This window comes from Leucopleurus acutus (genome assembly GCF_964270905.1).
Source record: "Leucopleurus acutus genome assembly, chromosome: 14".
Lineage (NCBI taxonomy): Eukaryota > Metazoa > Chordata > Mammalia > Artiodactyla > Delphinidae > Leucopleurus > Leucopleurus acutus.
In genome coordinates, this window is record NC_139156.1 from 28,744,222 (window position 1) to 28,888,400 (window position 144,179).

At 41.3% G+C, this 144,179-nt stretch overlaps 2 protein-coding genes across 6 annotated transcripts in view; one reads left to right on the forward strand and one right to left on the reverse strand.

Annotated features, from left to right (window-relative positions):
* Window positions 1–11,254: 11,254 nt before the first annotated feature.
* CNNM1 (cyclin and CBS domain divalent metal cation transport mediator 1) lies at window positions 11,255–57,403 on the reverse strand (the record flags this gene model as incomplete). Of its 2 annotated transcripts, XM_082854930.1 has the most annotated exons (12): window positions 11,255–11,669; window positions 12,708–12,809; window positions 13,487–13,636; window positions 13,790–13,973; window positions 20,252–20,415; window positions 27,930–27,992; window positions 31,418–31,465; window positions 31,817–31,916; window positions 33,552–33,721; window positions 36,559–36,699; window positions 39,548–39,691; window positions 55,840–57,403. In XM_082854930.1, 12 exons carry the CDS (start codon window positions 57,401–57,403, stop codon window positions 11,590–11,592), a joined length of 2,910 nt encoding a protein of 969 aa, XP_082711056.1. In that variant the 3' UTR covers window positions 11,255–11,589. The 2 variants fall into 2 exon arrangements, with proteins under 2 accessions (XP_082711056.1, XP_082711057.1); XM_082854931.1 differs by lacking the exon at window positions 27,930–27,992.
* Window positions 57,404–126,957: 69,554 nt separating this feature from the next.
* The window catches only part of HPSE2 (heparanase 2 (inactive)), a gene marked incomplete at its 3' end in the record, with an annotated part of 568,642 nt that continues 551,420 nt past the window's right edge, over window positions 126,958–144,179 (forward strand). For all 4 annotated transcript variants that reach the window (XM_082854941.1, XM_082854943.1, XM_082854944.1 and 1 more), the window contains exons 1-2: window positions 126,958–127,553; window positions 130,447–130,604. In XM_082854941.1, the coding sequence (XP_082711067.1) occupies window positions 127,264–127,553; window positions 130,447–130,604 (448 nt within the window). In that variant the 5' untranslated portion in view covers window positions 126,958–127,263. The remainder of the gene's footprint in view (window positions 127,554–130,446; window positions 130,605–144,179) is intronic.

The following is a 144,179-nucleotide window of genomic DNA, read 5'->3' on the forward strand; positions in this document are numbered from 1 at the left end:
TTATAAACAATGAAAATGTTCTGAACATCGCTAGAAAAAATGGAAATGTAATGAAAGTAACAGGATACTATTTTACACTTAGATTGGGGAAATGGGAAATATGGTACAAATATGTTGGAGAGCAATTTGGCAACATTTTGAAAAGCTGAGGATGTGTGTACTTTACAATCAAGGAATCATATGCACTTTATGTATGCACGTTAGAGAAACTCACTTGTGCACCTGGAGAGAGCCATGGGAGTGACCAGGGCACAGTGTAACAGTGAAGAGATGAAAACACAAGTGTGCATCAGTAGGGGGTACATCAGCACCCCACATCCAGTACAGTCACAGGACTGGACATGGCACCAGAGCTGTGTGTGTCAATGAGGGTAAAGCTCACACATGATTTTGAGTGGATGAAAGGTGAGATGAGATGCCATTTGTGATACCATTTCTCAAAATGTGCTGCATATTGTAGTTGCTTATGAATACATACATATGTACTAAAAATTTTAAATATAGGTAGGAAAGTTACACATCAATCTCAGGACAGTGGTTACCAGTGAGGAGAAACGGAGTGAGACGGTGAGGTGCTTAACCTGTAACTGTGATATTTTCTTTAAAAATTATGTATCTAAAAGAAATATGAGGAGAGGCTTTATTAATAAAATTAACATTTACTGAATACAATTTGCCATTGTCAGGCACTATTGTAAGCCCTTGTATGTATCGGTTCACTTAATCCTCAACAATAAATCAGTGTGGTAGGTACTAATGTTATCATCACCCTTAGCAGAGGAGAAAAGAATGATAGTAAATCAAGTAACTTGCCTAATATTAATATTAGTCACATGACTAGTAGGTGCTAGGATTTGAACCTAAGAAGTCTGGGTCCAGAGTCCATAAGTTTAAGCTATTACTCTACCCTGTTGCTGTGCCTTATTCTCTCTGAATCTCCTAAAGCAGGAAGGGCGAGTACGGAGCAGTTCTCAGGGGCTCAGAGCGTAGCCTGTGATTCGCTCAGCGTCAAGGGCAGAGTAGCCTACATGGCCTTCTCTGTCAGAATTCAGTCTTTCTGAAGCCTAATCTGGAACTCTGTGATTCCAAAAGGTACAGGGTGGCCACGTTCATCCGAAGCCGCCTCCTACACCTGCCTCTCCCTCAAAATACCTGTCTGTTCAGTCTTCCACTCTTCCCTGTCAGGAAGAGGGAAGACACTCCTCACCAATTCCTTCTTCAGGATCTGCCAGGAATGGGACACCATATATCTCCTCATGGCTCCTGAGTTGGCAAATGGCACAACAGCCCCTTTGCCTTTCAAGGGTAGAACCACAAATCTTTCCCCAAGAATCCAGTTATACTAGAAATAAAGTTTCCTTAGTGGCAAGGTAAGAGCTCCTCTCCATTCCTCATATCCGACCAACAGTGGCTGGAAGCCTTGTTTGGACAGATCTCATGTCACAATGGAGGATTCTGGAAGGAACAGGGGGCAGTGGGAAATAATTGGAATCTGGGAATCTAATGTTTACTGAGAACTCATAGGCATTATCTTAGTTAATCCTCACAACTACTACAAATAACCCAGAGGGACTTCACACCCAGTCCTTACATGAGGCTGAGGCTCAAAGTAGCTAAATGACTATGAGTCATGGGGCCATCTTAAAGTGGGAGGCTTCTGGGCTGGAGGTGGGGGCACCCAACACCTCAGCCTGGGGACCACTCTGAGGCTTAGAAACGAACCCCTGGAGTGTAGGTACAAGGCACTATCCTGTAAATCTTGTTAAGTCAGCAAATCAGGAACACTCCGTGTTGGGCTGCACACCACAGGCCTGCAAGCCCTGTACTTACCCAGCCTCAAGACCGAAGAAATAAAATCCTACAGTCTTGAAGGACGATCAGGGTCTCAGAAATCATTAACTCCAGCCTCTCTCCCAGTGCAAGAGTCTCTTCTATGTTGTCCCTGACTCATCACTTTTAACTGGGGTGGGTTGGGTTCTTTCTTTTTTTTCTTTTCTCACAGCACGTTTTACATGCTTACATTAAATTATATGTTCATTTATTTATTTTTAATTTTATTTATTTTTTATACAGCAGGTTCTTATTAGTTACCTATTTTATACATATTAGTGTATATATGTCAATCCCAATCTCCCAATTCATCCCACCACCATCCCCACCCCCCCACCACTTTCCCCCTTGGTGTCCTTATGTTTGTTCTCTACATCTGTGTCTCTATTTCTGCCCTGCAAACCAGTTCATCTGTACCATTTTTCTAGGTTCCACATATATGCATTAATATACGATATTTGTTTTTCTCTTTCTGACTTACTTCACTCTGTATGACAGTCTCTAGATCCATCCATGTTTCTACAAATGACCCAATTGCATTCCTTTTTATGGCTGAGTAATATTCCATTGTATATATGTACCACATCTTCTTTATCCATTCGTCTGTTGATGGGCATTTAGCTTACTTCCATGACCTGGCTATTGTAAATAGTGCTGCAGTGAACATTGGGGTGCATGTATCTTTTTGAATTATGGTTTTCTCTGGGTATATGCCAGGTAGTGGGATTGCTGGATCATATGGTAATTCTATTTTTAGTTTTTTGAGGAACCTCCATACTGTTCTCTATAGTGGCCATATCAATTTACATTCCCACCAACAGTGCAAGAGGGTTCCTTTCCCTTTTCTCCACACCCTCTCCAGCATTTGTTGTTTGTAGATTTTCTGATGATGCCCATTCTAACTGGTGTGAGGTGATACCTCATTGTAGTTTTGATTTGCATTTCTCTAATAATTAGTGATGTTGAGCAGCTTTTCATGCTTTTTGGCCATCTGTATATCTTCTTTGGAGAAATGTCTATTTAGGCCTTCTTCCCAGTTTTGGATTGGGTTGTTTGTTTTTTTACTATTGAGCTGCATGAGCTGTTTATATATTTTGGAGATTAATCCTCTGTCCGATGATTCATTTGCAAATATATTCTGAGGGTTGTCTTTTCGTCTTGTTGTAGTTTCCTTTGCTTTGCAAAAGCTTTTAAGTTTCATTAGGTTCCATTTGTTTATTTTTGTTTTAATTTCCATTACTCTAGGAGATGGGTCAAACAAGATCTTGCTGTGATTTATGTCCAAGAGTGTTCTTCCTATGTCTTCCTCTAAGAGTTTTATAGTGTCCGGTCTTACATTTAGATCTTTAATCCGTTTTGAGTTTATTTTTGTGTATGGTGTTAGGGAGTGTTCTAATTTCATTCTTTTACATGTAGCTGTCCAGTTTTCCCGGCACCATTTATTGAAGAGACTGTCTTTTTTCCGTTGTATATCCTTGCCTTTGTCATAGATTAGTTGACATAGGTGTGTGGGTTTATCTCTGGGCTTTCTATCCTGTTCCATTGATCTATATGTCAGTTTTTGTGCCAGTACCTTATTGTCTTGATTACTGTAGCTTTGTAGTATGGTCTGAAGTCAGGGAGTCTGATTCCTCCAGCTCCTTTTTTTTCCCTCAAGACTGCTTTGGCTATTCAGGGTCTTTTGTGTCTCCATACAAATTTTAAGATTTTTTGTACTAGTTCTGAAAAAATGCCACTGGTAATTTGATAGGGATTGCATTGAATCTGTAGATTGCTTTGGGTAGTATAGTCATCTTCACAATATTGATTCTTCCAATCCAAGAACATGATGTATCTCTCCATCTGTTGGTGTCATCTTTGATTTCTTTCATCAGTGTCTTAATATTTTTCTGCATACAGGTCTTTTGTCTCCTTAGGTAGGTTTATTCCTGGGTATTTTATTCTTTTTGTTGCAATGGTAAATGGGAGTGTTTCCTTAATTTCCCTTTCAGATTTTTCATCATTAGTGTATAGGAATGCAAGAGATTTCTGTGCATTAATTTTGTATCCTGCAACTTTACCAAATTCATTGATTAGCTCTAGTAGTTTTCTGGTGGCATCTTAGGTTTCTCTATGTACAGTATGTCATCTGCAAACAGTGAGTTTTACTTCTTCTTTTCCAATTTGTATTCCTTTTATTTCTTTTTCTTCTCTGATTGCCATGGCTAGGACTTCCAAAACTATGTTGAATAATAGTGGCAAGAGTGGACATCCTTGTCTTGTTCCTGATCTTAGAGGAAATGCTTTCAGTGTTTCACCATTGAGAATGATGTTTGCTGTGGGTTTGTCGTATATGGCCTTTATTATGTTGAGGTAGGTTCCCTCTATGCCCACTTTCTGGAGAGTTTTTATCATAAATGGGTGTTGAATTTTGTCAAAAGCTTTTTCTGCATGTATTGAGAAGATCATATGGTTCTTCTTCAATTTGTTAATATGGTGTATCACATTGATTGATTTGCGTATATTGAAGAATCCTTGCATCCCTGGAATAAATCCCACTTGATCATGGTGTATGATCCTTTTAATGTGTTGTTGGATTCTGTCTGCTAGTATTTTGTTGAGGATTTTTGCATCTATATTCATCAGTGATATTGGTCTGTAATTTTGTTTTTTTGTAGTATCTTTGTCTGGTTTGGTATCAGGGTGATGGTGGCCTTGTAGAGTGAGTATGGGAGTGTTCCTCCTCTGCAATTTTTCAGAAGAGTTTGAGAAGGATGGGTGTTAGCTCTTCTCTAAATGTTTGATAGAATTCACCTGTGAAGCCATCTGGTCCTGTACTTTTGTTTGTTGGAAGACTTTTAATCACAGTTTCAATTTCATTACTTGTGATTGGTCTGTTCATATTTTCTATTTCTTCCTGGTTCAGTCTTGGGAGGTTATACCTTTCTAAGAATTTGTCCATTTTTTCCCGGTTGTCCATTTTATTGGCACAGAGTTGCTTGTAGTAGTCTATTATGATGCTTTCTATTTCTGCAGTGTCTGTTGTAACTTCTTCTTTTTCATTTCTAATTTTATTGATTTGAGTCCTCTTCCTTTTTTTCATGATGAATCTGGCTAAGGGTTTATCAATTTTGTTTATCTTCTCAGAGAACCAGCTTTTAGTTTTATTGATCTTTGCTATTGTTTTCATTTCATTTATGTCTGCTCTGATCTTTATGATTTCTTTCCTTCTGTTAACTTTGGGTTTTGTTTGTTCTTCTTTCTCTAGTTCCTTTAGGTGTAAGGTTAGATTGTTTATTTGAGATGTTTCTTTTTTCTTGAGGTAGGCTTGTATTGCTCTAAACCTCCCTCTTAGAACTGCTTTTGCTGCATCCCATAGGTTTTGGATCATCGTGTTTTCATTGTAATTTGTCTCTAGGTATTTTTTGATATCCTCCTTCATTTCTTCAGTGATCTCTTGGTTATTTAGTAATGTATTGTTTAGCCTCCTTTTTTTTTTTTTATGTTTTTTCCCCCCCTGTAATTGATTTCTAATCTCATAGCATTGTGGTCAGAAAAGATGCTTGATATGATTTCAATTTTCTTAAATTTACCGAGGCTTGATTTGTGACCCAAGATGTGATCTATCCTGGAGAATGTTCCGTGCACACTTGAGAAGAAAGTGTAATCTACTGTTTTTGGATGGAATGTCCTGTAAATATCACTTCAATCTATCTGGTCTATTGTTTCATTTAAAGCTTCTGTTTCCTTATTTATTTTCATTTTGGATGATCTGTCCATTGGTGTAAGTGAGGTGTTAAAGTCCCCCACTATTACTGTGTTACTGTCGATTTCCTCTTTTATAACTGTTAGCAGTTGCCTTATGTATTGAAGTGCTCCTGTGTTGGGTGCATATATATTTATAATTGTTATATCTTCTTGGATCGATCCCTTGATCATTATGTAGTGTCCTTCTTTGTCTCTTGTAATAGTCTTTATCTTAAAGTCTCTTCTGTCTGATATGAGAATAGCTACTCCAGCTTTCTTTTGACTTCCATTTGCATGGAATATCTTTTTCCATCCCCTCACTTTCAGTCTGTATGTGTCCCTAGGTCTGAAGTGGGTCTCTTGTAGACAGCATATATATGGGTGTTGTTTTTGTATCCATTCAGGAAGCCTGTGTCTTTTGGTTGGAGCATTTAATTCATTCACATATAAGGTAATTATCGAAATCTATGTTACTATTACCATTTTCTTAATTGTTACGGGGTTTTTTTTGTAGGTCCTTTTCTTCTCTTGTGTTTCCCACTTAGAGAAGTTCCTTTGGCATTTGTTGTAGAGCTGGTTTGGTGGTGCTGAATTCTCTTAGCTTTTGCTTGTCTGTAAAGCTTTTGATTTCTCCGTTGAATGTGAATGAGATCCTTGTGAGTAAAGTAATCTTGGTTGTAGGTTCTTCCCTTTCATTACTTTAAATATATCGTGCCACTCCCTTCTGGCTTGTAGAGTTTCTGCTGAGAAATCAGCTGTTAACCTTATGGGAGTTCCCTTGTCTGTTGTCATTTTTTTCATGTTGCTTTCAATAATTTTTCTTTGTCTTTAATTTTTGTCAATTTGATTACTATGTGTCTCAGCATGTTTCTACTTGGGTTTATCCTGCCTGGGACTGTCTGTGCTTCCTGGACTTGGGTGGCTATTTCCTTTCCCATGTTAGAGAAGTTTTCGACTATAATCTCTTCAAATATTTTCTCGGGTCCTTTGTCTCTCTCTTCTCCTTCTGGGACCCCTATAATGCGAATGTTGTTGTGTTTAATGTTGTCCTAAAGGTCTCTTAGGCTGTCTTCATTTCTTTTCATTCTTTTTTCTTTATTCTGTTCTGCAGCAGTGAATCCACCATTCTCTCTTCCAGGTCACTTACCCATTCATCTGCCTCAGTTATTCTGCTATTGATTCCTTCTAATGTATTTTTCATTTCAGTTATTGTATTGTTCATCTCTGTTTGTTTGTTCTTTAATTCTTCTAAGTCTTTGTTAAACATTTCTTGCATCTTCTCGATCTTTGCCTCCATTCTTTTTCCGAGGTCCTGGATCATCTTCACTATCATTATTTTGAATTCTTTTCCTGGGAGGTTGCCTATCTCCACTTCATTTAATTGTTTTTCTGGGGTTTTATATTGTTCCTCCATCTGGTACAAAGTCCTCTGCCTTTTCATTTTGTCTGTCTTTCTGTGAATGTGGTTTTCCTTTCACAGGCTGCAGAATTGTAGTTCTTCTTGCTTCTGCTGTCTGCCCTCTGTGGGTTGGGTTCTTTCAATGCTTGGTGAAACATCCCATTCTACTGATGGAGTAATTTCATTACAAAGATCTTTTACCTTGACCCAGAATTTGATCTCCATCTGTCCTACTCACCCAGTCCCCCTCTTCTCTTCCTTAAAACCACAGACACTAATTGTACTGGCACTTCTAATTGATGACTTTTCAAATATTTGAGAATAGCGGTTGTTATCCCTTGTTTTTGCTTCTCCCTGTGAAACTCCTCCCTCCAAGATTCTGCAGTGTTTGAGCACAGATTATGGTTTCCAGATCCTTCACCACCCGGCTGGCTCCCTAGCAGTCCTTCAGAAAACGTGCAGGTGCATGATTGGGTCTAGTGGATGGGAACAGATTTCAAGTGATGAGATGACCTTGCACTCAACTCTTCATTGCTTTCATTCTATTTTTCTTTCTGTCAATATTTGTTCTTCCTATTTAAAGATGCTTGCCGTTCATAAGGGAAGAATAACAAAACTGGAGTCGAATGATTCTACATTTTGTCAGTCTTCTATCATTCTTCCGAAACACAGCTTTAAACCATGAATTCTCAACAAGGGTGATAGTACCCCTTAGATTGGGGCTAAAAATTGGTTCATGGGGACAAAGAAAGTCCGAGATACTGAAGTGGTTTTGTAGTCCTGCAAAGCACAATCTTACTTGACAAAATTTTATTTCTGGGTATTTAATTTCTCTTGTTGGGGAGAATTTGAACTTAATTTTTGTCTTTAGGGGGATTGCTAATGAAAAACCGGTTGAAAACACTTCTTCAAGTCAAAGTATACCTACCAAAGTTCTCAAATGTTTTTAGTATTTAAAAAAGCTCCAATCTCAGGAGTTCCCTGGTGGTCCAGTGGTTAAGAATCTGCCTTCCAATGCAGGGGATGTGGGTTTGATCCCTGGTTGGGGAACTAAGATCCCACATGCCATGGGGCAACTAAGCCTGCCTGCTACAACTAGAGAGAAGCCCATGTGCCACAACTAAGACCCAACTAAGCCAAAAATAAATAAAAGCCCCAGTCTCAATAGGAATCTGCCTTTCTTCATTCTCTTCTTACATATATTCCCAACAGCGTGTTCTTTTTCCCCACGAGCGGGGGCCTGAGCAAGTCTGGGAAAAGCCAGGCTAAGTGAGTTACACAGGTTTCTTTACTGCAGGGCTTCTCGGCACCTCTCACATGCAGGAACGCTCATTTCTTTCTCAAAATCACCCTGGAAAGGAAGTTTCACAGCCTGCCCTCTTTTACAGTCTATGAAATAGGCTGGGAACAGTTAGGTGAATTGCTCAAGTTTCCATGGCCAGGAAGTTGCGGAGCCTAGGGGTGTGAGTGCTTCCTCGCAAGCGTGGACCAGTCCTACCTCTGAAGTTCACAGTGCACACCTGCTTAGCACAAGACCTGGCACATAAAACCCTCAGCAAAATAGTTGTATCATTTATTTACTGTTAATGAACTTAACAGCCTATGGAGGCTCCTGGGAAGAATTATGGGTCGTACTGGTGCAGGTCACTCGCTAATTGTCCTGTGTGGTGGTTGAAGACTTTGGTAGTAGGTGTCAGATTCCAACCCTCTGCAAAGACCTTAAAAACCCCAACACCTGTGCCCACCTGTCTGGCTGTCCCCTCGCTCCTGCCTTGGTTTAAAACTAATCAATAAGCCCTGCCTGCTCCCTCATTCCTTTTCCCAGCCTTTGGTTGGAAAGTGCTGAAATTAGGCCACTTTTGCTCCTCTCCAAAGGGCCTACAGAAGTGAGCCATTGTGACCAGCACATTGTCTCAAGTGCTAGACTGGGTTTTGGCCTCCAAGACCTTGAACTTAGAAGGCACCCAGCCCAGTGCCTTGCACATCACGGGGCTCTGGAAAACGCCAGCCCTTCTCATTATCATCCTTGTGCTTCTTCCTTGTCCAGAAGTCACACTCTGGCTTCTCATTTGGCTTTTACTTTCCATTTCTGGCATTCGTTCTTGCAACATCTTACTCATCTGATATCCCAAAGCAGAGCGCGAGGGCTTTTCTGTAACCTTACCTGCAACCTCACACCTGGTCTCAAGAGGGGTGCCTCTTTAGGCAGGTGGGCCTCAGGTAAGATAATTATGTGTGTACCCCCCACCCTGCACCTCAAATGAAACCATGTCAGAACACTGAGATGCCGGGGCAAGGGAAACAGCCACATTCCAGGAAAAGCATTTTTATTTTATTTAAAAATTATTTACAGTTATTGAGCCTTCACAAATGCTTTATTTTAAAATCCTCTTTTTTTTTTTTTAAATCTGAAGAAAATCTTGGGTTGGGGTGGGGAATAGGGAGGGGAGTGGTGACAGGCTCCTTAGGGATTTTGCATAGGGATGGATTAATGCAACAGCAGTGGTGTAAGGGGTAATGAAAGGAAGACTAGACAGGCAGGCCCCCTCGGGCCAGTGGCCAGCTGGGCAAGATGACTGCATGATGGCAGTCCTTGTTTGAAACTCACTGTTTACTGGTTTGGGTCGGAGCACCCAGCACCAAGGGCTGACACTTTGCCTATTTCTACCAGGCAAGAGTAGGTGTTGGGGGTGGGCGGTAGCTGTGAGTTATCTACAAGAAGTCATGCACTGCTGAGCCTCAGGCAGAGCCAGGCAAGGGATGTGAAGTCAATAATACATTGATGAAAGAGGCATCTCCAGCTGGAAAGTCTACTTCCACATGCTGTGTCCCTCCTGTTGGCAACACCTGCTCTGGTTTGGTGGGGGAGGGGGACCAAGTTATGTCGGGTGTAGGCTGTACAGCACCACAGGGTGTGTCAGGGGTTTCTGACGACTTCCACGTGGTGGGTGCCAGCTTTCCCTATCGATTTGATGGACACTTGAGAAGAATCTGTCTCAAACTAACCAGTATTCACTTCACTCTGCACTGCAGAAACTCTGGGCTGAAAGTTCCACTAGTTAAAATAGTGGCTTTTAACACTTTGTGGGTCTGAGACCTTTGAAAATCGTATGAAAGCTTTAGGCCTCTGGAAAACACACATAAGAACGCAGACACTAAATTCTGACAGAGTCAGGGGTTTCATAGACCCTCTGAAGTCCAACAATGGACCCCCTGGAGCAATGGACCCCAAGTTAAGGACCCCCTGAGTTAAAGGTTCCTCTGGGTATTTTCTTTTGAGATGCAAATAACCCAGAGGAATTATCAGCCTCCCCGCTCCCCATGTGATTATTGATTGAATGGGTGGGGGGAGGTGAGAGTAATGGTTTTGGAGGAAGGGAAGGGAAGCCTGAATAGTATACCCCAGAGAAAAGTTAGGGAATGGTTTGGAGATCAGCAGGTAGCACTGGATCACTGGATCCCTGATCTAGGGGTGGGACATACATCAGAAAGGGGGGCAGGTGTCCCAAAGACAACCTTCACTTACTTCCACATTTTCCCTAAGGCTGGCTGTGTGGTTCCGGATCAGAACGAGTTTGTTCTTCAAGTAGGTCTGTGCAGTCATCCTGCCATCTGGTGGTGATGCTTGGAATTGCACCTGCCCCAACATCAGGTGAAAAACCAGAGATCTAAGATCAGTACGTTCTTAGAATAAAGTACGCTCAGCTGACTTGCTGGAGTGGAGTAATGGGTGGGGGTGGGGGGAATGGATGAAAAAAGAAGAGTGATTCTTCAGTGTTCCAGTGTAATATACACTGAAGTCCCATGAGAGCTGCATCCTTCTTGGCCGACCTGGGCACTCTTTGGTTTGTCATGGCTAAAAACTTTCCACATATATATATTTTTTGAACTTAAAACCTGAAGTTCCATCTCTGGCTCCCAAATGGGGTTCTCTGCTCCCTGCTCCTCCTCTTCCAGAGCAGATTTATTGTTGGATTGATGAGTACTGATCAGGAGCCAAAACAGATGTGTCCCTGGGAAATAACAGTGACTTGAGGTTCCATCTCACATTCTTTCCATTCCAGCTGAGACACACCTCCCAGGCTGCTGGAACCCTTATCTAACAGGAAACTGGTCACTGACAGTTATCTGTCCTGTAACTTCACATGCCAACGTGACTGTCCCGCTGCTCTAATGTTCTGGAGGAATTCGTGGTGCATCTCCTGAACTAATCTTCCTATCTGCTGCTCCAGCCTCCTTTGTGCCCGTCTGCCAGTGGCACCTTTTGACCTAAGCTAAGTATGAAATATGGTGCCAGGGGACACCAAAGAACAAAAAAGGGCATCAGGGATCCTCGAGTGGCACTGTCAGCCTGGGGTCATTTCTTCTCCAGTCCCAGACTGTGCTGTGGATAAAACCATTTCTAGCATGTTCCACTGAGGCACCTCCTTCCGTTATGGCTACCGCAAGGCTCTGAGTCAAACTGGAGGAACGAGGGAAAATCTGCCAAACCGACAGCTAGGGGTGAAGAGGTGGCAAGGAAAGCGGAACGCTCTGTCACCTGTGGGAGGCCTTGGGGAGAAGCAGATGATGGGAGGACGGGTTCTCCCCAAAGCTCTGGAATCTCACGCACCCAGCGAACGCTGACTGCCCTGTCATGTGATGAGAGGGGTTAAGTTGGAGTTCTCCTCAGAGGTTCTCTCTCCATCTGGTGACCTCTTCCTTTTTTGACCACCTGAAAAACACAGCTTGTAAGGATCAATCTTTAAGACTGGGAGGACATTGATACTCTCTCGGTGGTCTAAGCTTTCTTCAAAATAGAAGCAGGAACGGAGACAAAGCCCTTGATAGTTTGTCAGAAGTAACCTGCATTGTCTCCTGGTGCTGACATCAGCATATTTACATCTTGAAGGATTAGGATGCACCTTCCAGCTGAGATGACATCTCCAAAAAGCCGCACACCCAGGCTAGTGCCAATGGAATGGAGATTTCCTGGAGGGGACTGAGTGAAGCCCACACAATGCCTCAGGATCACGCCCCACCATCCCCAGCTCAGATGACTGCCAGACACCCTCTGAGAGAGGGCTGGTCTCACGGACTTTGATGTCCCTGAGCCAGGGGTGGTGGGTGTAGCTGGGAGCCACCCCCCCCCCCCACCGGGGACCTACATTCTCTAGATCAGAGGCAACCTTCCTTCTGCACTGGGGTACGTGGGGATAATTATGTAACTGCCCTCAAGGATGGAAGGGCACTCTGTTCCCAGCTCCACTGTTTTTAGGAAGGAGCATTTTTCACCTTGTTCTCTCTGCCATGGACTTCTTTCCACAGAGGATATTGCTTTCCTTTTTATTGAGTGTCCCAAACACAAATTCTTTCCTTAAAGGACCAGATTGTAAATGTTTTAGGTTTTGCAGGCCATTTGGTCCCTGTTGCAACTACTCAACTCTGCCATTGTGGCCATCAATAACAAGGGGCTTCTATGATCCAGTAAGTCTTTATTTTTTACAGGAATGGGTGGGGGAGGGAGGTCAGGATTTGATCTGTGGCCATGGTTTGCAGACTCCTGTCCTAGACGACCACCAACTGAGTGGGAGAGCTCCCCAAAGTATCAAAGGTGCAGTACTGCCTGAGCCCTATTATGGGTTTCCACAATTGTACCTCATTAGAGTTCCCAACAGGAGTCAATGGTTCCTCCTCCAGGAATAAGATCCTAACATGTTTTTTGTACTAACCAGCTGGCGGGCCGTTTTCATCTGGGTGAACAGCTACTCACTCAAGGTTCTCAGCAACTTCTGGCCCATGGTTTCCTCAAAGCTGCTGCTGCAGCGGCTGGTCTCTGTGTCCAGGTTGATATGACAACATTCACTATCTGATGCTGAGAGAAAGGAAAGAAGAAAGAACACAAGCCTTTCCCACCTACACACCCAGGGATCCAGGTAGGGTGTTTTGGTTGAGGTTCCTCAGCAAGCGAAAGTTCAAAACCAGCTTACTAGCTAGTCTCTGGGGCCCAAAGGAAGGGACGAACCTTAGTAAGAGTGATGCCTGACCTCAGTTTCCTAATGTGTAAATTAGGCCTAATAATAACTATTGATACCTAACATTTAGGGAGCATGGTACCAAGTACTATGATGTGCCCTCCTGTAAACGTGATCTCATTTATGCTCAGAGCTACTTCATGAGCTAGCCACTGTGATTTATATCTACTAATATAAGGAAACATATCTATTAAGATAAGGAAACCTAGTCTTAGGTTAAAGTAACTTGCAGAGCTCCTAAGTGGAGAAGCCAGGATCCGAATCCAGGTGGAAACCTAGCTAACAGTGTCCTACACACTGTTTTCCTAGGAGAATGGATTAAGATGGGTCTGACGCATGGTAGGTGCATAGTAAGCCTTAGTTTCCCTTCCCTGGTGGAATAAGGAGGTGGGAAGTTTTACATGGGGACAGGGGTCCCAGACTTCCCTCACATGGCTCACCCTGGGCCATCCCAGCACCTGGTGGCCTTGACCCCCACCCCAACCTGTTCCTGCAGGGCCCAGTTTCCCTCCCTGACCTGCTCTCATGGGAACAGCTGCAGGAGACAGTGAGAGTTGCTGCGTGCTCTGCCCCTCGAAGTCTGTCATCTCCTCCTGGGTGAAGGCCATCTCCTCCATCCTCAGGTACATGACCTCACTGGGGCTTCTCAGCCCATCTGAACGGCTGCCTGGGGAGGACAGTGAGTGCGTCACCTCCCTGCTTTGTAGAAGACCTGGGGCCCCATGAGGACAAGATGGCAGCTCTGGGCAGGACTGAGGAGGAAGGTAGGGCCGTCCCTACCCCACGGTAGCCCGGCCCATCATCCTCCCAACTGACTTACACGGCAGGCTGTTCCTGTTGCTCAGGAGGGTGACGGCAGGGTCATCCTTGGGGGTCTGGGGTGTGCCCCGGGTCATGGGGGCCTTGGTGGAGTCTCCGTCAGTGAAGGCCTCCACGTCGGGGGACTGAGGTGAGCTGTCCATGCGGCAGGCGGTGAGCGCATTCTGGTACTGCTGCCGTGTGATCTGGAAGGAAGGGGCGGAAGCTCAGGAGCAGCTGGGCAGAGCCCTCCCTGGATGTAGTCTGCCTCCCTGAGCTCAGAAGCAGCCCCACTAAGGTGCTTGGGAACACTTGGCCTTGGTGGCCCGGGATCTATGATCTGGGGGCCTTACCCAAGTTGTACCAGCCCAGCAGTTAAGGGACAATGAGGGGACCCTTTTGCTTGTTTGCCACCAGAGCTCCCTCTGTTCATTTTCATTGGCTGTGGACTCTAGCACCTGGCGGAGCCAAGCCTTCTCCCGAGACCCAGGAGAGGATGGAGGGCATCTTCAGTTAGCAGGGTGGTTGCCCACTGAGAGGTTTAAAACACAGGCTTATACTGTTGCCAAGGACCCTCTTCCTAAAGGGCAGTCAGTGGGGACTCGGCAAGAGCAAGACCCCCAGCTTGTGTCAAGGGCTGAAATAAGAAACTTCCAAATGAAGAACATAAACTGGCAAAACCACCGATGAAGCCAATTTATTACTATTATTTTTTTCTGATGCCTTCCATAGTCATATAGGAATCCATCTGATAAATCCTTCATGAAATTAGTGCCAGGAATAAGCTCCTTTCTCTAGATGAATTATATACTTTCTTATACTGGATGAGAACTCAAATATCCACTAGGTTTCTCCTTTTTCCTTTTATGACCAGGAAGCTCACAAATAAATTTATTTACTTGCAGTAACAAACTCATTCCTGATAGCGTTTTCACAAAATTGGTTTGCAATTTCTTTTCAATTTTTTATTTAAAACATCGTTGGGTTATTTCTTTTGGGAAACCCTACATATTACTGAAAGTTCTACAAATATCCTAAAGAGATGGAACTGATGATTAGATTTTCAGACGCTGGTGAAAGCTCTAGTGCTAATGTTACCCAAGAGAGCTTGCTTTTGCAGACAGATGTTGGGATATGAGGATGGAAACTTCCAGCCATACAGTGCATTATGGCTCACAGAGCACTTAGGAATGTGTTGTCTCCTTTGGTCACAATGACTGCATGGGGTAGGCATGAGAGGTATCGTGATGCCCATTTTACAAATAAGAAAATGAGGTCCAGAAAGATGGGGGACTTGCCTAAGGTTTGACAGTTAGCAAGCCTTCAGAGTCCCAGCCATGTGATGTGTGTTCTGCCTGGGAAAGTGCTATTCATTCTTTGGGGCCAGGGAGATGGAAGATGGAAGTGGGAACTCCAAGTTCTCAGAGGGGAAACTCCAGGGTCTGATAATGGCACCCCTTGCAATCTGGGCATTTCACTTTAAAGGGCCTTTACTCTTGCTCTCCAGGGGAAATCATCTGAGCTCAGCTCTGTACACTGCAAACACACCTGGCTGCATCAGGCTGCCTTTCACATGCCCACGGAGGCTGCCTTTCACAAAACTTTATGGGAGGTCCCCCCAAAACTGCTTTTTTGGGGTCCATAGGCATCAGATGACTGAAGAGAAGCTGGCACACGGTCTGAGCCAAGGTTATCATCAAAACTCAATTTTCTAATGTGCCCATGGGTGTCTAAAGGTGAAGCTTTCTTTGGAGTCTTGCAGGTTCTCCTGGCTTGAACAGGAAAATTTCCTAAATGACACTTCATAAGCCCAACAAAGCACTTGATATTATTGTTTGGGTTCTTTTAACTAGTTAGTTTAGATTTGGCTTCCAGTTTAGTTAAAGAAGACCCTTCCCCTAGAAAATATGGTGTGAAACACACTGCCTACTCAAGACAAAGGCACTGCCCATTGGTTACCCGCTCTAGGCATCTCACAGCCTTGCTTTCACACTGCTTCCTCTTTTTAAGCTAAAAAAAATATCACAAATACCATGTCAATGTGTCACCTTGAAAGAAATTTGAGAAGGGACCTCTCTGGAAATGTATTCAGGGAATCTCCCCAGCTGCACTTCTAGATTCAAGCATCACTTTTTGTCAGTTCCCTCCCCTTGTTCACCTATGAAGCCTTTTCTACGTACTACAGTACTGTCCAAGAGAAAAATGTGAGTCACATAGGTAAATTAAAATTCTCCAGTTGCCACATTTTTAAAAGGTAAAAACAAACATGTGAAATTAATTTTAATAATACATATATTTCATTTGACCCAATATATCCAAAATCACTTCAACATGTCACCAATATAAAATAATTAATAAGGAATCTTACATTCATCTTTGTACCAAGTCTTTGGAATTCAATATGTATTGGGTTGGCCAAAAAGTTTGTTTGGTTTTAAGTGAGACTAAAAGACACATTTTTCATTTTCACGGAGAACTTTATTGAACAACGTATTCACTAAACGAATGAACTTTTTGGCCAAACCATTATTTTACATTTTACCAAACATCAATTTGGATGAGCCACATTTCATGCGCTCAACAGTCACATGTGGCAACTGGCTACTGTATCGGACAGTGATGGTCCAGCAGATCAACTAAACGGCTCTGCCCAGTTTTGATAATACAGCCTTGCATGGCCATAGAGTCCCACTGCTTGCCAGTCAGAACCACTGGTCCAGCTCAGCTCCTCTTTCACATTCCTTGAATGTGCCATGTTCGCTTGCCTTCCACACCCCTATTTATCAGTGTTCCCCACTCCTCGCTCTTAGCATTGCCTTCACTCTCCTCTTATTCTTTCCTAATTCTTAAAGGTCCAGTATATTCTCTAGACAAATTAGTGCTTAAAATAAAGTGCCATACGATTTTGTAATCAATTAGATACCACCCTGCATTGGTTACTGTCATTTGACTTATGTTTCTTCTCCCCAACTGTATTTCTTGAGTATTGGTCATGGTGCCTAGAACCAGCCTTAGTGCTCAACAAATACTTACTGATTGGCATTGAGGGAATCTAACCACTGTTCCAAAGACAATATGTTCTTATTCTTTTTTCATTGCTGTAGCTACAACCATTTCTTCACAATAGCTTGAGTTAAAGTTGCCTTATACTCTGGCCAGTTAAGAACTCAAGCATCCTCTAAATTACATAGGAAATGGAGACCTGTTTCTCTTGAAACTAATAGGAGTTAAGGGTACCCTTTGGGACATTTTGACTTAGCAGTCGATGTGTCCAGAAGTTAACCTTTCAGCCAGTGTGATGTTTCCAATCATTTTATGATGTTCCGTTTACATTTTCAACTTTCAGGTGGTTTATTCATCCCTCAAAACACGATTCTGCAATTTAGGGATTCTGCCACCAGATGGTGATGGGGCATCTTGGCCATGGTTACACAATTCTGTCTATACGACATCTGCCAAATATTCTTAATTTAAAAATGATACTTACAGAATACATTTAAAAAATTCATAAGGATTCTTTGGTACCTTCATAACTTATTAACTACTATTAATCATGGCTTTAATACCTTTCCCAGATACTCACTGGATACACCTTTCTTTCTAATTTTATCTTGAACTCAAATTACTACTGGACTTAATGAACAGTTCTAGAACTTAGTCTGTTGGACAGGAAAAGCCCTTGCAGACAGTCACAGGGGCTTTGGCCAGTGAAATCACCCCTTGAGCTTCCTCAAAAACTCTCTAAATGTTAAAAAAAGGCGTAAACACCACTCCTCAAAATCTCATTCACTTTTCTCCCCAAAGCCTCATATGGATTTTCTCAACTTAAGATATAAATGGTGTTATGGACTGAATGTTTGTGTCCCCTGCAAAATTCATATGCTGAAACCCTAACCCCCAAGGTGATGGCATTAGGAGGTGGGGGTAATTAGGTCATGAGGAGGCGGAGACTTCATGAATGGGATTAGTGTCCTTATAAGAAGAGAGCCTTCGGGCTTCCCCGGTGGCGCAGTGGTTGGGAGTCTGCCTGCCGATGCAGGGGACGCGGGTTCGTGCCCCGGTCCGGGAGGATCCCGCGTGCCGCGGAGCGGCTGGGCCCGTGGGCCATGGCCGCTGAGCCTGCGCGTCCGGAGCCTGTGCTCCGTGACGGGAGGGGCCACAGCGGTGGGAGGCCCGCATACCGCAAAAAAAAAAAAAAGAAGAGAGCCTTCTTCTTCTCTCTCTCCTCCCCGCCATATGAGGATACAAAGAGAAGACAACCATTTTCAAACCAAGAAGTGGGTTCTCACTAGACGAGACACCACCTGGATCTGCCAGCACCTTGAACTTGGAGATCCAGCCTCCAGAACTGCGAGAAATAAATGTTTGTGCTTTAAGCCACCCAGTTGATGGTAATTGTTATAGCAGCCCAAATGGACTAAGACAAATGGAAAGACCCGAGAAGCAAACTTAACAAAAATTCCCAATGCACTTAAAACGAAATCCAGACACCATACTCTGGCCTAAAGATGCCAGGCAACATTGCTGCCAGCACTCCATCCCCAACTCACAACGGCCTCGTCTTTGCACATAACGCGCCAGAACAAAGATCCTCCTTGGACCACCAAGCTCTTTCCTGCCTCTGTTGTTTCTATCTTGAACATTCTCTCCACATCCCCTTCCAGGTCTCAACAAAAGAGACCTGCTCTCTCAGGCTGCTCTGACAACCATTTCTAAAGCAGCTTCCTTGCCAACTCTGCCCAATCACTGTTTATCCCATGACCCAGTTTATTTCCTTCATAGCCTTCATCACTCCCCTAGATTACCTAGGTTATTTATGTAGTTACTTGTTTATCATCTTTCTCCCCCTAGGAGCATGGAAGCTCTAGAAAGGTAGGAGCTTGCTGTCTTGTTCACCATGGTATCTCGCTGATGCCTATTCAGTGCCAAGCACGAGCAGGTAGTCAGTAAATACCTGTTGAACCACTGACTCATATAGCGACATTCAGTTTCTTTTCCCACAAACCATATGCCCAGTACTACAAACCAATAAGAGTTAGTTATAGCAGAATTTCTCTTCTCCCATTTTTTCCTACCTCCACTTCTGAGGAAGGTCTGCAATGAGAGGGCTTCAGGGCTGGAAGCAAGAGGGAGGAGAATCGTGGGCTGCAGTTTTCTGAGGTTCATTCTCACTGCCACGATAAGACTAGTAAGTGTCCACAGTCATACACACCATGCGTGTTGTTGGGTTAGTGCCTAAAGCCCTTCTCCCAGGCTCTGTCAGCTCTGATTTCTCTAAACTCTCCCCAAAGCCCAAGGACTTGAAGGCTTGGACTCTGGAGACAGAGAGACTCAATCTGAAGTTTGGCTGTGCCACGTCCCAGTCACGAGACCTTATACTCCTCAAGCTCCCACGTTGTCTATAAAGTGGGGATGACACAGTACCTACCTGTTAAGGTGGTTGTAGGACTCAGTGGGAAATTCGTTCAAGGACTTAAAGTGCATGGCACACAGCACCCCACCAACAGTCATTGTCCCAGCCCACCCCCCAGGAGTGACCCCTCTTCTCCACGGTTACTTTTCTCAACGCTCTTGAGTTTTAGTTCAGGGTGTTTGCAGAGTTCTGGAACACAGAAAGCCAGCCAGCACACACCACCCTCAAATAATCAGGGTCAGTGTTCTGAACAGAAGGAAAGGACCTCCTCCCACCTTTGTGATTTCCATACACCTCTCACCCAGCCTGCAACTGGGATGACTGTTACCAAGTGAGTGCGTTGGGTGTTTAGTTGGACTCAGGTAAATGGGTTCCCTTCTGATCTCAGGCCAAGTGTGTAATGGTTTGTGGAATGCTACCAAACAAAACAAACAAAACCTATCAAAGCAAGAGAAAGGAGGGAATCTTAGAATGTTTCTGTCCAATACCAATCTCAATGAGGGGTATGAAGAAACAGCTCTCCTCCTTAATTACAAGGCGATAAGCACTGCTGCCTCTCTCTACTGCACTTGCAAAGCGGCTCTCTTCAAATAGCTCAGTGACAGCAAGGGGGTATAATAATATTTACAGGCTGAACTGTGTTTTAGACTTTAAATATTAATATGTAAAATCTTATCCACATGTAAAATCATAGCATGGTTTCTTCTATACCCTTGGTTTATTAATCACCTGCAGATTTATCTTGAATAAATAAAATCAACCTGGTGCCAATGGCGGGCATCCAAAGGAAACAGTTCTGCCGGCAGCTTGTCTCGGGCAAGCTACTTCCCTATCGCTTCGTGCCTCAGTTTCTCCACAATGAAAAATGGGGATCAGGAGATCTTAATGAACAATCATGGTTCAAACGAACAAAGGGACAATAACGGTGACAAATAATGAACAGAATAAAGCTAACCGAAACCAGGGCCTTTAGAAAGCCAGGGAGCAATTGCCACGCAGCATTATCTTGGAACAGGGGGAACAGGATGCTGCTGGCTGGGAGTGAGGGGACAGCCCTCCCTGCGGAGCTACCTTCACAAACTGCACGTCGCTGAGGATGTGGACTGAGTAGTCGGGTGTGTAGAGGTTGTTGCTGCTACTGCACAGCTGGGTGTTGCTTCCGCCAAAGTCGCTGCGCTCACGGCTCGGAGACTCGGAGCGGTTCAACCCGCTGCAGCGGGAAGGGGACCGGTTTACTGCAGAGGGTGAGAGAGAGGAGAGGGAGGAAAGGCAAGGAGGGAGGGGTGGGGAGGAAGGAGAGGGGAACAGAAAGAGGGAGAGAGAGAAAGGGGTGTCGTTTACCGAGGTCTCGCAGTATGTTTAGGTGATGGCAACACCGGGTGGCGGACTGGGCCCTCTCCCCTCCCATCAGAGCCCAGGAAAATGCCTGGCTGCTCCATTTATGAGGAGCAAATGCCTAAGGCCTCGTGGCCCCACTCAGCTCAGGTTCCTGCTCCCCACGACCTCTAGCAGCGGGAAGCTGGGTGGGCCGCTGCCTTTCTCGGTTCTGGGGTACGTGCAGGAGATGAGGACCCTTCTATGAGTGTGGGTTGCTACCCCAGACCATGAGACCCTCTATTGGGGTGAGTTCTTTTGTATAAACTCCATTCACAAACCTTCTTTTAGGAAGGCTGAGGCCTTAGGTTTGCCCTAAAAACCACCTGTCGCAGAACAGGTAAGCAGCCCTCACCATGGTGAGGGGATGACGCAGGCCCCAACACTGGCAGGGCCGGGGACAAGCGGAGGCCCATAAACCATGTGGATAGATATTTAAATCATGTCAATAAACGGTTAAAATATGTTCTATCCTTGTCTTTGACAAATATAACTTCTTAAAAACCTAGCGGGCCAGATGAGGCTCCTTAAGAGTTTTGTGCTGGAAAATGGGCTGTAGGGGGAGAACCAGCTCTGCCCTAGGGCTTTCTGGCCCGGTCTCCCAGAGCTGTTTGGGTGGGGAATTCCATACCTGAAACGTGGTCTAGAAGGAAGAACACAGCTCTGGGTGGTACATCCCTTTGGCTCTGTGAACTACTCACCCCACAGAGAGGCGTGGAGCTGAGGAGGGCCAAAGAGAGGCCCCCTAAAGGGTGGGTCTAGGGCAGGGCTCTTTCTAGGCTCAAAGGCCGGAGGCTGGAATAACCCTCCAGGCCTTCTGTCAAAGGCCTCTTAAATGTTCAGAGCCGGCTTCTTTTTCCATTTTCAAGAACCACTTCTTGGGAAAGTTCAATTAAGACCACATCACTTGGTTTCAAAATGGACTGTGTGAACTACCCTCCCAGGATCAACAGAAGAGAAGAGAGGTTCTTAAGGTGACCCTAACATTATCTCCACCACAGAATAACCCTGAATGAGAGACCGCAAAGCCCCTCCCACCCCTCTGCTTCCCAACTGACGCCACTCTTCATTTCTTCCCAAAAAAGAGAAATGGGAGGCTGTCAGCCTCTCCTAACACAGATTCAGTTCAGGGGCTCCAGTGAAGAGTCTGATTCCTCAGAGATTCTGCTCCTTGGTTCTTTCAGGGAAGAACCTTGGGAATTTAATTCTGTCTCTTAAGATAATGCTGCCATCCATCAAAATGATTAGCATCTATTTGGAGTGACTTCTGAAGGTCTGTCGATGTGTTTAGCTGCCAGGCTGTTATTGTTGTCTGGCAAACCATGTAGTAGTGGAAAGACTAAAATGACCATAGGTTGAATCATTTTCTCATTAGAGCCAGAATAATCACTGCCTTGATCAGACTATAGAATTAAGGGTTCCACCTCCAGTTTTCTCCTTCTCAGTAAGTGTCATTCACATACATGCTGTTACTTAAACCAGAAACCTGGGAGTCTCCCGTGACTCCTGCCAATCTATCAGCCCCACATCAAGTCTCCACTTCCCCGACATAATAAACTCATCTGCCCCTACCTCTGTCTCCACTCAAGTCCCAGTTACCATCACCCTCGCCTGGACCACAGTCTGGTCTCCCCAGTTATAATCTCATAATCTGTTCTCACCTCAGCTGTCAAAAGCACATTTTAAAAACACAAATCAGCTTCCTGTTGAATCTCAATAAAATCCATACTCCTTGCTGTGACCCCTAAACCCCCTATGACTTGAGCCCTGCTTTCCTGTCTGATCTCATCTTGGGGCTCCCTCTCCTCGCCTGCTTGTTCTGCTCTAGCTTGCTGGCCACCTTGGGGATCCTCAACCATGTAAGCATACCCATCTCAGCAGATGCCATTTCCCCTGCTCCCCCTCCCCCCATTTTAGCACCATTCCCACCCCTGCTCTCACTTCTCAGTCATTAGGTCTCAGCTGAAACACCGCCTTCTCTGAAGACCTGGTCTGGCCACCCTAAGAAGATTACCCCTATTTTCCTCTATCACTGTCCCCTGTTCATCTCTTTAAAGCACTTTTCACAAGTTTTACTTAATTACATGTTTGTATTTATTTGTAATGTCTACTCAGTTCAATGATAAATTCTATGAGGGCAAAGACCTTGTCTTTTCTGGTCATTGTTGTACATCTGGTACCTAGCACAGTGCCTGGCCCAGAGTAGGCACTCAATAAAAATGTACAGAATGAACAAATCAGCACCTAAGAATCCCTGAAGGAGTTTTTATTTAGAATCTAAATTTTGTTTTAAAAAGGTTTCAGGGCTCTCAATCACCCTGGAATCAGAAGGCTTTCCCCCTGCAACCTAAGTCATTTTAGGGAAGCTGACTTCTTGAAGTGAGGGGTGGGTAGAAGAACCCTCCAGAAATGCACTGGAGTGTTAAGTAGTGCACAGTGAGAATCCAAGGGCACCAAGAAGCCTCAGGCCTTGGCCCATAACTTGAGGAAGAGGCCGCAGCGAGCATCAAGACCTTCTGTCTGTCTGTCTGTCTGTTTAATAAGAGCATGTGAAACGGGGGGTCCTGGAGTCAGGTCTCCTACTTATCCGCTGGGTGACACCAGAGTGACCAGGGACCGAGAGGGACAGTGATGGTGCCATGGAGAACAGAGTGGAGCACCAAGGTGACTGTAAACAGCAGTAACATTGGGCAGAGAAATACCCATTTCACGTCTGGTCCTGATCCCTTGAAAACAAACCGATGAGGTCTGGCTTGCCTAGGCCCACTGTGGCTGTTCTGAGGCGGTGACTGACTAAGTAAGTCGGTGGTGTTTCCTCAGGGCTGTTGGTTGTGGAAAAGGGGGGCAGGCAGTCCTGCAGGAGTGCAGCTTCTTTGGTGTGAGCAGAGTCTGGAAATCACACCTTGATCTGGTGGGTTTTATCTTCAACTCAGTTTGGAACGAAGAGAGAGGGTGTGGGCAGGCGTTTGTGGTTTCATTTACCCTGAGAAATGACCATTGCTCCTTGATAATCCTCCACCTTGCCTGGTGGGGCACGTGCTTCACATACCCCACATCTGCTGTTCTACATCCTCATCCCTTATGTCATAATTCAAGATAGGGTCAGGGAGGCTGATAGGGAACCACAACCCTATTGTATCTGCTAAACAACGTCTGCCTGAATCACTTCTACTCCCTGTTGGAAACAGAGGAAACGGCTTCATCCCTGATCTCCCCAAAGCTCTCATCTTCACTGGCACCCAGCACAAGCATGTCACCCTGCTGTCACTCACAAGGACCCACATGTCAAACACAAGTGACATCACTGTTGTGCTGGGAGGAAAAACATGTCTTTTTTAAAGTAAAAACAATGCTATTGAAGCTTTATTCATAAAATTCCAAAGGATTCCCAACACCAGAAGATACAACTGTCTTACAAAGGTTGAGTATATAAAAGCAATTTTTAAATGACAAAGGAATCCTCATTTCATGACAAAGAAAGTCCCAGCTCATCTGAGTGTTGTGCAAGATCAATGTTTTTGTGTCCCAGAGCCTTACATTCCTCAACAGGTAGGATGCTGATGACTCGGCATTTTGGTAATTGTGCACATACACTCAAGAGGTTCCTGAGCAAGGGAAATGGAAATACTCTTAATAAAAAGAAAGAGAAGAAATCAGTAACAGACGAGTGTCCCAGCAGCATGGCAAACTACTTCAAGTTGTATAATTCCCCCTGGCATTTCCTAAGAGCACAGAGGCACAGCTTGGGGGAGTGAAGAGAGAAGGAGAATCCTAAGCACAGTGCAAAGAGGTCTAAGAGGCGACAGATGAGCATGAAACTGACCACAGGACCCCTCAACAGGGCCCAGGCCAAGCTTCCGACATATCCCTTGCCCACTTGTGCTCTTACATCATACCCTCAAGCTGGCCCTGGAGAGACTGGCAGGAGGGCAACCCTGGCGGAGGGCAGGGTTTCCTGCTCTAGACCCCCAAGTGCTGTGGAGAAGTGTGGCAGACCTCATTCCTGCAGACTTCACATGGTCAGTCTGCCAGAGATATCTGTCCTGGATGGCAAGTTGGAGTTACTGAGGTTGGGTGGAGAAGACACCGGGGTAAAATTGGGTCGGGGTGGGAGAAGGGGAGGAAGAGGATTTTAAACTGCAATTAGGACTGGATGGAATCTCCCCTCATTCTGCACTGATGGGCAGGGGCCCTGAAAACCTATGCACAGTTCTGCTTTACTCATGACACCTGTGTCTGGAGAGCTTTTGCAACTCTCTCACAGGGGCAGGACCCACGACACAGAAGAACATCCCACTCCCCTTTTCAGTCTGGGGATTTGAGAGGAGGTAGGGCTCAGCAGCTGCTCGCTTACATCTTTCAAAGCATCAGTGAGGGATGGGGAGGAATAGCTCACTCTGGTCATTGTCACTGTGCCACGGGGCATCTGTGTTCTCTAAACTGGATGGGGGAATTTAATTACATAGGCTTACAGGATTACAAACTAGGATTATTAAAATTCATCATTCTGGGGTAATATTCAACATCAGACAACCAAATGCCAAAAGCTCTCTGTCAAAGCTACAATGTGAACCCTGCAAATCAGCCCAAGTTAGGAGTCCAGATGAACTCACTCACGTTACATGGAGCTTTAATGGTTCCCAAATGTTTACTATGCAAGAGCCGACCCAAAGGAATACTTCCACTTACCACATTTCACAAAGTAAAAAGATTATTTTTAGGTACTCCCTTTATATTCTGGGGAAAATCTAACCTCACTGATCTCAGAGTACATTACAGATGGACAACTGGGCATTGTAAAAGGACCCTTGTTGCGACCTCTCTCCTGCCTTTGTGCTTTTGTGGAAGGACTGTCACGGGGAACTTGGAATCATCTCCACCACTGGGAGAAGAAAAAAGGGATGAACCTAGGGAGATCTGCAGTGGGGCCGTGTACTCTCAGCAGTTTTGTTTTTAAATGAAAGCACCTGCAAACCTGGCTAATTACACCACATTCTGGAGGTAATCCACACACCACTCTGCTCTCCTTATTTCAAATAAGGCTCAAATAGAAGGAAACTGCCTATGGGTAATGGTGGCAATATTTGGTGTAGGGACCAGCGGCCTCAACCCAGAGGGAGCACCTTAGTTCATTAGCACAGCTGTTTTCAAAATGCAGACAAGTCACAGCCCTCTAGAGGGCACAACACGCCCACGTTCAGAAGGGCAGCAAGGTCCCGGCCTAGAACAGGACCTCAGAGACTTGGACACCAGTCCGCATCCTTCTACCTCCTTACTACACCTTTGACAGTGACCCAACGGCTTAATTTCTCAGAGCTGCTTCCTTACCTATTGTTGCCCAGCAATAATTCCTAACTTCCAGGGTTTATCTAAGATGGGGGTAAGACATAATATACGTAAATTAATGTATCTGGATCATAAATCAAGTATGGGACCAGAGTGTGCCCAGAACTGCTTTCCATAAAAATCCAATGACTGAGGCTTCTTCTGCTGATATGGAACAGAAGCAAGAGCTACTGGGAAATACCAAATTATAGGTCCTGGGGATGTCACCCGGTCGCTAGGAAAGCTTGGCAGTTGGCTACAGAAAGAGGTGAGACAGAAGATGGTGGGAAGAAAAGAGCCGAAGGAGAAGCAGAACGTTCCCATCTCTCATTTTCTCCTGCGGTGCCCATCACTGCTCCACTCTGCAGAGTTAAACCAAGGGTGGGAATAAGCTGGCCTTGCCCTCCCCTGCTTCCTATTGGGTTGAACACACACAGTCATGGAAAAGTGGGGGGAAGGTTAAAAGAGCTCTCAGGAGCACATGGCACCAGCCAGAGCTGGATCGGAAGACTCAGTACCTCCTATAGGGGGACTGCACAGCAGAAATGAGTCACCTTAATTTTCATAATAAATACCGATGAACTAGAACTAACCTTCATAAGTAGGAAGTTATAATTAACTAGGTTGTCTGGTTAACTAAGGGTTAATTTAAAAAAAAATAACTCCTGCTCTCATGCTGTCATTCTTTTTTTTTTTTAATGCTTTGATCCTTTTCGTTGAAAATCTTTTAAAAATGTCCATCTTTCCTTTCTGCTGAAGCTTCCTAGCACGTTCTTCATTCACCAAGATTCCTCACATTGGAAGGATCTTGAAGGTCCATGATGTGGTCATTTCTAATTTTATGGGCATGTGGGGGTGACCACTTAGCTGGGGAGGGTACCAGACTGGCATCTCCCATTGACAGTACTCCTGTAGTCATCATGAAGGCATGAGCTCTCACAAAGCAAGAAAAAAATTTATTTCTCGGTGGAAAACCTCCACTAAGTAAGAGAGAAAACTTTGGTGAAATTTGAGAAGGTGATTAAGTCGTCTTGTCCAGATAAACATGGGAACCAGATGGTTTTTGATGGAAAAATGTGATTTGTGAGAAAGTAGAAATCAACATAAGTAGTTCTGAAGTTGCAAATTTGGGGGTTTGAGGTCCCAGAACAGAGCCTTTTGAATGTTGAGGGTCTACTATACAGACAGTGAAACATAACTGGATTCCTGATGCCTGAGGCTACGGTGGGGCCTCAGAATCATCGCCAAAGCATTGGGATAAGGGAGACAGATGTAGAGGGTACGGGAAATTGGGCTGTGCTTTAACTTCAAGGTAACTTAACAAACAAATTCTTAGTTTGGTCATTACTTGCTCCATGACCCTAAGAGATCAACGTCTAGGGATGAAAACAATATAAACACTTAACTGATTGTTCAGATTTATTACATTCTACTCAATCCTTGAGTTACTGTGTGGCTCTGTGAGGAGCTACTTTACCTGATTAAAAAAAAAATCCAGTAACTTTTATTTAATTAACAAGAGAGGTTAAGCCTGATGAAAAGTTGTTTTGAAAATTTTACATATAGCATCCTTTGTATGAGCAGAGCTAGAGGGAATATGGTCACTACACAGTAACATTACTAGAAAGATAAGGAGGGGTTAGTGGGTTAGCTAAAGGCAGAGACCACATAGAAGAAAAGATGGAGGAAAAATAGGAATAAAGCATAGTCTTTCATTATTTCTTCCTATTTTTCTTCTGCTGCACCCCTTATCCCTCCATTCTGCAGTCAGACAAATGATAAGGAAAAATTCACACCATTCCTCACCCCACCATTTCTCCATCTACGTACACAGATATATCCTTCGGGGCTAAGTTCACACATGACACCATTGAACCAGCAATGCCTGGTCAGTGAGTACAAGTGAGTGTTAGCCGTGCAACGTGCTGTGCCTTGGTCCTGGGAGAGACTAGTTGGGAGAGACTAGTTTTCATGTGGGACAGTGACAGAGACCAAAGGCCTCTTGCAGACCCCATGGATCTATGGAGATCGAGACCCCATGCATGTTTACCTGGGGAGCCTGCCAGAGAGTCCCCTCTGCTGAAGGCGAAGGTACGAGACACAGAGATGGGCACTAAAGAGTCAAGGATTTGTGAGTTGCGTAAGGGAAGATAAACATAAAAGGAGAGAGACAAAGAGCAAAGCGTGTGAGACAGTCTGTTCCCGGATCTTCACAACATCACATTTCTCTGCCAAAGTGAATCTTGCCTCTGGAAACATGAAAATTGCATCCTCTCACAAAGTCACTCTCCAGAAAGAAGAAAATAAAATAGACTTTGCTGAAGGTCTTCCAAAAAGATGCACAATAATTTCTGAGGGGATCAGACCCGCCAATGACAAGAACAGGCGGTGCCCCAGCAGGGACTGTGTGTGGGCAGTGTTCTGTCTGAGGCGCCTTTTGGAGCGAGCAAATGTGCTGGGAGCCCAGCACTGTATTCCCGCCGGGCTCTCCCAGCTGCCTCAGGTCTCCAGCTCACCTGTGGGAGGGGTGAAAGCAAGTGCATGCTCCTACTAGGGGCATCCTCGAGGAAGCTGTCTCCTGCCTCAGACTCCTAGGAGCTCCCTCTGTGGTCACAGTGCTGGGGGAGAAACTGTGCGTGGTTGGAGCCTTGGGACACAGGAAGGGCAGCATTTCTCGCAATCTTAATGTAAATCAACTTGATAAACTAAATCAGTCATTTCTTTGCAAGTACAAGTGCTCCAAACCACCTCTCTTCCTATCCCCTTTTCCTTCTCTCTCTTTCCCCACAGTCTGAAATGGTGCTGGCTATCGCTTGGGGCCTGGGTGGGGTGGAGTGTGTAGCAATACTCCAGTCCTTTTCCGACCTTGACCCTGATCAAGTAGTGTTTCTGCATAGGAACCTGTTTTCATCTCTCTTATCTGGTCATTCCCAGAGTCTCTTCCAAGGAGCTAAATGAAGTCAGAGTGCAGGTGACAGCACACTGAAATAGGTGGCTTCCATAGTCTTAGCTGCTGAGCCCGATGACTTGCCTGAAATTATCCAATAGTACAAAGGAGTGGGGAGGGGAAAGCCTTATACCTACCTGATAATCATTTGCTTTGTCAAATAATCATATTCTTTGTCAAAGAATATTTTAACAGGCCCCTAGTGTCACGAGACACACTGGAATAAGAAACCCCATTGTCTCAAGAAGAATCCTAGCACTTCTGGGCCACAAATTACATGTATACCCAGCCAAGCAGATAGGAGACTTGTTCTCTCTCCAATTGCACACCACTGTGGGCATCTGTTCTGGTCACGCTGAGCTCAGGCCCCGTTCCTCCCGAGTGCCAGGCTCACCACGGTCCTCCTGGGTTCCCTGGCAATCAGAACCAAGACAAAGGAGATAGTGCTGACTGCGTTCCCTTTGCCCTGCACAGGAAAACCAGAGGGACTTACTTGTAACCTCGAGTTCAACTGTGAGGCATTGGTCACAGGGCCAGTGTTCTGGCAAACTCATTGTCTCCTTTATTACCCTCAAGGCTGACAAAGCTCTAGGCTGGCATCAAGGACAGGGGTAGTTTGGTAGACTGAGACCCTACAAGAGTTTACTGCCTTGTGGCTCAGCTTAAGCTCTTCCTCAACCTACAGGTGAGGTCCTTGGCCAGTGAAAGATGCTGGGTGGCTGGACCTGGGCTGAGGGTGGACCTGGAACAAGGCGGGGCAGGGGGTGGGGTGGTGGTCTTTGGAGTTCTTCACGCTTTGCTGTATTAGGTAAGGAGGGCTTGGCGGGGAGGATGGAAAATGTCTCCATACTCCTACAGGCTAATTTAATTTCTTTTTCCTCCTGAAGATTGATAAAGATGCTCAGAAGTGTGGGGAGGGAAAGAGAGGTTAATATTTCTTTTTAGTTAACCAGTTTTGAAGGAGAGATTAGTGTTGCAAATTTACTGTGTCTCACATATAAAATGGAAGGATTTTGATAGAAAGAACTAGAGACAGGAAGGAAGGAAAGGAGGAAACCAGATAACATCTTCTTACTACTTAAAAAACTTCTTTTTAAAAGAAAGAAAGTCATCTAAATCAGATGGGCTTGGGAGCTTTAGGTAGCTCTTTTCCCCTAGAGTTCCCACATCTTTTGGTCTTATGGAAGAGCCAGAATAAGGCCAACATGTCTAGGTAACATTTCATATCCCAAGAGTTACGCTACCATGAGCAATCCCCAGTGTGATGGATGGTGGAAATCTCCTTTAGAGAACCAAGGTTTACCACGTCCTGTAGACCATCCCTCTCCCATCTAGATTTCTTGTTCTGAGAACTGACACTTCCTTCATCAACCTTAATTGAGATTTGTTGGTTTATATAAGTATAATAATGTACGAGGATGTTTTATTTTACAGCTCTCCTTCAACTCATCTTGGACCACCCCTTGGGTGTGGGCAGCTACTTCAACTTCATTTCAGACATCTGCTGGGCTAGGATGTGAAGTTACACTGCAAATTGTTCCAATATTTCCACATAGAAATTACATTCTGGAACATGATGGATTTAAAATCTCTATTTCATTGTGCTGTGTGAACTAGTCAGGACACCGGAATGCATCTAGGTAAATCACCAACCTGCTGGGTGATTTGGAGCAAGTCATTTCTTTAGTTTCTCTGTGTTAAAATGGTATCTACTTTTCATGTGCCACGGATTGTGATATCAAGCTTTGGGTCCCTCTGATAAATCCCAGTAAAAAGCACTATGTAAAATCTTTCTTATGATGAGAAAAAACACCCCTTTGGCATTAAAATGGCCACCATAAACACTAAGAGCTGAAAGCAATGCAAAATTCAGACTGGTGAATCAAAGAGAAATCTAGAGAAATAATGCTTTCTGGATCACACTTATATCACAATAAATGCCATGCTCTCTAAGCACAAGTGCAATAACTTATGCAGGAAACAGAGAGAAGGTAGAGCACAGAAGGCACAGAAGACACCCGCCAGCAGCCCCGTGCCAGCCCCCACCAGCATGCACGGCCAGCTGCAGACACTTCTCCACCAGCTGAGATGTGGTAAATGAGGAAAGAGAAGCAGATAAGCAACATACGCACCAGCCTGGGACTTACGTCCTAAGATCTTGCAGTCACTTCTTACTAACCGCCACAGACACAATAATAGCGTATTAGGGTTTGCAAGTAAAGGACAGTGGGTGAATTATCACAGCAGCGAAGGAAAGCCTGAACCTCCACCAGAGCACACAAATCACCTGCCTACATTCCCTGGCAGGTGACAATAAATGGGGCCTCCCCTCACAACCTCCCTCCCCCGTCATTCGTCATTTGCACGTGAGCAGAGAAGCAGCAGAAAACATTCCAGACACGCAGAAACTAAGCCCCCTGTGGTCCGTGGGTACCTGGCAGAAAGCAGTGTTCCTGGCAGAGCATACAAAGAGGCTGCCAGCATTTGTGTTAGCCCTAGCCCAGGCTGAGAGTGCTCGGTCCAGGTCCCCAGAGTGGGCTGAGGCAGGACCACAGCAGGGAGGATGAGGGAGGGGTTTGAGAGATACATACGAAGGACAGAGGATCCAGCCAGACTTCCAACCTTCCGCACATCGTTATCTAAGGACAGAAGGATGCAGTGTGTTTCAGAGGCAATTCAGAAAACACACCTTCTTAAAGGAATTCTCCCTCTTCCACCCCACCCACAGCACCAATCAACCCTGTAAAAACAGGGCAATCAGGTGGAAGTGTAAAAAGTAAAATAAACTTGTCTTTTCATATTGAAAATTACCACTATCCATCCCTAACACTGGGTAATGTTACAGTCTACCACGTACTTCCACATCTAAAGCCTGGGAAGGTAAAAGGCTTGTTCAGGGTCCATAACGGGAGTCACAACTTGAACCCAGATGCATTTTCTCCACTGTCCCACTGCTTCCCCAATAAGCTATGGCTTGGAAACTGGAATACCTGAGCAAGCAGTGGTCATGATGGCTGGGACACCATAGTAGGTAAAGGCTCCGTTCTCGAAGCGAAGGCCTTCCTTACCAACCTCCACCTCCACTTTACCCTGGAGAAAGAAGGAAGTGTACTAAGGGTGTGGACAGCACTTCCAGATCTACTAGTGATTACGACCCTAAGCACTTCTGCTTGGATAGTAAGTGGACTTAAAATCTTATCACAGGGAAATGTGAATTCTGTCTGGATACGTTTCAGAAACAGCAACTCCAACTTCAGAAGGCCTTGGCAGTAAATTACTTGCTTAGTTCATAAAGCAGCATCCCATCATGTACATCCAAGCTTTCCCTGCAGACTGTAATGGCTCTTCCATGATGCGGGTCCAGGCACCAGCTAGCCCAGAATGCCGTAAACTGCCCCACAGGTGTAGTCTGAGACTAAACCATCTCTAAGTCTGGCTGAGATAAAGCCTGATTCTGTGAAAAGCTTGTGCATATAGTGTGCGTCTATGGGCCTGAAATCCACTGCACGGATCTGCCCACACCCTATGAAGCCTGTACTATTTTTATCCCCAGTTTATAGATGAATCATTTCTGAGGCTCAGAGAGGTTAAATAGCTCGGTCATGGTTAGTTAGACTTTAAAGCTAGATCTTTCCAATTTCTGAACCTACATTCTTGCCACTACATTTTACGCCTCCAAGATTTATTTGAAAATGGTTAAGTTTATATTAGGCATAAGACTCTATGTGTTCCTTGTGTTATATAAACGATGTAACAGGACACTTCTCCATTTCCAACAGTAAAGAATGCAACTCCATTTCTGGAGAAGAGAGGGCACTTTATTGAGGCTATCTGGAAGGATGGGTGTGAGGCACACTACCGAGTCCGAGCAGACAGGCTGCAGGGGAACTGTAACAGAGAGGCCCTTTCTAAGTCAACGTGAGTTTAATGAAGATTTTAAGACAATCACTGTATTTAGGGTTCACCAGATTTAGGGTTCACCAGATTCTGTTGGAAAGAGACAGGGAATAGGGACGGAGTTAATGGTGGAGCCAGGCCAGGACACCAGCACTACCTAGTGCTGGAACCATGCCTGACACTTACTTACAGGCCTTTCCAGGCACCCGGGGCAAAGGGTGACTCTACTCCTGTGAGTACGGGGAAGATGCTGCCCCTCTTCCATTTGCTCATTTATTCCCTTCCCAGTCTTCTGAAGGAGGAGAAGATTAAGGGACTGCAAAGGCTGAAGTGTGCTAGAGAGAGTGGATGTGTTCTGTGCGCTTTCAGAGAGCAGAGCAAGGACCAGTGGGTGGAAATCAGAGATGGTGAGATTTCAGCTCAACAGAGAGAAGGGCCTGAAACAAGAAGTGCCTGAAGTTTGGGAGGCAGTGCACAGTTGCATTCCCGGGCATGGCCAAGCAGAGACAAGGAGGCATTAGCGATTCTGTAGGGCAGCAGGTTTGGAAATTCAGCGGCAGAACCCCTCTGCTGGGAGGTACCCACTGCATCCCACCACAAACATCGCTGATGTCAGATTAAATGCCATCAAGATCCCACCACTCCAGGACGCCAGCCAGTCACACCTGTCCCCTCTGAGCGTCGCGGACAAACACCCACACCAACCGGCCTTGCTCCCAGGGCAGCCAGCCGAACCTTGGAACCTGGCACAGAGGAGGCATGGCCGTTCCTCTCCAGTCTAGAGAGGTCCTGTCTTGCCCTTGGGGGGTCCGTGGCTTTCCCACTCACCTGCAGAAGTAGCACAAAGTAGTCCACAGGGCGGTTACGCTGGTACAGGTAGTGTTCTGGGGCCTTCTTGTTCTTCTCATCACACTTCAGCTCCTGGATCACGTTGGGATGTTTCAGGAGCCGCAGCAGGATCTTCTCCGAGAGGTACAGAGACTTAAACGGCTCCACTTCTAGGGGAGACCGGGAGGCAGGAGGAATTGGCAGCTGGGAGGAGTCAGGATGGGCACAGCCAGGGCCATTCATGCTCTCGGGCACCAAGCTAGCAGGATTCCTGCAGTTCCCTTGGGTGGGTGGGGGTCTTAAGCCCACGTATGTGTCTCAGGCCCTCTGGGGATGTGTGTTCCTGCACTGGCACCTCAGGAGAAACGGGTCACCATTTTGGCAATGTCAGTTTTGTTATTATTTTTCTCCTTGACTTTATTTAAAGCTGCACATAAACTTAAAAAAGAAGAAAATCCTGCCATTTGTGACAACATGGAGGAACCTGGAGGATGTTATGCTAAGGGACATAAGCCAGGCACAGGCATAAATACTACTCGATACCATTTATATGATGAATCGAAAATAGTAAAATTCACAGAAGCAGAGAGAATGGGCTGGGGGAAGGAGGGAATGGGGAGGTATTAGTCAAAGGGTACAGAGTTCTGGTTACGCCAGATGAATAAATCCTAGAGATCTACTGCTCAGCCTAGAGAGCCTAAGAGCAATACTATCCTGTATACTTAAAAGTTTGCTAAGACAGTAGATCTTTTTTTTTTTTTTTTTTTTTTTTGCGGTACGCGGGCCTCTCACTGCTGTGACCTCTCCCGTTGCGGAGCACAGGCTCTGGATGTGCAGGCTCAGCGGCCATGGCTCATGGGCCCAGCCGCTCCGCAGCATGTGGGATCCTCCCAGACCAGGGCACGAACCTGTGTCCCCTGCATCGGCAGGCGGACTCTCAACCACTGCGCCACCAGGGAAGCCCAGACAGTAGGTCTTATGTTAACACACACATGCAAAAATAATAATAACAAATAAAGAGGGTGGGAGGAAACTCTTGGAAGTGATGGATATGTTTATGGCATAGATTACGATGATGGTTTCCTGGTGTATGCTTATCTCCAAGCTCATCAAGTTGTATACATTAAATATGTACCGTTTTTTTGTATATCAATTATACCTCAATAAAGTTGTTCAAAAAGCAACAAGAGGGACTTCCCTGGTGGCACAGTGGCTAAGAATCCTCCTGCCAATGCAGGGGACACGGCTCGAGCCCTGGTCCGGGAAGATACCACATGCCGTGAGCAACTAAACCTGTGCGCCACAACTACTGAGCCTGTGCTCTAGAGCCCGTGTGTGACAACTACTGAGCCCACATGCCACAACTACTGAGTTGGACGTGGATAAGTAAGCCATGTAAACATGGCTAAAAAAGTTTTAATGCTACAATCAAATGAAATACAGAGAATTTAATCTGACTTATTTGTATGACGTGTATCTGTTGAATGAAATGAAATTTCAAGTTAACAGGAACAGTTAATTCTTTAAGTGGGAAGTTCTCAATAATGAGAAGCATCACTGTATCATATTTACATATTAATAGATATTATTATTTATATTGTTATGTTATACTACACTATTATGGTATATCATTATATTAACAGATACAGCTGTTTTGTTCTAGGAAATCAGACAGCCAGTAATTAAAAGAAATCTGTATTGAGAACTAGATAACATGTTGAAAACCATAAAGAAGCTCCAATTTATTTATGTATTTGTTTATTTATTTTCTTTATGACCTGAACTTTTTTTTTTTTTTTTTTTTTTTGCGGTACGCGGGCCTCTCACTGTTGTGGCCTCTCCCGTTGTGGAGCACAGGCTCCGGACGCGCAGGCTCAGCGGCCATGGCTCACGGGCCCAGCCGCTCCGCGGCATGTGGGATCTTCCCGGACCGGGGCATGAACCCGTGTCCCCTGCATTGGCAGGCAGACTCTCAACCACTGCGCCACCAGGGAAGCCCTGACCTGAACTTTTAAAAAATTTTTATTGGAGTATATTGATTTACAATGTTGTGTTAGTTTCTGCAGTACAGCAAAGTGAATCTGTTATACATATACATATATCTACCCTGTTTTGGATTCTTTTCCCATATAGGCCATTACAGAGTATTGAGTAGAGTTCCCTGTGCTATTCAGTAGGTCCTTATTAGTTATCTATTTCATATATAGATGTGTGTATGTGTCAATCCCAATCTTCCAGTTTATCCCTCCCCAGTCTTACCTCCTGGTAATCATAAGTTTATTTTCTACATCTGTAACTCTCTTAGAAGCTCCAATTTAAAATTTTCTACTTTTTAGTAACTGGAACAGTACTAGCACTCATTATATACTCAATAAATACATGTTAGATTAATTACATATTGAACTTAGTAATGTGTGTGATCATTTTAGGTCAGCACATTATTTAGGCATGGATGAGAAGGTTAGACGGTTCAAAGACAAACTTTACTTTCTTCACAAGAAGAAGTTTATCTTTGGATCTTCTCTTTTTTTTTCTTTCTAAAGATTCCAGTATTCACAATCCACATCTGTATTTGAAGAACTCGTAGCTCACAGGCCTACATGGCCCCTGGAGGGTCTGGGCCCCAGGGCCTTTGTGGCTGCACAGGACATCGCCTGTCCCTCCCTGATGAACCCTCTGGGGCCCACCACCTCCCGCCTTGAAGCAGGTGGAGGAAGGGAAAGTGCAGCGGTGAATTCCTCAGCCCTTTTTTCGAGTAGAAGAGAGAAAAGCAGAGTAGCATTATGCTCACTTCCCCACCTAGAAGATCAGGCCTGAGGCTAAAAATGACAGTATGTGGAGTCCTGTCGCCCCACCTAAGATGACCTCCTCTCCTGGAACAGTGGTTCTCAGTCCCAGAATTGGAATTAGGTCGTAAGGTATTAAAAGTGATTGGTGCCTGGGTCCCACCCTCCAGAGCTGCCTTGCCTGCCTGCGGTGGAGATGCGGGCAGGCAGAGTCATCATACCTGTGGCCATGAAGCGGTGCGTGGCCAGCAGAAGCTGTGGAGAGATCTTCACCCTCATCTCCGAGTCAGAAAGCTTAAACAAGGAGAAGTCGTGCCGCTTCCTCTCCCTGTGTGGGACCCTCTGCTTTTTCCGATTGTCGGCTGTCGGGACAGGGGACACATTGCAGCTATCTCAGAATCGCTAATGGTTTTTGGAGGTTTCACCATAACCACCTGAGACAGATAGTTCCTTTGGGACCACAGGGATTTCTGGAAAGTGTCAACAGTAGGTGACATCGCAACATCTCTTTCCCAGAGACTGGAAGGATGTGGATAAGGGATAGAAGGTGGGAGCTGCTGCCATGTCTCAGTGTTACTTGCACTGAAGTGGTGAACAGTGGAAAAGGGGAAGGCCAGCCTGGGGCTCCCAAGTTCAGGCTTCTAGGGCTGGCCTCCCTGTTTACAAGCTGTGCAAGCTCTCTAAGCATCAGAGTGTTCGTGTGTTTTAATCTATACAATAAGGTTAGTGATTAATCATAATTTTTCTGCTCATCTCAGGAGTCTCTTATTATGAGACTCCAATCTGAACCTATCTGTGAAATGCTTACAAAAAGGCGTTCAAACGCGAGGAACTTGCACTCATAGCCTCAAGGACTTTGGCAGGGCCCAGGGGGTTTCTGCCTCTGCCTTTCTCCTGTCCCCAGAGCTGAGCTCACCTGGTCTCTTCCTGCTGATTTAAACCACACTCTGAGTGGTACTTGAGGCATGCCACCCAAGGGAGGAGGGCAGTCACCCCCCTCCCCGCTGACAATTCTCTTGCTTCAACCCTGGCCCCTCCACGGGGAGAGAACTGGGAGAAATAAAGGAAAGAAGGAAAAAAAATGGAAATAGCTCTGTAATCCATAAAGGTGTGGCCTCTGGGTGGCGGCCTCAGGCAGGACTATTGTGATTACTAATTGAGAAAATCTCTGCTTTTTCCAGTTTAATTTTTTCTTCCTGCTTTTTAAAAGCTTGTCTTAAAAAACATGTTTAGGGGGTAAGGGGAATGTTTTCTTTGGTCATGTCTCTTTTGCTTTCCCTTAGTATTGAGTAAAATTTTGAAACTTTAGTCTATCTTAACCTGTGCTAAGGGGAGCAAAGAAACAGATTTGGGTTTTCTCCAAAGTTGGCCTAGAGAAAAACAGGGCTGCAGGGAACTTTCAGTGCAGGCTGAGAGGACACAGTGGAAATGAAAGGGAATGAACTCCAGGGACAGGGTTTCCTTTGGACTCTCCCCCTCCCTTTGGAGCTCACCCCACCACACAATTGGGGCTCCCTTCTGGAGGGAGAAAGTGCCTTCCACCGCACTGCTCTCTTGTGGGCCTGCCTCGGACTCTGGGCCCTGGCTTTAACACTCCTTGTGTCTGGCTGCCACAGTGGTGAGATCCAGGCCCAGCTGCCCTGGGGGGTCAGGGTCCAGGGAGAAGCAACACTGTATTCCTGGCTCCTTGGCCTTCTCAAAGCTCTTAAGGATTCATGCCAGAGTGGGAAAACCCTCTCCTTTAGAGAGAGGACGGTTAGGCAAGACAGCAGCAAATATATGTATCAGACCAGTCCTTTTGTGTGACTAGTGAGTAACGTTCCGATTTGCATGACACCTTTGTCTAAATATCCCCTCTCCCTCCTCCATCAGAATGCCACCGAACAGTTCATCATTGGAGAATCAGTCTTCTGATCTCCCTCTTCATTCCTTCAATTTTATTAGTGTGCATTCGGAGTATTAAGTCGTTCAAACAAAGGCCCTCGGAAGAGCTTACTCATTTAGACCCCCGTCACTACTATCAGCCACTAACACTTTAGTGTGAATGTTTTCACCACTATATCTATTGAGACACTTGGGAATTCTAAATCATGAGCCACGGGCAGAGGTGGAGAAGGGAGAAAGGAATGGGGGAGGGAGAAATTAACCCCTAACTCAAGAAGATGAGCCCCCTCAGGGCTCCACAGCAATAGCAGACGCTGGGACACTCCTGCTATGTTTCGTTAAGGCCTGACCCACCTTTTAGGTCTCACCCCAAAGTGAAGCACTCTCTCTGTACCACTCACTGCCTTAAGAGTCTCAAAACCTTTTCTACAGGGAGCTAGTCTCTGAACAGCTGCCTCTAGCAAACTAAGGATAGGGGTCCGGAATGGGTTATCTGAGGGGAGGAAAAGGGACTGCTGTCCCAGGTGATGAAATTCATTCGGGAGGAGGAAACACTTCCTGGCCTAGGGGCTCCCATGGATTTAGATAACACTCCCAATCCCTGAGGAAAGCAGGCCTTTGTAATGTTTGCAAGCAAAGCTGTGATAAGGCTCAGTAACCGAAAGCAGTCACTATCTGCAAGAAGGAGTCCGTGTTGTTCCTGAGGGGGAGTGGGGAGGGGGGGCCAGGAGGCCAGAAAGGAGGGAGCAGGGACCAGAGCCAGGGGTGGGAAGGGGGGAGAGGGAGAAACCAGGCGGCAGGGCTGAAAACGCACAGGGGACAAGAGCGACTAAAAGGGCGACTTCAGGTTTAGCTTAGGTTGTGGTGGGCAGTCTCGTGAGTCTCTACGGCTCACGGATGTTTTGAATGAGTGGATCCTGAGTGGAACCCCAGGGGCTGCTGGGGTCTGTGTCTAGGTGGACGAAGAGACAAACCAGGAACAGCACAGGGGACAGAAACAAGGGCAGAGGGGTCATCCGAGGTGCACTTTATTTCCTTTGGTTCCTTTTCCATCCAAAGGCCAGGAGGTCTCCTTTTCATAGTCTTGGCTGTGTTCCTGAAGGTTCCCTCTGGATAAACATTTAGCTAGCACACTCTCAGTGACTCAGGGATGGTTCAAGTCAGGGCATCTTGCCGTGCCGGCTCCTGGCAGGAGGGGGCTGACACACAGCAATGCCTGGGGCTTGTCCTGACCCCCTTTTACACTGTTCACCAAACTAAGCCAGCTCTGAGAATCTCAGAGAAAAATATGATGGCCTTGGACAAGAGCCAAGGCTGTGCACTTACTGTAGAGGTCAGTTTCATCCAGGATCTCCGACTTGATGATCTCCTCTATGATGTCCTCCAGTGTGACAATGCCCATCACCTCATAGAAGGGGTCCCCTTCTCCCTCATTATTCACCCGCTGGACAATGGCCAGGTGAGACTTTCCTAGAGATGAAGGAAGTCACAGTTAAGCATCTGGGACATTTTCAGAGAACTTTCCTCGTGAGAAAATTATACTAAGTTTACCTCTGACCAGTCTTGGGACTCAACCCATCCCAGGACCTCTTTAAAATATGAAGTTTGTGTACAAGTTCTTATAAATGCAAACTTTATACTTTTACATCACCGTCTCTTCTTAAGAAAGTTACCTAATATACACAATGTCATTTAAGTGTTTTTTTCTGTAACTTTCCTATGTTAGCAAGTATATCTAAGCTGAAGGATAATGAATAATCTAATTGAGAGAACAAGAATTTGGCGTCAGAAGAATTAGGTTAGAAGACTTTTTCCTCCAGAAAACTTCCCTGCCCCCCCCCCCCCCCCCCCCGCCCCACTATCCCAGTGACTATCTGTGCAACTGATCCTGGATAAATCATTAAACCTGTACTGAGCCTCAATCTTCTCATCTAGAATTAGGGGATAATACCAGTATGGTGATTTTCAAACACGGCCCCCAAATTCTTTGATATGCCTTCTACTGAGAGGTGTGGTCTAATCCCTTCCCTTGAGTCTGGGCAGGCTTGTGACGGCTTCAACCAATAGAGAACAGGGAAGTGTTGGCTATGAGGCTTCTGAGACTGCGTCATAAAAGGCATGTATCTTCTGCTGTAGAAACACTCTAAGAAGTCTGACGACTATCGTGAGGCCACCATGGTGCAGAGGTCACATGTAGGTGCTAAGGTGACAGTCCCAGGTGAGCCTGGCCTTTCCGCCATCCCACCAAAGCGCCAGACAGGTTAGAGAAGAAGCCATCTTGGCAGTGGATCCAGACCCACGGCTGGTGTCCTCCCCAGCCATCCACGATGTCTCCAGCTGGGGGCACAGTCACAGAGAAGCAGAGATAAGCAACTCCCACTGTACCTTGTCTGAATTCCTGACTCAGGAATCTGTGAGCATAAAAAAATGATTGTTGTTTTATGCTTCCAAGTTTGGGGGTGGCTTGTTAGCAGCAGTGGTAACTAGGACAACCAATATCCATAAGGTAATTGTGGAGCTCAAATGACTTGGTGGATGTGTGAAAACGCTGTGTAAACTATGATGTGTCATAGGCAGTTAGTTAACTGACTGCCCAACCACTGAATAATAGTTAACATTTATTGAGCTCTAACTACGAGCCAGGTACTATTCGGAGCACTTTACATGTATTAGTTCATTTAATCCTCTTAACAACCCCTGAGACAAGAACCATTATTATCCCTATTTTACAAGTGAAAGAACTGAGGCACAGATTGGTTAAGTAATAAGCCTAAAGTTACACAGCCTGTAAGTGGCAGAGCTGGATTGTGAACCCAGGTAACCGGGTTCAGTCCTAACCTAGCGACTGAGTCTTACCTAACAGTCCTGCTTCACCTTGATTTGTTTTCATTTGCTGATAGATGCATTTCCTGGATCTGTTTCTAAAATGTCAATCTGGGTGGTTCTTTTCCTTGGCTAAGAGAACATCTCTTTAAATTAGGAGAATATCTAGGGTACTGACTCAGATGTTATTCTTGCCAAAAAAGAAAAGGAAGTTCATGCCTTATCATTACTACCCTTTATAAACTTTTGCTTGGCCATTGCTAAAAATATCAGATAAGAGGAGTAGTCAGTTTGCCAGAGGCATAATTAACCATTAACATTTAAACAAATGAATTTCTGTATCAAATACCTCAAATCACAAGATAGCTACTTAGTGGGATTTTTAATAATGGGAAAGATGGTATCCATATCACTCAAGAATGGTCTCTAATTTCCTCTCTACCTTCAACCCATCTCTCAACTTACTCCCAAACTGATCAGGCCACTGCCCTGCTCAAACACCCGCCAAGGCTCCCTAGTGTGCACAAAATCAAATCTAGGCTCCTTAGTTCGCTATTATCAAGACTGTAAAATGTAGCTCTTCCCCGTCTTTCTGACTGTGTGCCTGCTGCATCCTCTAATCATCCTGGACTCTAGGTGCACCAGGTTACCTCCAGCTCCTCAACTTCCTCCACGTCCACTCTCCAAGTCCTCACTCACACTGCTTCCTTCTCCTACTCTGTCTCCACTGACCCTTTGAGTTCCAGCTCAGGTGCCAGCTCCTCAAGAAAGCTCTCCCAGATTTGCCCCATTTTGTATCTGAATCAACCTCTCCTTGCCTGTGTTTCTAAGCCCTTGATAACTCCATTAGCACATTGATCACAATTTGCTGCTTCTCGTATCTTGCAACGTGTGTGTCCTCTACTGGACCACGTTTCCTCCTCAGATCATAAGCTTCTTCAGGACAAAGGCTCATACACTGAGACAGGGTTCTCTCCATATAACAGGCAGCCAATAAGTGCCTGAGGAACTGAAGTAAGACTGAATAAAAATCCATAGTTGATGTAATAGATGGTATTAAACCCAGACACTAAAACCTTTTTTAAAAATAAAATACAGGGGCTTCCCTGGTGGCGCAGTGGTCAAGAGTCCGTCTGCCGATGCAGGGGACACGGGTTCGTGCCCCGGTCCGGGAAAATCCCACATGCCGCGGAGCAGCTGGGCCCGTGAGCCATGGCCGCTGAGCCTGCGCGTCTGGAGCCTGTGCTCCGCAATGGGAGAGGCCACAACAGTGAGAGGCCCGCGTACCGCAAAAACAAAAAACAAAAAACCCCCAATGTGTTTAAATTAACATTTAAAATGCATCAGTGGTTCTAAAAGTATCCTTTGAAACAACTACATCCTGCCCAATTGGACTGAAGTGTTTTGTAGCTTAAATTAGATTATGTTAACTGTTAGTATGTGCTCAATTTAAAGTTTTTTTTTCAACACCTGTTCTTAAACTTCTGGCACCTGTTCTCACTTTTCTGCTAACATGTGCTAGAGATGACAAAACAAATGACTACCATAACGGAAATAACTGGAAAAGTGATTTCTTAAAATTATTTTCTTTTTTTTATTGGGGTATCGTTGTTTTACAATGCTGTGTTAGTTTCTACTGTATAGCAAAGTGGAGTTCCCTGTGCTGTACAGCAGGTTCTCATTAGTTATCTATTTTATACATATTAGTGTATATATGTCAATCCCAATCTCCCAATTCATCCAAAATTATTTTCTATAATTGGATAATTTTTGTTATGTGGAGTCTAGAATATATATAATATAGCCATACTTCCTGCCACTAAGAGATTAGTTCATATAATGGGATTAAATAAATTAACATTTTATGTTGTTTCACAAAGAGTGCCATAACTTCCATGTGAAAATCCACCATTTGTGTACACCTTATAAGGTCAATTTGAGGACAAGCTATGTGATCACCAGGCAGTAGAGATTTTAAGTCCTAATTGTAATATTCAAGACAATGTACTTATGTAATCTATTTAGAAACATTTTAAATTCACAATCAGCCTTTATGATTCCCTCAAATGCCTGTAGAGATCTACAAACAAATGAAGGAAGTCATTGTTTCTTGGGGACAGACTGGAACAGGAATCAGCAATCACATAACCCTGTTCTGAGCTGACACCGGGACAAGAAAACCAGCTGTTCCCATGACACACATACCCGAGGTCCTTCCCTCCAAAAGTCTGGCCTTTAAGAGACCTACCTCCTGGTACTCCTTCTCTTCCTGGGCCCTAGAAGTGTTGGGGAGCTGTGGGCCTGGGGCATAATAGGTTCACGGCTTTATCAGAGATCTTATCAATCCTGAGGGATGACTCACAAGTATTTAAAACTGGGGCAGCAGGGGCTCAAATTTCCCAAGTGTTTTCACCTTTTTCTGGGCAAAAGCTGGTTTCTAATATGCATTATTTCTCCTCCCACGGATGAGTGTTGTGTTTACTTCCTAATGGCATACTTGAGGGAGTGGCTTAAATCTTGGCTAATCCCCTCTTCTGCCCTTCTATGAGGTTCTGTGAATGGGAACTGTGGCCTTTTCTGCTGAGCTGTCCCTCTACAGACCAGTAGAATTTTTCAAGTTCCTTCTCACGACTACTAGTCTATTGATTTCAGTTTCCTTCCAACTTACTAGAAAAGCGGGATGTCTGTGAAATAATTTAGGCTGACAATGATGATCATTAACATTTATATAGAACTTAACAATTTGTTAAGAGGTTCCACACAGGGTACAGGAGAGTCATGGAGATTGTGAGCAGATGTTCCTGAGAATTGTGAGAAGCCCTCATTTTGTGAATTAGAAATGTTTGGCCAGGTCCCCAGCTTTCTCCAGAATCTATTGAGAGACAATAAGAACTGATGTCTTATGCATGTTTCTTGGGTAGGTCCTGTTCCAAGTGCTGATGATATATCAGTGAGTATGACGTAGGAGGAACAGTAAAGGAGACTGAGAAGGAGTTCCAGAAGGTAATGAAGTCTCATATTTCCCTCCTTCCAATTTTGGGTGTATAGTTCTTAATTTCCATGCCCTCATTGTATCCTGGATGACTGCACTAATATCCTAACCAGTCCTCCTTTTGTTTTTTTTTCTGTTCTAAGGCATACTATCCACTAAAACCAGATTGACTGCTCCCAAACATTGCACTCATGAAGTTATCCCCCATCTCAATAACATGGACCAATAACCACGGAGGGTCATTTCTGAGCTCTTTTTCCTGTCATTAGAGGCCTCCATGGTTTAGGGTATATACCTTGCCTTCTTTCCCACTACTCTATCAAAATATAGAGCATTTTGAATGCTTTTGAAAATATTTCAGAATGCTTTTTCCCCATTCAGAAAATAACTGGTCCAAGGATACTCAGCCAATAAATGGTGGAGTCAAAATGTGAACTCAGGGAACTGAAGAGGACCTACCCAGCTAGGATTTGTGGAAATCTCTGAGACGAACTAAACAAGACTGGATATTTTAACCTCAGGCCTTTTAGGCACAGAACTGGTCTAGGAGGCTGCCCGTGGGGTCGATTTGACTCTCTCCAGGTTCAGGCTAAACATAACCAGGACCCTCTGCTTAACAATCACCATTGGCTAAGCTTTGGCAGATGGTGTCATTCTCAGGCCACAAAGCAATCTCAGATATGACGAGGATACATGCAAGGGCCTTTGTTGTCCAGCAGATCTATTAGTTCTGAGCCAGCCCAGGGGCTATGGCCAAACTTGGCTAGTCTCTGGGAAAAGAGAGAGATGTGGCTCTGGGGGCCCTATCTGAAGGAAGCCAGACACCTGAGGTGGCCTGAAAACCCGCTATTCTGAAGGTTCTCATTCCAGGTGAAGACCGCCTACAGCTACTCCGACGTTCTCCAGACTGTTTCTGATCTAAACCAAGCTGACTCCTGAGAGCACAGGTCAACATCCACTCGATTTTCCAGTTTTTGCCATGGTGGTGATTACCACACCTACTGTAAACTGGGGTCATATGTCACCTCTGGTCTTCACCATCTCTTTGCAAAATGGGGATTGTTATTACTAATATGAAGATGAGGAAAATGACACTCAGAAAAATAAGTGACTCACTCAAGGCCGAGAATTAGTACGCCATAAAGCCAGGCAACAACTCAGGTCCGTCTGCCTCCATAGCCTGTGCTTCTCCCAGTACACCTTGCTGACTCCACATTTCAGGCCAGATCTCAGGTTTCCTGTCCCAAATGTGTTAAGAGAAATGGGAACTTATTTTGTAAATGGCTGCAAGTATGCAGAACTAATGCCCAGCACCTCACAAAGGCAGAGGAGGGCTTTAGACTGTGAAGGGGAAAGGAGGAGTCACTGTCCCCCCACTCCCCGGCACAATACGTCTGCCTTCCGGCTCAACCCTTCCCACGTCCAGCCTGATACTTCATTTTGTGGACTGCTTGCAGCTTTAAGGGGTTTCATTGATCTGGCTGTGATATTTGTTTGTAGGTTAGTTTTTTTTTTTATTTGCCTGGGATGTCTGAGGAAGGGCAGAGTGATACAGGAGGAAACTGAACTGATGACAGGATGAAAGAAATATAAGGAAATTTCCACAATCAATTTTGGTCTCCTGGGCCCTATCCAAAGTAAACAGCTCTCACTTTATTTTCTTATTATATACAATGACTTCTACATGGGCTGAATCAGAGAAAGCACTTGTTATACAAAACAACTAACTAGACAGAATTCATTTAACTAGATCAGTGAGGAGAGAGGCAAATGGTGGAATGTCTTAAATGCTGTACAAGCATTATCTTTAGCCTTTGCGTTAAGCTTACAATGTAGGATCAATATTGCCATTTTAAGAAGAAGGAAGGTAAGCCTCATTCAGAGTGGTAGAGTGACCTGCCCCAGTCACACAGCTAGTAAACAGATGAACTGGGCCCGGACTATCTCTGTGGCTCCACAGTCTGAGACAGCAAGTCACAGATGTGGCTTCCTGTTCTGCCTCAGTCACTAACACTGAGCAGGACACTTGTGTCTCCAGATTCCATGTGCCTGTACAAAATGGGGATAAATTCTACTGACATCACATGCATGGTGAGCACAAAATGAGTTACTGTTTGGAAAGATCTTTGCAGAGGTAAATGCTTTGCAACTATAAGGGATTATCATTGCTATTTTATAATTTGTCTTTTCTGGGCCTCAGTTTTCTCCACCTTAAAATTAAAGGATGGGATCAGGTGATCTCCAGCGTGCTTTTTTCTGGCTCTAAAATTCTATGCTTTTATAAGGCTAAACAGTCCCGGGCTACAAAAACAGTTTGGCTTAACAGGACGTTTCTTTGTGATGATGTATGACATACCAGAATTTTAACAGTGCCAATAGTTACAGCCTCTTGAGTTTACAAAGGAGCTTGAACTCCTAATGTTTGTATTTTAATTTTAAGAATAAACTGAGAAAAATTACCCTGACACATGCTAGACTTTAAAAAAAAATTTATACAATCAAATCAAATCACTTTCTATGAAATCAGGAAGAGAAACACAAAAAACGTTATCCTACCAGTCCTGCAGCAATCACCTAAATTTGGAAAAACAAAACAGTCCCTTTCTCTAGTTTAAAAAAAAGGCTGTACTTTGTAGTAATCCTGCTCTACTTCATCAGAAATAGAGTAATCAATGCATTTATCACCAAAAATTTCTCGAGCCACTAAAAGGCAATTATAAAAAAAGCCAGGCATGTCACCCAGAACACCATGGTAACCAGCATCACCAGGGCATGAAAAAATAGTTGTTAGTCACTAGACTCTGTGCTGGTTGGCAGTTTGGCTTGCTAAGCAACACTGCAAAAATAGCAGAGTAACGACCCATTATCTGGAGGTCTGACTTTGCATGGTCTTGAATCTGGTCCCAGAAGGAACTATCCCAGGTCTATATATCAACCCCATACCTGAGGCTCCCAGTCAAAGCCTAATTAATAATTTATTCAACAAATATTTATTGAAGCCTATTGTACACCAGGCACACAATTCTCAACATATGTATTACTTGGTTTCTCAGTTAAATAGAATTGACACAGAGTGGTTTTGTGATGAGTGAGGTGAGGGTAGGGATTTGCTTGAGGCCGACTCAAAGAGAACTAGAAGCTGACAGCCAGAGGACAGAGAAAAATGTAAAAGTAGACGGAGAACTGCTTTATAATACAGCATAAAATAACTACACTCTCATGACCATGATCATGCGTCATCAAGAAAAGATTGTTATATTTAGGATCCTTCGTTAAGGAAGGCTGGAATGGGTATAAAACATTTTCGAAATATCATCACCAAAAATAGTTAAAATATACAGTTTCGGCATTTGGAGGGAATGTAAATTATGTTTGACAAATGCCTCAATCTGCCTAGCTCCCCATTTAGCTGGAAGAAAAGCAACATTATAATCACGGTTTTACCAGCTTTTGAATGTTTTCTCGGTTCCCTGTTTGCCTTTATTTTTCTAGCTCAAGCTCCCGCCTCAGCTAAAATGCCCTTTCCCTTCCTAACTGCTTATCAGAGTCCCTCTTCAGTTACTTCCTCAGAGAAGTTTTCCCAGGTCCTTCCGGGGAATTATTTCTCCCTTGCCCCCTCGCTCATAGATGTTGTCTGGATGCCCTTCCCTGTACCCCAGGCTGCTTTGTATCATTTTCATCCCTCTTTTCAGCTCCTGGATATTTATATCCATGTCCATCTCCCAGAGCCCTGGTAGCCCAGCACTCAGATAATGTTGGCAGAGGGAAGGTTGGTGGCAGAGGTGGCGCTTTCCCTAATGGGTGTTAAATGGCCTAGGAACCCTGCATGGCACGCACACGGCCCTCTTTCCTCAGAGCCTTTGGATGTCTGTTCCCTTCTCCCGGAAAGCTCTGGTGAACTCCTTTCCACACTTTAGGATTCAGCACAAATATCTCTGAGGGGAGAGGGGGGAGTTTATCCTAACCTATAATACCAGGTCAGGCCCCCCTATTATAAGCTCTCATAGTTCCCTATACTTTTTATTCAAATCACCTGTCTTCACTTGTAACTGTTTATTGATTCGTGTATATCTCTCTACTTGACTGTAAGCACCAGGAGGGCTGGAGGCCTCACACAAGATAACGTCACATGGAAGGAAGGAAAGGAGGGAGGGAAGGAGGGAAGGAGGAATTGAGAAGAATCTCAGTTTGGAAAGGAATAGACAACAGAAAATAGAGGATTGAGAGTTGTTATTGAAGGTCCAGGGGTGGCTAAACGTGGGCCTAGAGGTAAACCAATTTAAGAGAGTACTAGGAAAATCCACAGGCCCCCTGCCCTGAGACACCAAATGCTTTAAGGGAGCCAGAAACACAACCAAATGTATTTGGTTGTTAAAACATGGAATTGAGGTGAGCTACTATATTCTCCAAATAAAAGAGGACTCACAAAGCATGATAAAAAGAGGAAATGGAATTTGACTGCAGCCTGTGGGATTTAGATTAGATAAAAAGAGAGTCTGATAATAAAGGCTGTTATGTCCTGGAAAGGATAACTAAACTAAAAAAAAAAAAAAAAAAAAGTGTGAATTAGATTCTCTCTCAGGTTTCTCAGTGCCCCTTCCAGCTCAGATTCTCTTGTTACCTGGTATTTCTATTGCCAGGCTAAGAAAAAACCAAATATTGCATAACAATATTACAACAATCATAATGAAAAATTGTAAAGAAAGAAATATAAACCAGCAATGTTAGAACCTTGTATAATTTATTGTTTTTCACTTTTCCTTGTTTCCTTTTGTTCTTCCTCCCTGTAGGGGAGCATGATGGACTGTGCTTTGCTTACTGTCTATTCTAATTATTGTTTAGAAGGTAAACATCTCATTCTAAATTTTACTAATTATTATTTAGCAACGTTTAACACATTTTAAAGCATATTACATCTAATTATACCAGTGAAATGTAACTTTGAGTGAAATAACTTTTTATTTTCTTTTGTGGAAGACAAAGAATGGAGCACAAATGTTTTGGCAGCTTTTTATAGAATTAAGCAGTGGGATGACTTTCTGCTAGAATAGCTCACACCGGAATTTGGAGTGATAAAGCAACACACTGACTGAAAAAGTGGTCCACATCAAAAACATCTTTAAAAAAAAAAATCCCTCTGAGGATTAGAATGGGATATTTGATTTGTGCAAGAAGGCAAGACCATAGGGTTTTTCTTTTTCTGTTTAAGAATTTGATTAAGGTTGTTATTGCATGCAATATATTTTTAACATGACAGAGTATTAAAAGTCATTATTTCAGGACAGTGGGATGATTATCTTCAGGTGATTTTCATACTTTGTTCTATATTTTTCATTTTCTATAATGAATATAGAAATTTATAAACTTTAGTATAAATTTTATAAAAGCAAGATAACCCTATCATAATTTCTCTCTTCTCCATGTTCTCATTGCATGTTAGTATTTCTATTATTGCATGTTTGCTTTAATGATTTAGGTACCAGTCTGTCTTATCCACATTCTTATATGCTGAGCTATGACTTGCGAAATGTAACATTGTTGGAAGTTGGGGGGAAAGGTGAGTCCAGCCTGCCTTCTAGCTTTATGAAGGGGAAAGCTATTCTCCCATTAGGCTGAAGGCTCTTTGGGAGCAGGGACTGTATCTCGTACACCCAACTCTTAGCACAGTGCTTTGAAAAGGGCTAAATAATTGTTTCCTAGAGAAGTAAAGAAAGATAATACATAACACTTTTCTTCTAACATTTAAAATTTGACTTTGGCCTTCTGCATGGTCCAAAATGATTGGGCTGGAGATAATGAATGATTCATTTACTAGAGCTCTGCAAATCCCTTCCATCATATTAAAGTTTAACCCCTTCCAGTCATTCATTCAGTCATTCAATAAAGATTTATTGAAAACTTACTGTGTTATATCCATCCTTACGGGTTACAGCTACAAAGGTAGATAAGACAGCCTCTGTCCTCCAGGTGCTCATTATATGGATGGGCAGCACTTTCCATCACATACTAATAATACAGCCTGTTAGTTCAATAATAGAGATATTGAACAATTAAGTTGGCCAAACTGGGGTTTACAGAAGTTTCGCAGAGGAGGTGGCCCCTGTGCTGATGTTAAAGGAAGGGCTAGACTAGGGATTAGTCGGGTAATGTATATTCCTGACAAAGAGGACAGCATGAGTAAAGGGACAAAGGCAAGAAATAACACAGTGTGGCTACGGAGTTCGGCGTTGCTGGAGCCTAAAGCTGTGGTAGTGATGAGTGATGAATCTGCAGGGGAGGCGGGGAGCAGGTCATGACCGCACAGCTTAGACTTTATCCTGCAGGCAGAAGTGTTTGAAGCAGGGGATGATGACACCAGGGATTACTTATTGGCACTGGAGAGGATGGATTTGAGGGTGAAAATAACCGGAGGAAGTAGAACTTCTCAGGAGGCATTTGCACAAATGAGTATGTAACAGATTTGTGTTTATATTTAAAAATGAAAGCTAACATTTATTTAGCATTTATTATGTGATAGTTACTAAATAAGCAGTATTATGCAATATTGTGTTAATATTTCAAACAACCCTATGAGTAAATACTATTATTACCCTTATTTTACAGCTAATGAAGCAAAGAGTTAAATAACTTGCCCAAGGCCAGGATGCAACCAGAGCAGTCTGGTACCAAAGCTTATGCTCTTAATTTCTATCTCATTTGTTTAATTTCTGTCTCCTGTATTAGAATGAAAGCTCCATTCAGACAGGGGCCCTATTGGTGGTGTTCTCCACTGTGCCTACACAATAGGTGTATAGTAACGATATGCTGAATAAAATTAATGAATAACCTAAGTGGAAGAAATAGCACCCTAAGTTATGTAACGGTACAAGAAATATGCAATATTGGCAAATTTTTTGCAGACTTTGTTCCAAATATTTGGCCGAGTTTGGAGATTATTACAGACTGAAAATTTGTGTCCCTTCCCTTCTCCAAATTGATATGTTGAAGCCCTAATCCCCAGTGGCCCTCTAAGATTAAATGAGATAACAAGGGTGGGGCCCTAATCCAAAAGGATTGGTAGTTTTATAAGAAGAGAGACCGGAGCTGTTTCTCTCTCTCTCTGTGCTTGTGCACTAAGGAAAGGCCACGTGAGGACACAGTGAGAAGGTAGCTAGCTGTCTGCAAGCCAGTAAGAGAGGTCTCATCAGAAACCAAATCAGCTGGAATCTTGATCTTGGACTTCTAGCCTCCAGAACAGTGAGAAAATAAATTTCTGTTGTTTAAGCCATTCAGTCTGATATTTTGTTGTGGCAGCCGGAAAAGACTAAGACAGTGATTAGTAGGATGAGGGTGGGGAGTGAAGGAGAGGTTTCTCCCTTGGTAGACTGGGGGCACAGGTGTGCCACTAATTGGGGTAGATAAACTGGGAAGAGGAAGATTGATTATGGTCAATGGAACAACACTAATTATCCTGTACTTAAGGTTCACCTCAAACATAGAAATACAACTGAAATTAGCTATTTAAGATCACTTGTTCAATAAATATTGATTCATCCTCTAGCCATCAAGGTCACTGTGTTTGTCCTGAGTATACAAAGTAAGTAAGATTCATTCTCTGCCCTCAAGGAACTCACAGTCAGGTGGGGAGAAATATTGTTCCTTTTTGTAAAGCTAGCATGCTTGCTTTCCTTTTCCCTTACTTCTAAAGACCTGGAGCTCATAAGAAATATATATGTATAAAATCCCATATGGATAAGAGCTTTGGAATCACGAGACTGGGACTTGAATATGGGCCTTGGAATAGACCAGGTGAGTGATGATCTTAGGCAGTACAAGTAACGCTTCTTATGTTCTTATGGTCCTCACCTATACCTGCAGAGTTGTTTTAAGAATAAGAGAGGTAGGTAGAAATGTTTTGTAAAATGCAATATACATGTTAGCAATTATTGTAATTATAAAAAGCTACATTTCCAACCTGCAGAAACTCAAGGGTAGCAAGTCATGGGCAGCAAGTCAGAGGTGAAAAGACAGCTTTGAACCGTTTGGGTGGCAGGAATTTTGGGATGGGAGATGGAATAAGAACAGGCTTTGGGGTCCTGTGATCTGGTTCAAATCACAATTCAGTCAGTTATTAGCTGTGGAAAGTTGAGCAAGTCATGTAATCAACCTGAGAGTTAGTTTCTTCATCTGTAAAATGGAGGTAATAATACCTCCCCAGGTGGGTTGTTCTGAGTATGTCAAGGGCTTGGCATTGGGCCTGGCAGGGCTGTTGCTCAATTAATGGTAACCGTTGTTCCTATTAAAATTACTATTTTCCTCTCCTACCTCCTAAGGGGTTTGTTTAGGTGGTTAAGTTACTTGAAGTGCAAGGAAGTGAGGGAAATGGAAGGGCTATTACGACTTGCTTAAAATGTTATTTTTAAAGGTAAAGAAAAGTAATTCAACTCAGCTTTCCTCTCCTAACCTATGATGCAAACGTAACTCTTATAGAAAATGACCACCGTATTATATGGCTTGGAGTCAGAGAACACCTACCTTGATAATTATACCTTGTATTTATTCTATTCTAAGTTAATCTACGAATCATTGTTAATAAGGTTCTCTGAAGACAATGCTTCTGAAAATTTAATGTACACATGAGTCACTTGAGGGCTTGCTAAAATGCAGATTTTTATTCAGTGGATTTAGAGTGAGGCATGAAAATATGCATTTCTAAAAAGGTCCCAAGTGAGGCCCATGCTGCTGGCTCGTGGACCACACTTTGAGGAAAGAGCAAGGCTCTACAGGGGCATGGAAATCTCTTGGGGTGGTGTAATGGCCCGCTTCTCTTTAGGGATCTACCTAATTGCAAACTAACCACTTACTGACAGAACATTACCGTGCTTTTTTTTTTTTTTTTGCGGTACGCGGGCCTCTCACTGCTGTAGCCTCTCCCGCTGCAGAGCACAGGCTCCGGACGCGCAGGCTCAGCGGCCATGGCTCACGGGCCCAGCCGCAGCATGTGGGATCTTCCCAGACCGGGGCACGAACCCGTGTCCCCTGCATCGGCAGGCGGACTCTCAACCACTGCGCCACCAGGGAAGCCCTACCGTGCTTTTCTACCATGCCTTTTTTTAGACCAGATTTAGATATTCTGCAACAGGACTCATTTCTGATCAATAGTGACTTTTTCCAGCAGCCTACTACATGGGAGGCACAGTGCAACGTGCTGGAGATACAGAGGTTAGTAAGACACAATTTCTGCTTCAGACGACTGCCTTTATTCTAACACTGTCCACCCTTGTAGACTGTTAATTTTCTCAGGGCAGTCTTATTGTTTCCCCTGTTGCTTAGCACTATATAGAAGCCCGTAAGTACCTAATGAATGAGTTCCCAGGAATTTCATTAAAAATGTTGTCTGGCAGAGAAAAACAAATGCTGTATATCACTTATATGTGGAATCTAAAAAATAAAACAAACTAGTGAATATAACAAAAAGAAACAGACTCACAGATATGGAGAACAAACTGGTGGTTACCAGTGGGGAGAGGGAAGGGGGAGGGGGCCCAATAGTGGTAGGGGACTAAGAGGTACAAACTACTATGTATAAAATAAGCTACAAGGATATATAGTACAACACAAGAAATATAGCCAATATTTTACAATAACTATAAATGGAATGTAACCCTTAAAAACTGTGAATCACTAGGTTGTACACCTAAAACTTATATAATATTGTACATCAGCTATACCTCAATAAAAAAAAATCTTGTCTGGCAGCGCGTGACAGTGAACTCTATCTTAGCTATCACGCATAAGAGGTGGTTAAATTAAAAAGGGGCTGATAGGGTGAGCCTTAATCCAATCTGACTGGTGTCCTTATAAGAAGAGATTCAAATACAGAGAGACTCCAGGGCTGAGCACACACACACTGAGAGGCAACCATGTAAGGACACAGCAAGAAGGCAGAGCCATCTGCAAGCCAAGGAGAGTGGCTTCAGAAGAAACCAAACCGGCCAACACCTTGGTCTTGGACTTTCAGCCTCCAGAACTGTGAGAAAAGAAATTTCTGTTGTTTAAGCCACTCAGTCTATGGTGGCAACCCTAGCAAACTAATATAGATTTTCATAGCTTTTATGCCCAGAACCAAGACTCCCTTCTGTAGGGTACACAAAATGTTAAGAAAAATGCTAAAGATGTATGGATGAACCTCTGAATGCAATGGGAATGAGTCATGGAAGGACTGGGGGGAGACAGACAGAAGAGGGTGAGACAGTAGCCAGACTGGGCTAAAACAGCTGCAGTATATATACATTTCCTTCCCCTTCTTATGATATCAATATAAAGCATAGGGCTGTTCTCTCTCCAAATCTGAGAGACTGAAAGTAGCTTTTTGACTTTTTCCCCTTTCTCAGGTTACTTTTTGATATTTAACACAATTTCACTTGTCTTAAAATATTGTGGCAGGAGGAAGACCCCAGATTTCTCTCTGTATGCAAAGTCTTTATATACAAAGAGTACCTGTGCTGATAATGAAATGAGACTGAATTTTTGACAAACAAAGAAATGTATCAAAAACACATAGTCAAATGAGATTCCTGCTAGCCACAGGGAAGCTACATTTGACACCTGATTCTAAAGTCAGGGGATTAATTATTTGCTTTGTTTTGCTTTCAATAAACATGCCAACTCATAAGTACAGATGAATGCCTCTTTCAAAATATTCTGGGAGGTTCTACACTTATTCTAACCATGTCACTGTTCTCAAATCATTTCTGGAATTGCTTTCAGGGTCTGTGAGATAGTTTTCTGAACACTCTCAACTGTGACTCTGGAAGGTAGATTTGATTTTCAAAAACCACCAAGGGTCCTTCTGGGTCAACTCTGGTTAATAGGGGGACCAGTCAAACTGTGTAATGTCAAGAGGATCAACCCTAAAGTATTCAGGCTGATTTTTCTGGAGTGAATTGTTCTCAACCTCAGAAGACAGTTTCCAAAGGCAAACCCCAGAAATGGAGTAAACATGTTATAGGCATGACGTCAAGGGCAGAGGATGTGACCGCTCTGAAGGAAACCCCATTCATTTGGATATGCAGGTTTTTTAGTGATTCCCTTTACCAGAATATTTCCTCAGGTCTAGATCTACCTTACTTCATGGGACCAGAGTTCCCAGAAGTACAAGGACCTCACTGCCTTAGTCAACTTTTAATCTCCAACCTGTGTACTTGATGTGTGTCCAAGGCATAGCTGATGGAAAGATGAATATGGGGGAAGAATGGCTAAGGTGTCTGGGGCTTACTCTATGTGATTCAAAGGGCAGAACTAGGGCCCACAGAGAAGCTCTGGAGACATAAATTTCTGCTCCTTGTAGGAAATACATTTTCAGCAGCTGGAGCTGTCCAGCAATGGAGTTTGCCCTGGAATTGGAAATGGTGAGCTTCCTACCCAGAGAGGAAGCAAAGACTGCTTGTTATGGGAACCCTTAGTGGTACCTCCTGCAATGGAGAGCTATGCAGTGCCCTCCAAGGGCTATCTCCTGAGTCCTATCCGCACAATACCCGGCAACTGGTAGGCCCTGAAAAAATACTGGAATGCAATGAATGAGGAATGCAGTGCATCCTGTGAGCCAAGTAAACGGGAAGAGGCAGGGACTCAATCAGCCTCAAGGAAGGTAGGGAGAAGTGAAATGAAAAGACCCAGGGAGCCATGAGGTAGGGCCTTCCTTGAGTTTTTGGTACCACAGGAGAGAAGCTGCTTTGGGTACCTGAAGCCTCACGTGTTTATGAGAGGGTAATACTTTTTAAGGGGGTAGGAGTTGAGGGAGGAGATTAGACCACATGCTCACCCTTCTTAAACTCCTCCAGCACCGTGTCCAGCCGGGTATCATTGAAAACGCAGTGCAGGGGCCGGTTGTAGAAGCGGGTGACCGTGAGAAGCGGCGTGCAGTCGTCGGGGTCCACGAAGGCCAAGTCCTTGACAAACAGAATGTCCACAATGTTGTGCCGCTGGTCGCCCTCGTACACGGGGATGCGAGTGTAGCCGCTGCGCAGGATCTCGGAGACAGTGGCGAAATCCAGCACAGCGTCGGAGCGCAGCATGAAGCAGTCCCCAAGAGGGGTCAGCACCTCTTCCACCACCTTGGTGCGCAGCTCCAGGGCGCCCTGGATAATGTTGAGCTCCTCTTTCACCAGGTCGCTGTAAGGATCCGCGGCCCGCAGCGTCTCCAGCAGCTTCTCCCGCGTGTAGAAGGTGCTGATCTCCTGGCGCAGCGCCCAGTCCAGCAGGCGGCTCAGCGGGTAGCACACGGGGAAAGCGGCCGCCATCAGGAGCCGGGTCAGGCACACGCTGTGGGAGGCGATGGCCAGCCCGTGCCGCGAACACACCGAGTAGGGGCAGATCTCTGCGCCCAGGAACACGGCGCCGGTGCACACGAGCGCCGGCAGCCAGGGGAAGTGAGTCCCCGCGTCGCCGTAGTCTTCCCCGGTGTCCCCGACGCCCGGCGGCAGCGAGGCGCACAGCCAGCCTGCCAGGGCCGCGTTGGCTCCGGCTTGGCCCAGGAGCAGGGTGCAGAGCAGATGGGTGCCCCTGCCGCGCACGGCCTGCACTCGGCGCGCCTGCTCTTGCTCGGCGGCCGAGCCGCTGTTCCGCAGCACCCGTAACTCCACCGGGTCCAGCGAGAGCAGGCTCAGGCGCAGGCCGCTAAACAGGGCAGACAGGGCGAGCAGCAGGAACGCTCCGAGCGCCCGCAGCCACGCGGGGGGCAGCAGGTCCCCGCCCGGGCCATAGAGCCGCGGGCGTACGCGCAGCAGGAAGCCGCCGGCGGCGCCGTGGTGGTGCCAGGCGCGCCCGTCCCAGGCGCACAGAGAGAAGAGCTTCCCGCCACCGCTCGTGCCGCCTCGCTCTGCCTCGCCCTTACGCAGTTCCCGCACCCGCACCTGGACTAGAGCTGAGCCCGCCACGCCTCCGGGGCGCAGGGGCCCCAGGACCTCCACGTCCGATGCCCAGTCGCTCTGCTCGCGGCAGCGCTGCGACCCCGGGGGGCGCGTGGGAACAGCGCTGGGCGCCGCGCCGCTCCCGCCCGGAGGCTCCTCGATAAACACGAGCCGTGGAGCCCAGTCGCCGGTGCCGTTCTCCCCTGAGGAAAGGGGGGGTGTGGGCACCGGCTCCACGGGCGCCGCGGGCCCGGGCTGGAAATAGACGCGCAGGAGGAAGCTGGTGCCTTCGGCGGCGCGCAGGGTGCCCCTCTCCAGGGACACGCGGCCTCCAGCGGTGTCCTCGGGCCGCAGGCCCAGCAGCCAGGCGGCGGCGGTCGGGGGCCGAGGGGACAGGGAAAAGAAGAGCAGGAGCACAGCGCCCCTGCTGCAGCAGTCTCGGAGCCTGACACCCACCGCTGCTGCCGCAGCCGCCATCCTGCACCCGGCGCGGCTGCACGTGATACTGCAGAAAGCCTAACGAGAGCTGGAGGGAGGAGGAGCCGGAGCCGGGAACCCGGCCCCAGGCAGGTCACCACGTGTACGCACCCCTGCGCGCGTGAGCTGGAGGCGGTGGGGGTTCAGACCCTGCCCGGGCAGTGGGTCCCGGCGGGAGGCTGGAGATGGTCACGCATCACTGCACGGTGCGTGACCCCGACGCACTTGGGTACGGCAGAGTTGCAGCCTCAGGAAGGCTTGTCTTGAAGCACGGCCTCCTATTCCAGCAGTAGGGCGCCCCTCAGCGAACTCCAACCGGGCAGAATTTCCCATCTGGTCCTGCCACTTCACCATTGGCCAGGGAAATTTCCCAGCATTTCGCCTCTCCTCCTGCCTCTTGCATTCCCCCTTCTGGTCAAAAGATATTCTGGAGGCGAGTCCTGAATCTGTGTTTGGTCTCAACTCCAGCTGACCTTTCATGTTTTAAAAATTTACAAATTCTTAGGTTAAATTCCTTGTTAAGATCCAAATATCCATTAATAAGAAACTGTTGAATTAAGTTATTATACCACTGCGCGATGGAATACTATGCAGCAGAAAAAAATAATGATGTGGATCCATGTGTTTGTGATGGAAATACCTCCAAAGTAATAGCTGCAAAATATCAAGGTGCAGAACAGTGTGTATAATATGCTACTGTTTGTATTAAAAGTATGTAAGTATAAATGTATATGTACATATATACATATATAAAGTATTAGATTTAATATGCAGAGGATACACAAGAAATTTGTAATAGTGTTCCTCTGGGGAGCAGGCCTATATTGTACAATGCCAAAAGCAGGGAATTGGCACTGGTATAATGTGTGTGTATAGTTTTGTCTCACTTTACTACATGTATAGATTTATATAATCATTGCTGAAATCAAAATGCAGAACTATTCTATCACCATAAAGAGCTAGGAGGGAGACATTTTACTGAATTCCTTGTATTGTTTGAACTTACCATGGGCCTGTTACTTTACTTTTACTTTTATGCATTTATTTAAGAAATTTATATAGTAAAATTCACTTCCTGGCGTACTGTTCTATGAGTTTTGACAAATATTCATGTAACTATCACAATCCAAAACAGTGCCATCATTCTCCAATATTCCCTCTTTCTGTCTCTTTGTGGCCAGCTCTCCCCCCATTTCATCCTCTGGCAGCTATTGATTTGTTCTCTCCTACAGTTTTCCTTTTCCAGCATGTCGTATTAATGGAATAATACAATACGCAACCTTTTGTCTCTAGCTTCCCTTACTTAAGTTAGCAATATGCATTTGACAGTCATCCATGTTGTGTTTATCAATAGTTCATTCCTTTTTATGGCTGGGTAGTATTCTACTACATGGATATATCACAGTTTATCCATTTACCAGTTAAAGAATTTTTGAGTTATTTCCAGTTTTTGGCAATTATGAATAAAGCTGCTATAAATGTTTGTGTGCAGGTTTTTGTGTGAACATATATTTTCATTTCTCTTGGGTAAATTTACCACAGGTCTGTATTACTTTTTAAAATAATTTTATTTATTTATTTATTTTTAGTTTTTGGCTGCGCCGCATGTGGGATGTGGCACGTGGGATCTTAGTTCCCCGACCAGGGATGGAACCTGCACCGCCTGCCTTGGAAGTGCAGAGTCTTAACCACTGGACCGCCAGGGAAGTCCCTGTATTACTTTTTAAAATATAAAAATAACAATAATTAGGCATACTACCTTTGACATCTCTAATTAGAAAAAAATCATATGTGAAATCTTATTTTTCATAGAACTCCAAAGATATTGACTGAGAAAGACTTGCAAAGGATAAAGCTCAATACAAATGGTCCCAGCTAAAAGTTACCTTCTTTTCATAACAAACTCTTATCATCCAGAGTGGAAATAGCCCCTTCCTAGTTTGAGACTAAACAGGCCTTACTGGGTTGTTGCTCACATAGGCTGCCTTTCACACTTTCAGACAGGAGTGTGAAACAAACCTGCCACTGCCTTAAAATACACCAGATCTTGTGCACTACAAGTTGCCTCTTGCCTGGGCTGCTTAAGAGATGGAAGGAAGGTTTAATCTAGAGAGGGAACATTGAGGCATTTATTGGAAATGTACGGGAAAGAGTGAAGAGGTGTCAGGCATGTGATTGTTTCTGTTAAGTATTGGCAAAAAAATATTCTCACTTTTGTCCTGACACTTAGATCTCTCTCCTCTCCCAGCCTAAGCTCCTCAGCACAAAGGTACCTGTTATCCTAAGGGTTCTCCCACCTGTTTTTTTTTTTTTTTTTTTTTTTTTTTGCGGTACGCGGGCCTTTCACTGCTGGGGCCTCTCCTGCTGCGGAGCACGGGCTCCGGATGTGCAGGCTTAGCGGCCATGGCCCACGGGCCCAGCCGCTCCGCGGCATGTGGAATCTTCCCGGACTGGGGCACGAACCCGTGTCCCCTGCATCAGCAGGCAGACTCTCAACCACTGCGCCACCAGGGAAGCCCTCCCACCTCTTTTTGGTCACAGGACTTAATCATCCTTTATCAAGGATGATAAAGGATCTTTATCAACCTAACACCTTTATCAAGCTTTAGAGTTACAAAGGGATTTCATATCTATTGCTTCATATACACACACAGAGCCCTGTGAAGTAGATATAATAATAACCATTTTACAGATCAGGTGAAATGACCCGTAAAACTTCTTTGGACTCTAGGTTTATGCTCCCTCACTCCACGGGGTTGATCTGTGCCAAAACAGAAGCTTTCAAAAATATTCAATTAGGAATTTAAAAACCTAAATTTCTGATATCAGGTATTACATTCCTATTGAAAATAAAGTTTTAATGCAGAAAAGCTTACGTAAAAATAAACTATAACCCCACCAACCAGAGATAAACACTGTTAATATTTTGACACATTTCCTTTTTTATCTTCTACATAGATAACCGAGAAACAAACACACACACATATATAATTGAATACATATTATGCATACAAGTTTAGTCTGCTTCTGTCACTTAACATATCAAGAACATTTTCCCTAATGTAATAAAAATTCTTTCATAAACATAATTTTTAATGACTGATGCTCTTACATTATTGGATATATTATATTGACAGAGAGAGAACTGTAAGGATGATATCATTTCTAGTTATACCAGCTCTATTATTAACAATGTTAGGCTTTCAACTCACTTTTCTGGACCCACTTTCTTATTTGTGAAATGAAAGACAGTTTTAAGTCCCTACCCTTTCATGAGACAGTGAGTAAGGACTAATGTACACCAGGTGAAGATAATCTAGAGAGACTGAGTACTTTTCCTTTTCTGAACAGGAGTTAATCTGGAAAAGTACTGGGTTTCCAAAGCTCTACTGTAGCTGAAAGGATTCCTGGGGACAGGTTCAAGCAGTGTGATTCTAGTAAGGAAGAGCTGCCAAAAACAGCTCCCCAGAATCTGAATGTTGACTATCTTCCTATCTTACAAAATGAGCAACTCCTCACTTCCCAGAGAGATGAAGGAAATGACACTTGCCTTTAATCTCATGACTCTGCTATTTCAGAACGTATGTATTTAAATGCTTTTGTTTATTTCATTACCTGTTCATTCATCAATAAATACTTGTTAGTCAACAAAGGGCTAGGCCCTGTGCTAGATGTTGTACATAGACAGATACCATCCTTGCCATCACTGAGTTTAGATTCCACTGAGGACGACAGACGTGAACCGGAAACTGCTTACCTATCTAATTAATTAATTACTCCCATGAAAGAGATGTCAAAGTGCCATGCAAGTATATAACCTGAGGACAAAGAGGAAGGTCTGGGCAGACTATTCCCAAAATGAAATGAAATGAAAATGGAAGAATTTATACATTAGGAAGAACATGAAAAATATATTTTGTACCTTCTATTCTTTTTTGTAATACTTTTAAAACTATGACAATGTATTAATAATATCCCTAATAATATAACCTGTTGACATTTATCAAGTGCTTTATCATGTGCCAAGTATATTATCCCTTTTAATCCTCACAATAGATGAGAAAACTGAGGCTCACAATAGGTAACTTTGTGAAAGTCACGTTGCTGGTGGGTAGTGGAGCTCAGTTGGATACGCAGTCTGAATCCAGAGACTATAGTTTAAAGTTAAGAAAATAATGCCAGCTAACCCTTACATAAGGTTTACTACGTATTAGGCATAAATCAACTCATTTAATTCTCACAAGAACTTTTGGAAGTACATGTTATTATTATTTTCACTTGATATGAGGAAGCTAAGCTACAGAGAGATTAAGTACCATGGTGGCCAAGATTATGCAACCAGTGGCAGAAGCACTGCCACTCTACCCCACAATTTTACATGATACTGTACTATAGCTACCTGTCATATTTTTGCCCATTTACATACATCATCTTACATAGTTGCACATATAATATTCCTAAAACTGTTGTATTCTATTTCTTTTCATTCATCATTATAGCATGGTTTCCCTCATTAAAACTATTTGTGAATATGTTTTTCCTTTTTTTCTCCCCAACCCCATACTCTGTTGTTATTGTTGTTTATTGGTTGGTTTTATCACAGGCACAAAGGATTGAGTTAATCATCTTCCTCAGTCCATGGGCTTTGAAAAGGCCTCCTCCACTCCATCCTAATCCCAATCCCATCCCCTCCCCTTTCAGGCAGCCATTCCAACTTTTTGATATGTCCTTAAAACAAGTATAAAATATTGGTTTGTGTGTATTTTTTCTTCTATTGCAACATGATTCACATACCATAAAATTCACCCTTTTAAGCTATACATTTCAGTGGTTTTTAGTATATTCATAAAGTTGTGCAGCCGTCATCACTTCCTAATTCTAGAATATTTTCAGGCACCCCCAAAAGAGACCCTTACCCATTAGCATGCTTCTCTTCCCCTGACCCAGCCTTTAGCAACCACTGATCTACTTTGTCTGTGCTTTTAATTTTCACTTGTTCTGTTTATCACATTTTCACTCAACACTATGCTTGTAAAATCTGTCCATGTTGCTGAATGTACGCCTGGTTTGATATTTCTAAATGCTGGGTGGTCTTCCACAGTGGATAGCCATAACATTAATTTAATCCATTCCCTTAGAGATGGACACTTAGATTGCCATCAACTTCCCACTACCACCAATGAAGCCACAGTGACATCCTTACCATTCCCTACTGGACCAGTGGGGGATTCCTGTGGGATGTACCCACTGTGCGACTGTTGGGTCACAGTATATACATATACTTAATTTCACTCAGTACAGCCAGATTACTCTCCACCAATAGTGCCTGAAGTTTCCTGTTTTCCTACATCTTAGCCTACACTTAGTATTATTCACTTTCCAAATTTGGCCAAGCTAATGGGCGTGAAGTGCTATCTCATTTAAAAAATTGGAATGTCTCTGATTTCTAACAACTTTGAGCATGTCTTTATATATTTGTTAGCCTTTCGGGTGTGAAATTGAATGGAAAGGGCTAAAGTTTGGAGCTGGCATTAAAAGTACATCTGCTCTTTTATAGGACATATATTCAACAGTGCTTCATATCTGAAAACGCTAACCCATGCTTTACTCAGCTTGAAGCCCTGGACCAACTCAGACGGAAGCATGGAGATGGAGCTTCCTGACAGAGCAAGGGTAAAACAGCCTGCACTTGTTAATGTCTACAATAAACAGTTGTTTGTGGGGACTTCCCTGGTGGCTCAGTGGTTAAGAATCCACTTGCCAATGCAGGGGACACGGGTTTGAGCCCTGGTCTGGGAAGATCCCACATGCCGTGAAGCAACTAAGCCCATGCGCCACAACTACCGAGCCTGTACTCTAGAGCCCACGAGCCACAACTACTGAAGCCCACGGGCCTATAGCTCGTGCTCCGCAACAAGAGAAGCCACCGCAATGAGAAACCCGCGTGCCACAACAAAGAGTAGCCCCTGCTCACCGCAACTAGAGAAAGCCCGCACACAACAACGAAGACTCAATGCAGCCAAATATAAATAAATAAATTAAAAAAAATTATATTAAAAAAGCCTACACAAACAGTTAATTGTGTGCACAGCATTTCTCAGATATAGGAATTTCTATCAGTTAATAAGAGAAGCCCCTGCCCAGGGCAGGGAGAGTTTTTTTCCCCAGAAAGGTCAAGAGCTTTCTAGGGGAATGATTACTCTCTAGCATCTGGGCAGTCAGAAGCTCGGCCCCACTTTGGTCACGAACTAATCAGTTCATTCAACACCTGAATCAAGAAATCCAGTGGGGGGTACCAGCCTGGGTCACAAAGAGTTGAAAGCGGGGGCAATAACCTCCAGTCAAACAGAAAAAAAAAACCACTGAAGATGTTTTCTTTACTGAGAGGGGGTGGGAATTGAAAGCTATTAATAAGTGATTGGCTTGCGTATTGTTTTCTGGGATAATTTGGTTCTCAGATGGGCAGGAGAGAAAGTCAGTCTTATTAAGACAGTCTTTAATTCAGGCAAACTTTAAATTTTTTCTTTGTAGATCAATGATTCTCAAATTTTTTATGCATAAAAATCATGAAAATCACTTGGGAGTTTTTTTTTTTTTAACAGATTCTAGAAGGATACACAGGAAACTGCTAACAGTGGTTGCCTCTCTGAAGAGAAACTGGTAGTTGGGCAACAGGGATAGAAGAGAGACTTTTCCCTTTTGATCTTTTAAATTTTGTACCATTTACATTTCCTATTCAAAACCAATTTACATTTAATTTTAAAATGCACATTCCTGTCTCTATTTTGATTCTGTGGATCTTGAATAGGACCCAAGAATCTGCATTTTAACAAGCATCTCATGGGGTTCCAATACAGCTGACTGTTGGTTCACTTTTTGAGAAACAATGATATGAAAGAGTGGTTTTTAAACTTTTTTGGATTTACACACCCCTATGAATTTCTGATGAAAGCTACAGGCCTCTCCCTAGAAAACTGCACATGTACTCAAGGACACAATAACGTGAATATGTTGTGAATACAATTGCAGGCATTCATGCCATCCAGTGGCATTGTGCCCATCCATGATCCTTATGTTAGGGTCCCCTGATATAGAGATTTTGTTCTATATAATGGCAAGGAGTTTGTTTGCTTTTTTTTTAAGAGAGGGAAATTCATAGAATTGAGAAGATTTTTAAGTGGGTGAATGCGTGTGTGCATGTGTGTGTGGGTGCATATGTGTAAGAAAAGAGCAGAGGCAATTTCTACTTTTGATGACGGGGTTCCTTCTCCATTTCTAGAACCAGTTCCTAATTAATAAAGGAACAGAAGATGGATCCCTCAACAATTCCCTTCCAGCTACATCCTGTCCACAAATATGCTAATGAAATTTGCAGATGACCCCAAAAGAGGATACACTCCAAACACCAGGAAAGCCAAAGAAATTACATAAAACATTAGCAATATGGCAAAGAGAATGACACTCAACTTGAAAAAATTTCAAGTTGAGTCATCTGGGGAAAACTAATTGGAAAGAAAATTTTTCATGGGGAGGGCAACACCTGGAAAATAGTAATGTCTGTAAGAGGCCCAAGGGTGACACTAAATGGCAAATTAGATACATGTCTGTTGTATAATATTGTGAGAAAAATATAACACTGACCTTTTGTCACAAAGCACGGAGATAATGGCTCTTTCTGTTTGGCCCTAGTAAGATAGCACCTGGGATGCTGTTTTTGGTTTTGGACACTTCAGTAGTGGAAAATTGTTGATTAGCATTTGGGAATTTGGAGGCAAGAAACAAGAAACAATTAAAAGCATACATTTGACACGATTAACCCATTCAAACAACAGCACAGAGCAAAAGAGGAAAAATGAAACTCCGCATTTAAATTGTGTTGCTGAGAAATCAAATTAATCAAAAGTCTCTTCATTTCAACTTCAGCATAGAACCACTGATTGTTGGAGCTGCGAGGGACTTTGGAGATGAATTTTGCTAAACTTTAATTAAGTTCCTTTAATTAAGTGTCCTTTCATTTCAGCTTAAAGAAACCACTTTAGCAATTCTTGCAAGGAAGGTCAGTGGTGATCAATTCCCTTAGCTTTTGTTTGCTTGGGAAGAGATCCATACGTATATAACAGAAATCTGATTATATCAATCCTCTGCTTCCAATGGCTCTCTATTGCTTATGACATGGCTTATCAAAATCCTTCATGAACTGCCTTCTCTCTGCTTCATCACCTTGGTTCTCAAGGGTGGTAAGTGGCAGTGCTGGGATTTGAACTCATGTAATTGACTTTCAGAGCCAATATTCTTAACTGCTTGCTTGCATTGTCCCAGCAGTCAGCCATATTGAATGTCCTTCATCATCTCCCATGAACTATGCTTTTTCATGTCTTTAGGCTGCTGTAGCTTATGCTTGGACTTTTCTCTGTCCACTCTTTTGGCTTGGAAAACCCCTCCATATTTATCTTTCAGATCTTAGCTTTGAAGTTTCTTTAAGAAGTTTCACGTGATTCTCCAAGTCTGAGTCAGAAGCCCCTGCCCTATAGTCCTATAAATTCTTTTTCTTCCCCGACATATAACTTATTTGTTGTATTATAACTGCCAGTTTATTTACTTACCTCTTTGACAAAAATTTGAATTCTGTGATCTCAAGGACTGTGATTATTTTATACATCATTATATCCCCAGTGCATACAGTAGGCACTGGTAACATATTTGTTGTATAAACGAACAGAAGATTCCATTCTGCAAGTTTTAGAGCTTAATACTGGGGGGTTGGGAAGAGAATACTATAGTCATCTTCCTGTTTGGATCTCTTGCGGGGGCGATTCAAAGCACAACCTAAAAAGAACTCAAAGGCAGCGGAGATACTCAGGAGAGATAGACAAGAGGGACCTGGGATGAGTGGAACCTGGTGCTGCTTTGCTTCTACTGTTTTCCTCTCCACAGCTCTTCTTTGCAGGTGTATCAAACCCCTATCAAACCTATTTTGGCTGGGTGGGGCCAGGTGCTTCCTCACAGCCGGGAACATCTCGCGGTGCCTCATCATCGCGAGAGCGGCGCGAAGCCGCCTCATAGCCCCGAAGGCTTTCTCGCTGGGTCATGGAAAATTCAGGAACTTTCCGTAGGTCGTCGAGTGTGCAGTGACCTCGCAACAGACGTTCCGTCTCTGCTTGACTTTCTGTGGGGCCCGGAACACGGGACCGGAACCGACGAAACCTGCGGAAGAATGGTGGTCGCCTGACTGGAGCCTCCTGCGGGGAAGAACCTCCGCGAGTGAGGAAGAGCCGGCAGAGCCTAGCGGGCGTTGCCGGGAGTGTCCACCACAGGCCCGATGCGGGCCTGTGCCCTCTGACAGGCGGAGGAGAAAAGGGAAAGACGGTGTTGGGGAGCGAAAAAAGAGGCACCCAGGAAGGGAATATTTTTCTCGGTCAGCAGTGGAGAAGAGTCCCAGGGTCGGTGGACAGAGGAGGCCACGGAGCCGACACACGGCCCTGGGCTGCGGAACCCTGGGCTGAGGTCGGAGAGCAGCAGGCGGCGGCCCAGAAGACAGGTGAGCAGCACCCCCTTTTGAGGACTTGTGGAGGAGCTAACGTAGGAGGGGGTATCCGGAGAAAATATGGACTTCCTGCTAATGAAGGGGTAGCTGAGAGCACAATATTTGGGGTATGGCCCTGAGGGGATCAGATTTATGCTCGCTGTACTGGAAGACCATGGGAAATACTGGTTGTATTTGGACTTAGGCATGATGCAATCGGGTGACCCTTTATGGGACTGAGCGGGTGGGACTCAGCTGAAGAAACTGCTTGTTACAAAATGTAAATATAAAATCACCATAGAAATAACTCCAGCACTGGCTGCGAATCTCCAAGCTTATTTGCTTAGTCTGAGTCCAGAGATGTAGCTGTATTTATTTCTTGCTCGCCGTCATTCTATTCTGTCCCCCTTCCCTTCTTCCCTTCCTCACTTTTCACTCCTCCCCTTGCTTTGTCTCCTTATCACTACCTCCTTCCTTCCATCAAACCAGGAGTTCTTAACCTTAGAATTATGGTGGTCCGCGAACCACAATGGAAAGAAAATCATATTTGTTTAACATCTAAATAAAATTTGCGTCTGCATCAATTACGAAAGTGATCGTAAACCACAGGAATATTAGCAGTACCCATGACTCATCAATAGAAATCAAGTGGTTTTGACAGTACCTGTACCTTTGCCACCAGAGAAATCACAGATGTCATTCACATTGTGGTATGTAGAAATATTTTTGCTCATTGCTATAAAATTATGAGTTATTTGATTGCCACCTGATCTTGTATTCAGTGCATTAACACTGAAGCATGCTATATCATTAACTTAAAAAAATATTTTGACAACTGTAGTACAATATAATTCATTTCCTTTGCATACTTCTTATCCATTCCTGATTTTGCTATGGTGCATAGAAGGAAAACTGGTGCTGATCTTCAGAAAGTGAATGACCCAAATCACTGGGCCACAAATCTTTTTCCAATTTAAGTGGTTTCCAGTTCTTTCTTTCAACAAAATAGAAGGAGGACCTAATGTAGTTGTTAACTGATAGATAATTAAAAGTAATTTTTAGTAATAGGTCAGTGTAGGATTTTTGTCAAATAACTCTGGAGATTAAAGAATTATGTGCTGTTACCATAGCAAAATGATTATTCCTAATTACTTATTTATGTAAACAAGCTTTCTCAGAATTTATATTTAAAAATAAATAAATATAGGAAAGGGATTGATTTCATACATCTACTATTACTGTCAGTAAAAGCATGGATCCATGAAATAAAAGCCACATTCCTCTCACTAAGGGATATGATGTGAATACATTTTTTATTATGTTTAATATTTATATAAATTTTATTATGTTTACGCTGTTTTGCTCAGTTGGGTGCTAATACTAATTATAATGACAGTGCAATTAAGAAGAAATTTTTTTATAGTCTGAGCCTCCAGAACTATGAGAGGATAAGTTTATTTTCTTTTAAGCCAACAAAGCTATGTTAATTTGTTACAGCAGCCAGAGGAAATTAATAATAGGGTTTATAGTGTATGCACTTGTTCAGTTTTAGTAGATACTGCCAAATAGTTTTCCAGAGTGGTTGTACCAATTTACACTCCCAGTAGCAGTGTATGAAAGTTCTGGTCGCTCTACATCAAGGGTTGGGGGTTAGATATTGAAGAACCAGATAGTATTTTAGGCTTTGTAGGCCATATGGGTTTGTGGCAGTTACTCAGCTCTGCTATGGTAGCGTGAAAGAAGCCATAGACAGTGCATAAATGAATAAGCAGGCCTATGAAACTTTATTTACAAATAAGGTGGTGGGGGGTCTTATTTTGCTGACCCTTGCTCTGTGTCTTCTTCAGCACTGTAATTTCTGTCCTTTTCATTTTAGCCATTCTTTAGTGTGTAGTGGTATCTCATTATGGTTTTAAATCACACATCTCTGATGACAAATGAGGTTGAGCATCTTTTCAGGTGTTGACCACTTAGATATACTCTTTTGTGAAGGGTCTGTTCCAGTGTTTTGCTGATTTTTAAAATACAGTAAGTCCCCTACATATGAACCTTCAAGATGCTAACTTCCAAAGATGTGAACGTGCCTGCCAGCCCCTGTATGCCAGCTGTTGTACTGCACTATTGTACTTTTCAAGGTACTGTACTGTAAGATTAAAAGTGTTTTACTTTTTGTGTTTGTTTGGTTTTATGGACGAATTATTTGTGTGAAAAGTATTATAAACCTATTACAGTACAGTACTATATAGCCGATTGTGTTAGTTGGTTAGTTGTGTTAGTTGTGTGAGATGTAATCCACATACTATCAAATTCGTCCTTTTAAAACTATACAAGTCAGTGGTCATAAGTATATTCACAGAGTGGTGTTACCATCACCACTACCTAATTTCACAGCATATTCATCACTGCCCCACAAAAGAAAACCCCATGACCATTAACAATTACTCTCCATTCCTTCTACTCCTAGTGCCTGGAAACCACTAGTCTACTTTCTGTCTCTATGAATTTGCTTATCCTGGACATTTCATATAAGTGGAATCATAGAATATGTGATCTTTTGTGTCTGGCTTCTTAGCATAATGTGTTCAAAGTTCATCCATGTTGTAACATAGTCAGTACTTCATTTTTTTTTGTTTAACAATTTCATTGGAGTATAATTGCTTTACATTGTTGTGTTAGTTTCTACTGTATAACAAAGTGAATCAGCAATACGTATACATATATCCCCATATCCCCTCCCCCTTGCGTCTCCCTCTCACCCTTACTATCCCTCCCCTCTAGGTGGTCACAAAGCACCGAGCTGATCTCCCTGTGCTATGCGGCTTCTTCCCACTACCTATCTGTTCTACATTTGGTAGTGTATATATGTCCATGCCACTCTCACTTCATTCCAGCTTATCCTTTCCCCTCCACATGTCCTCAAGTCCATTCTCTATGTCTGCGTCTTTATTCTTGTTCTGCCCCTAGGTTCTTCAGAACAATTTTTAATTTTTTTAGATTCCATATATATGTGTTAGCATATGGCATTTGTTTTTCCCTTTCTGACTTACTTCACTCTGTATGACAGTCTCTAGGTCCATCCACCTCACTACAAATAACTCAATTTCGTTTCTTTTTATGGCTGAGTAATATTGCATTGTATATATGTGCCACATCTTCTTTATCCATTCATCTGTCGATGGACGCTTAGGTTGCTTCCATGTCCTGGCTATTGTAAATAGTGCTGCAGTAAACATTGTGATACATGACTCTTTTTGAATTATGGTTTTCTCTGGGTATATGCCCAGTAGTGGGATTGCTGGGTCATATGGTAGTTGCATTTTTAGTTTTTTAAGGAACCTCCATACTGTTCTGCATGGTGGCTGTATCAATTAACATTCCCACCAACAGTGCAAGAGGGTTCCCTTTTCTCCACACCCTCTCCAGCATTTATTGTTTGTAGACCTTTTGATGATGTCCATTCTGACTGGTGTGAGGTGATGCCTCATTGTAGTTTTGATTTGCATTTCTCTAATGATCAGTGATGTTGAGCATCCTTCATGTGTTCATTGGCGATCTGTATGTCTTCTTTGGAGAAATGTCTATTTAGGTCTTCTACCCATTTTTGGGTTGGGGTGTTTGTTTTTTTGATATTGAGCTGCATGAGCTGCTTGTGTATTTTGGAGATTAATCCTTTGCCAGTTGCTTCGTTTGCAAATATTTTCTCCCATTCTGAGGGTTGTCTTTTGGTCTTGTTTATGGTTTCCTTTGCTGTGCGAAAGCACTTAAGTTTCATTATGTCCCATTTGTTTAGTTTTGTTTTTATTTCCATTTCTCTAGGAGGTGGGTCAAAAAGGATTTTGCTGTGATTTATGTCATAGAGCGTTCTGCCTATGTTTTTCTCTAAGAGTTTTATAGTGTCTGGTCTTACATTTAGGTCTTTAATCCATTTTGAGTTTATTTTTGTGTATGGTGTTAGGGAGTGTTCTAATTTCATTCTTTTACATGTAGCTGTCCAGTTTTCCCTGCACCACTTATTGAAGAGGTTATCTTTTCTCCATTGTATATTCTTGCCTTCTTTATCAAAGATAAGGTGACCATATGTGCGTGGGTTTATCTCTGGGCTTTCTATCTTGTTCCAATGATCTGTGTTTCTGTTTTTGTGTCAGTACCATCCTGTCTTGATTACTGTAGCTTTGTAGTAGAGTCTGAAGTCAGGGAGCCTGATTCCTCCAGCTCCGTTTTTCTTTCTCAAGTTTGCTTTGGCTATTCGGGTTTTTTTGTGTTTCCATACAAATTGTGAAATATTTTGTTCTAGTTCTGTGAAAAATGCCATTGGTAGTTTGATAGGGATTGCATTGAATCTGTAGATTGCTTTGGGGAGTATAGTCATTTTCACAATGTTGATTCTTCCAATCCAGGAACATGGTATATCTCTCCATCTGTTTGTATCATCTTTAATGTCTTTCATCAGTGTCTTATAGATTTCTGCATATAGGTCTTTTGTCTCCCTAGGTAGGTTTATTCCTAGGTATTTTATTCTTTTTGTTGCAGTGGTAAATGGGAGTGTTTCCTTAACTTCTCTTTCAGATTTTTCATCATTAGTGTATACGAATGCAAGAGATTTCTGTGTATGAATTTTGTATCCTGCTACTTTTCCGAATTCATTGATTAGCTCTAGTAGTTTTCTGGTAGCATCTTTAGGATTCTCTATGTATAGTATCATGTCATCTGCAGACAGTGACAGTTATACTTCCTCTTTTCCGATTTGGATTCCTTTCATTTCGTTTTTTGTCTCTGATTGCTGTGGCTAAAACTTCCAAAACTATGTTGAATAACAGTGGTGAGAGTGGGCAACCTTGTCTTGTTCCTGATCTTAGTGGAAATGGTTTCAGTTTTTTACCATTGAGAACAATGTTGGCTGTGGGTTTGTCACATAGGGCCTTTATTATGTTGAGGTAAGTTCCCTCTATGCCTACTTTCTGGAGAGTTTTTATCATAAATGGGTGTTGAATTTTGTCAAAAGCTTTTTCTGCATCTATTGAGATTATCATATGGTTTTTCTCCTTCAGTTTGTTAATATGGTGTATCACATTGATTGATTTCGTGTATTGAAGAATCCTTGCATTCCTGGGATAAACCCCACTTGATCATGGTATATGATCCTTTTAATGTGCTGCTGGATTCTGTTTGATAGTATTTTGTTAAGGATTTTCACATCTGTGTTCATCAGTGATATTAGCCTGTAGTTTTCTTTTTTTGTAGTATCTTTGTCTTGTTTTGGTATCAGGGTGATGGTGGCCTCCTAGAAGGAGTTTGGGAGTGTTCCTCCCTCTGCTATATTATGGAAGAGTTTGAGAAGGTTAGGCATTAGCTCTTTTCTAAATGTTTGATAGAATTCACCTGTGAATCCATCTGGTCCTGGACTTTTGTTTGTTGGAAGATTTTTAATCACAGTTTCAATTTCAGTGCTTGTGATTGGTCTGTTTGTATTTTCTATTTCTTCCTGGTTCAGTCTCAGAAGTTTGTGCTTTTCTAAGGATTTGTCCATATCTTCTGTGTTGCCCATTTTATTGGCATATAGTTGCTTGTAATAATCTCTCATGAGCCTATGTATTTCTGCAGTGTCAGTTGTTACTTCTCCTTTTTTAATTTCTGATTCTGTTGATTTGAGTCTTCTCCCTTTTCTTCTTGATGAGTCTGGCTAATGGTTTATCAATTTTGTTTATCTTCTCAAACAACCAGCTTTTAGTTTTATTGATCTTTGCTATCGTTTCCTTCATTTCTTTTCTTTTTTTTTTTGTGCGGTACGCGGGCCTCTCACTGTTGTGGCTTCTCCCGTTGCTGAGCACAGGCTCCAGACGTGCAGGCTCAGTGGCCATGGCTCACGGGCCCAGCCGCTCTGCGGCACGTGGGATCTTCCCGGACCGGGGTACGAACCCATGTCCCCTGCATCGGCAGGCGGACTCCCAACCACTGCGCCACCAGGGAAGCCCCCTTCATTTCTTTTTCATTTATTTCTGCTCTGATCTTTATGATTTCTTTCCTTCTGCTAACTTCGGGGTTTTTTTTGTTCTTCTTTCTCTAACTGCTTTAGGTGTAAGGTTAGGTTGTTTATTTGAGATGTTTCTTCTTTCTTTAGGTAGCATTGTATTGCTATAAACTTCCTTCTCAGAACTGCTTTTGCTGCATCCCATAGGTTTTGGGCCATGGTGTTTTCATTGTTATTTGTTTCTAGGTATTTTTTGATTTCCTTTTTGATTACTTCAGTGGTCTCTTGGTTATGTAGTAGCGTATTGTTTAGTCTTCATGTGTTTGTATTTTTACAGTTTTTTTCCTGTAATTGATATCTCATCTCATAGCGTTGTGGTCAGAAAAGATTGATACAATTTCAATTTTCTTAAATTTACCAAGGCTTGATTTGTGACCCAAGATATGGTCTATCCTGGAGAGTGTTCCATGAGCATTTGAGAAGAAAGTGTATTCTGTTGTTTTTGGATGGAATGTCCTATAAATATCAATGAAGTCCATCTTGTTTAATGTATCATTTAAAGCTTGTGTTTCCTTATTTTCATTTTGGATGATCTGTCCATTGGTGAAAGTGGGGTGTTAAAGTCCCCTACTATGACTGTGTTACTGTCAATATCCCCTTTTATGGCTGATAACATTTGCCTTATGTATTGAGGTGCTCCTATGTTGGTGCGTAAATATTTACAATTGTTATATCTTCTTCTTGGATTGATCCCTTGAGCATTATGTAGTGTCCTTCTTTGTCTCTTGTAATAGTCTTTATTTTAAAGTCTCTTCTGTCTGATGTTTCTTTTTCTTTTTTTTTTTTTTTTTTGCGGTACGTGGGCCTCTCACTGTTGTGGCCTCTCCTGTTGCAGAGCACAGGCTCTGGACGTGCAGGCTCAGCGGCCATGGCTCACAGGCCCAGCTGCTCTGCAACATGTGGGATCTTCCCGGACCAGGACGCGAACCCGTGTCCCCTGCATCGGCAGGCGGACTCTCAACCACTGCGCCACCAGGGAAACCCTGATATTTCTTTTGATTTCCATTTGCATGGAATATCTTTTTCCATCCCCTCACTTTCAGTCTATGTGTCCCTAGGTCTGAAGTGGATCTCTTGTAGACAGCATATATACGGGTTTTGTTTTTGTATCCATTCAGCCAGTCTGTGTCTTTTAGTTGGAGCATTTAATCATTTTACATTTAAGGTAATTATCAATATGTATGCTCCTATTACCATTTTCTTAATTGTTTTGGGTTTGTTATTGTAGGTCTTTTCCTTGTCTTGTGTTTCCTGCCTAGAGAAGTTCCTTTAGCATTTGTTGTAACTTTTGCTTGTCTGTAAAGGTTTTAATTTCTCCATTGAATCTGAATGCAATCCTTGCTGGGTAGAGTAATCTTGGTTGTAGGTTTTTCCCTTTCATCACTTTGAATATGTCCTGCCATTCCCTTCTGGCTTGCAGAGTTTCTGCTGAAAGGTCAGCTGTTAACCTTATGGGGATTCCCTAGTATGTTATTTGTTGCTTTTCCCTTGCTGCTTTTAATATTTTTTCTTTGTATTTAATTTTTGATAGTTTGATTAATGTGTGTCTTGGTGTGTTTCTCCTTGGATTTATCCTGTATGGGACTCTCTGAGCTTCTTGGAGTTGATCGACTATTTCCTTTCCCATATTAGGGAAAATTTCAACTAAAAGCTCTTCAAATATTTTCTCAGTCCCTTTTTTTTCTCTTCTTCTTCTGGGACCCCTATAATTCGAATGTTGGTGCATTTAATGTGGTCCCAGAGGTCTCTGAGACTGTCCTCCGTTCTTTTCATTCTTTTTTCTTTATTCTGCTCTGAGGTAGTTATTTCCACTATTTTATCTTCCAGGTCACTTATCCGTTCTTTTGCGTCAGTTATTCTGCTATTGATTTCTTTCTAGAGAGTTTTTAATTTCATTTATTGTGTTGTTCATCATTGTTTGCTCTTTAGTTCTTCTGGGTCCTTGTTAAACGTTTCTTGTATTTTCTCCATTCTATTTCCAAGATTTTGGATCATCTTTTTTTTTTTTTTTTTTGCGGTACGCGGGCCTCTCACTGTTGTGGCCTCTCCCATTGTGGAGCACAGGCTCCAGACGTGCTGGTTCAGCGGCCATGGCTCATGGGCCCAGCCGCTCGGCGGCATGTGGGATCTTCCCAGACCGGGGCACAAACCCGTGTCCCCTGCATCGGCAGGCGGACTCTCAACCACTGTGCCACCAGGGAAGCCCTTGGATCATCTTTAATATCATTACTCTGAATTCTTTTTTAGGTAGACTGCCTATTTCCTCTTCATTTGTTTGGTTTGGTGGGTTTTTACCTTGCTCCTTCATCTGCTGTGTATTTCTCTGTCTTCTCATTTTGCTTAACTTACTGTGTTTGGGGTCTTCTTTTCGCAGGCTGCAGGTTCGTAGTTCCCATTGTTTTTGGTGTCTGCCTCCAGTGGGTAAGTTTGGTTCAGTGGTTTGTGTAGGCTTCCTGGTGGAGGGGACTGGTGCCTGTGTTCTGGTGGATGAGGCTCGATCTTGTTTTTCTTGTGGGCAGGACTGCGTCCGGTGGTGTGTTTTGGGGTGTCTGTGAACTTATTATGATTTAGGCAGCCTCTCTGCTAATGGGTGGGGTTGTGTTCCTGTCTTGCTAGTTGTTTGGCATAAGGTGCCCAGCACTGTAGTTTGCTGGTTGTTGAGTGGAGCTGGGTCTTAGCGTTGAAATGGAGATCTCTGGGAGAGCTTTTGACGTTTGATATTATGTGGAGCTGGCAGGTCTCTGGTGGACCAATGTCCTGAACTTGGCTCTCCCACCTTGGAGGCTCAGGCCTGACACCCGGCTGGAGCACCAAGACCCAGTCAGCCTCTTGGCTCTGCCTGGGGGCAACCTCGGAAAGCGTCCTGCATCCCCCGCTGCCTCCCCCGTCTCCGGGGTGCCACCCACAGCCGAGTCACCAGCCCAGCTGTGTCTCGGATGTGTGTGCCTGGCCCCAGCTGGCCTCCCCTCGGAAGACCCCCTCCCCCCAGTGCAGCTGCCTGCACCCTCCCGGACCACTGCTTCTGGGTGGCTAAGCTTCCTAGCTTTAGCTTTTATTGTGGAAATAGTGTGTGGATGGGGTGATGGTAGTTACCCATGGGCCAGGGCTTCTGTGGTTTGGAACTTCTTGCCAGTGCCAAAGCGGGGAGCATGCAGGCTCTCTTGCTGGCTTGCCTTTTTGTGAGGCACGAAGGTAAACAGAAACAGTAAGCCTTGAAAGCTGCGAAAAACAGAGTCAGACTGTTTATTCCAGTGGATCTTTGATCAGTTTTAGAACATCCTCCATCATTATCTCTTCAAATATTGCTTCTGCCCCATTTTCTCTCTCTTGCTTTTCTGGAGCTGTAATTACATGTGTGTTAGATCTTTTGGCTGTGTTCCACGTCTCCATGTTCTGTTTATTCTTTCTCTTTCCCTTCATGTTCTCTTTCTCTTCTCTACTACCCCCAGCAGTCTTTTTTCTTTTTGTGCTTCAGTTTAGATATTTTCTATTGATTTCTCTTTGAGTTCCCTTCCTGAGTTTGGCTAGGTCAGTTTACTTTTAGACACATCCATTGAGTTCTTACTTTCATATATTTTATTTTTGGTTTTAGAATATCCGTTTGATTCTTTATGTAAATTTCACTTTGTTGAAATTTTGTGTCTTTCACCTCTTTGTCCATCTTTTCCTTTCTTTTATTTAATATATGAATCATTTAAAGTCCTTGTCTGCTCAATCCAATATCTAGATCACTTATAGCTCTGCTTTTATTGGTTACCAGTCAAGTGGGTATGTTTTCATATACCTAGTAATTTTTGTCTGAATGTCAGATGTTTTATATTAAACACACACACACACACGCACGCACGCACACACACACACACACACCAGTAACAACTTTAGAAGCTTCAGATAATGGAATCTTTTACCAGAGAAGTAATATTCTAAGACGGTGGAATGGTTGTTAGCTTAATCCTGTTGTAAACTTATTTAGGTCAAGACTGGTTTGCAGTCAGATCTGGTCAGATCTAGTCCACCTTTGTTTTCCTTATTCCTAGGACATGGTCCTTCACGGTTTTTCACTGAGAGCATGAGGGGAAGGCGGTAGTCCTCTGTTTAGAACCAAGACTCTGAAGAAGTTTTCAGTCTACTTTCCAGAGGTACTTGGATTAGCCTTCCACCCCATGAAGCTTCAAAATATCTCACATGTTTGAGGAGGAGACTGGCTGTGGGCTTCAGGTCTCTCAAGTCTCCAGTTTTGGTGCTCTGGTCCCCCACAACTGCCAAGACTACTGGTTTTTCTATTTTCTAGGAGCAGCTTTCTGAAGCCTGAATTCTTAGCCTCTAGCTGTGTCCATGTTGGAAAATGCAATGAGGGAAAAAGTGATAGTAGATGGCAGCATTAATCTATCATTCCCTCCAGGGCTTTTACCTCTCAGTGGCTATATTCAAGGCCCTTTGTCTCCTAAGTTTCCACAGACACTAGAAAATTCTACTCTGCTTTCTGGAAGTTTTGGCTTATCTTCAGAATTCAGCAGATACCTTGAGGAAGAAACTGGCCTTGTGTTTGAGACTTTTCAAATCTTCACTTTTGTCACTCCATCCCAAGCAATTGTCAAAGGTTTGGCTCTTTTCTCTGCCCTATAGTAGCATTTCTGTGCTTGCCCCAATTCCAGATCTCAGCCACAAGCTTGTGCCCAGAAGTGACAAACGCCCCCCAAACACCGTAGATCCTAAGATTACCTCTGAATGGTTCTCTGCTCTCAGAAATTTTGTCCCTGATATTCCTTATTGTCTTTGCAGCTCTTTTTTTTTTTTTTGGCCACACTGCAGGGCATGCAAGATCTTAGTTGCCTGACCAGAGATTGAACCCGTGCCCCCTGCAGTGGAAGCTTGGAGTCCTAACCACTGGACCGCCAGGGAAGTCCCACCTTTGCAGCTCTTTGATGCCTTTAAATATATGATTTTTGTAATTTATCCAAATTTTAGTTGTTGTTAAGTGGTAATATTTACCTGACTCAGACTACTTCATTCTACGTGGAAACGTAAGTGTTCAGGGGCCCATATTTAAAAAAAAAAGTCTTTTGGAGGACTATGGAGCAACCTTTGGAAGACCACTAAACTAGAAAGTGATTAAATAGATAATACTGTAGTGTGGTAAGTATTGTGGCATGTTTAAGGGAGTAAGTTCTACCTAAGCCAAGGTTAAAGGAACTAGATTTGGGGGGTCAGAGGACACTTTCTGGAGGCAGTGTTGTCTAAGATGATAACCTAAATATTAAGCAGGAGTTAGTCAGACATAGTTGAGGGTAGATATTTTGAAAATTTTTTGGAATCTCTTACCTTAGCTAACAGACTGCATCTGGCCAATACCTCAGACTTTCCGGATAGTTAGTCCTTAGCACTTGGAAACTGTATACCATGCTTGCCAGTGTTCTGAGGTCTGGATGTACCCATATCACACTTCCTGTCTGCTCTTCACAGTTGACCCACCTTTCCTAAAATCCTTATTATCTGACATAAATTTAGACTTAAATTCTTGGAAACAGTGCATTTTAAATTGGAACTGCCAGCGGACTCAACTTTGGCTTCTAATTCCATGAGCCTAGGATAGCATTATTTTAAAGGAACTTTACTTCGCAGTGGAGTAGTTGACTTTTGTAGGACACTGGAATAAGGAGAGGAAAGGTTTGCTAAGGTCTCTTACCTGACCTTTGCTGTGTCAGAGAGGATGCAGCTTCTTTCAGAAGTCTGAGAGAGTGAAAGGTGTTTTCATAGTCCTTGAGGCTGTGAAGTTGAATATGGTACCTGGGAAGGTTTGATTATAAATCAGCTTTTTCTATATGTTCAGATACCTGTGTTCATCTTTCTGTTCTTACAAGTTAACTGGGATGGCCATAGGTAAAGCTGTTAAGTCATTAGTAACTTCGATGCCAAAGATCTTCCTTCTAAATTCCTTTCTCTTCTCAGTTTTACTCTTTCACCATAGAGATCAAAGAAAGGAACAATAGCTGTCTTTACAACCAGGTAGCCCACCAACACTTATAAAGCATTTTCATGTATACTTTCTTTATAATCATCTTGTAAGTCTGGCATTTTTCTAGTGCAAAACAGCTCAGAGAAAGTAAGGGACTGCTTAAGGGACAATCATGGGCTTTTCTCTGTGTCCTTAGTAGGACCAAAGTGGTCTGGTGGAGTCCAGAATATTTTAGACCCCATTTGGAAGATTTACTTTCATTGTAGTTTCTCTTATTCTGCCATTCCACAGCCCAGTGTTCTTAATGCATCTTCTACTGCTTTAGACCAAAGTTTGATCTGCTATCAGTCATTTATGAATTTGAATATGCCGGCTCAGTGGGGACTATTAGAGATCTGTTCCCAGAAATTACTTGGTGAGAAGACCTTCTGTAGATTTTAAACTGCTTTATATTTGTTGGTGTTTTTATTGCAGTCATACACAATTTACCAATGTGGATGACTAGGAGTTAACTGCCCATTTACATTTCTGTAGGAGAATGTATTTGACTTTAAAACAAACCAATGAATACAGTTTATTTGTAAATTTTAAAGTGATCATAATTAAGGTTTTTTTTTTTGGGTTTGTTTTTGGTAAATATCTTGATTTCTAATGGGGATATAACACCTTTTGTGTAAGTCAGCCTGGATGCAGAGAAGGCGAGGGGAATTATGATCCTCGTAATACTATGTTGCTAGTGGTTAAGGTTGAGGAGGAAGTAGAGGTACTGTTTGATACACAGATAAAACCTCAGTTTGGCTGATGTGCAGATCACTTTTCAGGGTTGGCATGGTGGGGATTATCTGGATATGGGAGAGAGATCTCTTGGGCTTCGAGGCCACTGAACTAGAGAAGTAAAAATGGGCTCACATAGGGAAAGAGGAGAGAGATTTGCAGTTCAGCTGACCTGGAGAGGAGGAAGAAGTACCTTGATCAAGGCTAGTAAATAATACCAAAGTTCTTTCCAATTTATTTTCACCTGAATTATCTTACTTGACCTTCACAGTACAGTTGACCCTTGAACAACATGGTTTCACTGTGTGGGTCCACTTATGCGCAGATTTTTCCCAGTAAATATGTACTACATGATTTGTGGTTGGTTCAGTCTGCAGATATGGAACTGCAGATACAGAACAGAGGGCTGACTGTAAAGTTACAGGCAGAGTTTAGACTGGGGTAGGGGGTTTTGGCACTTCTAATCCCCAGTTGTTCAAGGGTCAACTGTAATTGTAGGATTTGTTTATATTCCCATTCTACAGATGAGACTACTCTGCCTTGAAGGAGTTAAGTGAAATGATTCAGTTTTTTCAGCCCAAGTCTTTCAGTTCCAAAGCCATAACCTTTATCTGCTCTACCTTGATGCCTTATTATTGTTATTTTTTTATACATAAGATTTTGAAAATAAAGTATATCATTGGGATCTCTCTCTCTTTTTTTAAATAAATTTATTTATTTATTTATGGCTGCGTTGGGTCTTTGTTGCTGCATGTGGACTTTCTCTAGTTGTGGTGAGCGGGGTCTACTCTTCATTGCGGTGTGCAGGCTTCTCATTGTGGTGGCTTCTCTTGTTGCGGAGCGCGGGCTCTAGGCGTGTGGGCTTCAATAGTTGTGGCACATGGGCTCTAGGTGCGTAGGCTTCAATAGTTGTGGCACATGGGCTCAGTAGCTGTGGCTCATGGGCTGTAGAGCGCAGGCTCAGTAGTTGTGGCGCACAGGCTTAGTTGCTCTGCAGCATGTGAGATCTTCCCGGACCAGGGCTTGAAGCCATGTCCCCTGCATTGGCAGGTGGATTCTTAACCACTGCACCACCAGGGAAGCCCCCTCATTGGGATCTGTTTTAAGTAGAAGTATGGGTGTACTTTACAGTTGTCCCTTGTTTCAAATAAAAACTTAAATACAGTATTATAATTTGGAAAATATAGAAAAGAAGAAAGAGGTAAAAAACCCATCTTTAATCTTTTTTTCTTGCCTTTTTTACATAGTTCAAATAGTAACTGTGAGTGTTTATGTATAATTTTATTCTTGCTTTTTCCATTTAACATTACAACATAAACATTTTCGGTTTTAATAAACCATTCATAACCTAATTTTTTTTTTTTTTTTTTTTTGCGGTACGCGGGCCTCTCACTGTTGTGGCCTCTCCCGTTGCAGAGCACAGGCTCCGGACAGGCAGGCTCAGCGGCCATGGCTCACGGGCCCAGCCGTTCCGTGGCATGTGGGATCTTCCTGGACCGGGGCACGAACCAGTGTCCCCTGCATCGGCAGGCGGACTCCCAACCACTGCGCCACCAGGGAAGCCCCATAACCTAATTTTAATGGCTATTTGATAGTCCATTGTGTGGATATACTGTAATTCCGTTTTGCTGAGGGCAGTATGTATAATGGTTAAGAACACAGAATATGGATTACTTGTGTTTTAATCCTGGTTCTACCACCTTTTGGCTGTCTGTATGACCCTGGACAATTTAATTTAGGTACATCAACTTCTCCATATTAGATAAAGAATCTAATGGAGTAATGGAATATACTTTTATTTCATTAAAAAGAATGAAATAATGCCATTTGCAGCAACATACATGGACCTAGAGATTATCATAAGCAAAGTAAGTCAGAAAGAGAAAGACAAATATAATGTGATAGCACTTATATGTGGAATCTAAAATACGACACAAATGAACATCTCTATGAAGCAAAAACAGACTCACAAATATAGAGAACAGACTTGTGGTTGTCAAGGGGGGTGGGGGAGGGAAGGATTGGGTGTTTGGGATTAGCAGATGCAAACTATTATATATAGGATGGATAAACAACAAGGTCCTACTGTATAGCATAGGGAACTCTATTCAGTATCCTGTGATAGACCATAATGGGAAAGAATATGAAAAAGAGTGTATATATGAATAACTGAGTCACTTTGCTGTACAGCAGAAATTAAACACAACATTGTAAATAAACTATACTTAAATAAAATTAAAAATTTTTCTTCCATTTTAAAATTGAGAACATAGTATCCACCTGTTAGAGGATTAAATAAGTCAACACGTGAAAAACCCTTCAAATATTGCCTAATACAAAGTAAATGCTATTTAAATAAGGGATATTATTATCATTAATTTTCTGCTGATAAATATTTAGCTTATTTCAGTTTCTCATCTGATAAATAATGCTGTTACAAACATCTGTTCTTATAGATTTTTGTGGGACTTTGATTACTTAAAATAGATTGGATTGGAATTATCAAGTTAGAGTATATATATTTTTTAAAGTTTTGGTAGTTTTGTTGTTTATTTATTTATTTTATTTATTTTTGGCTGTGTTGGGTCTTAGTTGCGGCACTCAGGATCTTCATTGAAGCATGCGGGATCTTTCATTGTGGCGTGCTGGCTCCAGAGCACATGGGCTCTGTAGTTATGGTGCACAGGTTCCAGAGCATGTGGGCTCTGTAGTTTGCTGCACGCAGGCTCTCCAGTTGAGGCGCACGAGCTCAGTAGTTGTGGCGCGAGGGCTTAGTTGTCCTGCAGCACGTGGGATCTTAGTTCCCTAACCAGGGATCGAACCTGTGTCACCTGCTTTGTAAGGCGGATTCTTCACCACTGGGCCACCAGGGAAGTCCCCAGAGTATATTTTTTAAAGCTCTTGAGACATCTCATCAAATTGCTTTCCAAGTGTGTTGCTAATTTACAATTAACCCTCCCACTTGCAGTGTTAGAATGGTTGTAGCTCTGTCCTGTGAGTGCTGTTGGTAAAATGTAATAAATATAGCACAGCTTTTCCTTGACACACACACACACACACACACACACACACACATTTTTAATTAGATTTATCTTCAATTAGAAATATAGCCCCAGGAACTATCATATATATATGAAAAGCCATTCTCTTGTAGATAGACTAATGTAGAAGCCATGTTTTCTGAGCATAGACCCAGAAGAAAGGGAGTTGATGGACAAAACAAATGTTTTATGTCAATAGGCTGATATTGCCTGATATATCTATCTCCACAATGGAGATCATCATGTCAATGGAAAAATAATGATAATAAAATCACATTGAGCGCTTACTGGGTGCAGGCCCTTTATATATGATAAGTAATTTATACCTATTGTGTTACTTGAGGCTGTCAACTTTAACAATATAATAGCTAGTTATTTTACCACCAAAAGTGAGTCTATTTGGAAATAGCCAGAAGAATTACATTTTGGGATATGAGAACTATGGGGACCATTGGCAAATCCAGAGAACAAGGAAGGGGAACTTTCTTTTATAGGAAAAGGGGGGAGTTGGGAGGGGCTGTAATAGCCAAAGAGTCCATTAGAAGAAGCTAGGAGTCCAAAGTATGGGGAGGCTTCTCATTGGTTAGGCTGCTACAATCTCTGGCTGGACTGCCCTCTGGTGGAGAGTAGTTTTCTTCTTCCTGCTTGATAGTAAAGTAGGCAACACGTTCCTGTCAGAGATGTAGGTATACCTCTCTTCCTGTTTGGAGTAGTTGATCTTCCTGTTTGGAGTAGTTGATGAGGGGCATGAGAGCTCCCCCTGCAGGCCAGTTCTGACTCTAATTTTTAGCTGACATTTCTTTAGTTAATTCCACAGGACTACAACAATCTATGAGGTAATATTATTCCACTGTTTTACACCTGTGTAACTGAAGCTCTGACAGGCTGAGTAACTTTCCCTGCAAGTGTAATGCCCATATCTGTGTTCTTTACCACTGCCCTATTTTGAGTATTGAAAATTGTTAGTTAAGAAAATTGTTAGTTACTCTTACTTGATATAATTTAAAAAACATAATCCACTGATCAGACAGTACTGTTGCATCCACCTGAGAGAAATATCCCTAGGGGTATTCTTGCTCTAAAAAATTTTGCCAGGAGGTGAAGACTAAGAAGGAAACCTGGAACCTCATTTGGAGTTTAAGGTGTTAGCTTTGCCCATCAGCAGTGGGCCTGGACAAGTATTTGTCCAGTCATATTGGCAAACGTTTTGGCTGGTGGACTTGGAAAATCACAGGGATAATCAGGGTTTGGACTGAGAGAGTAAGACATTGTTACGTTTCTCTGATCATATTTCCCTCTCCTTTCCGGATCCTGTAATTGGACATAATCCGGGGCTGAGGTTTAAAAAATTGTAACTGTTATATTGTTAGTTAAAATCTAATTTTATGTTTTCTTGATCAGTTTTTCAATTATTCTTCTGTGGCTATATACGGTTTTACATTGTTTAAAGATTAAAAAATACTTTTGCAGTATCTGTGTTTTCTTTTAAAATTGGAAGCTGTTAAAAAAAAGTTGTTTTTCACTTGAGCATGACCCTTAATTGACTCACCACCTCCCTTACCCCTCTTTTTATAGGAGGAACAAAATGTTCTTATCCCCTTCACAGAAACATACTTTAGGACTGGGTACACAGTCTCCTCAGATTTTTAAAAAATACCTTTTAAGTCATGGCTTGCTCAAGTTTTCAAATTCCTATTTTTGTATGACAAAGGCAAAGTATTTAAAATTTTATTTCTATGTGCATTATTCATCTTTCAAGACACAGTTCAAGTTCCATTCCCTCAATAAAGCCTTGCCTGGCTGCTCTGGCCTATCCAGTATTTCTCAATCCCAGCTCAACATTTGCTGTATAATCATGCACTGCTTTGTGAAATAGTTTACATAGTTTGCCTGTTTTTTTTTTTTTGCTATTTACATCCTACAATAGTAGCACTATCTTATTTTATATTTGTGGCCCTTTAGATTTAATGGTGGCTCTCAGATAGGTGTTGTATCTGTGTGTGTTAGTAGTGGTGGTGGATGGTAGCTGCTTATCAGACCTTACAGATGAAGAGGGTCACGTCTTGGAAAAGCATAGAACTTCTGGCCTTCTGCTTTAGCAAGTAAAGTAGAGATTACCAAATGAATGGGGATAGACAGGGAAAAGTGAAAATGGAGAGGGAATTCCTCCTTGAACAAGGGTAGGGGGGAAGTGGGAACAGGGAAGATACGTATCAGAAACTTCAGAGGTATGTGAGATGTTTAGGTTTATTGAAAGAAATTTGAGAAGTATCACTTTAGAACTCTACTTTCCCATAAGGTAGCTACTAACCAACCACGTGTGGCTTTTGAGCACTTGAAATGTGGCTAGAATGAATTGAGGTGTACTATAAGTGTAAAATAAACACTGGATTTCAGACAGTATGAAAAAAAGAAAGATATAGAATATCAATAATTTTTATATTAATTACATGTTGAACTGATAATATTTTAGATGCATTGGGATAATTGTATTACTAAAAGTAATTTTAACTGTTTCTTTTTACCTTTTTAAAAAATGTGACTGCTGGATAATTTAAAATTATATATGTGACTCATATTTGTGGTTCTCATTACATTTCTATTGGGCAGTACTGCTCTAGAATGCAAATTCTGTGAGTACAGGGGCTGCCTCATTCGTCTCTGTAATACCTAGCACCTAGCACAGTGCCAAGCACATGGGTGAGCACTCCCTGAATGCTTGCTTAATCATATGTCTTTCCCTCCAACTAGATTACAAGCTTCTGACAACTCAGAATTGAATTTTAATGTTTTGAATACCTCCCCATAGGCTTAGTAGAGTGTTATACACATAGTAGGCATTCAGAACGTATTTATTATTAGATGAATGAATAAAATAACGCTTTCTGATGGAAACTTCCCAGATGTTCACTTCCTCTGGTATTAGTTGGTTCCCAGCTGGTTTTCAGAAATTTCCAATGTGATATGTCTGGCTACTTGCCCCCCTTCCTTTCCCGTTTCTTCTCCTTTCCCCTCTCCCTGTCCCTATAAACTCTTCTTTTTTTGGACATCTTCCAACCAACATGGTATGTAGGTCCTGACAACCTTTTATTTATTCCTTCTAAAGCCATTTAGTCAGCCCCCTCCTGTTTCTAGATTTTGTTCCTCCTTGCAAATTTCAATTAAAGTTCACTGGATCTTGCCAAGGGCTGAGAGGAAGATCTAGCTTTCCTTGCTCTCTGCCCAGACACCTGCACAGCCCTTTCTCAGTGGAGCTCACTACAGTGTGATTTACTTGGCAGCTTGGAACCCTCTACAGGCCATTATCTTTTATAAGTAAATAACTAAATGGGACTGAGAACAAGAGAGAAAAAAAGAGAGAATGTGAGCCAAGGAAGAAAATGCACACAAACACACAGATAGTCTGAAGATCTGGGTGGTGGTGCCAGCCCTAGTCCTTACTAGGAGTGTAATTTTGGGGAGATCTCTTCTCGGAGTCTCAGATCTTCATTAGAAAAAATTAAGGTGATAGGGTGATTTCTGTGTTCCCTTCTGGCACTAACACTCAGTGATTCTCTAGCCACTAACCAGAGAGGGCAGAAAGAGAAACAAATGAAGATCAGACCATTGTGAATTCAGGATGGGAACTCCATTGGTTGACCCACCTTTTGTGACTTTGTGTGCTATATTATTCTAACATCAATGTTGTAAGTTCTCTTACTCTTTAATCCTACTTGTTATTCTTTCCTCCCTAGTATTACTTCTGGAAACAGAATATAAGAAGGGGGCTCCTCTAGGGTTCACTTTAGCTGTAATTACTTATGGTTGTTCAACAATTGATTTTTTTCCCCTCTTTTTAAAAAAATTATGAAAACAAAAAAATAGGGCTTCCCTGGTGGCGCAGTGGTTGAGAGTCCGCCTGCCGATGCAGGGGATGTGGGTTCGTGCCCCGGTCTGGGAGGATCCCACATGTCGCGGAGCGGCTGGGCCCGTGAGCCATGGCCGCTGACCCTGCGTGTCCGGAGCCTGTGCTCCACAACGGGAGAGGCCACAACAGTAAGAGGCCCGCGTACTGCAAAAAAAAAAAAAAAAAAAAAATTATGTTAAAATATATATAACATCCTTTTTTTTTTTTTTTTTTTACCATATTAACCATTTTAAAATGTATAGTTCAGTGGTATTAAATACAATCACATGGTTGTGCAGCCATCACCACCATCCATCCCCATAACTCTTTTCCTCTTGTAAATCTGAAACTCTATACCTATTAAACAGTAACTCCCCATACTCCCCTCCCCCCAGCCCCTGGAAACCACCATGATATTTTCTGTCTTGATGATTTTGACTAACTACCTCATATAAATGGAATCATACAGAATATTTCTTTTTTGTGACTGGCTTATTTCACTTAGTATACTGTCCTCAAGTTTCATCCATGTTGAAGCATATCGCAGAATTTCCTTCCTTTTTTAAGACTGAATAATTTTCATTTTGTAAACCACATATTGTTTATCCATTCATTTGTTGATGGACTCTTGGATTGCTTCCACGTTTTAGCTATTGTGAATAATAGTATTGCTATGAACATGGATATGGATGTACAAATATCTCTTTGAGACCCTGCTTTCAATTCTTTTGGGTATATACCCAGAAGTGGAATTAGGGGTCGTATGGTAATTTTATTTTTAATTTTTTGAGGAGCCCCCATCATATTTTCTACAGTGGTTGTACCATGTTACATTCCCACCTACAGTGAACAAGGGTTCCAGTTTCTCCACATCCTCAGAAACACTTGTTGTTTTCTATATTTTTTGAAATATTAGCCATTCTAATGGGTGTGAGGTGGTATCTCACTGCAGTTTTGATTTGTATTTCCCTGATGATTAGTGATGTTGAGCATCTTTTCATGTGATTATTGGCCATTTGTATGTCTTTGGAGAAATGTCTATTCAAGTCCTTTGCCCATTTTTGAATCAGATTGTTTGTTTTTTCATTGCTGAGCTTTAGTAGGAGTTCTCTAAATATTCTGGATATTAATCCCTTCTCAGATACATGATTTGCAAATATTTTCTCCTATGCTGTGGTTTGCTTTTTTACTCTGTGGGTAGTATCTCTGAATGTACAAAATTTAAAAATTTTCATGAAGTGCAATTTGTTTGTGTTTTCATTGGTTGACTGTACCTTTGGTGTCATATCCAAGAAATCATTGCTAAATCTGGTGTTGTGAAGCTTTCATCCTGTACTTTCTTCTAAGCGTTGCATTGTTTTAGGTCTTACATTTAGGTCTTTGATCCACTTATCCATTTTGAGTTAATTTTTATATATGGTGTTGAGTAAGGGTCCAATTTCATTCCTTTGGATGTGGATGTTCAATTTTCCCAAAACCATTTTTTGATAAGACTGTCCTTTTCCCATTGAATGGATTTGGCACTCTTGTAAAAAATCATTTGACTGTATATGTGAGGGTTTATTTCTGGGCTTTCTATTCTATTCCATTGGTCTATATGGTCTTTATTCCAATAGCACACTTTTTTGATTACTGTGGTTTTGTAGTACGTTTTGAAATAAGGAAGTGTGAGTCCTCCAGGTTTGTTCTTTTTCAATATTGTTTTGGCTATTTCTAGTCCCTTGAAGTTCCATATGAATTTTTTGCAAAAAAATTCTGCAGAAATGTCATTGGGATTATAATAGGGATTGCACTGAATCTGTAGATTGCTTTGGGTAATATTGACATTTTAACAGTATTCATTCCTCCAATCCATGAACATGAGATGTGTTTCCATTTATTTATGTTTTCTTTAATTTCTTTCAGCAATGTTTTAACTACAAACCATTGTAGTCAAACATTGTACTAGTCTTTCACCTCCTTGGTTAAGCTAATTCTTAGGCATTTTATTCTTTTTGATGCTATTGTAAATGGAGTTGTTTTTGTAATTTCCTTTTCAGATTGTTCATTGTTTGTGTATGGAGATGTAACTGATTTTTGTTTGTTGACTTTGTATCCTGCTATTTTGCTGAGTTTATTTATTCTAACAGTTTTATTGTGGAGTCTTTAGGATTTTCTATGTATAAGATCATATTAACAGCAAATAGAGATAATTTTACTGCTTCCATTCCAAGTTGGATGCTTTCCCCCCATTTTTCTTGCCTAATTGCTTTAACTAGAGCTTCCAGCACTATGTTGACTAGAAGTGGGCATTTTTTTTCTTTATTCCTGATCTTAGAGGGAAAACTTTCAGTCTTTTACCATTGAGTATTATGTTTGCCGTGGGTTTTTCATATATGACTTTTATTGTGTGGAGATGGTTTCCTTCTATTTCTATTTTATGTAGTGTTTTTTAAATTAATTAATTTATTTTTGGCTGCTTTGGGTCTTTGTTGCTGTGCGTGGGCTTTCTCTAGTTGCAGCAAGTGGGGGCTACTCTTCATTGCGGTGCATGGGCTTCTCATTGCAGTGACTTGTTGTGGAGCACAGGCTCTAGGTGTGCAGGCTTTAGTAGTTGTGGCACGCGAACTCAGTAGTTGTGACTCGCAGGCTTTAGAGTGCAGGCTCAGTAGTTGTGGCATATGGGCTTAGTTGCTCCGCGGCATGTGGGATCTTCCTGCACCAGGGCTTGAACCCACGTCCCCTGCATTGGCAGGCGGATTCTTAACCACTGTGCCACCAGGGAAGTCCCATGTAGTGTTTTTATCACGAAAAGGTGTTGAATTTTGTCAAATGCTTTTTCTGCATCAATTGAGATGATCATGTTTTTTTTCCTTTCATTTTGTTGATGTGATGTATTATTACATTGATTTTTATATATTGAACTACCCTTGAACACCAGGAATTAATCCCACTTTGTCATGGTGTATAATTCTTTTAATATGCTGCTGAATTGTGTTTGCTAGTATTTTGTTGAGGATTTTTACATCATTGTTCATAAGGGGTATTGATCTGTAGTTTTCTTTTCTTGTAGTGTCTTTGTCTCGCTTTTATATCAGAGTTACGCTGGTCGCAAAGATTGAGGTAAGAAGTGTTCTCTCCTTTTAATTGTTTTGGAAAAGTTTGAGAATGATTGGTACTAGTTTTTCTTTAAGTGTTTGGTAGAATTCACTAGTGATGCCATCAGGTCTAGGGCTTTTCTTTGTTGGGAGATTTTTTTTTTTTTTTTTTTTGCGGTACGCGGGCCTCTCACTGCCGTGGCCAGTCCCATCGCGGAGCATAAGCTCCAGACGCGCAGGCCCAGCGGCCACGGCCCACGGGCCCAGCTGCTTCGTGGCATGTGGGATCCTCCCGGAGCGGGGCACGAATCCATGTCCCCTGCGTCGGCAGGTGGACTCTCAACCACTGCGCCACCAGGGAAGCCCTGTTGGAGATTTTTGATTACTGATTCAGTCTCCTTACTAGGTATAGGTCTATTCAGATGGTCTGTTTCTTCATAATTTAGTCTTGGTAGGTTTTGTGTTTCTGGGATTTTTCCATTTCATCCAGGTTATCCGATTTTTTGGCATACAGTTGCTCATAGTACTCTTATAATCCTTTTTATTTCTGTAGAATTGGTACTAATGTGCTCACTTCCTGATTTTAATAGAGTCTTTTATCTCATTTTTTTTAGTTAGTCTAGCTAAAGATTTATCAATTTTGTTGAAATTTTCAAAGTATCAACTTTTTGTTTCATTGATTTTCTCTATTTTTCTGTTCATGGTCTCATTTATATCTAATCTTTATAATTTCTTTCCTTCTGCTATCTTTGGGTTTAGTTTTTTCTTTTTTGTATTTCCTTCAAGTTGTAAAGCTAGGTTATTGGTTTGCGGCCTTTCTTGTTTTTTATTTATTTATTTATTTTTGGCTGTGGTGGGTCTTCGTCGCTGTGCATGGGCTTTCTCTAGTTGCGTTGAGTGGGAGCTACTCTTCATTGCGTTGTGTGGGCTTCTCACTGCAGTGGCTTCTCTTGTTGTGGAGCATGAGCTGTAGGTGTGTGGGCTTCAGTAATTGTGGCACATGGGCTCAGTAGTTGTGGCTCTCAGGCTCTAGAGTGCAGGCTCAGTAGTTGTGGCACACGGGCTTAGTTGCTCCACAGCATGTGGGATCTTCCTGGACCAGGGATTGAACCTGTGTCCCCTGCATTGGCAGGTGGATTCTTAACCACTGCGCTACCAGGGAAATCCCTTGTTTTTTTTCTTTATTTTCTTTATTTATTTATCTTTATAGAGCAGGTTCTTATTAGTTATTTGTTTTATACATATTAGTGTATATATGTCAATCCCAAACTCCCAATTCATCCCATCCGCCCACTTTCTCCCCTTGGTAAGTTTTGGTATGTTGTGTTTTCATTTTCATTCAAGCCTAAGTATTTTCTAATTTCCCTTGTGATTTCTTCTTTGATCCATTGGTCTTTTAAAAGTGTGATGTTTAATTTCAAAATTTTGTGAATTTTCCAGTTTTCTTTATGTAATTGATTCCTAACTTCATCCTGTTTTGGTCAGAGAAGAAACTTTTTATGACATTTATATTTTTAAATCTATTGAGACTTAATTTGTGGCCGAATATATGGTTTATCCTGGAAAATATGTCATGTATACTTGAGAAGAATGTGTATGTTGCTGTTGTTGAGTAGAGTATTCTGTATATGTCTGATAGATCTGGTTGGTTTATTGTGTTACTTAAATTTTCTGTTTTCCTTACTTTTGTTTGTTTGTTCAATCTATTATTGTGAGTGGGGTATTGAAATACTGTCAGTTTTTGCTTCTCATATTTTGATGGTCTGTCATTAGGTGTATAAATGTTTATAATTGTTATATCTTCTTGCTGAATTGAACCTTTTATTAACATATAATATCCTTTTTCTCTTGTAACCTTTTTGACATAGTCTATTTTGTCTGGTATTAGTGTAGCTACTCTTGAACTCTTTTGGTTACTATTTGCATGGAGTATAGTTTTCCATCCTTTTACTTTAAACCTTTTGTGTCTTTGTGTCTATAGTGAGTCTTTTATAGACAGTATATAGATGGATCATGTATTTTTTAAATCCATTCTGCCAATTTCTGCTATTTAATTGAAGAGTTTAATTCATTTGCCTTTAAAGTAATTACTGATAAGGAAGAGCCTACTTTTGCCATTTAGCTATTTGTTTTTTATGTGTTGTATGTGCTTTTCATTCCTTGCTTTTTCCACAGACCTCATATTGTGGAGGAAATGAAAGTATCATGGTTTTAATACGTAAAAGTACTTTTGGAATGTATACACATTATATGATTCAGTACCAAGGTGAGAGAGACTAGTTATCAAATGTTAAGTAGTCTTTAAGGGAAGTGGAACATTCTTGAAAAAGATGAAGTTATTTAAGAGTTCATTTTAAAACAACCATTTATACACACTTAATATTTACAAAATACAGTGCTTGGCTCTGTAGAGATATAACATAAAATAATAATGGCAGCCTCCATTTGTTTAGCAAAGACAAGCACAACGGTAAGCCATTTAAAATGTGAGTTTATTTGATCCTTACAATTACCTTTTGGCGTTAGGTAGTGTTATTATTCTCTTGTTCCCTCACTACATTAACCAGTCTTCTTGGCTCTACACTTCCAAAATATATCCCATTTCAGTCTACTTCTTGGCATCTTTATTGCTACTACTATAGTCCAAGCTCAATAATTTCTCATGTGACCTGCTGACCTCCCTACTTGCATTCTTATCTCCTTGCTATGATACTCTCGCCACATAGCAGTCATCATGAACTTCCAGTAAGTTTCTATAAGGTTATGTCATTCTTCTGCTTAAAACCCTTCAATGACTTTCTGGTACATGTAGAATAAAGTCCAAACTCTTTACCATGATCTACAGGGTCTTATACAATCTGTTCCTTGCTATCAGTCTTAATTTAAATGAGACAAACTTTTAAAATAGGGAATCAAACAGAGTCAAAAGATTTATTACTTTATTGATTTCCTTTAATGATAAAGGAAAAAAAAAGGAAATTCCAAAGCTCTTGTTCTTACTTATAAAAGAACTCCCCAAGTACTATACTTTTCAGAAAACAGATAACAATTCAAATATTATTACAGGGCAATGAATTATTAAATGAAACAATCAGAAATGGAGAATTTTAGAACTTATAGGTTACATTCACAGGACAAGGGAACAATCAACTGATTTCTTATGTTTTCATGAGTGATACTTTTATAATAACAGAAAACAGATGATACTATATATTTTCAAAGCCTCACAGTAGATAGCAGAGTAAGTTGGATATATATATTTTTAAATTTATTTATTTAACTTATTTATTTTTAACTGTTGGGTCTTCGTTGCTACACGCGGGCTTTCTCTAGTTGTGGCAAGTGGGGGCTACTCTTCATTGCGGTGCGTGGGCTTCTCATTGTGCTGGCTTCTCTTGTTGCGGGGCACAGGCTCTAGGCACACAGGCTTTGGTAGTTGTGGCTCATGGGCTCAGTAGTTGTGGCTCGTGGGCTCTAGAGCGTAGGCTCAGTAGTTGTGGCACACGGGCTTAGTTGCTCCGCTGCATGTGGGATCTTCCCGGACCAGGGCTCAAACCCATGTCCCCTGTGTTGGCAGGTGGATTCTTAACCACTGAGCCACCATGGAAGCCCTAAGTTGTATATTTTTGTGAGTGTTCTCAATATAACACCTTGTTAAATATAGTAATTACAAAAATAATAACAGTGATAAGTAACTTAGGTTATGTGCTGGGCACTATTCTAACTTCTTTATATTTATTAACTCTTAATCCTTCCAACAACTCATGAGGTAGGTATTTTTTTTTAATGTGTTTAAATTTTTTTTTTATCATTTTACAGAGGATAAACTGAGGTAGCACAGGGAACTCTACCACGCTGTACAGTAGAAACTAACAAAACATTGTGAAACAACTATACCCCAATTTAAAAAAAATAAATAAAAGAAAGTTTAACTTTCTTTTGTAATACTTTAGAGCCTTCTTTTGTAATACTTTAGAGCTTTTGTAATACTTTAGAGCCTTCTTTTCTTGTGGCTGTAAGGTAAGAGAGAACACTTTCCTTTATTGCCTTTTTGAGACTTCCTTCTCAAGTAGTTTTGAGGGACCATAGCTTCAAGGCTAAGCACTGGAATTCCATTAGAACTGAGAGAAAAGAATCAGATAACTGAGACCTGAGAATCGTAAAACTGTTGGTACAGAAAAGGGCCAGAACAGAATTGTAACAAATACTTGTTGAGTGAGTGAATGGAATCTCATTTAACAGATAAAGAAATTGAGGTTTAGGGAATTTTAAGTGCCTTGTTCAAGTTCTCAGAGCTATTAAGTGTAGGAGTTTGGATTTTGAATCCAGAGCCGGAATTTTAACAACTGCCTAGCTTGCAACATGAGAGTGGTATACTCACAGTTAACCATAACACAAGGAGAGAGGGATGTATTACATATGCAGGGTAGGTAGTGGTGGTAGGGAATGCTTCCTTAATTTGGCCAGAGGTTCTTTTCTTTTATACTTCAAATTGTGGCTGTTTCACTGTTCCCCAGAGTCTGGGAATGGTTAGAGGGAAATTTTGTCATTGTTTAACTGCTGATGAAAGATGTGAAAGAGAGGTTGAAGTAATTATTAGATAGTTGAGATTTTGGAAATGAATCTCAAATATCCATTTTGTTTCTTTTCTATATAACAGGGGACATTTGAGGCTCTACTGTAGATGTTAAATAAATACAGGTGTGTTTTAAAAGATGTGGTGGCATTCAGTACCCTTGGCGATTTTGCCAAACTTCCCTTTTTGTCCATTTCTTCCATTGTTACCCTTCTTCAGATGATTTGGTTCATTCACTGCCCCTCTAATAGACCTTTCATTTTCCCTTCCCAGAGCTCTTGCCTAATGGAGACTATAATCTCTTTTGTGATAAATCTGGAATATTCACAAACTCACCTTCTTGGAGTTGGAAGGGACTTTGAAGAAATTGTGATCCAGAAAGCTGAAGAGACTTGTCCATCCAGGGTTGCACAGCAGTTAATGGCAAGGCTAGTCAAGAACGCAGTTCTCCTGAACTTGCAGTCACAGGCTCTGTGCACAGCTCCACTCTGCCTCACTTTTGGGTTGCTAGGAGCAGTCTCTAAAGAATATGCTGAGAGGGCCTCTGGGTCTCCTCTGACATCAACTTCAAAATATGTGCCAGTGTGATTTTCATATACAGAGTATGGGATTTTTCAAGAAAGTCACGTCTGTTTTATTTACTCAGTGTAGTCCCTGACAGCAGTATGCAAATATAGAATTTATTTAGTCTGCCTCCTCTGGTGACTTGCCAGTCGCTGAGCGGGAGGAACACATTTCATGTTTCCCATGGGTTTTGTTTGTCATAGCTTGGTTTCCCATAATGAAAAGAGCCCTGGGTAGCCCCATATGGGATGAAGCTGGAGAGTATTAAATGCTTCTGTCTTATGTACATTGGGCATTCATATTTACTTATGAAGTTCCTCTATGTATTAAATTTAGAACTTGCCAAAATCTACCACTCAAAAATCGGTTTCTTGGGTATTCTGATGAACCACAGTATTTGACAAAGGAAAGTTAGCCTTCTAGTTACAGTGTAAGCAATTGGAACCTGGGTTTTATTTGCAATTTGGGAATCTTTCTTAGCGAAGTGTACTCCCTTAGGTAAAGAATAAAAGCCTTGATTCTTATTGAGAATTATGAATGTTTTTACCTCTGTTTTTCCAGTACCATATATTCTTTTTCAGAATAGATGTTCTTGGTCCAAAAGTCCAGCATCATCCTACCTTTCTGTAAGTTGCTTGCAGCATTTTTCTGAGACCTCATTTATGTGCTATCACTTTCTGTGGTATCAGTAAAGAACAATGCAACCTTTTCATGAAAAGAAGCCATTTCTTCCTCATTTCTAATTGGTTCTGTCATTTATCAAAAAGACCAACAATTGCAACTCTGTTGTTCTGAAATGAGGCTTTTTTCTGATGATAATCGAAGATCCAGGGAATTTATATGAGTTCAGTGACCAGGAGAGAAATAATGGTTTTTAGAAAATTGTGATTTTGATGACTTAATCAGTTATCTTTGGTATTTTGAAGTCTGGAATCTAAACAGGCATTTCTTTTTCTTTTTTTTTTTAAAAGGGAAATAAGTGCCTAGAACATAGTCTCTTTTAAACATTACACTATTACTCTCTTCCCCTTTTGCAAAATACCTACTTGGTACTTCAGTAAAGGAATGATCTGAACCTTTCGTATATTGAACACTACTGTGTGAGAGCCACTTTTACATACTTGAACTCATTTAATCTCAACAACTTTATGAAGCGGTTATTTTTGTACTTATTTTTACTGATGAAGAAATAGATGGTTAGAAAGCCCAAGTAATTTGCCTAAGTTCACATAATGTGATAGAACTCAGGTTTAAACCCAGATTTGTTGATTTCTGTGGCGGTGAATGCTAATTGCCTACTTGGTATTCATCCTCTCCTCTTTCTTATAAACAGAACCCCAACTTTATATGAAGCGGCAAAAGACTGTATTTTTCAGCCTCCTTTTCAGCTAGGAGTTGGCCGTGAGATATAAGTGGAAATTGTTGGATGGGACTTCCAGAAATGACTCAGGTGGCAGTTGTCTTTTCACTCTTCTCATCTTTCCTGTCTAGAAATTAGATGTGATGGCTGAAATTCTAGCATGAACATGAGGGAACCTTGAAAATGGAAGCTACTTGCCAGTGCTAAGAAGTAGAAAAACAGAGGAGTCTGAGACCCTGATGACAATGTGGTGCTACCATAACAGCTCTGGACTGCCTACCTTCAGGCTACGTTAATGAGAGAGAGAGGGGGGAAAAACCCCATTTGTCAGATCTGTGTAACAAGCAGCTGAATGTAGTTTCCTAATTAAGACAGACTTCAAGAACCATTCTACATTTAGTACACTAGACCAGTATGGCTGGTCTGCCTGCCATTTTTTGAATACCTGAGTGCATAACTTTTTAAATTCAGTACAGTCCAGTGTCTTACTATTCAAAGTGTAGTGGGTGAACTAGAACATTGGCATCACCTGGGAGTTTGTAAGAACTGCAGCATCTCAGGCATGGACCTATTGAATCAGAGTCTGTAGTTTAAGAAGATCCCCATTTGTATGCCTATTAAAGTTTGAGAAACACTGGTTGCCTTATGGTCACAAGAAGTTCTTAACAGAAAGTGAATTTGTAAAGTATACTTATAGATATGCCTTGATTTATGCAACAGATGTATTTATGGTAAACAGTAGGGAAATCAAAGTTTTGTAAATTAAATCATATTAAATACACCAGGACAGAGGGGCAATTCCTTTAAAATTTTTTTGGCTTGATATACTACTATGTGATAATTACTTGCATTAGTTCTTAAAACAATCCAGTGAATATAGGTATCATCATCATCATCACTACCATTACCGTTTACAAGTGAAGAAAGTAGAGATTTGAAAGTTTAAGTAACTTGCATACTCTCCAACAACTAGTTTATGGCAAAACTGGGGCTTAGATTAAAATCTGTCAGATTCCAGAACCTGTATTCTTAAGCATTTAAAGTGATCTCATGGTGTAGTCCTTCGTAAGATCTCTCTCTTTTTAAATGAAATGCCCTTTGATCTTTTTCCTTATAGATTTTGATACACTGAAGCAAGTTATATAATAAATATAAGAATAAAATAATGCCATTATTTATTAAACATCAGTTATTATGGCATTAACAGCATTATTTCTGCCAGAACCCTTTAATTGAACTTATATACAGTAATAATGATAATACTCAAAATAGAATCTGCATTTTGGAAGTTCCTGATTATCCTTCTTTGACCTTATAATTTTTTTTTTTTTTTAACATCTTTATTGGAGTATAATTGCTTTACAATGGTATGTTAGTTTCAGCTTCACAACAAAATGAATCAGTTATATATATACATATATTCCCATATCTCTTCCTGCTTGCGTCTCCCTCCCTCCCACCCTCCCTATCCCACCCCTCCAGGCGGTCACAAAGCACCGAGCTGATCTCCCTGTGCTATGCGGCTGCTTCCCACTAGCTATCTACCTTACGTTTGGTAGTGTATATATGTCCATGCCTCTTTATCGCTTTGTCACCGTTTACCCTTCCCCCTCCCCATAGCCTCAAGTCCATTCTCTAGTAAGTCTGTGTCTTTATTCCTGTTTCACCCCTAGGTTTTTCATGACATTTTTTTTTTTTAAATTCCATATATATGTGTTAGCATACGGTATTTGTCTCTCTCTTTCTGACTTACTTCACTCTGTATGACAGACTCTAGGTCTATCCACCTCATTACAAATAGCTCAATTTCGTCTCTTTTTATGGCTGAGTAATATTCCATTGTATATATGTGCCACATCTTCTTTATCCATTCATCCGATGATGGACACTTAGGTTGTTTCCATCTCTGGGCTATTGTAAATAGAGCTGCAATGAACATTTTGGTACATGACTCTTTTTGAATTATGGTTTTCTCAGGGTATATGCCCAGTAGTGGGATTGCTGGGTCATATGGTAGTTCTATTTGTAGCTTTTTAAGGAACCTCCATACTGTTCTCCACAGTGGCTGTATCAATTTACATTCCCACCAACAGTGTAAGAGGGTTCCCTTTTCTCCACATCCTCTCCAGCATTTATTGTTTCTAGATTTTTTGATGATGGCCATTCTGACTGGTGTGAGATGATATCTCATTGTAGTTTTGATTTGCATTTCTCTCATGATTAGTGATGTTGAGCATTCTTTCATGTGTTTGTTGGCACTCTGTATATCTTCTTTGGAGAAATGTCTATTTAGGTCTTCTGCCCATTTTTGGATTGGGTTGTTTGGTTTTTTGTTATTAAGCTGCATGAGCTGCTTATAAATTTTGGAGATCAATCCTTTGTCAGTTGCTTCATTTGCAAATATTTTCTCCCATTCTGAGGGTTGTCTTTTGGTCTTCTTTATGGTTTCCTTTGCTGCGCAAAAGCTTTTAAGTTTCATTAGGTCCCATTTGTTTACTCTTGTTTTTATTTCCATTTCTCTAGGAGGTGGGTCAAAAAGGACCTTGCTGTGATTTATGTCATAGAGTGTTCTGCCTATGTTTTCCTCTAAGAGTTTGATAGTTTCTGGCCTTACATTTAGGTCTTTAATCCATTTTGAGCTTATTTTTGTGTATGGTGTTAGGGAGTGATCTAATTTCATACTTTTACATGTAGCTGTCCAGTTTTCCCAGCACCACTTATTGAATAGGCTGTCCTTTCTCCACTGTACATTTCTGCCTCCTTTGTCAAAGATAAGGTGACCATATGTGCGTGGGTTTATCTCTGGGCTTTCTATCCTGTTCCATTGATCTATCTTTCTGTTTTTATGCCAGTACCATACCGTCTTGATAACTGTAGCTTTGTAGTATAGTCTGAAGTCTGGGAGCCTGATTCCTCCAGTTCCTTCTTTTGTTCTCAAGATTGCTTTGGCTATTCGGGGTCTTTTGTGTTTCCATACAAATTGCAAAATTTTTTGTTCTAGTTCTGTGAAAAATGCCAGTGGTAGTTTGATAGGGATTGCATTGAATCTATAGATTGCTTTCGGTAGTAGAGTCATTTTCACAATGTTGATTCTTCCAATCCAAGAACATGGTATATCTCTCCTGACCTTATAATTTAAATTTTATTTCTTAAAAAAAAAATATATAGGGCTTCCCTGGTGGCGCAGTGGTTGAGAGTCCGCCTGCCGATGGAGGGGACGCGGGTTCGTGCCACGGTCCGGAAAGATCCCACATGCCGCGGAGCGGCTGGGCCCGTGAGCCACGGCCACTGAGCCTGCGCGTCCGGAGCCTGTGCTCCACAACGGGAGAGGCCACAACAGTGAGAGGCCCGCATACCGCAAAAAAAAAAAAAAAAAAAAAAAAAATATATATATATATATATGTATGTATTTATTTAGTTTTTGGCTGCATTGGGTTTTAGTTGCGGCACGTGGGATCTTTCATTGTGGCGCATGGGCTCTTCTTTTTGGTGCATGGGCTTGTCTCTAGTTGCGGTGCGTGAGCTCCAGAGTGCGCAGCCTCAGTAGTTGTGGTGTGCGGGCTCTCTAGTTGTGGCGCGTGGGCTTAGTTGCCCCGTGGCATGTGGGATCTTAGTTCCCTGACCAGGGATCAAACCTCTGTCCCCTGCATTGGAAGGTGGATTCTTAACCACTGGACCACCAGGGAAGTCCCTAAGTTTTATTTCTTAAATGATTATTTTTTCTGATTATGTAAGTAATATGTGTTTATTATAGAATGTTTTGGAAATATAGAAAATAAAAAGAATAACATAAAAATCCCTTGTAAACCCAGAAATAGCCACGTCTACCTTTCAAACTTTTTTTTTCTGATATATGTATTGTTTTACACATATTCATTGTCAAAGTATTGTGAAGAATCTTGCTGTCCAAGTTTATTAAGTTCGGAGTTTTATATATCAGTTTTTCTTAAAATGAGATGCACACATATTAAATTGTATTATATGATAGACTTCTTGAAGATTCATCCTCTTCTTAGGAATTTGAGAATTTATATTTCATTGTATTGTGCATATGGCATTTACACTAATAAGAGTTAGCTAATTGTTCCAAAAACTACCAGGATTCCCAAGTGGTATTTCTGTTATTAAATGTCTTAGAACATGGTGAATGGGGGTGGTATCTAAAGTACCCTCAGAAGTGGAAGGGCTTGTAGGGGCTCTCACCTAGTCGGGAACCAACCCCCTTCCATTATCCTGTCTTTTCATGGTTTCGTCCAGTGAGACTGAGCTCACTACCTCTTTTCATGGTTTTGTCCAGTGAGACTGAGCTCACTACCTCAGAAGGCATCCATTTCATTTTTGATGAACAACTTTGCTCGGTAGATTTTCTTTAAACTGGGCCCAAACCTTACTTTCCTTTGTTTTATACTCGATGGTCCTAGCTCTGCTCTCCACAGCAAAAAGAAGTACTTCAGCTTCTCTCTGATTTTTCTCAAAGTGTGGTGCAAGCATCTCAGGAGAATGAGATGATCTACCTTTTTGATTTATGTTTTTGCATGCTTTTAATGTACATTCTTTGGTACAGGAATATATGTATATATTTCATAAATTAATAATGTATATTGATCTGTTAAAATATGGTCAAAAAGTTTAGAGACCACTCTTCTATCCTTCCAATCTCAGAAGTCTCTCTTTTATAGTCCTTTTTCCAATTAAATCTCCTGGGGCCTTTCTTCAACTGCCCTTCCTAAGATGCTAATTTTAGACTTCTACCACCTGGTTTCTCTCCCCAGAAGGTCTCTAGCTCATCAGTATCCCTCCAGATGTGGCCTACCCTGGTAGAACAACATTTTGTGAGGATAGACTCTAATATTACATTGTACCATGAATTATTTAACTGTCCTTTTATTGCTAGACATTTATGTTCTGTAATTAGATAAAAACTTACCAGATGATAGTCACTATCCATTTCTCCCTCTTTGTCTTAGTCTTTCAGAACTGACTTGGTGACTTAAAGATTATGATTCTGGGTAATATAGTACCATAATTTGATATTTCTATTCCTAGCACATAATCTTACAATCATTGTAAATGGTTGTAGTCGTCAGTTTTGGCAGGTGTTAGTACATATATCACTGTCACTGGTTTAATAACCCCTGTAGAGAATAGAACTCAATATTGTTTCTTTCTTCCTTTACTAACAGCAGTTATCCTATTTGCCAGTTATGGGATTTTTAAGACTCTAAATACAGATCAAAAAACCCCACAGATTAAAAAAAACTCTGGAATGCATAAATGAGCATTATAAATGTAATTTGGATGAAGCTATAAATGCTCAGGTGAGAGTACAGGGGAACAGAAGGAGCTAACAGGTTAAGACATACATATGCTAAAGGGATTAGTGTGTAGTGAAAAAACCTGGACTGGAAGCAAAATTCCTTTCAAAGTTATGACTAGATAATTGTGCTACACAAGTGCCCAATTATGAAATTTTAACACTTTTTTGGGGTTTTGTGTGCCAATGAAATAAAGGCATTTAGTGATACATAGACTAGTTCTTGGTTTGTAGGTAAATAGGCATTACTGTGAAGTACTGAGCATGGTGTCTGGGTCATTGTAGGTGTTAGTAAATAGACCTTTTATGATGATTGTTCTAAGTAGTAATATTGCTACATATATGTGATAAAATAGTTCAAAAATTAGTTTTATTCATTTTCAACAAATATTTATTAGACATTTATTGTAGGCAAAGTACTACATGTGGTAATAAGATGAATAAGATACTTTATTTTGGACATATAAGCTATTGTTACTAAAGATTACTAGTAAAACAAATTTTTAGTGTCTTTTTTGCTTTTTTTAAAAATATCTGTGTTCATGATACCATGAACTAGTATTCAGTCATTAGCATTATGCACATAGACACACACCTTCCATCCTATAACAATCTATTCCCTTCACTTCCAGGAAAAGGGTTCTCTTATAGTCTCATGTCCTGAGAGATATTCTGGTCTGATGGAGTCTATTTGGGCTGGTACCTGGGATGAGGTTGGTTGTTCTAGGGGCAACACTACAGTCATTTCGCTGGGGGAGAGAGGATGAACGCCCAGGAAGGATGCTGCTCAGCTGGAAAAAGGCAGTATTTTTTTTTAACATCTTTATTGGAGTATAATTGTTTTATAATGGTGCTTTAGTTTCTGCTGTATAACAAAGTGAATCAGCTATACATAAACATATATCCCCATATCTCCTCCCTCTTGCATCTCCCTCCCACCCTCCTTATCCCTCCCCTCTAGGTGGACACAAAGCACCAAGCTGATCTCCCTGTGCTATGTGGCTGCTTCCCACTAGCTATCTATTTTACATTTGGTAGTGTATATATGTCCATGCCACTCTCTCACTTCATCCCAGCTTCCCTTTCCCCTTCCTCGTGTCCTCAAGTCCATTCTCTACATCTGTGTCTTTATTCCTGTCCTGCCCCTAGGTTCTTCAGAACCATTTTTTTTGAAAAAGGCAGTATTCAAAGTGAATGGGCTTTATGTATCCCTGGGATGGACCCTAGGAGCAAGAGGTGGGAGATGAGGACGGGGAAGATGGAGAGGAGGGGTCATTAAGATGGGTCAGGATTAAATAAAAAAGGAAGGAAGGAAGGAAGAGGGCTGTCCCTGGGATCCTTTCTGGCCCAGACATCCTAAGCAGGTAATTATTAGTAAGGTGACCACAGTACATTACAGTTTGTCCAGAGGAGTCCAGTTTATACCTTGGTCCTTGTGTACTTATTAATAGTATTCCCTTAGCTCTAAGTGTCCCAAGTTGGGTGATAAACTATATTGTCACCCTAACTTTAGGATGCTAAGGTGTAGGTGTCAAATTTCCCATGGCTCATGCCATCTACAGGACCACCTACAGAGAGAACAGAGACATACTGGGGGAAATGATAACAAAAAGTTAACTGCAGTCAATAAGGTAAACTTTCAAGATTTAACTTCAACTTGTCCTCATCTCAATAGGAAAAATTAATTGAATTCAAAAGTGCTCCAATTCTTCAAGAACCATAATACTGGATTTTGGAGGAACTGAATTCTAGATCTAACTCAGTCAGTAACTTACTATATGACTTTTCCTCTTTGGCCCTGCAAGAGCCTATGTTTCCACATCTGTAAAATGAAGGAGTGAATTGAAGAATTTCTTAGGTCCCTTGCATTTCTGATATTAAATGATTATTTTTTTCATGAGAAGTGAACTGGAAAATAGTCCCCTTGCAGAATTTTGTTCTAGTTAAAAAAGTTATATCCATGTAAGTGATATCACTAAGTCAGCTGTTGGTGAAATATATTCCCCAGCTGAGTGTTGTGTGGTTTGACTTTATACTATATGAAAACTTAATTCAGTTTGCTTTGTGGAAATTGAGGAAAAAATTGTTTTTCAGACAGTGCCATCCTTGCTAGAGAATTTCATTACCTGCATTTAGCCTCCTAAGAAGTGATCTCAGACAGAAGGGAAGCTCTGAAAACATGTGGCTGCTCCCAGAGATGTTATCTCTTGCCAAGGCAGTTCTGATGAAGGAGGTGAAAGCCCCCTTTCTGTTTCCATGTCCATTGATTGATAGATTTCAGCTCAGGAGCTCCAAGCTTAGTTTCTGTTCTGTCTCCTTGAACTTCTTGCCTCATACTGTTAAAAGGCATTTAGCTATACTTTATACAAACGGTGTCAGAGAAGTTATATACCCCAGATTGGTTAATGATCTGTTTGCCTTTATCTTCTATAAGGGCTTGCTTCAGACTGGATCTTAGAAGTCATGTCTCTGGCATCAGATATAGTGCACATATCCTCACTGGCCAGAGCATCATGGCTTCCTTTTTGTCCCTGCCATTAATGGTTACTCCCTCTCTCTGTAGCATTCATTTTTTAGAGGGTCAGTTACTGGATCACTTATCTGACACTCCATCCATCCATCTATCCATCCACTGGCTATCTGTTCATTTGCCCATTTTATATGTGCCCTACCTAAAGATCTGTGTCAAGTAACTCCAGGAGAGAAAACTTACATCCTTTGTTTCTCTTGGAAACGATTGGACCTGATTCTCCCAGGTTTTAGTGCCTAGATTTGAACCTTATTTTCTTGGATTCTGTTTTCTTTGTCTATAATTTGTTAAGCATTTACCTTTAACCTGCTTTATGATCATTAGATATTTTTAAAATTTTATTTTATTATTATTATTTGGCTGCGTTGGGTCATCGTTGCTGCGCGCGGGCTTTCTCTAGTTGTGTTTAGTGGGGGCTACTCTTCGTTGCCGTGCACGGGCTTCTCATTGCAGTGGCTTCTCTTGTTGTGGAGCATGGGCTCTAGGCATGTGGACTTCAGTAGTTGCAGCACACGGCTCAGTAGTTGCGGCACGTGGGCTCTGGAGCATGCGGCTTCAGTAGTTGTGGCATGCAGGCTCAGTAGTTGTAGCTCACGGGCTTAGTTGCTCTGCAGCATGTGGGATCTTCTTGGACCAGGGGTTGAACCCATGTCCCCTGCATTGGCAGGAGGATTCTTAATCATTGTGCCACCAGGGAAGTCCATCATTGCATATTTTAATATTTTTCTTTTTACTTTAAAAAACCTTTTAATGAAGGGTTTCCAAAAGATTCCCAGAATAGAATTATATAATGAACCCCACGTATCTATCACGTAGATTCAATAATTACAACATTTTGAGAATATTTTCAGCTATCTTCCCTCTCTCTTCTTTCTTCTAGAGTATTTTAAAGCAAGTCCCATCATGAAATTTTACTTATAAATACTTCAGGATGCATCATTAAATCTGAGGATTTTTTTCGTTTTTTAAACATTACTATGACAGCCTGAGTTTTGTTCCATCTTTGATGTTCTAGTTTTTGCTTAAAGGGAACTTTCATAATGGGAAAAGTTTAAAGAAGGAATGAAGGGGAAGTTGGAGTATATATGTGGGGGCATGGGAGAGTAGCAGCGAAGGTCAGAGTTGTTGTTAAAGGGAATTTAAATCTGTCTTTTAAAATTAGATACAGGTGATCAGATGATTCAAACCCTAACTGGTTACCTGATATCACCATGTTACAGTTATTATTTAATCTCACTTGTAAGCAGATGCTTTTCTAGAGCTTCTCAGCACAGGTCCAGAGCTTGATTATATTTTAATACATATTCCATTATGTATCTCTAAAAGATAAAGTCTTAAAAGATAACTATAATTATATAGTTATATCACCTGTAGAATGATATCACATGAAAGAATTAACAGTAAGCCATTAGTATCAACAAATAACCAGTTTTCCAGTTATCTCATAAATACTCTGGATTTTTTTCATTTTATTTGAATCATGTTGTGATTGGTTTATTTATGTGTATTTATATATATGTGTGTCTGTAATTGAAGTATAGTTGATTTATAGTTGTAAACTAATGTTCCATTAATTTCAGGTGTACAACATAGTGATTCAATATTTTTATAGATTATACTCCACTTAAAATTATTATAAAATATTAGTTATACTCCCTGTGCTGTACATCACATCTTTGTGTCTTATTTATTTTATACTTAGTAGTTTTACCTCTTAATTTCCTTCTCCTATCTTGCCCACCCCCCCCATTTCCCACTGGTAACCACTAGTTTGTTTTCTTTATCTATGAGCCTGTTTTATGAATTTAGTTCACTTGTTTTATTTTTAAAATTCCACATATAAATACATGTTTTATTTATTTTTAAAATTCCATGTATAAATGAAAATATATAGTATTTGTCTTTGTCTGACTTACTTCACTAAGCATAATACCCTTCAGGTCCGTCGGATGACATATTTTTTGTCTCCTTTAATCCAAAGTGCCTCCCCCTTTACAGTTGTGTGTGTGTGTGTGTGTGTGTGTGTATGTGTGTGTGTGTGTGTGTGTAGAAGAAACTAGATCATTTGTCCTGTAGAAAGGAAACTGAGTCTGGATTTTCCTGTTTGCATTTCCTTGATGTTTAGTGGATTCCTTTGCCCTCTGTATTTTCCTGTGAACTTGTAATTGAGTTTGGAGATCCAGGTTCTTTTTTTGTTCCCTCAAGACTTCTTCACAGATAACGCTGTGTTCTTCTACCAGGTGGCACATCATATCTGACTGTCTTTCTTCTTCTTCTTCTTTTTTTTTTTTACATCTTTATTGGAGTATAATTGCTTTACAATGGTGTGTTAGTTTCTGCTATATAACAAAGTGAATCAGTTATACATATACATATGTGTCTTTCTTCTTGTAGTGATATTTTCCCAAGGATCCATGATTCCTCTTGGTAGGGAAATCTCTGCATTAAGGTGCTCATTCCTACTGGGTTGGTCATTGTTTCTAGGCTAGTTCAGTGGATAGAACTAGGAAATAACAATTTTTTTAAAAAAAGATAAAATACATCCTGAATTCTTAGTAATACTTCTAGTTCAAATTCCATACTATAGGATTTTTTACTTAACCTCATCTTTTGTTTGTCTTTTAATATTACATGATATTCTAATTCTTTTTCCTTTTTTGCTGAGAGCTCTGGTTCTCATGAATGCTGGATTTGATGGAATAAAATAGACTATTACATGAAAGTTAATTTGCTTTATCCCACATTACACACATAACAGTCTAAGAATAATAATACCAACACTACTGCCAATGATTATGACTACTATAGATGTATAAATTACTGGGCTTTAAAGTCACTTGAAATAGTTTCTCTGTGTGTAGTTATATCCCTATGTGGATACCTTTTAGGTTGCTTTGTTTCATTTTATTTTCAGTTTTTAATGGTTGCTTAAATTTTTTCTTTTATAATTAGATAAATTATTTACATGGTTCTATCAAATCAGTAAAACAAGTCAAATCAGTAAAACAAGCTAATCAGTAAAACAAGCTAATTAAAAAAGTTAAGAGAGAGCGATCAAGATGGTGGAGGAGTAGGATGTGGAGCTCACCTCCTCCCACAAATACATCAAAAATACATCTACATGTGGAACAGTTCTCACAGAACATCTACTGAACGCTGGCAGAAGACCTCAGACTTCTGAAAGGGCAAGAAAATCTCCATGTAACTGGGTAGAACAAAAGAAGGAAGAAAAGTTAAAAAGAGAGAAAGGAATCATGATGGGACCTGAGCCCCTGGGAGGGAGCTGTGAAAGAGGAAATGTTTCCACACCCTGGGAAGTCCCCTCACTGGTGGGGAGATCAGCTGGGATGGAGGGGGAGCTTTGGAGCCTTGGAGGAGAGCACAGCAACTGGTTTGCAGAATGCCAAATGGAGAGAGATGTGCACAGACAGTTGGTACTGGTGCCCTGCGCTCCCCAGCCTGAGATGCTTGTCTGCTGGTGCAGGCGGGAGCTGGGTGCTGAAGCTCAGCTTTGGAGGTCAGACCCCGAGAGAGGACTAGGGCTAGCTGTGTGGAGACAGCCTGAAGGGGCTGGAGTGTGGTGCAGCCACACAGAGGGTATACGTGGAAGAAGCCTGGGCCCATCAGAGAGGCAAGTTGACATTGTTGGGGGACACATGAGGGGAGGGACAGGACCGCCATAGGAGCTTCTTTACCTAAGCACATGCGCTCAAGCAAGAGGATACTGCCTACATGAGCTCCAGGGGCAGGCATGAGCTGCTGCTGCTATCACGAGCCCCAGAGACGGGTGCAGGCTCCCACCATTGCTGAGAAAACCAGGAGCGAGTGCCAATTGCTGCCCTAACTGGCATAGGCCCCAGGAGCACACAGAGGCCACTGCATCTGCACACCCCCTATCAAGGGGATAACAGCCACCATATGGTGAGGAAAGAGGTGGAAGGCATCGACACTAAAAACAGCCCTTGTGCCAAAAATGTTAAACCCACACAAGCTATGCCAGGATGTTCCTGCATATAAATAGCCTTCCAAGACTACAGTAGATAATTGTTTCTCCTAAACTCACAGAATAAGAGAAATATAAGTAAAATGAAGAAGCAGAGGAACCATTCCCACTTAAAAGACCAAGAGAATTCCCCTGAAGGAACGAAAAATGAAACAGACCTCTTCAGTCTAATAGACACCGGATTCAAAAAGGAGGTAATGAAAATACTGAAGGAATTAAGAAAGGCTGTCAACAGAAATGCAGATTACTGTAAAAAGGAGCTAGAAACTATAAGGAAGAGCCAAGAGAAATTAGAAAATCCATTTGCCAAGACAAAAGCTGAGCTCAAGGCAATAGATAGCAGAATGAATAATGCAGAAGAAAGAATAAGTGACCTGGAAGATAGACTAGTGGAAATTACCCAATCAGAACAGCAGACAGAAAGCCAAATAAAAGAAATGAAAGCAATATAAGAGCCCTATGGGATAATATAAAGCATGCTAATCTATGCATAATAGGGATTCCAGAAGGAGAAGAAAGAGAAAAGGGGATTGAAAATGTATTTAAAGAAATTATGGCTAAAAACTTCCCAAACCTAGAGAAGGAAACAGATATCCAGATACAGGAAGCACAGAGGGTCCCAAACAGACCTACATCAAGACATTATTATCAAGATGGCAAAAATTAAAGAGAGGATTCTAAAGGCAGCAAGAGAAAAAGAGTTAATTACAAGGCAATTCCAGTAAGGCTATTAGCTGATTTCTCTACAGAAATGTTGCAGGCCAGAAGGGAGTGGCAAAATATATTCAAAGGCTTGAAAGGGAAAAATCTGAACCTAGAATACTCTACCCAGCAAGATTATAATTTAGACTAGAAGGAGAGATAAAGAATTTCTCAGACAAGCAAAAACTAAAAGACTACAGCAATACTAAAGCTATCCTATTTTCTCGGACAAGCGAAAACTAAAAGAATACAGCAATACTAAACCTATCCTAAAAGAAATATTGAAAGATCTTCTCTAAATAGAAAGGAAGCAAGAAGATATAGGAAAGAGGAAATCACAATTGGAAAGTAAATCACTTAAATAAGTCAGTATATAGATCAAAAAGAAAAAAAAAGTATTTGTGAAAGTGATCATAAACACAAGGAACAGCAAAAGGATAAACATGAAGATGTAAAAGAGGACATCAAAATCATAAAATGTGGGGATGAGAGTAAGAAAATGTAGATTCTCTCTCTCTTTTTTTTTTTATAATGAGTTTGAGCCTATATGACTATCAGTCTAAAGCAAGCAGATACAGAAAGGGGTTAACATACTTGAGAAACAGGATAACCACAAATCAAAAACATACAATAGATTAATAAAAACCAAAAAGAAGAGGACACAAGCATAAAATAAAAGGAAATCATCAAGCCACAAAAAGAAAAAGAAAGAAAGAAGAAACAGAATCAACCGGAAAACAAAAATTGCCTTCAATGTCAAAGGACTAATTGCTCCAATCAAAAGACATAGAGTGGCAGACTGGATAAAAAATGAGAGTCTATCATGTGCTGCCTATAAGAGACCCACCTTAGGGCAAAGGACACACATAGACTGAAAGTGAGGGGGTGGAAAAAGATATTTCATGCAAATGGAAATGATAAGAAAGCGGGGGTTGCAATACTTAGACAAAACAGACTTTAAAACAAAGGCCATAAAGAAATATAAAGAAGGAAACTATATAATGATGAAAGGATCAATACAAGAGGAGGATTTTACACTTGTCAACATATATGCACCTAATATAGGAGAACCCAAATACATAAAACAAATACTAACAGACATAAATGGAGAAATTGATAGGAATACAATAATAGTAGGAGACTTTAACACTCAACTCACATCAATAGATCTTCCAGACAGAAAATCAATAGCAACAGAGATCCTAAATGATACAATAGAACAGTTAGACTTAAATGATATTGTCAGGACATTACATCCAAAAAAACCCAGAATACACATTTTTTTCAAGTGTACATGGAACATTCTCTAGGATTGATGACATACTAGGACACAAAACAAACTTCAACAAATTTAAGAGTATAGAAATTATTTCAAGCATCTTTTCTGACCACCACAGCATGAAACTAGAATCAACCACAGGAAAAGAAATGAGAAAAAAACAATTACATGGATATTAAACAACATGTTACAACTCACTATGGAGAACAGTATGGAGGTTTCTCAAAAAACTAAAAATAAAACTGCCATATGACCCAGCAATCCCACTCCTGGGTATATATCCAGAGAAAAGCATAATTCAAAAAGATACATGCACCCCAATGTTCATTTCAGCACTGTTTACAATAGCCAGGACATGGAAGCAACCTAAATGTCTCAACAGAGGAATGGATAAAGAAGATGTGGTACATATATACAATGGAATATTGCTCAGCCATAAAAAGGAACGAAATAGTGCCGTTTGCAGAGATGTGGATGGACCTAGAGATTGTCATACAGAGTGAAGTAAGTCAGAAAGTGCAAAACAAATATCATATAATATTGCTTATATGTGGAATACAGAAAAATGGTACAGGTAAACTTATTTGCAAAGTAGAAATAAGAGTCACGGATGTAGAGGACAAACTTATGGCTACCAAGGGGGGAAAGGGGGATGGGATGAACTGGGAGATTGGGATTGACATATATACACTACTATGTATAAAATAGATAACTAATGAGAACCTACTGTATAGCACAGGGAGCTCCACTCAGTGCTGTGTGGTGACCTAAATGGGAAGGAAATATAAAATATAGTGGATATATGTATACGTATAACTGATTCACTTTGCTGCACAGCAGAAACTAATACGACATTGTAAAGATTCTATACTACAGTAAAAATTAATAAGAAAAATAATAAAAAAAGACATGAGACATGATATATACATCCGATGATCTATATGGAGGGGAATTGGACTTCTAGCTTGCTGCCACTCCACATGAATGCCACTTGTGTATAGGGCATTCATGGGCGCAGGTGTCCACTGGCAAAATGAGTCCCAACCTGCTCCCCAACAGGAAGCATGTAATCTAAAAAAAAAAGGTGGAACAAAAGGAAATGACCTGAGAAAGAAGTGGTAGATAGAGTAGAAACTGGGAGACACTAAGTTAACCACAACTGCACAAAGTAGGCATTCAGTAGCTGCTTGATGAGTTGAATTATTTGCTGAAAGCTTCATTTTATTTTAAGGAACATTTACTCTCATTTAGTTGGTCTAAATGAGTCTTAATGTAACTGACAATAAGCTGTTGAACAAGCTAGCAGAAACAAACTCCTGCCTGTGTGCTCTGATGGATGAGATGAAAAAACAGCATTCCTAATTAACATTTCAAATTCCTGAGTGAAATATTCAACAAACTGTAATAAAAACCATTAAAAGAGTTCAAATTTCTACAAGCAAATTACCTCTTCTCTCTTTTTTTTTAAAGAAGATGTTGGGGGTAGGAGTTTATTAATTAATTAATTTATTTTTGCTGTGTTGGGTCGTTTCTGTGCGAGGGCTTTCTCTAGTTGTGGCAAGCGGGGGTCACTCTTCATTGCGGTGCACTGGCCTCTCACTATCGTGGCCTCTCCTGTTGTGGAGCACAGGCTCCAGACACGCAGGCTCAGTAGTTGTGGCTCACGGGCCCAGTTGCTCCGCGGCATGCGGGATCCTCCCAGACCAGGGTTCGAACCTGTGTCCCCTGCATTAGCAGGCAGACTCTCAACCACTGTGCCACCAGGGAAGCCCCAATTACCTCTTGTCTTGACCCCCTCTTTTAAATCAGGAGATAATAACTTTCTGTTTTTAAAGTTATTTTTTCTTGCATTTCTCACTCTATAACCCAATATCCAATACTTACTTTTGATACAAATATTGTACAGCTCATATTGATTTTACACCAGGAAAGGCATAGATAATATTTACCAATTTGGCAAAACAAACAAACAGCTGAAAACATCAATGGAGGTAAAATGGATAGTATAACACACTCATCATGTGTCTCCTTTATTTGGAGCCTAGGAATGGGCATATGCTTTAGGTTTTCTTGTAATGTTTTGTGGGTGAGGGTACTAATCATCAACTATCCACCTACTTGCATTTTTCAAATTAGGCTTGTTAATGGTTTGGTGATATATGTTATTTACAATGCATTTCCACATTTTGAAGAAGTGACTTGTGTCTCTCTGGAGTTTGAAGTACTGATTTGAAACAGATTTAACTCTCTCAAAAAAAATGCTACTAAATATCCAATAGGTCAACGAGGAAATGAAAAAGGAAATTAAAAGATACCTTGAGGGGCTTCCCTGGTGGCGCAGTGGTTGAGAGTCCGCCCGCTGATGCAGGGGACGCGGGTTCGTGCCCCGGTCCGGGAAGATCCCACATGCCGCGGAGCGGCTGGGCCCGTGAGTCATGGCCGCTGAGCTTGCGCATCCGGAGCCTGTGCTCCGCAATGGGAGAGGCCACAACAGTGAGAGGCCTGCGCACCACAAAAAAAAAAAAAGAAAAGAAAAGATACCTTGAGACAAATGACAATGAGAACACAACCATACAAAATCTATGGGATGTAGCAAAAGCAGTTCTTAGAGGGAAGTTCATAGCGATACAGGCCTTCCTCAAAAAACAAGAAAAATCTCAAATAAGCAAGCTAACCTACCATCTAGAAGAATTAGAAAAAGAAGAACAAACAAAACCTAAAGTCAGCAGGAGGAAGGAAAAGATAAAGATTAGAGAGGAAATAAATAAAATAGAGATTAAAAAAACAATAAAACAAAATCAGTAAAACCAAGAGCTGCTTCTTTGAAAGGGTAAACAAAATTGACACCATTTGGCTAGGCTCACCAAGAAGAAAAGAGAGAGAACACAAACAAAATAAGAAATGGAAAAGGAGAAATACAAACCGATACTGCAGAAATACAAAAAACAATAAGAGAGTATTATGAACCAATTATATGCCAAAAAATTCGACAACCTAGAAGAAATGGACAACTTTCTAGAAACATACAGCCCACCAAAATTGAATCAAGAAGAAATAGATAATTTGAATAGACCAATCACTAGAAGTGAAATAGAATCAGTAAATAGATTGTATGTTTCTAGGAATTTATAATTTCTTCTAGGTTGTCCATTTTATTGGTATAAAGTTGTTCATAGTAATCTCTTATGATCCTTTGTATTTCTGTGGTGTCATTTGTAACTTCTTTCTCATTTCTGATTTTACTGATTAGGGCCCTCTCTCTTTTTATTGATGAGTCTAACTAAAGGTTTATCAATTTTATTTATCTTTTCAGAGAACCAGCTCTTAGTTTCATTGATCTGTTCTATATTATTTTAGTCTCTATTTCATTTATTTCTGCCCTGATTTTAATGATTTTTTTCCTTCTAGTAAATTTGGGTTTTGTTTGTTCTTAGTTTTCTAGTTCTTTTAGGTATAAGATTAGGTTCTTTATTTGAGATATTCCTTCTTTCTTGAGGTAGGCTTATATCACCATGAACTTCCCTCTTAGAACTGCTTTTGCTATATTCCATAGATTTTGGATTGCTGTGTTTTTATTTTCATTTGTCTCTAAGTAATTTTTGATTTCTCCTTTGTTTTTTCAGTGATTCATTGGTTGTTTAGTAGCATATTGTTTTTCCTCCACGTTTGTGTTCTTATAGTTTTTTCCTTGTAATTGATGTCTAGTTTCATAGTGTTATAGTCAGAAAGATGCTTGATATGATTTCAGTGTTCCTAAATTTACTGACTTGTTTTGTGGCTGAGCACGTGATCTATCCTGAAGAAAGTTCCATGAGCACTTGAAAAGAATGTGTATTCTGCTGCTTTTGGATGGAATGTTTTATATTTATCTGTTAAGTCCACTTGGTTTAATGTGTCATTTAAGGCCAGAGTTTCCTTACTGATTTTCTGTCTGAATGATTTGTCCACTGATGTAAGTGGGCATTAAAGTTTCCTACTATTACTGTGTTAATTTGAATTTCTTCCTCATGTTTGTTAATATTTGCTTTATGTATTTAGGTGCTTCTGTGTTGGGTGCATATATATTTACAGTTGTTATGTCTTGTTGGATTGATTCCTTGATCATTATGTAATATCCTTCTTTATCTCTTGTTATAGTCTTTGTGTTGATATCAGTATTTCATCTGATATAAATATTGCTACCCCAGTTTTCTTTTTGTTTCAATTTACATGAAATACTCTTTTCTGTCCCCTTACTTTCAGTCTGTGTGTGTCTTTAGATCTGGAATGAATCTCTTATAGGCAACATAGATATGGGTCTTGTTTTTGTTTCCATTCAGCCACTCTTTGTCTTTTTTTTTTGCGGTACGCGGGCCTCTCACTGTTGTGGCATCTCCCATTGTGGAGCACAGGCTCCGGACGTGTAGGCTCAATGGCCATGGCTCACGGGCCTAGCCACTCAGCGGCCTGTGGGATCTTCCCAGACCGGGGCACGAAACCATGTCCCCTGCATCAACAGGTGGACTCTCAACCACTGCGCCACCAGGGAAGCCCCTACTCTTTGTCTTTTAATTGGAGCATTTAGTCTTTTGACATTTAAAGCAATAACTGATAGGTATGTACTTATTGCCATTTTGTTCATTGTTTTCTGGTTGTTTTTGCAGTTTTTTGTTCCTTTCTTCTTCTTTTGCTCTCTTGTGAGATTTCATGACTATCTTTAGTAACACTAAAGATTTGGATTCCTTTCTCTTTTTGGTGTGTATCTATTATAGTTTTCTGGCTTCTGGTTACCATGAGTTACATATATACTTGTATTTATATTTGTATTTAGTTGATGATTTCTTAAGTTTGAATGCATTCTAACAACCCTGCATTTTTACTTCTCCCCCCTCACTCCCATTTAATGTTTTTGGTCTCATATTTTACATCTTTTTGTTTTGTGTATTCCTTACCTTCTTATAGTGGGTATAGATTATTTTACTACTTCTATGTTTTAACCTTCCTCTAGTGTTATAAGTAGTTGATCTCCTACCTTTACTGCATGTTTGCTTTACAATGAGAGTTTTTCTTTCATAATTTTCATATCTACTTTTGGTCTTTCGTTTTCCACTTAGAGAAATCCCTTTAACATTTCTTGTAAATCTGGTTTAGTGGTGTGAACTCTTAGCTTTGTTAAAAGTAAAATTCATTTTTAAAAAAATATCTTTATTGGAGTATGATTGCTTTACAATGTTGTATTAGTTTCTGCTGTACAACAAAGTGAATCAGCTATATATATACATATATCCCCGTATCCCCTCCCTCTTGAACCTCCATCCCACCCTCCATATCCCACCCCTCTAGGTCATCACAAAGCATCGAGCTGATCTCCCTGTGCTATGCAGCAGCTTCCCACTAGCCATCCATTTTACATTTGGTAGTGTATACATGTCAGTACTACTCTCTCACTTTGTCCCAGCTTCCCCTCCCCACGCCGTGTCCTCAGGTCCGTTCTCTATGTCTGCATCTTTATTCCTGCCTTGCCACTAGGTTCATCAGTACCATTTTTTTAGATTCCATATATGTGCGTTATCATACGGTATTTGTTTTTCTCTTTCTGACTTGCTTCACTCTGTATGACAGACTCTAGGTCCATTCACCTCACTGCAAATAACTCAGTTTTGTTCCTTTTTATGACTAATATTCCATTGTACATATGTGCCACATCTTCTTTATCCATTCATCTGTCAGTGGACATTTAGGTTGCTGCCATGTCCTGGCTATTGTTAATAGCACTGCAGTGAACATTGTGGTACATATATCTTTTTGAATTATGGTTTTCTCAGGGTATATGCCCAGTAGTGGGATTACTGGGTCATATGGTATTTCTATTTTTAGCTTTTTAAGGAACCTCCATACTGTTCTCCATAGCAGCTGTATCAATTTACATTCCCACCAACAGTGGAGGAGGGTTCCCTTTTCTTCCCACCCTCTCCAGCATTTATTGTTTCTAGATTTTTTGATGATGGCCATTCTGACTGGTGTGAGGTGATACCTCATTGTGGTTTTGATTTGCATTTCTCTAATGATAAGTGATATTGAGGATCTTTTCATGTGTTTTTTGGCAATGTGTATGTCTTCTTTGGAGAAATGTCTATTTAGGTCTTCTGCCCATTTTTGGATTGGGTTGTCTATGTTTTTGATATTGAGCTGCATGAGCTGCTTGTGTATTTTGGAGATTAAGCCTTTGTCAGTTGCTTCTTTTGCAAATATTTTCTCCCATTCTGAGGGTTGTCTTTTCATCTTGTTTATGGTTTCCTTTGCTGTGCTCTAGGAGGTGGGTCAAAAAGGATCTTGCTGTGATTTATGTCATAGAGTGTTCTGCCTCTGTTTTTCTCTAAGAGTTTTATAGTGTCTGGCCTTACATTTAGGTTTTTAATCCATTTTGAGTTTATTTTTGTATATAGTGTTAGGAAGTGTTCTAATTTCATTCTTTTACATGTAGCTGTCCAGTTTTCCCAGCACCACTTATTGAAGAGGCTGCTTTTCTCCATTGTATATTCTTGCCTCCTTTGTCAAAGATAAGGTGACCACATGTGTGTGGGTTTATCTCTGGGCTTTTTATCCTGTTCCATTGATCTATATTTCTGTTTTTGTGCCAGTACCATATTGTCTTGATTTCTGTAGCTTTGTAGTATAGTCTGAAGTCAGGGAGCCTGATTCCTCCAGCTCCATTTTTCTTTCTCAAGATTGCTTTGGCTATTCATGGTCTTTTGTATTTCCTTACAAATTGTAAAATTTTTTGTTCTAATTCTGTGAAAAATGCTGCTGCCAATTTGATAGGGATTACATTGAATCTGTAGATTGCTTTGGGTGGTTATAGTCATTTTCACAATATTGATTCTTCCAATCCAGGAACATGGTATATCTCTCCATCTGTTTGTGTCATCTTTTATTTCTTTCATCAGTGTCTTATAGTTTTTTGCATACAGGTCTTTTGCCTCCTTAGGTAGATTTATTCCTAGGTATTTTATTCTTTTTAATGCAGTGGTGAATGGGATTGTTTCCTTGATTTCTCTTTTATTTTTAGTGTACAGAACGCAAGGAATTTCTGTATATGAATTTTGTATGCTGTAACTTTACCAAATTCATTGATGAGCTCTAGTAGTTTTCAGGTGGCATCTTTAGGATTTTCTATATATAGTATCATGTCATCTGCAAACAGTGACAGTTTTATTTCTTCTTTTCCAATTTTGATTCCTTTTATTTCTTTTTCTTCTCTGAGTGCCATGTCTAGGACTTCCAAAACTATGTTGAATAATAGTGGCAAGAGTGGACATCTCTGTCTCATTCCTGATCTTAGAGGAAATGCTTTCAGTTTTCAACTTTATTTTCATATTGAGTCTTCCTGTGGCATGAGCAGTTTTTGCCTGTTTCTCAGCCTACATGGTTTTGTGTGCTTACTCTTCCTCTTTAATTGTATGACTTTGTTTTGCTTCTATCATGGCTTGTACACAGTGGGTACTAGGTAAATATTTGATAACTTTTTTTTTGTCTTCATAGAGTATGAGTAGCACATTACTTGTTTTTTGATTATCTGGTTAAAGCTCAGGTGGACCATGCCTAATTTTGTTTTCATGAATCTCCTGATTTTTACCACCTGAACATTCAGACTTCTCAGCAACTGGGAGTTTTTCTGAAGCTGGTGCTGGCTGTTGCTAGGTTTGAAATTGCTGCTTCATCTATCATTACTCTCACAAAGATGTGTAGGCATATCCGTATGGATTAATTTTCATGATATTTCTGACTGGTCTATTCCATATTTTACAGTTGCTTATTCACCGTCAGTAACAGAAACTCTGTAACTCCGTATTGCTTGTAGTGTTTACTCAATTTCTATGTTCTTTGGCTTTGGGACATCATTTTATTAATGACAGTAGTATCATATTTTCCTTTCTCCCTTCTTTCCATGGGCTATGTTAAGTGCTCTGTGTTATGCAAAGATGAGTTTTACTAAAATTTTAAAGAACTGAAGAAGTTTCAGTACTTAAACATTAAAACATAGATAAATTTAGCCAAGAGGAACAGAGCAGGGCTAGTTCTGGCAACCTCTCCTAAAATAATGGAGCTCAGGTTCTATTTGCTGTCCTGTAAAGTAATGCTTCTCAGACTTTAAATGTGAATTTTCATCACTTGAGGAACCTGTTAAAATGTAGATTCTAATTTGGTAAGTCTGGGTGGAGCCTGAGATTCTGTATTTCTAATTGCTCCCAGTTTATGCTAATGCTGCTGGATCTGTGAACCACACTATGAATAGCAAGGCCTTAAAGCAGAAGTGTGATCTGCCTAGATATCCACTGAGCTATTAAAACAAGTTTTGCCTTCCATTTTTATGGGAATTAATTGTATGAAATATCTTAGAGGCAGCTGATTATTTATATTAAATATAAAATATAAATGACAGGAAGATCCATTTACAGTTTTTAGCTTCATTAAGGAAGGATTAAGAAACATTTAAATTAGTATTAGGGGTTTAGTTTAGCTGTTAAACATTTTTCTGACATTACTAAGCATTTTATTGTTACATGTGCTCCACAAATTACTGTAATATCCGTGTAAATTAGATTACTGTTTTTTTTCACATATAAAGAAATTGAGATTCACCGAAGTTGAACTTAAGGCTTCTTAGTAAATTGTAAAGCTGAGAGGAATGTAAGTCTGACCTTGAAGCTAATTTGTTTGGCACTGTAGTAAGCTGCCTTCCTAAGATTGTTTTCCTGGGAAATGGGCTTTATATAAATGTTTAAACATGTCTTACGGACCCCTCTAAAGGAGTTTATATGTTTATCTCTTTGGGAAAATTAAGATAGTTTAGCTTTGTGAGTCTTTACTATACAAAGTTCTATGAAGCTCACAGAGGTGATGAAAGAGGTATGTGAAAATGCACACACACATTTACCTTAAATGAAATAAAATCTTGTAAGGAGATATTTTCTAATCTCTAAATCAAGGACCTGAAATAGATGATCTCTAAAATTCCTTCAAGCCCAGATATCATATGATATGTGTGACATTTTTGTTCTCTAAAATGTATTGTAAGATAAATGGGGGAACTATAAAACATTTCCACCAGCAGATGGCACTCCAACATTTCTACAGCAGGCAAGCCTTAGCTAGTCCCAAAGTAGAAACTACACAATACTAGGAACAGATAAAGAGGAAAGAGGAAAAAAAAAACCCCAAAACACCAACTCATTAAAGTATGATATATTTCAGTCATTATTATGATGGAAAATTACATATAAATTAAGTAATAGACCCCTATATAAACACAAATTAATGTTAAGTCATAATCTCTTATGGTACTCCACAGCACTTTTCACCAAACTCTATAGGACTTACCAACTGGATTTTTGTTAACTTGTTCATTTTCCCAACTGGGCTGTGAGGTTTCCAAGGGCAAAGATATTCTTTGGATCCCAAGGTGGGGAGGCAGACAATACTACCTAGCCTATAGTCAGCACTCAATAAATATTTCTCCCTTTCACTCTCCAGAAAATAGGTTAAGAATGGCCTTGAATGCAGGAGAACGTTTGTGAACATTGGTCCATGCAAAGCCTTTTGTTTTATTTTCCTCTTTCAGTGATTACCTTATAGGCATCAAATCTAATGTGTTTGATGTATGTCCTTTGATATTTTTGTATGCTTGTAAAATATATTGTTTCATGTGTGTGTGTTTAATTTGCACTAATGTTATAATGCTATAACTATACTTCTGGGCTTTTTTGTTTGTTTGTTTCTCATGTATCATTCTGTTTAAAGCCCATCCATGTTGTTGTATGTACATTTAGTTTGTCGTTTCTAACTGCTGCCTTCCTCATTTTACCTGTCCATTTCCCTTGTGCTGGACATCTAGGTGCCTGAAATTCCTTAGTATTAAAATCAGTGCTTTACTGACCATTCTCATTCAAGTCCTTTTATGAGCCTTTTGTGAGTTGTTTAGGAATTTATGCCCAGAGTGGGATTGCCAAGTTGTAGGGAATACACGTATGTAATTTCACTAAATATTGCCATATCACTCTCCAGAATGGCTCAACCAGTTTATACTCGCATCAGCTTGCAAGAAGTTTCCCATCTCCCCACATCCACAATTAGTTATCCAATATTCACATTTTGCCAATCAGGTACTGTAAAGTGAAAAAATTTCTTGAATGAATGAAGGAATAATCAGTTGAGAATCCACTAAAGCTACTAGGATATATGGTATTTACTTGCGTAATTTTTCCCCTTTGAGGATGGACCCTCCATATCTGAACTTGCATTGTCTAAACTAGGAACAGAATAGATTCAAAAAAATTTTTTTGAATTATCCCTTAGTATTTGAACTCTTGCTCCTCATTATCTGAAACCTAGAAATCAGATAGATTCAAATAATGTGGCATGACTTATCAACTAAATTTACTCCCCGAAACTAGAAACCAAATCAATTACCAGAATATCTGGGGGTGGGCCCAGGCATGAGTATCTTTAAAAAGCTCCTCAGGTGATTTTAATGTGCAGCTGAGGCTGATAATCACTGACCTAAACCCTCAAATTGATTTTATATCTTTCTGAAAGGGAAAAACATTTTAAAGTTTTTAAACATAGTATTATGATGGCTAGGCTTCAGAAGGTCAAAAGAGAAAGTTAAAATTTAAGTGTCTGATGAAAATGAAACATACTTTCTAAATGTCACGTCATGTCAATGTCTCTAGGTGACCAAAAGGAGTAGAAGAATTGGGAAATTTGTTGACTGTTTAGGTGGGTAAGGTTTAGCATAACCGGCATTCATAACCGGCATTCATAACCGGCATTCAACGAGGAAGGACTTGGATCTGCTTATGTGGGGACAAAACTACTCCAAAGAATTAGGGATCTAGATGTTAGTTCAGGCAGAGGCAAAATACTCAGCTGAGTAAATATGTATAGATAGCGTGTATCAGCTGATTTTGATTATTGAGGAGTGAACTGAACCTGTGGTAAGCTTTCTATTGTCATTATTTGTTTAACTCCCATTATTATGAACTAGGCACATTAGGGTATTTAAAAAGGTCAAAGTGTGCCATTAGCCTAGGGACAAAAGAAAATATAATCATAGCTATTTACTTGTGTGACACAGTTGTGTTCCAGGCAAATGTTTTATTACAGGCTCAACTTCTCAATGTTGAGACTAAAATAGGAGGTATATTGAGATAAGTATATATGATTTATATATTTCGCTTCCTTAGAAATTACCTTTAGCATTAATTCTTATGATTATCTCACTAAGAAAGTGGTATAGTGGAAACTGTATTACTCAGCCATAAAAAGAAACGAAATTGAGTTACTTGTAGTGAGGTGGATGGACCTAGAGACTGTCATACAGAGTGAAGTAAGTCAGAAAGAGAAAAACAAATACAGTATGCTAACACATATATATGGAATCTAAAAAAAAAAGGTTCTGAAGAACCTAGGGGCAGGACAGGAATAAAGACGCAGACATTGAGAATGGACTTGAGGACACGGGGAGGGGGAAGGGTAAGCTGGGACGAAGAGAGAGAGTGTGGCATGGACATATATACACTACCAAATGTAAAATAGATCTAGCTAGTGGGAAGCAGCCGCATAGCACAGGGAGATCAGCTCGGTGCTTTGTGACCACCTAGAGGGGTGGGATAGGGAGGGTGGGAGGGAGACGCAAGTGGGAGGAGATATGGGGTTATATGTATATGTATAGCTGATTCACTGTGAAAGTTCTCAGGTATTTTCAATAACAGACATACCAAAAGTATAGTCTAGTTTTCAGTCAGTAGAGCTGGCTTAGTCTCAGGTTCTTCAAGAAATGGCATTTTGAGTTTTTTGACTCTCAGTTTCCTTACCTGAATTATGAGGATACAGCTTGTCCTTCTATGCTATGAGCATAAAATGGGATAGTATAGAAATAAATTATTATACTATTTTGAAACCTTAGATTTCAGATGTAGGTGTATAAATTTCTTCCTACCTTATCTATGAAAATTATATTTATTTCCACGGTGAAACCCAATTAGTGACATTGATAGTTGAGTAGTAACTGTGTGTCAGGAACTAATACCTCATTTAATTCTCACAACACACATGGAGGGAGTGTATTTATGCATGTTTTATAGATGGGGAAATTGGGGCTCAGCAAGAATAAATGACTTATTCACCAAAGGTTCACATGAGCAGACATTAAGTTGTGAACTGGGTTTTAATCAAAGTTGTTTGAACTCCAGAGCTGGTACAATTTCCAGTATCACATGATGCTTTTCAGGACTTACCTGAATGTACAAAAGGCAGACAGGACATCTCTTCAATGAGTGTGACTAAGGACATGAATAATTTTAATGTATTTTTCTGTTACTTGGTTTTTTACCTATAGCAGTTTCTCAAATATCTGTCATCCCTACCTCCAAAAATGTTAAGGGATTTCAAACTGAGCTCATTAATGAGTCAACTACATCTATTAGGGTTATGATCTTCCCCACATAAGTTTACTGCTTGATGGTAACAATGGGAACAAAAATCATCCAGCTCGAGTTTCTTATATAATAAGGTAGAAAAATCATAGAGTTATAAATCCTCTTCCCCTTCAACTTTTCATATGGAGAAAGTGTTGCTATCCCTTGCTCCTCTAAGCAGGATGGAGAACACAGTCTTTCTCATTTCCCAGTACTGTCCTTTTTCCACTCCTGTCTGCCCTCTCCCAGTGGAAAACTGAAGAAGGCACATAAAACCTACTTAACTTTTCTTCCTTTGTCATATGCTAAACACAGGCAGAAGAGCCTGCAGGGTTAAAATATGTGGTACACACTCATTTTATTACTGCATTTATTGACATATTAGGTAGAGTTGACCTTTTGTTTCAAGTTTGTCACTAAGTTATTTATATATAGCTTAATTCTTGCTCCAGTTGTCAGTTAAGGGAATATATTTGTGGCAAGTGTGGGAGAAGGAATAAGAAATAACAAGAAACAAATAGCACAACTGTATAATATTTTAGGATTTATAAAGCACTTTTTCTATGCATAATCGTATTCAATTCTTACTCTAAGATATTAATTTTACAGAGTAGGCAGCTATGACTTAGAACAGTTAAAAAAAATTACCTAAGGTAACAAAGCTAGAATCTGCAAAGATAGGACTTAAACTCAGGTCTTCCAACTTTTATTCCAAGGTTTTCCCATGAAAAGTTGGAACAAGCTGACAAGTTGTTAGAGGGAATGCAATATCTTAGCCTAACAGTAGAGTGTGGTGGTTAACACAGACATAGTCTTTGGAGTCAGACAGCCCTGGGTTTCAATCCTTGTTGCCACTTATTAGCTGTGTACCATGAGAAAGTTGCTTAACAAGTCTGAGTCTCCATCTTCTCATATGTAAACTAGGTGGTAATAATGAATTATATCTACCTCTCAGAGTTATTCAAGAAGATCAGTAAGATAATGGTCCTGAGCACCATGCCTGGACCGTAAGATCTCAATAAATAGTAGTCATCATGGACAAATACACAGGCAGCAATGACACAGTGGACTGGCTGCTATAGCTTCATGCTTCCCAGTCCCAGTTATGGTGGAAGGATTTTTTTTCTAGCTATTAGACGTTTAGGTATAGTTCTCTCAGAAGGGGAAAGAGGGCATAGATATAACCATGGCTTTGAATGTTTAATAGAAGGAAAGGGAGTCAATGAGCTTGTGACAAGCTAAAAATGAGAAAAAAGCATAGGAGAATGGAAAGAAATTATTGTAGTCAAGATGACCATCATTAAAAAGTATGTACACTGTATGCTACAAAGTAGAATTTGGCCATAAATACAGGATATATCATTATTCCCAGCCACCAGTCCTAGAACCCATGTTGGTCACTGGCATATTTCCACTGCTCTGAGATGAAATGATAAAACATTACAGTGATTTTTCATGAAGCTAAATTTATTCAGTTTATACACTTGCTTTTTATTTTGACATATTTCAGCTGTTTTTTTTTTTTGGATGTTAAAACGTTCTTTTCTTTTGGGAAAAAATAGTATTAAGTAGTTGACAGATTTAAGGTCCTTACTAGACAAAATAAAAATTTGGCAAATATATGTCAGTTCTTCCACACTGATACTTATTTTGAAATCCTATTGTCTAGAAATCACTGGACCAGTTAATCTTCAAGATTTCTTACAAATCTGGGACTTTAAGACTCCTAGATATTAAAAGAATTTATCTATAAGGACCATTCAGTAACACCAGGCAGAACATTTCCAAGGAGACTTCAGTGCATCTAGTTCCCAATAATTCATATTTTATACAGAGGCCTGATTCTTGTCCCCTAGGAAATTACAATCTAAGGCAGAACAGAGGTACAGACTGTTGTCACCTAGCACACAGAAGATAGGATAGAAGCATCAATCTAATATACACAATAATAAGCTACTTACAGAATATAATTTAGGGTTAGATGAGAGGAAGACAAAAATCATGATATAGGGATGGAGGTCCTATTTGTAAAGAGTAGCCCATTGGAGAACTACACCCAAACCAGACTAGAGGACAAAACAATCAGGTCATCTCAGAGTCAACCAGGGCTATCTGGAACTCCTTAAATGTTACTGAATCACTCTATTTGCCTTGATGTCCTGAGGCTGGACATGCTTATAGAATTTCAGTGGCCAGACTAGAGAGATGGTTTTCATCAGGAATTAGGAAAAAAGCACTGTTTTATTGGGTTTGATTTTTATACTACATACAGGTTCTGGTGAAAACATTAAATACTGGTTAAAGTAACTTAACTAGGCCACCAAAAAATTACTGAATGGTTAGGTTAGTAGCAAAAACTGTGGATAAAATTCATAATTAAGCAGATTCTCATTATACCCAAGTTCATTCTTAGTCACAAGAGTAGGTATTTTTGAAAGGCACATTAATTATAGACATCTAGTGGGTGAGTGACGTCTTTATTTCATTCAGGTGGTCTTCCTCTGGTCGCAATTAATGTGGCTTCTGAAAATACATTCAGTTGTAATCCAGAGGGTGTTTAGGCCCTTGGAAAATCTGGCTCCTTGTTAAAAATATGTAATTAGTTTTAATTTTGAATATAAGCAATGAACTAATGGCTTCTGAATTTGCAAGATAAGTATTTCCTAAAGGAGATAACCAGAAAAATGCTAATAACTGGGAAAACAACTTACTGAACAGAAACCTAACAGTTTACTGTGACAAATAAAAGTATGTATTTATTTTCACATTCTTCTTGAGAGCAGTATATGATTTTAGTGTGTTGAGCATGATTTGAGTTACCATTAATTTAGCTCACTGGCATTTATTGAATGCCTACTAAGTGCCTGGTTCTGGCGATACAAAGATAAATAAAAACCTTTGTTCCCCAGGCTGTCACCATCTCTAGGCAGTGCTCAGTGCACATTTAAAAAATACAATAATTTCTGTTGAAACTCACACCATACCACACACCCCTACACAGAAACGCACACATATTTTAGAGGATCTAGGTATGTTAGAAGTTTTCAGAAACTGAACGAAGCAGGTGTTAGGGCCAGAGCCCACATCTAATTCTTCAGTATATTAACATCTTGGTTTTAAAAATCATTAAATAATATGCTTTGGGTTTTCTTTCTCCTTTGGCCTCATTTTATGGAGACCTTCTAGAAGGTCTTCATGGCACTTCCCCGTCTAACCCAACCTAAGCTCTGTATTTCCTGGTTGCTTAGTTTGGTAGAAGCTCCTCGGGGAACTTCAGTTGAAAGTCATCTACTCCAGTCCTTTTCAGATTCTTAATCCTATCTGAGGGGAGGGAAGGAGAGGCAGGTTGCCATTTCAGTGTTTTTCTGTGGCTGTGATACTGCCCTTGGCTCACGAAGCCTTGGGGGAAACCTTAGCTCTGCATTTTAAGAGTTTTGCCTGTTTGATATCAGGAGGCCCTGGGAGGCTCCTGCGTACCCACACTGCATAAAGTAGTTCTCTTTATCTGCCAAGTAGAAGCCCCATTTTGTTCCAGAAATAAGCTGAAAGTGGAGCCCGACGATGTGACTGCAGCAAACCAGGCCTGGCCTCTTTCCCACGCTTTAATTGGGGACCCAGGGCTCGATCTGAGAGGTGCTGTGGGTGGGGGATCCATGAGTTAGGGCGGGTGGTGCATCGCGCAGCTCCTGGCTCTTCTCGAGCATCCAGGAGCTACGTGTGGGCAGATTCTGGCTTCGGCTCCGGGCCGAGTTTGAAAACCCATCACTCTGTTCTTCTCCAGGACCAGAAAGGCGCAGTTCCCCTCGGGAGGGATAAGCCCAGGGTGACCTAGAGGAGGGTCTGAGGGGTAGCTCTGCTGCTGCAGTGGAGTACAGTGGGCAAGCAGTGGCTCAGATGGGCGCAGCGCCGCCCAGACTAGCCAAGCACAGACAGGGTTGCTTTGACTTGGCCTAAGTCAGCGTGTATTGAACCCCCAAGACACTTTCGCCTCAGCTGCAGGCAGAACGGAGCCACGCGCAGCCTGGGCCCTTTTCCCCTACGGGCGGATAAACCCTTTGACCTGGTCATTCTGTGTATTCCTTCTGGGCCCTGTCAGGTCAGAGGGCGGCTTCTGTGTTGCTGCCCAGCGCGTCGCAGAGGTCCATACTTGCGTCCATGGAGTCTCCGTCTGCCCTCGGTGCTTTGGCAGGAATCACAGTCGCCACCCCAGGACCCCTCTGCAACTTAACCAGCCTTGCTCTCGCTGCTTCAACCCAAAGGGAAGGGCCTGGAGCAGACGACATTCCTTGACGCTGTCAGGACAAACAGGCGCGCGACTGGTGCAGACCCTACTCCAGCACGGGAGGGAAGTAAAAACAAGACGTCCCGCCCGGTACCCCAAATGTTAAAACTGTACAGTTTCGATCCCTCCATCCGCTTCCCGACCCTAGAGGGTTAAATCAGGAGGGTACAACGCCACCCCTTCCTCCTACTCCCCCCTCCCCCGCCCCGCCTCACCTTACCTTTAAAAAGTTAAAAAATGTCTGCAGTTGAAATCTCTTAAAGGGGCGGTGCTGGTGAAGTACTCTTGGCACGAGTCTCTGAGAAGGCTGGCTAGGGGCGTGAGTTCGCTCCACCAGCACCAAAACACTGAAGAAGAAGAGAAAAAAAAAAAAAAAAAAACGAGAGAGGGGGGAAAAAGGAAGGGAAAAAAAGGGGGGAAAAAGGCAGACAGACACACACTTTAGATATGGACAATTAGTCACCAGCGAGACCCTGTACGAAGAGAGGTTTAAATCAGAGGGATTTAATGAGGGTGCTCTGTGCCTTTCCTGAAGCCATGCCCTCCAGCAACTCCCGCCCCCCCGCGTGCCTAGCCCCGGTGGCTCTCATCTTGGCTCTGTTGCTCCATCTCTCCCTTTCCTCCCAAGCTGGAGACAGGAGACCCTTGCCTGTAGACAGAGCTCCAGGTTTGAAGGAAAAGACCCTGATTCTACTTGATGTGAGCACCAAGAACCCAGTCAGGACAGTCAATGAGAACTTCCTCTCTCTGCAGCTGGATCCGTCTATCATTCATGATGGCTGGCTGGATTTCTTAAGGTAAGGCAGGGGCTTCAATGGATCATTTTTTTTAAAGTAGCAACCCCCACCCCTTCCTATCCCCCCATTCCAAAGGGGGAAGAAGAAGAAAAAAAAGCCAAGCGGATCTCTCAAAGAGAAGAAAGGTTTTCCTCCTCCTGGAATATTTGCTGAGGCTGTAACTGGTGATTGAGAAAAGCAGTGTTTTCTATTAAGATGCACATGTTTGCAATGCAGAAGGCATTTCAGAAACTTACCAGTTATGACTGAAAAAATGTTGTGCTTACATATATCCACAATTAGCCTCCCCGTCTACTTCCGAAAAGAAAGAAGAGGTTCAGGGCAGTCACAAAAGTGAAGAAAAAGGTCTTGAACAACAAAGACCCGAGAGGGATGTGTGTGTGTGTGTGTGTGTGTGTGAGAGAGAGAGTGCCTGTCTGCGTGTGTCTGTGAGTGTTTAAGCGGGGATCGCACGAAAGTGGAATTTTCCACGGAAAGATCGTTCCGTCAGTTCTCTCCCACTCCCAGACAGAAAATGAATCTAAGCAGAGGCTTGAGCGGTGGGCAAGTTGGTTCGGATTTTTAATTTTATATCCTCCGCTGTCCTTTCCAGACTTCAGGACTTTTTAAGATACTTTTTATAGATCGAATGGTCCCCCCCAGTCCCTACTCCTTAAATCTCCTGCGATAACTGCATAGTTTAGTTTTTCTTTAAAGAAAAAAAAAAAGTCCTCGCTCCGGTCATAGCGTATATAAGAAGAGCGGAAAGTGTCCTAGAAGTACCCCGGGGATATTTCGGAGATCTGAATCCAGCACTGGTGGATTAGGAAGCCGGGAGTTTTGTGATCATGGACCCTGCATTACTCTAGGGCTTGGACTCTTAATTGGGCTCAGCCTCTCCCCAGTTGTTACTGTTCAGCAGTAAGGCAACCACGATCCCTTCCCAACAGGGACAGAGTTGCAGGGTAAAAAAAAAAAAAAAAGTCTACAATGTCGAATCCAAGTGTTGAGTTAAAAAAATTTCCCTCCAAATTGGAGCCTCAGCTGTGGGCTCCCTCGAAGAGCTCCGAGAGCTCTCAGTCTCACTTTTCTGTTCTGAGGCCGCGTCCGCCGCGCCTTTCCTGAGTATCTTTCACTCTGGGAAATTCGAGTTTGCTTCTCGCGTGCGCCCGCCCCTCAGCTCTCCAGGTTTCCCTAGCCTCGGCCAGGTCAGCGGACGCGGCAGGTAGCAGGAGGCGCTGTGTGGGGCGCTTCTTCCACGTGGAGCGAGCGTTGCGGGAGGACTGAGTGGTTGCTGTGGCCGCCGCCGAGGCCGTTTTGGTTCCTGCCCGCGCCTCCACTGGGAGGGCGGGAACAGCTCTGCGCGGCCGGATTCCTCCTCGGAAGCTCTTCCGTGCAGCAGCGCGCGTCTGTGAGCTCATCCGGGAGGTGGGGGGCGACTACACGCCCCACTTGCATGGCGCTTCTCTAGCTACGCGGACTCCTTCGGGGTTCTTTTGCTTCTGACCTTAAAAACAACAACAAACTTTCATGTTCTCGCTAAATGCTTGTCGCAGAAAGGATTGTGGAAGGCGGCTTTTCGGGGAAGAAGCCTTGGTGGGGCGTATTTGCATTGGCTGTGCAGGTTTCCGGCTGGAAGGTTGTTGGAAACGCCGTTTCTGCTGGGCCGGACTCGCTCGGATGTCTCCTCGCCCGCCGTGGGCCCACACGACGGCCGATTGCGCCCGCCGGGTAACGCAGTGCCGGAGTCCTCGGCCAAGCGATCCTTCCGGCGGCTACTGGACTTCTCCAGGCGGCCACGACTTTTGTTAGAAACTCTAAAACTGGAGTCTGTTTTTTTTCTCTGTTTTCTCTTATCCACCGCCTTTAAGATACTCTTTAGTACCATTTGGATTGGATATTCAGAACCTGAAGCAGCAAAGCGTTAAAAATAACGTAGAGACCCCGAACTTAACAGCTGATGCCCTTAGCATTAAGAGCATCTGTTTGCTCCTTCTCTACCCCTTACCGAATTAGCAGCGTTTGGCTTTTGAAAAACCTACTTATGGAAATCCTGAACCTAAATAGGTGTAAATAGTATTCTGATGCCCCTCGAGTCTCCTACTACGCGCAGGTTCCACATTTCGGCAAACTTCATTTTCCTCAGAGCTTCCAAATGGCCCCAAGTGGGAAGGAAAAAAGATAGAGCCCAACCCGGGGGGTGGAGAGGAGAACGTTACCTTTCCTGAGATCGGGCTGAATTATTTCAGGGGCCAAAGAGGCATTGCTTTTACTGTGCAAGGCGGGGCTGGGGAGTGTTCTCAGAAAGGCAAGGATTTACCCCGGGAATTTCTCTTGCTCAGGGATTTGGGAGATGCATACAGTTGTTATAAGGTAGTGGAAAAGGAAAATCAGCTTTGGCATTAAAAAAAATTAACTTGACCTCAGGTGCGTGCTCCTAGAGAAAGAAGGCGGGTTTCACCTTCTCCATGGAGGTTGCGATGCCCCTGGGGCAGAGGAGGCAGATCCCGTCTTTCAGCCCAGAAGTTTGGCAAAAGTCGGAGCCCGGGGTCCGTGCGCTGCGCGTCTCCTCCGGGAGAGCTTTTCAGGCAGGGGCAGAAGCCCCGCAACTGCGCCTTAGTCCCGTGTTCTCAGCAGAAGGGCACCCCCCACCTTATGCACACACTATTAACAAACACAATCTCTAACTCTTTGTAAATACTACCTTTGGTGAGCATCGTCGGGGTGCCTGAGGGAGGGGGCCACGACCATTTGGGCGCGGGAGGCGTAGCTCCCGGAGCCCCATGGCCCAAGAATGGGCGGACTGGGGCGCCAGGCACAACTCCACAGAGAGTGGGAAGAGGGCCTTGCTGGTGCCCCGCGTCCTCTCGCTTGTCCCCCGGATCCTTTCCTTTCTCCTTCTCTATCCCTGCAGCTCCAAGCGTCTGGTGACCCTGGCCCGGGGACTTTCACCTGCCTTTCTGCGCTTCGGGGGCAAAAGGACCGACTTCCTGCAGTTCCAGAATCTGAGGAACCCGGCAAAAAGCCGTGGGGGCCCCGGCCCGGATTACTATCTCAAAAACTATGAGGATGGTGAGAAACTTGCTCCCCACTCTTGTTGGGTGGGGGAAGTTTGGGGAGTGGAAGCCAGCAATCGGTATGTGTGCGTGTGGGGTGCCGATTTGGAGGAGGGCCAGGTTGAAGCTCACCTGAAAAACTGGTAGCTGTAGGCGAGGGGAAACTGGAGTGTGGGATTCCTGACGTGATTACACAAAGGGGGCTCATCAGGTTGTCCTTGTCCAGGCTGCTGGCCTTTCTTCGGTGGCTGAGTCTCAGAGGCCGAGAACTAGTAGCCAAAACTTATGACTGGCTAGTCCTATAGGGAGAAGGTGCAGTGGGTTTCTTGAGAAAATCCAGTCAGGTTCATAAAGGGGCAGGGTCACGTTTCCTTTCTAAAATTAAAGGAAGTGCCTTTTTGTTTTTCTTATTCTTTGCTTTGCTGAGATGAGGCTACGGAGGGCTTCAGCCTCTTTTGAATCCCACTCTAAAGTTTTCTGGAATAATCCTTTTTAGATTGGTCCATTGTTGGGAAGGTTTGAAACTTTTCACAGTGGGTTCTTCTTTAGACTGCCTAATCTTAGAGTTGCACTCTCAGAGTTGCACTTTTTTTTTCTCAGTTTCAAAATGGGATTATAAATGCCAGCCTTTCCTGCCAGGATCAGATGAGTTAAGTGTTGGAAGGGCTTTTGAAAATGCCAGATCCTATTCCAGTGTGAGAGGCCAATCTTTTTACAGTCTTTGAACAGTCTCATTTTTACTAGGGAAAAATGAAAATGGTATTTAAGAAAATTGTTTAGAGGGTTTGGTGTTAATAACTATGAACTTGCTGTGTGGGTAGAGGAACAGAGTTTCTTTCAAATGGGCAAGGTGGCAATTGATGGGTCTTCACCCACTGAGGTTGTTTAGATTGGGTAGAAGAGGCAGTAGCGTCCATTCCTGGAGAGCTATCTCTGCCCTGTTGTCCCTTCTCATACACGAGCTACAGTTTTATTTTTAAAGGGCTCAGGGACATGTTCTCAGAGCTCCCTGGATTTTGTTACATCTTGTCCTTATAAATCAGCAAAATGAGGAAAAGCCCTTGTATTTTCTGGGGCTTTCACTGAATGGGAATTCTGGAGAGTTTGGATCTATTTCAAGGTTGGCTGAGAAACCTTTTTTTTAAAGTGCCAGACTGGAGAAAGAGGGCAAGACTGAGGCTTCTTGAGTTTGAATCCTGAATTAGACTTACTCTTTTACAGCATTGGCAAATTGTGTAGGTGTTTAAGGCTACATCTTTTCAAAGGTAAATATCATTGCTATAAAAATGTGGATTGCCAGTAGATTTTGCTGTCACTCATCATAAAATGCTGAAAGGTAAAAGATAATCCTGAACAGCAGCTCTGATGGTAATTTGACCTGGGGCTTTATAGCTCCCAGGGTCACTGTCAGCTCTGTGTTTGGATACAAGAAGGGAGAATATTAATGGTTTTCCTGATGAAACAGCTCTTCTTTGAGTCCATTTGAACTACTTCCTCTTTAGTTTGTGAAAAAACTTGTAAGAGCCCCAGGAACCACTGTGGGAAAAAAAAGGACTATTATAAGTTTAGGAATTAGCCTTTTTCTCCCAAACTTGTACCTCGGATTATATTACCTATTCATTGAGAGTGGGAGATATGCTTAAAATGAAGGATACAATTTGTTTCCCTTTGTACAAGGAGAAAGTGGGCATGATGGGGAGAAAGGATATTGGCAGAAGGCCGTGCCCCATAAAACTTCATAGAATTAGGAAAAAACCAGAAATGGAAAAGATCTAAGAGGTCATCTTCAATCCTTCCACCACTTCAGGGTTCAGTACAGGATCATTCCATATGGAATCCTTTTCTCGTTTTGTCCAACATAGTATTAAATATCTCTAGGAGTGTAGTTTTCACCACTCCTGTGGGAGAGTTTTTTTGTCCCATAGGTTTTCACTGGTAAATTTTTCCTGAATTTTCCCTTTATATTCTCTAAATATTTGATTACTCCTCTTTGCATTTTTTTTTTCTCTTTGCATTTTTTTAGACATTTACCTTCAAAATAATTTCTTTGTTGTGTCAGCTTCAAAAAAAGGTTTCCTCATAGCTGTTTTTTATCTAGACTACCTGGATTTAATTCTTTTAAAACTTTCTTTAAAGTCAGTCCTTCCCAACACTAATCTGTTTTATTGCTCCTAGCTGAACTCCTTTTGATTTATGTCTCCTTGGTAATAAGATGCTCTGAACTATATCAGTATTTGAGGCCTTAGCACAGTTAAAGAGAGTAGGAATGCCCTGTTTCTGCCCTTTGATGCTCACATATCCTTAAAACACCCATATTGTCTTTGTTGTTGCATGTTGCATTGCAGAATTAAAGGCAAAAATGGTTTTGGTATAGTCTCAGCAATTTTGCAAATGTTATACTTCAGTTGTCACTTTTAATCCAGTGATAACTGTCATCATAATGAGCCTCTCAAAATAATTAGGTCTTCTCAGTAAACGGCCCTGTAATAGGCATTTTGGCATAAGTACCTTATTTTTTTAAAAAAGGGATGTATTGGCTTAAACATAATATAGAATAATAACATACATTTTGAATAATTAGATACACCTACTGGCACATTATGAAATTGAGTGACATAGGGAATAGAATATGGAATTTGGACTCAGAAAGCCTGTATTTCAGGCCTGGCTCTATCACTTATGAATATGTGGCCCTGGGCTTGCTGCTTCTCTGTAATATATGGATGTGATAATACCTGCTCTGCATTGCTTCTGTGAGGGTTCTGAGAGGTATCTGTATAAGATATTTTGTCAACCGCAAAGCACTATGAAGACTAAGTATTCCTACTTTTATTAAAGGCAGCTTCAGGAAATTTATAACATATATGTTTTGTATTTTAAAGTGGGTTTAAGGAGTGAATAAGATGCGGTAGACCAAAGTTTATGCAGAAGAAAGGAGATAGAATTAGGGAATTGTTTGAGAGGATTAAGAGAATGTAGGGAGCATTTTTAGGGAGAATTGTCTTTAAGGAATGGAGGTGGAGAACATAGGGTGGCTATTTTTTTTGTGTGGTAATGAAAGAAGAGGCTAATCTTTAGTTTTGTTATATACGAACATTAAAATGAACTGATAGTTCCAGCTTGGGTAACATACACTTTTCTAGTTAATTCATTCATATTGCTACCTCGATGTGATTTTTTGTTGTTGTTTTCCCCTGAATTAATAGGGCAGTTAACAAGTCATGTGGCTTGTATTTTCCAAAAACTTTTAAAGCATATTAATGCAGCTGCATTTTCTCTTTCTAAAGTCACTGTTTACATAAACTTTGGGAACTTCTCTAGTTAGTCCTTTAATACAGTTACTTATTCCACTCTTAGCGTAGGCAACTTGAACTTCATATAAACATGATGATGATGGAGGAAATAAAAAATAGGATTGTTCTTCATATTTTGGAGTCTTACCCTTTGCCTGTCTATGTGATGTTATGCTTTTCTTGCTCCTAACAAAGAAATCTTGGGTTAATCTTTTGTTCTTAAGTTTATTTTGCTGCAGTCTGTCTCTTTGTTGTATATTCAGTGTGATTTATTTGTATGCCTGTCTCTTTACTGCCATAACCATATCTTTAATCAAGATATACACCATTTATTATGCACATCAAAAGCCAGCTTAATATTTCTAAAATATCATATTCATCATGTCACTTTTTTGCTGGAAAACTTTGATTATTTTTGGATTGCTTACAGAAAATGTTCAAACTCCTCAACTTGGCATTCAAAGCCTTTTTAAATCTCAGCTTACCTTTTGTACCCTATGTTTTCATAAAACTTTTATTACAGCCTAGCTTTATTTTCACTGTTTCCTTAAAACACCTTTATCTCAACCCCCTTTGTTCAGCCATTCTATCTGTGCTTTAAATGCCTTTTTCTTGGCTCTGTTAAAATCTCACCACCCACTCCACCCAATTCTTGAAGACCCATTGCAAATGCCCCTTATTTTCACAAGCCCTTCCTGAACAGGTCATTTCATAGTTATCTCTTTTTTCTCTGGACTATTGCAGTTCTTTCTCATTATGTTGTTCTTTTGGCCCCTTCTGCCTTGTTTTGCTTTTTAACTTTTCATATATATATATATATATATATATATATATATATATATATATGTGTGTGTGTGTGTGTGTGTGTGTGTGTGTATACACATATATATATATGAAAAGTTAAACATATATATATGTATTTTTGTTTTACCTTTTCAATTAGAATGCAAATTCTTTATAGGAAGGGACCATATCTAATTGTTGTATATCCTAAAATGTCTAGCATTATGTATGACACATAGTAGAACTTCTGCAAATATTTTTGGCTGCATACTAGGTTAAGAGCCTGTTAAAGGCACTGGAAAAATGGAGGTTACCGATGAAGAAATGAGTAAACACATACATAAAGATTCCATTCATTTTTCACCTTCAATGCATTTTCACACGAAGTCCATTCTTAATATTTATTTTAATGACATACTTCATTATTTTAACTATGTACTCTTTATCTTTGGTAGTCTAAGTGTCTTGGTTTTATACTGTGCATTAAATCAACTTTACCACCTGATTTAAAGCCTTGCACTGGACCCACACTATTTTTTATTGTATCTGTTTCTTCTTTGCCTTTACTTTTGCTTTTCTTGGTTAGCCTTATGTAGTTTCTACACCTAATTTTACAATTCCCAAATTAATAGTGCCTTTTCACAAATTTAAATGTTTTTTCAATCTTCGTCTCCTGAAAATTTTCTCTTCTGAGAGCTTCTGAAATCCTAAATAATGAATGTGGAGTACACTTTGTAAACTTTAAGGCACTATATGACTATTATTATTGTTTTCCTTTCTCCAGGAAGTTCTCCTAGTTTTAGTAGAGGTGAGGTAGTTAATTCTTTATCTTTGTATTCCCATTCCATCAATCAAGACATATGACATAAGAACAGCACAACTGCCAAAATACATATTTGCCTTGAACTTATCTACCTTTCATTATCTCACTTTATTTTACATAAATGTTTCTTGAAATGCAATTACATTTAACAAGTGTTTATTGATTACCTGCTCTGTGTTTAGTTTCATGCTGGACAAAATGCAGATTATCAAATAAATAAAAGATACAGCCCTATATCAACATTAGAGCACAACAGTAATCATTGCTGTAGGCAAGATCCACTAATCAGTGTTAAAATAAGTAGGCGAGGTTTAAGACAAAGCACGATATTTGCATAGCCTCAAAGCATCTCTCTCATAATGTTAATTAATTAATTAATTATTGTGGTGGTTTTAGCATAGGACCACCAATTCTTTGATACTTTTAGGATGTGGAACTTCTCTTTTCCCCTTGAGTGTGGGCTGGATTTAACAACTTGTTTCTAAAGAAGAGAGTCTATAAAGCAGAAAATAGTAACTTTACAGTGGAGAAGCTGTCAGATATCATTTCAACAAAGTGATCAAGGTTAACATCAGCAGATAGGTCATGTTGATATCATGTATTCCCTGATATCATGTGATGAGAAGGGCACTTCACCTTTGTGATATTCTTTCCCCAAATCCATAACTCTGTAAATATGAGAAAACACTAGTCAAATTGAAGGATACTCTACAAAATACTTGACCTTTCCCCTTCAAAAGACACTGTCTCTGCTGTCAATGATCTAATAGCTTGTTAGTGAGATAACATTTATAATGATAAAACTGAAGAGTAACACAAAGACAATACAGCACTTGTTCCACAAGTGCTAAGTGGAACAAAATAGTTTGCCAGGATATGACAGGAAAAGTAGAGATGAATACTGGCCAGACTTAGGTGGGAGTTAGGTTGGGCCTTGTGGAAGATGCCTAGACTTTGGAGAAGTAGAGATGAGAGAGGACATTTCATTCAAGGGAAAGAGCATGAGGCAAAGCCTAAATATGTGTTTGGGTAATAAGGGGACCACCTGCCTAATAGAAGGTACATGTTAAAAATTATATTAGTTCATGTTGCTAGAAGCATAACAGATTCTTTTTTATAGAAGCCTATTTGCATATTTTTTGTTCAGTAATGTTTATAATTTAAAAATTATGAAAAGCACATGTTAGAAATTATTCTAAGAAAAGCTCATATTTCTAGAATTATGTCTAATTTGAATTTTAAGAAGTGCTAATGTATTTTTGTTAGCTCCAAAATATGTAATTAAAAAAGAAGAAAGTACATGTGTGAGAGTAAAGGTTGGTTGGGTAAATCCAGATCAGATGATGAGAATGTTGAATTTTAAGCATAGTAAAATGGAATTGGCCCTATAGGAAAATAGAGGCTATTATAAGTTCTTTTACTCCATTGGAGAGGGGAAGGACATGTTTTCAACATGGATAATGACTTTGCCCTCTCCCATTCTTCTTTTCCAAATCATTGCACACATTCATATACTCTAGCTAAAGTGTGTTATAACTGAACTTGATGAAGTTTGAGTTATGAAGCATGTTTGAAGGACAGATAATTTAAAACTAAATTAATTTGGTTCTTATAGGGTATATAAAATAAAGGTTTTAGAATTTGCTTGATAATTTTTGTTACCCTTCCTTCTTTCACAGAGTAAAAACAGGCTACTACTTTGTAATATTTATTCACTTACGAATTTACTCATTGAGCAGGCAGCTAGCTCCAGGCCCGTTTGATGCTGAGGCTGGGAGGATGAATGAGGCCCAGCTATGGTTGTCAAATTACATACTCCTGACCTCTTATCACTTCAGCAGCATCAGTCAAAAGCAGTTTCTAGAGATTTTTAGGCCAAGAAAAGCCTCCATTCCAACGCCATTACTTGGCTTTTCATGATTTGTCTACCAGCAACTTTAGAAGGATTTGACACAATTTAATATTGTATTAATGGGTGTCAGAAATCACCTGAAGTTTTTTTTTTTTTTTTTTTGCGGTATGCGGGCCTCTCACTGTCGTGGCCTCTCCCGTTGCGGAGCACAGGCTCCAGACGGGCAGGTTCAGCGGCCACGGCTCACGGGCCTAGCCGCTCCATGGCATATGGGATCTTTCCAGACCGGGGCACGAACCCATGTCCCCTGCATCAGCAGGCGGACTCTCAACCACTGCGCCACCAGGGAAGCCCCACCTGAAGTTTTATATATGTTTTATTCTGCCTTTTGGAAACAGAGTGGGTGCATTTTCTATAATGTTTGAAATTTGGTACCAGGTCCTGAGTGCTAGTTGCAGCTCACTGTACCCCTGTGAATTTGAATGTGGTATCTAAAGATATAGTTATCATGCCATTTAGTCGCAGTTTAGTCATTGTGGATCTATATAGTGCTGGAAGTGGTAGAGAGGAGATCTGGAAACTCTGGTCTACTGCTTGTAGAGGTGGCTTAATTAATTTCAGTGAATCAAAAAGTCTAGTAAATAGGTCTTTCAATCACAACCACATTTGTATAATTTATCACCTGATCATTGGGGCTAAAGGTAATCCACAAAGAGTTATGTGTTCCTATACAACACAAATTGTGCTGCTGTTGCCAATACCAAATATCACTGTTTCTCTTGCCATATTTATTTATATTCTCTCTCCTGTCCTCCCAAGGCCTCCTGGTGGGATGGGTACATCATGGAAGCAAAGAAGTTTCTTTCAAAATTCCCTGGGCCTGTTTAGCCTGCCAGTCACATGGTCGGGCTCGTAGAGTCAGGAGCCTCTTCTGAGAATCCTTCATCGAAATGGATTAAATGTTAAGACTCTTAACTTCTGTGCTTCTTAGTACCTTATTCAAGTTTTCAGCTGTCTAGATCTATGAGGCAATGGATTGGAACTCTGAACAGTGTGTGTGTGTGTGTGTGTGTGTGTGTGTGTGTGTGTGTGTGTGTGTGTATGAGACAGAAAGAGAGAGAGAGAGACAGAGACTGAGAGAGACAGAGCATATGAATATATGAGTATGAAAGAATTTGGTGTGTTTTATTTTTTACACTTGTCCATGGTGGTGATGTAGGCAAAGTAAATACAATTTGTAGACTAGAGGCTAGTTCTATAGGATGTATAGATACCTTGTTGAACTCCTTTGTCTTTTGGTTTCATGATCAGTTTTCTTCACTTAAGTACAGTGAAAAGCAGTGTAATTTTGCTTAATTCAATACATGTTTTTTAAATTATAAACCAAATGCCAAGGTTAGTCAAGATACTGGGGCTACCCAAGAGGAATAGAACATGAACTGTACTCTCAAAGTGCTCTGGTCTTACATATTCAATAGAATTTCTCAATGTTCTTGAGTATCATCACTCTACTTTAGTCAGACTAATCTTTGCTAAGTCTTTCCACTTCGCTCATAGTATACCCTCTACCTCGAACACTCATTTTCTGTCTTGAATTAAAATTTTTACTTGTCCTTCAAAGCTCTGCCCAAGTCCCCTGTTTCATTAAGCCTTCTGCTGAGCCAATCCTCATTAATCCTCTCTCATTCTCTAAATTTTTCTGAAATTCTGCTCTGAATACTTGATCTAATTTAGTCCAAGTGCCCCAGAATTTATGTTTGATTGACTTAAGCAGACATCGTTTTTGTCTCTAGGAATTTACAATCAAAACACACTGGGATTGACATACACATAAAAATCCATATAGATAACCATCATCACATTGCATGGAACAGACACATTAAGTCAAACAAAAAATTATGTTATTTACAAACCTTAATGCATGTGTTTTGCTTTTTGTGTGGTGAAGAATGAAGAGTGAAAAATATAAGCTGCATATTTAGAAAAGATGGGGTACATATCTGTATCGTATGTTTGTATTGAGGGAGTTGGGGATTAAACCAGGACCTTATTTTTTACTTGCTTTGGAAAGGCAGAAACACCTTGAGAGATGGAAGATGAGAATGCAAAAGTTAAATTGCTCAGATTTGGGTCATTATCTTTGAAATACTATGGAAGAATGGATGTTCCCCCTGCAGCTTAATAATAGTAATAATATAATAATATTACCTAACATTGTTGGGTGCTTCTTATGTGTCAAGTACTATTTTAAGGAATTTACATAGATTAACATTTAATCCTTTTATCAACCCTATGAGGAAAGTAGTATTTTCCCATTTGACAAATGGGGAAACTGAGGCACAGAGTGGTTAAATAACTTGCCCAAGGCCACCTAGGTAAAGAGTTGGGGAGCAGGGACTCAATGAATGACATCACCCATTAAACCTGAAGGCTTAAGCGGAGCCTGTGTTAATGAACTTGTTTTTCTACTAACTAAATGTGTCATTGTGCAAGTTGTTAACCTCCTGAAGCCCTCTTTATCCATAAAATGAAGAAAATGGACCACATTATCTGTTTGTAGCATCTAATTCTGAGATTCTGTGAGTCAAAGATCTCAGACATACAAGGCATGTAGGAAATAATAGCAATGGGAACAAGATAGGATATATTCAAAGGTTAAAGGATGTAGAACAAGCTGTAAGGGCTATAGAAGTTCAGAGAAGGAGATTAAGTGAGAGCTGGAGTAGTCAGGACAGGTGCCTAGGAGGAGGGAGCTTGACCTGGCCTTAAGGGTAAATAATAATAATGCTAATAACAGCTACTGTTTGTTGAGTTCTTACTGTGTTTTACATGTGGTATCTCATTTAATTCTTAAATCAATCTGTTGACAAACGTGTGAGCATGCACGTGTGTATGTGTGTGTATATGAAGAAATAGGGACTCAGAAGAGACATGTGACTTGCTTAAGGTCATAAGATCAGTAGTTAGTACAACCAGGATTAGAACCCAGTCCTGTTCTCTCTTCACTGTGCTTAGATAAGAGGGATCCAGTCTTTGGTTCATTCACTATTTTATTTATTCATCTATTCATGTATCAGGCACTCAAAAGCCCTATACTAAGTATCGTGGAGCAGTAAAAAAAAAAATGTGTGCTATAGACCCTCCCTCAAAGGTCTAGTGGGTTAGGACACAAAATAGTTGTTAGGGAAAACAGCAAAAGAATAATCACAGGGAGACACATGAACAATTGAAAGAGATGATTGTCACACTTTATGACATTTGAAGGAATAGGACAGCATCTGATCCAATGGAATAGAACTTATTAGTTCTATCCAGTGGGATAGAACTATTTTGGAAGCAGATGAATTGAAAAGAATACTAGAAATGGATCAACAGTGTCATTGATGTAAGGGAAATGGCAGGAAAAAAAGCAGAAAAATAAGAATATTTGAAAAAGTTGTTGGAAAGTTACCATTAAATTATTGGGCAATTTTAGAATTACTTTGTTTTTATTTATATACTAGAACCATACTCTGCATTTTTCTTCTTTCAAGTTCTGAGGCCAGAGAAACCTTGTGAAGGGTAAAGGGAACTGATAAGGGTGAAGTTTCAAGAAAACCCTTCCTTCATACCTCTCTTCCTTATCTTTCTCTTTGAACTGAGAGTTTGTTAAACTCAAGTTTGTTAAACTCACTTTTATAGCCATTTACAATGAAGAAACTATGGAGCAAAGAGGTTATATATTCTACACAAAGTAAGTAACTGTGCTGGTAAGTGGCAGAGCTGTGGCTGGATCCAGGACAGTCTCACTATGAAGTAGGTGATTTTCACCACCCCCATTATAGCATAACAGCACAATATTCCTCATTCTTCTACCAAGACAGCTTCAAAGGCCTTTCCTCTGGGGTTTATATTAACTTGAGTCTGATTTGAAAGTTTGAGAATGGGGCTAAATGAAAATTATGATTGTTTGCCTCAAGTCTGTTTCCATCTGGTTTGGGCAGTCTTCGTCTCCCATCTATTCTGTCATCTCTGTCTAAGGAAACCGGGTTCCCTTTCTCCAGCCTCTCTTTATCCTCCTGCCTCATTAATCTTTCTGAAGCTCCACGTTCTCCTGTCACTGCCTAGCTAGAAACCTTCAAGGTTATCCGTTGTCTAACTTAAATCCTCCTCATTCTCCTCCAGTTTTCCAAGGCCCTCTAGAGTCAGCCCACCTTCCTTGGCCAGCTTCTTCTCTCCTCTTCCCCACAGGAACCTGAGTTTATTCACAAGCAGATGGTATAGCTTCCTGTCACAGAGCTCCTACTCATTCTGCTATTCTCTTAATTTCTAACCCTCCAGATTTCACACTCCATCATCTGTCTGACCACTTTTTACCCACTTCTAAATTCTTCCTGTCTTTCAGAACCCTGCTCAAATTTGTCCTCCTTCTCTATGAATTCTTCACGATCTCATTTATTCATTCATGAAGTGTTTATTGAGCCTGAATTTCCAAGGTATTTGTTGTATAAAAATCACTCTTTTGGCTATTTTCATATTCTGCCTCAATGTTCTCAGGTATCTTTTTGTGTATGTTCATGTAGACTTGGCTCAACCCCTAGATTATAGGTCACTGTGACAGTAGTGATTTTATCATTTTTGTTGTTGCTACAACATCTAGTAGCTGTCTTTTGCCTAGTAGTTCTTCAGTGTATACTTGTTGACTGATTATTTGCCATTTATTGGGTAGCTTAATACACTAAAAAGAATAATAGCTCTTCCATTCATTGTTTCTGCTTTTTAAAAAATTCATAGTCTATTTCTGGTTAATGCTTAACTTCCTTATTCATATTTTTACTTTTAAAGTTTTAGGCTTTTTATTTATTTTATTAACACCAATGAAATGCATGCTCATTAATATAAATTCAATAATACATATATCATAGATATAACCACTTTCAACAGTCTGGCATGTACCTTTTTAGACCTTTTTCTGTGCATACATATGTATATAAAAATTTAAATGTGTAAGTGGAGTTGCATTTTTGTACAACTTGCTTATCTAGATAACCTTTTAGTCAGAAATTATGGGCTGTTTTTCAGTGGCTAAAGAATAATCCATACGTGGATGAGTTGTAATTTAACCATTCTTTCTAATTCGTTGGTACGTTTTTGCAAGAACTTCTCTGTTTGCTATTTGTCTGTAGTTTCTAACAAAGCAGTGCTGTAGAATCATATCTTTTTCGTATTGGAACTTGATCTAAATTATTTATTTTCCCCAATGTCTTTTTAACCACCCTTATCCATTTTAATCCTTTTAGCTATAATGCATTCTTTGAGCAAATGTCAAGAAAACAGTCACAGCAAAACTAACCCTGTGCATCAAAGTACAGTTTTCTTTTGTAAAACAAGTGATTTTAAAAGTTTTGGATACAGATAGAAAGTGACACTAAAAATATTTTAACTTTTTTGTTCAAATAGTATATCACTGTGTGATTTGAAAGAAATCCTAGCTGTCACTCATCTTTTAAAGCTACTCTGTGAATTTGAATACTATTCAGCCAAAGAAGAGACACTTATAAAGACCTCACACAATGTTTTGTGAGAAACAGACTAAAGAAGGCAGAAGTAGCCATTTTTGAATAGCTCCCTAATCAGTTTGCAGGAGAAAAATAATCACACTTTACATTTGTAATGTTCTTTAAAATTTAAAGAACTATAGAATCATAGAACTATAGAATTATAAAAACTCCTCAGATCCTCACAGGAGCTGTGTATAGTAAGTTTCTTTTAAATTTTGGCATTTCTATATTATAAATGAGAAAACAGACTCAAGGAAGTTGCTCAGAGTAATACAGCTTTTAAGTGGCAGAACTGGGATTAGAACTCAGTACCTCTGTCTTCAAGTCTGATACTCTTAAATGAGGTATACACAGCTAACGATAATCCCTCCACTCTACTTCAGTGAACCAGGTGGGTACTTGTGTTCTGCAGTGTTTGGGCCAATCTGAAATAGGAAGGCTAGAATGGGCCTGTTGTTTCTTTGTGAGAAGCTGTGTTTGCTTGTAGGTGTGCTAGGCTCTAGTTTAGTCCCAGATTCTTTTTGAACTGTTCTTTATTGATAAACTTCTGTACCAGCTTCAGGATGCCATTTTTGTAGATTTGACACCTGAAACTCAGACTCCTTTGAGACTGGAATCCAAACCCAGGGTGAGGTTAGAACTAGTCCAGAGAACGGCACAGAGGGGACTTTTGAGAGTACTCTGTGGGTGCCAGTATCACTGAGGAGACTTCCAACAAAGAATTTAAAAGCCTTTTAAGTTCAGACATTCATTAGTTATCATGGTGCATCCAGTGAGAGGGTTTCATTTACCACAGAGGAGGCCCGTACTGAGTAAGCAGAGGAGCTGGAAATAGAACATGAGCTTTTGGTGGTAGTCACTAAACCATGCACACTTTAAAAAATGTTTGTAATCACCATTGAGGTGAATCTTTGTGTATCTCTCAGTGCCCTCATAGGTACACTCTTTTCATCTGGGTGTTTATTTCTTTGCAATTGTTGGAAAAAAAACCAGATTGTGGACTTATTTCCCTGGCCATTATGAATCCTCTTGGAAGAGTAGACTCAGGTTAAATTCAATGAGCTGTAGATTCAAAAGAAACTGTAGTCCAGGCTTAGCCAAGTTAAAACCCATAGGTGAAAGTAAACATAACTTGAAACCATTAGGAAAATAAATGCTGCTGTTTTATAGAACATTTGTAGAAGCAAATGAATGATACCCCAGTCCAAAGGTCAGGATTTTCAACAGCTTGCAGCAGAAATCTTACACTTATTAAATGTCTTCACTAGGGGTTTTTGTGTTAGTGGATGACTGAGGTCTT